The sequence below is a fragment of the Pan troglodytes genome, chromosome 9 (assembly GCF_028858775.2).
Source record: "Pan troglodytes isolate AG18354 chromosome 9, NHGRI_mPanTro3-v2.0_pri, whole genome shotgun sequence".
Taxonomy (NCBI): domain Eukaryota; kingdom Metazoa; phylum Chordata; class Mammalia; order Primates; family Hominidae; genus Pan; species Pan troglodytes.
Genome location: NC_072407.2, coordinates 48,555,524 through 48,699,702, shown reverse-complemented (window position 1 = coordinate 48,699,702; position 144,179 = coordinate 48,555,524). Strand labels below are relative to the sequence as shown.

General features: G+C 48.6%; 1 protein-coding gene and 1 pseudogene across 10 annotated transcripts; one reads left to right on the top strand and one right to left on the bottom strand.

The window, feature by feature from the left end:
* Positions 1-64,155: 64,155 nt before the first annotated feature.
* Positions 64,156-118,975, bottom strand: CD82 (CD82 molecule). Of its 10 annotated transcripts, none has more exons than XM_063783992.1 (12): positions 116,116-116,168; positions 99,252-99,401; positions 97,143-97,243; positions 96,986-97,067; positions 89,826-89,908; positions 84,310-84,382; positions 79,338-79,462; positions 79,091-79,165; positions 69,142-69,243; positions 66,152-66,355; positions 65,794-65,877; positions 64,156-65,468 (listed from the first exon to the last, which is right to left on the bottom strand). In XM_063783992.1, exons 3-12 carry the CDS (start codon positions 97,191-97,193, stop codon positions 65,391-65,393), a joined length of 957 nt encoding a protein of 318 aa, XP_063640062.1. In that variant the 5' UTR covers positions 97,194-97,243; positions 99,252-99,401; positions 116,116-116,168; the 3' UTR covers positions 64,156-65,390. The 10 variants fall into 10 exon arrangements, with proteins under 10 accessions (XP_063640062.1, XP_063640057.1, XP_063640061.1 ...); XM_063783987.1 differs by having other exon boundaries at positions 99,248-99,401; positions 116,116-116,150; XM_063783991.1 differs by lacking the exons at positions 99,252-99,401; positions 116,116-116,168 and adding an exon at positions 118,140-118,248 and having other exon boundaries at positions 97,143-97,284.
* A 24,996-nt stretch (positions 118,976-143,971) lies between these two features.
* LOC466497 (large ribosomal subunit protein eL8-like) overlaps positions 143,972-144,179 on the top strand; it is a 913-nt pseudogene continuing 705 nt past the window's right edge.

Genomic DNA, 144,179 nt, shown 5'->3' with positions numbered 1-144,179 from the left:
TCTTTCTACGAGGTATCAGTATTGCTCATCCTGGTGGCCTCCTTCCACCTCATCCCCTGTACCCAGGACAAAGTAAAGCAGAAGGGGCAAACATAGGAGGTGATGTAACATGATTGGGGCGGCGCAACTGATAAGTAACAGATCCAGGATTAGAACTGAGGCTGTCGGATCCCAGAGCCTGTGCTCCTAACCAGCACACGCTGTCGCCTCCAATCATATGTAATTAAATTAGCATTTAATGATCTAGAATTACATTTTATGACAGAATATGTACAGTTGATGAAGTTCTGTGTTCATGGTTCTCACACACTGCATTATGCTGAAAGGTTCATTCATTATCGTTAAGGGGCCGACAAAACCACATATGTCCAGTGCTTGGGGGACACAGTCCCTGCAGCGTAGGGTGTCACCAAGTGGTTATTGAACTCCTATAGAGCAAGGACTGGGTCTCAGTCGCCTTTTCAGCGGCAGCACCTAACACAGTGCCTGGCACAGTGCTGGTACTTAGAGTAATAAATGAATGGAGGAGTTGGCCCTCCAACCACATTTTCTGATTTCCAGTGCTCTTTCCTTTACATCACAACCTCAAAGCTTTTGAGTTTGGGGAGCACTGATTGGTACCAGGGCACATCTCAGGAGAGGTATGAACTGCCAAGGGGTGGACTGTGGACCGCAAGTTGGCCAAGCATGTGGGCTCTGAACTCAGCTTGCCTGGGTTCAAATTCTGACTCCACTACGTATTACTTAAGGGACTTCAGGCAAGTTACTCAGCCTCCCCCTTCAGCATGAGGAGTGGCCACAGTCCAGGCTTTAGGGATAGGAAGTCGCCTCCACCTGGGCAGAAGCAGCTCCATCTCAGACTCCACTGACGGACAAGGCAGACGGGGCACCAGCAGACGGGGCACCTGCAGTCAGCACCTGAATTCCTCTCCTCCCTCAGACTCCCCTTGCGGCCAGCTTTGTGCTCCTGCCTGACCAAACACATAAAGCCTTGTTAATAATGAATAGGCCCCTGTCTGCCTTACTTAACACTGAAGCTCCAGGCAGATGCACAGCCCTTTATAAATGATCCAGTCCAGCTGATTAGGCCCCGTGGGGCGCATTCCTGCAGCCAGCCTCTTGTTCCCAGTAATGGAATCATAATGTTAATGTGATTTCAATTAGGGCTATGTTACAGAACACAGGTGCTGGAGTGAGCCTGCAGGCGGGGAGGCCTCCTCAGGGACTCATTTTCCTGGGAAAGGTACGCGTGTTTCCAAGGCCTCAGGAAAAAGCAAGTCACCCCGGCTGAAGGGAAGGCATGAAAGCAGGGACGAGAGGTATCAGAGCCCACACTCCCGGCTCTTCAGGGGCCCCAGACTTGTTTCTTATTCAACTTGAGTAGCAGGCCCCTTTTACAGAGTGTCTTGGGGGCCCCTGAGATCCACGGGTCCCAATTTGAGAAACAACGGCCCAAGAACCAAAATCTTATCCCAGGAAAATGTCTTTCTGTTGCGAATTATCACTGCAACAGAGATGAATAAATGATAGATGGCTTTTTTATTTTTCTTAATAAAAATAGCTCACATGTATGGAGGCTTCACTATGTCCCAGACACAACTTTTAGTACATTATGTGTATGTACAACTCATTCCTTGGATTTCATTATGAAAATGAAAGCACACAAATATTTTTTGGACAATTTTCTTTTTCTTTTCTTTCTTTTTTTTTTTTTTTTTTGTTGAGACAGAGTCTTGTTCTGTCGCCCAGGCTGGAGTGCAGTGGCACAATCTTGGCTCACTGCAAACTCCGCCTCCCAGGTTCAAGTGATTCTCGTGCCTCAGCCTCCCGAGTAGCTGGGATTACAGGTGTGCACCACTATGCCTGGCTAATTTTTTTGTATTTTTAGTGGGGATGGGTTTTCACCATGTTGGTCAGGCTGGTCTTGAACTGCTGGCCTCAAGTGATTTGCCTGCCTCGGCCTCCCAAAGTGCTGGGATTACAGGCATGAGTCACTGTGCCCGGCCATTTTTGGACACTTTTCATAGAATGCAAGGACCCCCTAAGGACACATTTCCAGATTGCAGTCTGAGAGACCCCAGCCTGGGGTAGCTGGGCCAGATGGGACCTTCAGGGAGCCCTGGGCCAGTTCTCATCCTACAGGTGAGGAAGCCAAGAGCCAGAGAGGGGAAGGGACTTGCCCAAGGCCTCCTTGCAAGTCAGTGGCCAACAGGACATCCAACCCAGATGCCCTGCCCCCCAGGACCCAAGCCCTTCTTCCTCCCACCATGCTCATTATGAAGAAAGTATGGGGAGAAAATAAAAATGATCCCAAATCCCGCTACCCAGAAATCTCCATTGCTGACATCCTAGAATATCCTTCCAGCCTTTTACTCCAGACATATACAACTGGCCCTCCATATCTGCAGTTTCTGCATGTGCAGATTCAACCAACTGAGGGTCATAAATATTCAAAAAACTAAAACCAAAAAATGCAACAATAAAAATAATACAAGTTAAAAATATACTACAGCAACTATTTATGTAGCATTTACATTGTATTAAGTATTATAAGTAATCTAGAGATGATTTGAAGTATATGGGAGGATGTGCATAAATTATATGCAAATACAACGCCATTTTATATAAGGGACTTGAGTATCTGTGGATTTTGGTATCCACAGGGGATCCTGGAACCAATCCTGTAGGGATACTGAAAGATGACTGCATGCACTTTACAGCACAAAATCGAATAATAGTGACTAGGCTATTTAGTAATCTGTTATTTTTCCCCATCTAAATATAGCATGTCAACTGGGCAGCACTGGGGCATTTATTTCTGATACCCATGTCATTCTAATGACACCCATGGGCTCAAGGTGGCCTTTTTTGAAGGTCTCATGTTGCCCAGGTTCTCCCATGACTTCTTTATTGCAAACACTAAAAGTGATTTGCATTTCTCCGATCAGGTCTTCAATTCATGCCTCCATGCCCTTGTACTTGCTGGTTTCTACCAGCAAAGTCCCTCTCTGCTTAGCAAAATCACACTCAGCTCACATATTACCTCTGCAGTGAAGCCTTCCCTGGCTACTCTAGCATCGTCCTCTCCTCTCCCTGTGCCCTTATCTTCTTGCATTGCTTCTACAAGACGTTTTATCTGGTCCTGTTTGAGCATCTGTCACTTTGTATTTCTACTGTACAGGGTGTCCATAAAATCTGGAAACAGGCAAACATACAGAGTGTTGTCAAAGACATCTTTCATATGTAACATATACATTGTTATGACTTTCTAGGCTTCTGGACTTCATGGATACCCTGTATTTTCACTGGTCAGTCCCCTTCATTCCGTGGTGAGTGCTGGAAGTCAGAGAAACACTATCTTCTTCATATTTGTATCTCTAAGGGAGTATTTAGGTGATTATTGATCACAGTTTCCTCATCTGTGACATGGGACCCTTTGGATAGTGGTAGGTGAGATGAGATAATGCAAGAAAGCAATTAACACAGTGACTGATGCAAAGTAAGCTTTCCATAAATAGTGGCTATAACTGTTTGTAGTATAATTGCTATTGTTATTAAGCCTGTGGATTTTTGAACAAGGGATGTGCAGAGTGAGGGAGGGATGACTAAATGAACAGATGATGGATGAATGGATAATGAGTGAAAGGATGAAAATATGGATGGGTGATAAAGGGAGAAGGATGGATGATGAATAGAGGCTGGATGGATAGTCTTAGAATGGATAAATGGGAGGATGGAAGGATGGGTGGATGGGTGGATGTATGGATGGATAAATGGATAGATGGATAGATGATGGATGAATGGGTGGATGGATGGATGATGGATAGATAGGTGGGTAGGTGAATGGGTACATAATGGATAGGTGGATGGGTGAGTGATGGATTGATGAATGAAGGGTCCATCTTTTCCTTTCATAAGTAAGGATAGAAGAAAGGAGGCAAGAGGTTGACAGGAAGACCAAAGGTCTTGGTGGCTAGAGACAAGAGTCAAAGGCTACTTGTTATCCCAGCCTTCTACCGTAGCCCAGATCTCAACTAGGTCTCATAACTTAGTCTCCCAGTGACTGTTCCTAGGCCGACTTGAGGTTATGCCTCTGGAATAAGAAGAGATTGGCTGTGGAATAGCTGAAGGAGCAAATGTAGGGCTATAAATCTGCCCTTGGCCGAGAGGCTTTCTTAGAATTCACTGTGAAGTTCACTGACCATGAAGTTGCTTCTTGGGGGAAGGGAAGCCCTAAGCTCTCCTCCACCGGCAAGGAAGAGTGAGTCATTATGGTGACCTGAAGGTTGCAGAAGCAAACACCACATTGCTGCCCAGCTGGCCCTAGCTGCAGGTCCTGAGGGGCCTTTTCAGACACATCCAGGAGAGGTCTCAGGGAATGATCCCCAACCAGCCACCCAAGTGGGATTATAGGGGGAGTGAAGAGCAGGGCAAGCCCCTGGGAGGGAGCTTGGAGGGGTCCCAGAATCCTGGAGCACCAGCACCAGCAGAGACTCAGGGATCCTCCAGGCCACCCCACCCATGGGGCAGATGGAGACACAGAGGCAAGAGAGGGTGGTGGCTTCCCCAGGTGCCCTGCAGGTCAATCAAGGGTGGAGTCAGCACTTGAATGCAGGTCCCAGGCTGTGGGGTCTCTCCAGTCCTCACTGTTAGCTATTCCTTGGCTGTGGGGTGAAACCACCCAGACTCTCCAGGAAACCCTGAGGCTTCTCAGGCAGGGCATGGCTGGAAGCAGTTTCCTGGGGGCTGGTTTATATTCCGACACTGGTGTGTCTTTCATCACAACCCCTGTAATGTTCCAGGAGTCACTCTCCAGGATTCTTGGATGCTGAGCAACCCTCCCAGGCCCTGAGGCCGATAAAAGAGTGTTGGATCAAGTCCCTCTCTGCTGGGTGAGCCCATGGTGATTATTTCTGGGACTCTGACTTGAAGAAGCCAGGAAGACAGAACAGTGGCTTTTCAGGAGCTGCAGGTCAGGCTGTGCCCAGTGGAAACTCAGCCACACCTGAGAAACCCACATCCTTTTGTTGGGGAGCCAGAGTGCCTGGGCGGGGTGTCCTGACTCCTCCCCTTACTAGCATGGCCTTCAGGGAGGTACCTCCTCTCTTTCTGCATTTCATGGCTGAAGAGAGGGGGATGGGGGCAAGGGATGCCAAGAAAAGGTGGTCTGAGAGAAAAGAGGAAACTTAGGAATGCATTTGGGCCTGTTTACTGAAGGCCTGTTTACTCTGCTCCTTGCACCCAAATCCCACTGAAAACAACAACGAATTTGGGGGGAAAAATAGAGCAAGACCTCCTTTTTTTTTTCTTTTTTTTGAGATGAAGTCGCCCAGGCTGGAGTGCCGTGGTGCGATCTTGGCTCACTGCAATCTCTACCTCCTGGGTTCAAGTGATTCTCCTGCCTCAGCCTCCCTAGTAGCTGGGACTACAGGTACCTGCCACCACACCCAGCTAATTTTTGTATTTTTAGTAGAGATGGGGTTTCACCATGTTGGCCAGGTTGGCCTCGAACTCCTATACTCAGGTGATCTGCCCACCTAGGCCTCCCAAAGTGCTGAGATTACAGGTGCCATTTTTTAAATGCTGCTAAAGTATACATGCTGCTAAATGCCACAAATATGAAGAGGGCACAGAGAGACGAGGAGGAAGCGAGTCTCCCTACAGACAGCACCACTGGAAGGCCTCCTCTGTGGATGATAGGGTCTGTGGGCAGCTCAGGCCTCAGGGTCATGAGAAACATCCTTCTGTAGACCCAGTTCAATAGCACAGGACAGTGGGGGGCGAGACGGGACGTGCTGACCGGCCATGTCTCCTGCCTGGCACCCAACTCCTCCCAGCACCAGGAGACTGCTGGGGCAAGGTAGAGGAAGGAGGACGTTTGAAGGCCTTTGCTGAGTCTTGGCAAACCTCATTGCTGAAGTGGGAGGTGATGTATGTCCAAGGAATAACAATAAAGGATTTGGAAAGAGCGTGTCTGCTGGGAACAAACCCTAGTCACTTTCTGGGTTGCATACCTCTCTCTTCAATATCATCCTGCAACAAATGACTGGCTGTGTTCTAAGGTGAATGATAATCACAAAGGAACCAAAAAGGGACTAAAGAAAACAAAAAGGCAATAGAGGTAAGGAACGTAAGCAAAGACCACAAGAACTGACATCAGGAGAGGACTTATTAAACAAACAAAAAACACAGAGGGAGAGTCAGACACACAGTGCTCCAGGTACTCAAAGAGATCGCAGGCGACCCGACCTCCTCAATGAGCTAAAAGATGTCAAGGATTCCATAAAGCACTTATGAGGCAACAGACAGAAAGACAGCTGCTCTCAGGAAAGAAATAGAAGCAAAAAATAAAGACATTTTGAAATTAAAAAGACATATGGGCTGGGTGCAGTGGCTGACGCCTGTAATCCCAACAATTTGGGAGGCCAAGGTGGGCAGATTACTTGATGTCAGGAGTTCGAGATCAGCCTTGCCAACATGACAAAACCCTGTTTCTACTAAAAATACAAAAATTAGCTGGGCGTGGTGGTGGGCACCTGTAATCCCAGCTACTCGGGAGGCTGAGGAGGAGAATCACTTGAACCCGGGAGGTGGAGGTTGTAGTGAGCCGAGATCGTACTATTGCACTCCAGCCTGGGTGACAAGAGCAAAACTCTGCATCAATTAAAAAAATAAAATAAAGATGTATGGATACAAACAGCCAACAAACATATGAAAAAAAATGCCCAACATCACTAATTATCAGGGAAATGCAAATGAACACCACAATGAGCTACCACAGTACTCCTGCAAGAATGGCCATAATTAAAAAGTCAAAAAATAATAGATGTTGATGTGGATGTGGTGAAAAGGGAACACTTTTACTCTGCTAGTGGGAATGTAAACTAGTACAACCACTATGGAAGACAGTGTGGAAATACCTTAGAGAACTGAAAATAGAGCTACCATTCCATCCAGCAATCCCATTGCTGGGTATCTACCCAAAGGAAAAGAAAGTCATTATACGAATAAGACACCTGCATGCATATGGGCATAGCAGCACAGCTCACAATTGCCAAAATATGGAACTAATCATATTCAACCAATCATGTTCCAAAATATGGAACCAACGATATTCAATCAACGAGCGGATAAAGAAAATGTGGTATATATACACCATGGAATACTACTCAGCCATAAAAAAGGATGGGATAATGTCTTTTGCAGCGACTTGGATGGAGCTGGAGGCCATTATTCTAAGTGAAGTAACTCAGGAATGGAAAACCAAATACCATATGTTCTTACTTATAAGTGGGAGCTAAGCTACGAAGATGCAAAGGCATAAGAATGATATAATGGTGGCTGGGCACGGTGGCTCATACCTGTAATCCCAGAACTCTGGGAGGCTGATGCAGATGGATCACAAGGTCAAGAGATTGAGACCATCCTGGCCAATATGGTGAAACCCCATCTCTACTAAAAACACAAATTAGCTGGGCGTGGTGGTGCACACCTGTAATCCCAGCTGCTCAGGAGGCTGAGGCAGGAGAATCATTTGAACCCACGAGGTGGAGGTTGCAGTGAGCCAAGATTGCGCCACTGCACTCCAGCCTGGGCGACTCCGTCTCAAAACCACCCCCCTGCCAAAAAAAAAGAATGATGTAATGGACTCCGGGGACTCAAGGTGAAGGGTGAGGGGTAAATGACTACTTATTGGGTATAGTGTACACAGCTCGGGTGACAGGTGCACCAAAATCTCAGAAATCACCACTAAAGAACCTACACAGGTAACCAAAAAACACCTGCACTCCCAAAACTATTCAAATTTTTTTAAAAAGAAGAAAGACATTATGAAAATAAGAAAAACAACTCATGGGATAAACAGAAACACAGAGTGGAGAAGGCCACATAGTGAACATCTGGGGAAAACACACGAATGTAAAGAAACAAACAAAACATATACCAATAGTTCTATTAATTTTCTAGGGCTGCTGTGGCCAAGTACCACAAGTACTGGATGACTTAAAATAAGAGAAATGTAATCTCTCACAGTTCTGGAGGCTGGAATTCTGAAATCCTGTTGGTAGCAGCATTGGCTTCTTCTGGGGGCCCTGTGGGAGAAGCTGCTCCACAGCTCCAGCCTAACCTTCTAGGTGTGGCTGGCAACTCTTGGCAGTCTTTGGCTTCTAGCTGCAACAGCCTAATCTCTGCCTTTGATGTTCCACCCATTGTTCTCTCCATGTGTCTGCGTCTCCCTCCTCTTCATATAAGGACACTAGTCATATTGGATTTAGGGCCCCTCTAATCCAGTGTGACCTCATCTGAATTAATTACATCGACCCTATTTCTCAATAAAGTCACACTGTTAGGGACAGGGCATCAGGGCTTCAACATAGCTTTCTGAGGCCAGGTGTGGTGGCTCACACCTGTAATCTCAGCACTTTGGGAGGCCAAGGCAGGTGGATCACAAGGTCAAGAGATAGAGACCATCCTGGCCAACGTGGTGAAACCCCATCTCTACTAAAAATACAAAAATTAGCTGGGCATGGTGGTGTGTGCCTGTAATCTCAGCTCTCCTGCCTCAGGAGGCTGAGGCAGGAGAATCACTTGAACCCGGGAGGTGGAGGTTGCAGTGAGCTGGGATTACGCCACTGCACTCCAGCCTGGCAACAGAGCAAGATTCCATCTCAAAAAAACAAAACAACAACAACAAAAAACATAGCTTTTTGAGACGATCCAACTCAGCCCATAACAGTTATAGGAAAGACTAAGAGACGTGGAGGACAGATCAGAGGCAGACAACATTTGCACAGTCAGTTCCTGAAAAGAGAAAGAGAACAAATGGAACAACAATGAAAAATAGTCTGACATAACAGGGAAAAACATTCCTAAAATAAAGATTTGAATGTGAATATAAAAGATTGATTCAAGACCATCAGCATCAAGCATTATACGCTAATGAAGGTATTGAAATACAAGGCTAAAGAATCATATGGGAGTCCAGGTAAAAAATCTCAAGTCACGTGAGTAGGGGAAATCAGGCTGGCTGCAGGCTTCTCTCTAGGAACACGCCAGAGTCTGTGGGGAAGAGTCTACAAGCTCCCAAAGGATAGAAAGTATGACCCGAGATATTTATACCCAGACAATTTCCTTCAAATTGAAAGGCCACAGACAGACATTCTCAAGAGTTCTAGAATTTAGGGAATGAGTGCCTCTTAGTCCTTCTTGAAACAAAAAATTAGGCAATGAAACGTAGCCAACAAAGGGATTTATTAAAATAAATAGCTCAGAATGGAGAAGCCAGGGTAAACATATTGGTGACAAGCTCTGAATCAATTTAAATATAGAAATAAAAATCTTTGTGAATTTGGAGTATAGGACACAGTGCAAAGGTTATATAAACATCAACAATAAAACTAATATCATTAAGTGACTAGCAATAATTGGGAGATCTAGGAGAGAAGCAGAGAGAAACTGTGAATCTGCTAATTTCCTCATTTTTCACAGCAAGAGTCAACCAGTAAGGGATAAAGTTGGAAAAATGCCATTTAAAAAAATAACATAATTGGCTGCCCACGGTGGCTCATGCCTGTAATCCCAGCACTTTGGGAGGCCAAGGTGGGCGAATCATCTGAGGTCAGGAGTTCGAGGCCAGACTGGCAACATGGTGAAACCCTGTCTCTACTAAAAACACAAAATAATTAGCCGGGTGTGGTGGCAAGCACCTGTAGTCCCAGCTACTCGGAAGGCTGAGGCAGGAGAATCTGTTGGACCTGGGAGGTGGAGGTTGCAGAGCCAAGATCATGCCACTGCACTCCAGCCTGGGCAACAGAGCAAGACTCTGTCTCAAAAAGTAAAATAAAATAAAATAAAATAAAATAAAAATAAATAAATAATAACATAATATAATCTCATAATTAATATTTTACAGAATTATGTTTCTTAACTTTAAAAAGCCTTGTAAAAACTCATATCACTTGAGGTAAAAAAGGATTTATCTAAAATTAAGCAGTTCTTTGATTTTAATTTACTAATTTATTTTTTAAGCCTTTTATTTTAAATTTTTATTTTATTTTTAATTTTAATTTAATTAAATTAATTAATTAATTTATTTATTTTTGAGACTGGGTCTTGCTCTGTCACTTGAGTACCTTCCGGGCTCAAGTCATACTCCCATCTCAGAATCCCAAGTAGCTGGGACTACAGGCATGCACCTACCATGACTGGCTAATTTGCTAATTTGTTCATTGTTTTGTACACATATGGGTCTTATTATGTTGCCCAGGCTGATCTCGAACTCCTGGCCTCAAGCAGTCCTCCCCCCTCAGTTTCCCAAAGTTCTAGGATTGAGCCATCATGCCTGGCCCTATTTTTAAATTTTTTTTGAGGCAAGGTCTCACTCTGTCATCCAGGCTGGAGAGGTTCAATCACAGTTCACTGCAGCCTCAACCTCCCAGGCTCAAGCCATCCTCCCATCTCAGCCACCCAAGTAGCTGGGACTACAGGCATGCATCACCAGGCCAGGCTAATTTTCATATTTTTTGTAGAGATGGGGTTTTGTCATGTTGCCCAGGCTGGTCTTGAACTCCTGGCCTTAAGCAATCTACTTGCCTCACCCTTCCAAAGTCCTGGAATTATAGGCATGAGGCACTGCACCCAGCTGAAATAATTTTAAATATACAGAAAATTTGCAAAATGCTCCCCATATGCCCTTCACTCAGCTTCCCTAACGCTAACATCTTACCTGTTTGTCCAAATTAAGATATTAACATTGGTATAAGGCTATTAACTAAATTATAGACTTTATTTCACCAGTTTTTCCACTCATCTCCTATTTCTACCCAAGGATTTCATCCTTTAGTAATCAGCGTCTCCTTGGTCTCCAATCTCTGACAGTTTTTCCATCTTTCCTTGTCTTTCATGACCTCGACACTTCTGAAGAGTCCTGGCCAGATGTTTTGTAGAAGATCTCTTGATTTGCATTTGCATGATGTTTTCTCATGATTACATTGAGACAGATTTGGGGGAAGAACACCACGAAGGTAAAAATGCCTATCACGTGGTATGTAGTATGGACATGACTTATTACAGGTGACGTTAACCGCGATCACTTAGTTAAGGTGGCATCTACCAGGTTTGTCTGCTGTGAAGTCACTGCTTTTCTCCTTTCATACTCTATTTCTTAGAAATGCATGACTAATCCAGCCGTTACTCAAGAGGAGGGGAATTCATCTCCTCCTCCTTGAGGGAGGAGTATCAAATAATTTGTGGACATAGATTAAAATCACCACAGTAATTAGTAAGTATTTTGGAGAGGAACTTTGGGGACTTCATCAGTGGATCTTGCCTGCAGTCATTAGCACTTGTCTCCTAATGGTGATGCTCTATTGCCCCCATCCTTCTTATTTGGAATATTATTCACATGATTACATCCCACATTTATTATCTGGAATTCTCTATGAAGATTTGTCTCCTGTCTCCCCCATTTATTTATTTAGTCAATCATTTGTCTGTACCAGTATGACCTTGTGTATCTTTATTTTATTCTTTGCATTATAATCCAACAGTATCACGATCTATTTTGTTGTTCAAATTATTCTAGCCCTGGCCACTGGGAGCTTTTTTCAGATTGGTTCCTCTGTCCTTTTTCCTTTCTATTACCTAATGGACTTGATATTTTAGAGCAGTTTGGGGTTTATAGAAAAATTGAGCAGCAAGTGCAGAGCATTCCCATATATTCCCTCACACCCCCACTCACACACACACGCCTTCTCCTGTTATTAGTATCTTGCCTTACTGTGGTACATATGTAACAATGGATGAGTCAATATTGATATATTATATTTCACTAAAGTCCATAGTTTACATGAGTAGTCACTCTTTGAATTGTGCATTCTGTGGGTTTTGACACATAGGTACTGACATGGGTCCACCATTATAGTATCATACACAATAGTTTCATTGCCCTAAAAATCCTGTGCTCCACCTAGTCATCTTCCCTCTTTCTCCCTGAACCCCTGGCTACCACTGATCCTTTTACTGTGTTCATATGTATTAGTCCGTTCTCACATTGCTATAAAAAACTTCCTGAAACTGGGTAATTTATAAAGGAAAGAGGTTCAATTGACTCACAGTTCAGCATGGCTGGGGAGACCTCAGGAAACTTACAATAATGGAGGAAGGTGGAGGGGAAGCAAGGAACCTTCCTCACAAGGTGGCAGGAAGGAGAGTGAACGCAGGAGGAACTACCAAACAGTTATAAAACCAACAGATTTCCTGAGAGCTCACTCACTATCACGAGAACGGCATGGGGAAACCGCCCCCATGATTCAATTATCTCCATCTGGTCTCTCCCTTGACACGTGGGGATAATGAGGATTAAAATTCAAGATGAGATTTTGGGTGGGGTCACAGGCAAACCATGTCACCATAGTTCCAGAATGTCATATAGTTGGGATCATACAGAAGCCTTTTCATATTGGCTTTTTGGAGAGAGAGAGTCTCTCTCTGTCACCTAGGCTGCAGTGCAGTGGTGTGATCCTAGCTCACTGAAGCCTTGAACTCCTGGGCTCAAGCAATCCTCCCACCTCTGCCTCCCAAGTTGCTGGGACTACAAACACATGCCAACATGCCTGGATACTTTTTTTATTTGTGTAGAGATGGGGTCTCATTATGTTTCCCAGCCTGGTATGGAACTCCTGGCCTGAAGCAATCCCCCTGCTGGCCTTGGCCTCCCAAAGTGCTTGGATTACAGGTGTGAGCCACTGTGCCCACCCAAGAGATTTGTTTTATTTTGTTTAGAAAGAGGGGGGGTCTCACCAGATTGGCTTCTTTCAGTTTACAATATGCATTTGAGGTTCCTCCATGTCTTTTTGCAGCTTTATAGCTCATTTCTTGCTATCTCTGAATAATACTCCATTGTTTAGATGTATCACAGTTTATCTGTTCACCTATTGAAGAACATCTTGGTTGCTTCCAAGTTTTGGATATTATGAAAAAGCTGTTGTAAATATACATGTGTGGGTTTTTGTGTGGCTGTAAGTTTTCAACTCATTTGAGTGAATACCAAAGAATACAATTTCCAGATTGTATAGTAAGAGTGTGTTTAGTTTTGTAAGAAACTTCCAAATTGCCTTCCAAAGTGGCTATGTCATTTTGCATTTCCACCAGGAATGAATGAGAGTTCCCGTTGCCACACATCCTCACAGCACTTGGCACTGTCAGTGTTTTAGATTTTTAGCTATTCTAATAGGTGTGTAGTGGTATCTTGTTGTATTTTGCAATTCCCTACTGATTTATGATGTTGAGCATATTGTGTCCTTTTGACATGTCTCCATCCTCTTTGTTTCTGTAAGCACTTTCTTTCTGGCATTACAAGATGCTCCAGGTTCATCTTACCTTTTCTCTGTATATTAGTTCATTATTGAATTGCTATAAAGAAATACCTGAGACTAGGTTAATTTACAAAGAAAATACGTTTAATTGGCTCATGGTTCTGTAGGCTATACAGGAAGCATGGTGCTGGCATCTGCTCAGCTTCTGGGGAGGCCTCAGGGAGCTTTTACTCATGGTGGAACGCACAGGGAGAGCAGGTGTCTCACTTGGTTTAGTGAGGGCAAGGGAGAGTGGGGCAGGGGAGGTGACACACTTTACAACAATCAGATCCCACAGAACTAACTCACCGTCACAAGGATAGCACCAAGCCAAGTGGCATCTGCCCCCATGATCCACACAGCTTCCACCAGGTTCCACCCCCAACATTGGGGATTAGAATTCAACATGAGATTTGGTAGGGATATATATTGAGACCATATTATTCCACCCCTGACACCTCAAAGCCCATGTCCTTCTCATATTGCAAAATACAATCATGGCTTCCCAACAGTCCCTCAAAGTTTTAACTCATTTCAGCATCAACTCAATCAAAAGTCCCAAGTCCAAAGTCCAAAGTTGTATCTGGAAATGAGTTCCTTTCACCTATGAGCCTATAAAATCAAAACAAGTTATTTACTTCAAAGATACAATGAGGGTACCAGCATTCGGTAAACATTCCTGTTCCAAAAATTAGAAATTAGCCAAAAGAAAGGGGCTATAGGCCCCACACAATGCTGAAACCTGGCAGGGCAGTCATTAAATCTTAAATAGTCTCCTTCAACTCCACGTCCCACATCCTAGGCACACTGGTGGAAAGGGTGGGCTCTGAAGGCCCTGGGCAGCTCTGCCCCTGTGGCTTTGCAGGGTTCAGCCCCCATGGTTCCTCTCACAGGTTGTTGAGTGCACACTGCTTTTCCAGGCAAAGGTTGCAAGCTGCCAGTGAATCTCCCATTCAGGGGACTGGAGAATTGTGGCCCCCTTCCCACAGCTCCACTAGGCAGTGTCCCAGTGTCAACTCTGTGTGGGGGTTCCAACCCCACATTTCCCCTCCACAGTGGCCTTGTAGAAGTTCTCTGTGCGGGCTCTGTCTTGCAGCAGGCTTCTGCCTGGGCACACAAACACAGTCTTTCTCATACATCCTCTGAAATAGGCATAGGCTGCCAAACCTTCACTTTTGCACCCTGTGCACCCACAGGCTTAACACCATGTGGAAGCCACCAAGGCTTACAGCTTGCATTTTCCAAAGTGGCAGCTCAAGGTGTACCTGGGCCTTTGTGAGCCCTGGCTGGTGCTGGAGCAGCTGACATGTGGGAAGCACTGTTCCAAGGCTGTGCAGGGCAGCAGGCCCTCTCCCTCCAAACCATTCTTTCCTCCTAAGTTTCAGGGCCTGTTATGGGAGAGGCTGCCTCCTAGATCTCAGAAATGCCTTTGAGGCCTTTTCCCCATTGTCTTGGCTATTAGCACTTGGCTCCTTTTTAGTTATGCAAATTTCTCTAGCAAGTGGTTGCTCCACAGCCTGCTTGAATTCCTCTCCCAAAAAAAAAGATTTTCTTTCTTTGCGACATGGCTAGGCTGCAAAATTTCCAAATTTTTATGCTTTGCTTCCTTTTTAAATATAAATTTCAACTTTAGATCATTTATTTGCTCCCATATCTGAGCATAGGTAGTTAGAAGCAGCCAGGCTACATCTTGAGCACTTTGCTGCTTAGAAGTTTGTTCTTCAAGATACCCTAGGTCATCACTAGTGGAAGCAGGTACTTTGTATGCCATAGCAGGAGCAAGAGAGAGACAGTGGAATGGAGGGAGGTGCCAAACACTTAAATAACCAGATCTCACAAGAACTCACTATCATGAGCACAGCACCAAACTATGAGGAATCCACGCCCATAACCCAAACACCTTCCACCAGGCACCACCTCCAACATTGCAGTTTACATTTTAACATGACATTTGAGTGAGGACAAAATATCCAAACCATATCACTCTATTTCAACCCTAGAATCAGCCATTTCTCCAGGCAACTCAAGTTTCTTTATTGGTGAATGTTGTTTAGAATTCAAGATGTGGATGCAAGGCGGGGCATGGTGGCTCATGCCTGCAATCCCAGCACTTTGGGATGCCAAGGCAGGTGGATCACCTGAGGTCAGGAGTTCAAGACCAGCCTGGCCAACATGGTGAAACCCTGTCTCTACTAGACATAATAAAAAAAAATTAGCTGGCCATGGTGGCGCATGCCTGTAATCCCAGCTACTTGGGAGGCTGAGGCTGGAGAATCGCTTGAACCTGGGAGACGGAGGTTGCAGTGAGCCGAGATCGCACCATTGCACTCCAACCTGGGTGACAGAGCAAGACTCTGTCTCAAAAAAAAAAAAAAAAAAAAAAGGCCAGGCACAGTGGCTCACGCCTGTAATCCCAACACTTGGGGAGGCCGAGGCAGGCAGATTACGAGGTCAGGAGTTCGAGACCAGTCTGGCCAACATAGTGAAACTCCATCTCTACCAAAAACACAAAAAATTAGCCAGGTGTGGTGGTGTGTGCCTGTAATCCCAGCTATTCGGGAGGCTGAGGCAGGAGAATCACGTGAACCCAGGAGGCAGAGGTTGCAGTGAGCCGAGATTGCACCACTGCACTCCAACCTGGGTGACAGAGCGAGACTCCAACTCAAAAAAAAAAAAAAAGATGTGGATGCTAGGTGCGCTTGTTGTTACTGAAGTGTCACTACTTCTAGGCTCAGAGGCAGAGCTATGACATATATGTATCTACACATAACTATATTTCTGTCTATATCTATCTATATTTGCATTAAAATAAGCCTGAATGCACACCGACTGACTCTAATGCAGCATTCTAGCCTTCATTCTAGCCTCCTCATTTCCCCATTTGTAACTTTTTTCTCCAAAAGTGAAAAACCTAGCTCTAGTATGTACAAAATGTATACTTATTTGTTCAACCTAGCATACAAGCAAAGTAGTTTTATGATTGCTAACCTGGACTGCCCTGAGAAACAAATTAATGACAGTAGTGTTTGTGTTTTACTCTTTTCCTCTTTAATCTGACAGTATCCAGTCAAAACATCGTTTTTCATTTACTTGGGTCAGCTCCTTTTTCCCCACTGAACTTGGCTTTTATGCTTTTAAAAAGTCAAATAATATTAAACATGATACTTTCAAGTTGGGAAGAGGATATTTAATATGCCATATTATTATAGTACACTTCTTCACTTTTCCTGCTATTTATCTACCCATGCTTCTCTCTGTATGTATGTATAAAGAGATATCTGGAATTGCATGAATCCAGTGTTAAAAACAGTTGCTTCTAAATGATGGAATGTGGAGTGATTTTTTTACATTATTCAGATACTGTTCCATTATTAATTTTTATAATAAGCATATATTATTTTTTATGGAAAACAATCAATTGTTGTCTAAACTAAGGGAGGAAATGGGCAACAGGTGAAATATTGCTGAGGGGGAAATTCCTACTGGGTTTCGTGGAACAGAGGTCATTTCTGAGCCTGATGAGAGTCATCACTTCTGGCAGAGTTGGTTGAGGAGTAAATGGAAGGCAAGGATAAGGCAGGTGACTAAGATGAGTGCTTCTCACCCTAGTAATCATCATTCCCTGTTGCTTGACTGGGAATCACACATTCAAACCTGTTTCTGGTCCCCATCCTGCAGAGGTTCAATTCTGTAAGTCTAGGGTAGAGCAGATCACTGGCTTTTTTACCAAGCTCCCAGGCACTGCTGGTCCCCAGTCCGCACTGAGCGGCACTGGGTGGTGCGGACATGTCGCCTGGGAAGGTTAATCAGCAGTGAGAGAGGCAGGAGAGAAAGATGGCTGGGGTGGCTTGTGGGCTAAGGGTGCTTGCTTTGTTCAAATTACTTGTATTGTTGTTTATTTTTTGGGTGCATCTAATGATACATAAGCACAAAAATGAAAGAATTACCAAAAGAAATAGACAAATCAAAAACCTGGGTGGGAGATTTTAGCACACCTTTCTCGGTAACTTATAGAGCAAGCTGACAAAAAACAGTCACTAAGTGTATAGATGATATGAATAACATGATTCACAAACAATGCCTGGGAAATACAGAGAAATACATCAAGTAACGACAGAATTACTTTCAAGGGTACATGGAATTTGCCAGAACAATCCTACTGGGCCATAGAATAAGTGTTAACAAATTTCAAAAGATTGAAATAATAGGACGGTCTGGGTTTTGGCCACTGTGAAATCAGTAGCCATATAACTACAACATTTTCAAATGGTTAGAATTGTTGTAATACATGTCTACTTTTGTAACTTTTTACTTGGAAATAATTTTAAATTTACCAAAAAAAGTTGCAAAAATAAAAATAGCAGAAAGACCACTCATAGAGCCTTTACCCAGATTCACTTAATTGTAACATTCTATCCCCTTGGCTTTATCATTCTCTCCCTTCTCCTTCCTTTAAGTGAACCCCCTTAAAAAAGGGTCCCCCAGCCTCCAGTAGAGCTGCCCCAGTTGAGGCTGCATAGAGCAGAGCTGAGCCTTACCCAAAAGTACAGATTTGTAAGCTAAATAAATGTTTCTTTCTTTGTTTTTATTTTGATTATTTAAAAATTTTTTTTGAGATAGAGTTTTGCTCTTGTCGCCCAGGCTGGAGTTCAATGGTGTGATCTCGGCTCACTGCAACCTCCGCCTCCTGGGTTCAAGTGATTCACCTGCCTCAGCCTCCCAGGTAGCTGGGATTACAGGCACCCGCCACCATGCCTGGCTAATTTTTGTATTTTTAGTAGAGACGGGGCTTCACCATCTTGGCCAGGCTGGTTTCAAACTCCTGACCTCAGGTGATCCCCCAGCCTTGGCCTCCCACAGTGCTGTGATTACAGGTGTGAACCACCACGCTCCCCCTTGTTTGTTTGCTTTTAGAGACAAGGTCTCACTCTATTACCCAGGCTGGAGTGCAGTGGTGCAATCGAAGTTCATTGTAACCTCAAACTTCTGGGCTCAAGTGATCCTCCAGCCTTAGCCTCTTGAGTAGCTAGGACTGTAGGCATGCGCCACTGTGTCTGGTTAAATTAAAGCCAGTGAGTTGTGGGGTGTCTTGTTACACGGTAATAGAAACTAGAACAGACACTGTGGAGCAGGAGAGTGTGTGGTCCTGAGATACATTATTTCCAGGGGACCAGTCTACCCTGGCGGTGGTTTTCTCCCTCTGCCCTGGTGCAGGTAAAGAAGCAGCTGAGAATTCACTCATTTAAAGTTGGAGTTTCATAGGTGGGTGAAAAAGATAGATGGAAGAAAGGATTCAGGAATTGGCAGGAGTTATTGAAGAGGTGAACCGCTGAGGATTCTAACTTGGATACAAAGAAAGGGAAGGTGGGAGATGGTGACCAGAAAGGAAGTAAACCAAGAGGTCAGGGCACTCAAGATCCAGTGAAGGGAAAGGATGGTTGTCATGGAAGTAGCTCAGTAGACAAGATGGAATCCAGGACCAGGATCTAGCAGCAAGCTGCATTAGCAATCCTGGCCACAGGGCATGGCAGTTTGGGGTCTTGATGGGGACTTGATGGGGACTGGCTACTGCTGATTGTCTTTCACATTTCAGCCTTCCCTGACCTCCCAGCACCCCTCTGTCAAGAGCCCTTGCCACAGTGAATTCTCATTGCCTCTTCCCTGTTTGCCTTCCCAAGAACTGGCTCTGTGCTTTGTTCATTGCTCTGTCCCCAGCACCCAGTCTGGCACATCTGGAGGCTAAATGAACCAATGCTTGGATGCAGGGATTGATAACGGACCTCCAAATCCAAAGGGTCTTTCAGAATGAGGGGAGTCCAATGCCCTCTCAGCCTCATTATTTCTGCCCTACCTTCCATATGGCAAAATGTGAGGCCAGAGAGGTTAGGAGACTGCCCGGGGTCACACAGCAGACCAGCCCTGGTGACTGAAGCTGCAGCGGGATTAAGGGAGAAAAGAGGGGACTGCTAGGAGGAGACCCCTGAATCCCTGTTCTGTGATATGTCAGCACTAGCTGGAAAGAGGGACTCCCTCCTCTCCTCCTACCCTCCCCACTCCACCAGCTGCAGGGGTTCAAGCCCAGCCCAGGGGCCAGAGGTGGCTGCCCTGGAACTTTTGGCAGCCCATGAACTTAAGCCTCACCCGGCTGGGCAGGGAGCCGGCTGTCACCTTATATCCTAAGCATCTCCATGTTTCTGGGGAAACATCTGGACTGACCCGGCTGTATTTTACTCCTCTCTCTTCACCCCACCACCCCATCCCCAGCAAGTAAAAGGAAGACGACAATTAAAAGGAAATCCAGAGGAGGGAAGGCAGTTTTACAAGACATGGCTGGGGCTGCCCTGGGAGCAAGGAGGTGCCCGGAGGAAATCCCAGTAAATGAATGTTTATTTTAATGGGAGATGAAGGGAGAGGGGCTCAGACCAATTCTTGGGGGGTGGGGAAGGGGAAGGAGAAGAAGAAGATGCAGGGTCTGGGCTCACAGATGGGCCTTTGTGAGCTTCCCGGGGCTGCCCAGTGAGTGGGGAACCAGCCAAGATGCTCAGGCAGACAGCAAGATGGGAGGCAGGGGGTAGGAATGGGGTGAGAGGCTGGGGCTGCCAGCAGAGCCGGGCCAGGGGCACTCTAGCTCACCTTAGCCCACCTTAGCAGGAGGACCAGTTTGAACACATCCCATCCTCAGCAGGAACATCTCCCCAGCCTGGCCAACTGGCTTGTCCTCTTATTCTTGCTTTCACAAACTCATTCATTCATTCGTTCATTCATTCATGCACCCATTTCTTTTCTCCTTCACTCCCCACCCATTCACTCACACTTATTCCTTTGCTCCTTCAGTCACATCTCCAGTATCCCCTGGGCTCTTATGTACCCCAACTCTAGGCTAGGGGCCAGGCAAACAACGACCAATCAGCCCTGCTCCCAACCAAGGGAAGGAGTGGGGAGACCCCCAGCTAATCAATCTATGCTAATGGGGTGGGAGCTGGGACAGCCAGGAGCACAGGTACTATGGGAACACCGGGGAGTCTGGAGGCTGAGAAGTTACGGGGCCGGTAGCCTTCCCAAGGCTGTCTCAGCTTTTAGGACCCAGGGTCCTGAGACAGGGAACTCAGGGGCCTGTCCTCACCTCCAGGCAATGTCCTGGAGGGCAGCCACATCCTGAGTGTCTAGGAAACCTAGCCTGACACCGGAGCCCCTTCCCACAGCTTCTCTGGCCTGTCCTGATTCTGGTCCAAGTGGGTCCCTGTCATCTTTAATGGGGCTGAGGACCTTCTCAATGACCAATCAGACCCTAATATTCTTCAAGGTCAGGTTCACTTCCATTCCTTAATCAGCCCACAGCTCTGCACCAAGTCTCTAGGGAGTATTCAAACTCAAGGCAGAAATGCTATATTCAATTGCTCACTCATTCATTCAGCAGACATTCACAGAGCAACCCCACTGTGCCAGGGACTGTTCTGGATCCTGGGGGTCTACAGTGAACAAAAGCAATTAAACATCCCTGCCTTTGCCTGCTGCGGTGGTTCATACCTATAATCCCAGCACTTTGGGAGGCCGAGGAGGGAGGATTGCTTGAGCCCAGGATGTTGAGGCTACAGTGAGCCATGTTTGTGCCACTGCCCTCCAGCCTGGGTGACAAAAAAAAGGCCCTGTCACAAAAAAAAAAAAAAAAATCCCTGCCCTTATAGAACATCTTTCATAAACAGAGACGATAACGAAATGAGTAAAATATATAGAATGTCAGAGTGCAATGGAGAAAAACAAGGCCAGGGAGAAGGTAGGGGCAATAATGATAATAATCATGATATTTATCTTTTTTTTTTTTTTTTTTTGAGACAGAGTCTCGTTCTGTCACCCAGGCTGGAGTGCAGTGGCGTGATCTCGGCTCACTGCAACCTCCACCTCCTGGGTTCACGCCATTATCCCGCCTCAGCCTCCTGAGTAGCTGGGACTACAGGTGCCCGTCACCACACCTGGCTCATTTTTTATATATATGTATTTTTAGTAGAGACGAGGTTTTACTGTGTTAGCCAGGATGGTCTTGATCTCCTGACCTCGTGATCCTCCTACCTCAGCCTCCCAAAGTGCTGGGATTGCAGGTGTGAGCCACCGCGCCCGGCCTAATCATGATATTTATCTTAATTCCAATATTAAGAGGTGCATCAGACACTGAGAAACCTACAGGCTTTTATCTTGCTTCATGCTCATCACTGGCCTACAGGTTGGTTCTGTGATTAGCTCACCGTTTGTGAATGACAACGTAGTGACAAGCCAGGTGAAACGGAGCCAGGGCTCAGTCCCCAACATCTAGGAGCCTGGTCTGAGGTGGAAACAGAGAAGGAAATAAGTATCCCCCAGCCACAGGTGGCACCTCATCTGGGGGCCCCAACCATGGGCTCCCGCTTTGGCTCAGACCCTAGGAGGGCTTCATTGATTGGTGACCTGTGTGTGGCTCCTGTCTGGGGAGGGCCCCAGGACTGACCATATCCCAAGGCCTCTTAGGTGGTCCCACCTGCCCCTGGTCAGCAGACGAGAAGCAGTGTGCTTGGGAGAAAGAACGCTGAGTGGCAGGCCGAAGGTCTGAGCTCTAGCCCCATCCTACTCTTGCCTGCCTTGTCAATTACACACGTCAAGGTCCAGCCACTTCTCTGCACCTCATTCTCCCACAAATCAAGTTTTAGGGGGAGCCAGTGACTCTGGAGGGAGGAAGATGAGAAGGGGAAGCTGACTTTTCATTGCTACCCTTTCAAATTACGTAAACTTTTGAAACGGTATATTACCCATTAAAAATAAAATCTTTAAAAAAGTTTAAACTTAAGCCCTTCCGCATTTCCTTGCCTTCCTGAAACTGCAAGAACCTGCTTAGGAAAGTTCCTGACTTTATCCTTGGGCCTGTCTTGCCAATAATGATATCTCAGGGACTGGCAGATAGCAGGAGCCTCCCCCAACACCCTCTATATTCGCTCCTGTGAACGGCGGGTGCATCTGCCTTCCCCATGTACAACGCCTGCTGAAGTCAGGCCCCTTGGAACACACAGGCTCTCCTTTGTTCACCCCAGAAACCCCTTTCCCACCCACAGATGTGCAGATAACACACACACAAACACACAGAAATGCACAGACACAGAGACATACACAGAAATGCACAGACACACTCTCACACAAACATAAACCTACACCGAGACACACACAGATACACATGTGCGCACACACTCCCACCCTGCCCACTGGGTTGCTTTGCACACCCCTTAGTCAGGGATTGAGACATATTTGCTAAATAATAAATGAATGCTGATTCTGAGATCCAGGAAGCCAGACAGCCCGGCTGGGCCCTGCCTGTCTGCAGCCTCCCTGCCTCCCCAGCTCCCTGCAGCCTGTTTGAGTGGGAAGACAGTGCAGAGCTGGGGAGCAGGGCAGGGAGAAACTGCTGAGCTGGCGGGGCTGGCTGGGGTTGGCCGTGACATTTCTCTTCCAAGTTGCTGCAACTGGGAGAGCTGGCATTGGGTGAGGGTGTATCTAAGGAGAAGGGAAGGATAAGAGGGAACTCTGGGAGCATTGCTCTGGCCTGGCCTGGGAATGTCTCCCGCCCCACGCTCCCATGGTCTCTAATGGACTCTCCACACCCTGCAAGTACTTGGGGGCCAGACCAGCTAGGCCACATGTGCTGGGGCTCCCACGCCTTGAGTCATGTCTTCTGTGGCCTGACCCACCCAGCCCTACTGGATTGCTTCTCTGCTAATCTTGAACTTGACTCTCTCCAGCTGCAGCACAGTTCATAGGGAGAAGTTATCAGCCCACACTTGTCCTGTGTGGAGTTTTTCTGGGGGGCCTCTCAGGGATCTGGTCACAGGATCACTAGGGGAGTGGACAGCTCCTGTTGAGCTGCAGGTGGTTGTGGTGGGGGAATAGGATTGAGCTCAAACTGTGGGGCTGAGATGGCTTGTTGAGGGCAAGGCACTGTTCTGCCCCTCAGAGAAGTCTGCCTGCACCTGAACCTCTGCAGACACTGCTTCCTCCAGGACACAGATGTGAGCTCAAGAGGGAAGTTGTACACATCAAGGTTCCAAATTAGAGCCCTGGTTAGAGGCAGACCTATTCCAGGGGTACATCTGTATTAGTTCATTCTCACGCTGCTAATAAAGACATATCCAAGACTGGGTAATTTATAAAGAAAAAGAGGTTTAATGGACTCACAGTTCCACACAGCTGGAGAGGCCTCACAATCATGGCAGAAGGCAAGGAGGAGCAAAGTCACATCTTACATGGCAGCAGGCAAGAGAGAGTGTGTGCAGAGGAACTCCACTTTATCAGGTCTCAGGAGACTTATTCACTATCATGAAAACAGCATGGGAAACACCTACCCACATGCTTCAATTACCACCCACTGGGTCCCTCCCTTGACAAGTGGGAATTATGGGAGCTACAGTTCAAGATGAGATTTGGGTGGGGACACAGCCAAACAATATCAGCATCTAAGACAGAGAATCTACCTGGCTCTGGAAGGCCCTTCAGGAATTGTCTTGTCTAGTGGTTCACAATTTGGGGTTTTATGCACCAGTTGAAAATTACAAAAAATAAACAGGGGTGCTGTCTGACAAGATTACCATCTACTAGCCCTTATTTCATAAACGAAGTGACACTCTTTAATGTCAAAACTGTTGGAGGAAGGTGGGCGTGGTTTCACGATAATGTAAAGTTCTTCACATGGAAACACTTCTCTTTTCAGAAAGCCCAATACTTGGTTTTCTCACTTGGAGATAAAATCTCACCCTCACCATCCCAATGGGCAGGATGGCATTTGGAACAACGGGGAAACTGAGGAAGGCCCAGAAAGAAGGGAGGCATGGAATCTGCACAGTGAGGGGCTGAGGGGATCAGAGGTCACATCTTTGGACTTCAAGTCCAGGGCCCTGTCCCTGCAGCTGATTCCCCAGAGCTAGAAGGGGCAGCAGAGGCCCTGTGAGGGATAGGGGCCTGGTACCGGTGGGTGGCCCCTTTCTGCTTCTCAGAAGAGGCTGGGAGGGGTGGCTGTGGCTGCAGGCTTCCTGCCATATCCACAGGGGAACTGAGCCTACCTCTCTCAGCTGCCCTCAGGCCCTCAGGGCCCACCCCAGAACAAGGCTCAGACTACAGCTTCAAATGCTTGCCTCCTGTGTGACTGCCAGTTCCCTCTGGGAACATTCTGTGCCCTTGGCTGCCAGCATCCCTGGCATGACGTTGCTCCAGTGCCAGGAGGGAGGGGGCCACATGTTCCCCATATGCCAACAGGGTGAGAAGTTTATACTGAACAGCTGAGTCGGCCTCTCCTCCTCCTCCCCCCAGCAGAGACTTTCCTGCCTCTCTTCTCTTTGTCCTCCTCAAAGGACCTCCCACTCCCACCCAAGAAGGAGACAGAACAGAATGTTTCAGCATTAGCAGGGCCCCATGCTGTCCAAAGCATGTCCACATGCATGGGTTTTAATTCAACAAATACGCATGCCCTGAAATCAAACAGAAATCAAACAAGGCACGTGCCCTGTTCCAGGAAGTGCAGGGAGAGGTAAAGGTAAGCTCATCAGAGAACAATGAGTCCTCCAACTCTCCATCCCATTATCCATCCGTTGATCTCTCCATTTCTCCATCCATCCTTCCCTCTGTTTCTTCTTCCTCTCCATTCCTTCTTCAGTCTCTCCATCCCTTTATTCTTCATTCCCTCTCTACCTTTCAATCTCTTCATCCATCTCTCTCTATTCCTCCAGCCACTTCTCTATCCTTCCTCTGATCTTTCCCTTATGCCTCCACCTATCCCTACACCCCATTATCAATTCATCCAGCCACCATCCATCTTTTCCTACCTCTCTCCATCCCATTATCCATCCGTTCACCTCTCCATCCCTCCCTGGATCTCTCAGTCACTCCATTATTCCATTCACCTTCTACCTTTCCATCCCTTCATCCTTCCATCTCTCCATTTCTCCACCCACCCCTCCATGCTTCCTACCATTTCTCCATGGCTTCACCAATTCCTTTAACCTATTTATCCTTTTGTCCAGCCATCATTCCCTCCCTCCTTCCATCTCATCTCCCCTCCACCTCTCTATCCTTTCCTGAATTTCTCCATCCCTTCATTATTCTATTCACTTTCCACCCTCCCATCCTTCATCCATCCATGTCTCCATTCCTGCACCCATCCCCTCTATTCTGCCCTCCTCCCTCCCTCTGCTCAGCCCTCTGTCTTTCATCTGGCTAATCAGTCTTCTCTCCACCCTCCCTTCCATCCCCCTACCATTTATTGAGTTCTCCATGAACTAGGAAGTGCCACAGTATCTCCTCAGGGGATCAGCATGCTTCGCCTTGTGACATGTTAATCAATGTTTATTGCCTGGACCTAATGGTGCCCCCAGCCGTCAGAAGCTTGCATGACAGTGCGTTAAATCCACAGCTGACACCAATTCTGCTGGGTCTGCAGGTGGAACTGGGTCTGTGCTTGGGAAGCAGGTGGGCAGAAGAGAAACACTGGAAAGACCCAGCTTTCAAGAGTGCTTACAATGAGCAGAGGCCTCTCACACACTCTCTCTTTTCCTCCCAGTAGTCCTACGAGAAAGATGTGATTTGTTCCCATTTTACGACTGAGGAGCTGACCAGCAGCCCCGGCCCAGGAAGGGAATCTGAGAGTGCCTCTGCCCTACCATCTGCTCCCTTTTGGGGATCATATGTGTGGTGCCTGTTGTTTTTTTTAAATACAAATAAGAGTGGGTTGATTTATTCATTTCAGCAAACAAAAATAGTAAATTTAATGTAATCCCAATACAATTTCTCAAATGCTCGACTCAAGCAAGGAGAAAGCCTGTGGAAATTTCTAGTTTGGCAAAGTGGCAATTTGTTTTTGATCCTCTTTGGGCCTTATTCTACATAACCCCCACTTTTTTCAAAGTAGATATGTGCCACTTTCCATTGTTTTTATAAGCATGTTCCTTACTTACGCTATCAAAGATAGAGGGAGTTGAGATATGGGTCTCTTCCTCTCCTAAAAGCATCTGCTGGCATCGCTGTGACAATATGCAAGTGGCAGGGAATATGTTCTGCTTTCCTCAATTATCAGAAAGTCACTCCCACCTGGGTGACAGAGGGAGACTCTGTCTCTTAAAAAATTTTTTAAAAAGGAAGTCGTTTTTCTGTTCCTTCAGGCACATCCATAGCAATGCTTGTACTGTGAATTTAAAACTCCCAACCTGATACGTATTTTATTTTATTTCTTATTTCTTTTTTTTGAGATGCAGTCTCACTCTGTCACCCAGGCTGGAGTGCAGTGGCACAATCTCGGCTCACTGCAACCTCTACCTCCCGGGTTCAAGCAATTCTCCTGCCTCAGCCTTTTGAGTAGCTGGGACTACAGGTGCCCGCCACCATGCCAGGCTAATTTTTGTATTTTTAGTAGTCAAATTTTCGCCATGTTGGCCAGGCTGGTCTTGAACTCCTGACCTCAAGAGATTAGCCCGCCTCGGCCGCCCGAAGTGCTGGGATTACAGGCGTGAGCCACCATGCCTGGCCCTGATAGCATGTTTTAAAGAGAAGGAATGACATAAGGACAAATAACATGTTATATAACAAATAGCTTTGGCTACTTCTCTTATGCTTCAAACTTTTTGTGCTTAATTTTTTTTTTTTTTTTTTGAGATGGAGCCTCTTTGTTGCCCAGGCTGGAGTGCAGTGGTGTAATCACAGCTCACTGCAGCCTCAGACTCCTGGGCTCAAGCGATCCTCCCACCTCAGCCTCCCAAAGTGCTGGGATTACAAGTATGAGCCACCACACCTGGCCTAAAATTTATTTTTAATACAAAAGGATTGATTTATTATAGTTCAAATATATAAAATTAGCATTCAAACATCTTAAAATCAAACTTTAGAAACAAAAGTTTAACATCAAACAGGAGTACAATTTTCAGGGAGCATCCAGAAAGTAATTTGGTGTCTAGTCCAAAACGTTGACAAAGATCACTTCATGATCAATAAAATGCATTTTACCAGTACCTTTTTTTTTCTTTTTTCCTTTTTCTCATGTCTTCGTAAAATCACCAGCAGTTCTATTCCGGCCCACATCTTATTGACGGTGGCTCCATACCTCTTCAGTGGCACTTTCGTTTCTTTTGAATTCTTCCCTTGCCCAGTCCTTCAGGTATTTGTTATCAGAATCATTTGAAACTGGCTGAATTGCTTGCAAAATCTTTTTGTAGCAGAGGAGAACTTGTTGCCACCTCATGAAGTGCTTTAGCAATTTTTTTTTTTTTTTTTTTGAGATAGAGTTTTGCTCGTTGCCCAGGCTGGAGTGCAGAGGCACGATCTCAGCTCACTGCTACCTCCACCTCTCTGGTTCAAGCGATTCTCCTGCCTTAGCCTCCTGAGTAGCTGGAATTATAGGTGCCCACCACCACACCCGGCTAATACTTGTATTTTTAGTAGAGACAGGGTTTCACCCTGTTGTCCAGGCTGGTCTTGAACTCCTGACCTCAGATGATCCACCTGCCTCGGCCTCCCAAAGTGCTGGGATTACAGGCATGAGCCACCACGCCCGGCTGAACTTCTTTAGCATTTGCGTCACCAGTGGGGAAACGGGAATCAGCTATGTCCCCCAGACAGCGTTCCCCTCAGTCCCCTTTTTGGTTTCACCATAAATCTCCCCTTCGGCAAATTCTCTGCCCCAAGCAGAGCCCTCTCTCCAAGTCTCCCTGTGTTTGCTTCTACCATTTCCTCTATCTTGGAATACCCCAGTCTGCTTTTCCAACAGAACAAATCCTGCCCACCTTCCATACTCATCCCCGAGGACCCCTCCCTCAGGAGGCCTTCCCAGATTGCCCCACCTCCCCCAACTTTAGCAAGAGTTGATGGTTTCCTTTGTTTCCACAAAACTTCATTTACTCCCCCTGTACACACATACCATTCTCTGCCTTATCTGCAGAAGTGTTGAGTGAGGGGGTGTTGTGTCTGTCTTCTCCCTTTGAGCTCCCTAAGCGGGATGGGGCCTGCTGTCTAAATCACATTGATCCCCCTCTGCCCCCAACACACACACATAGCCTAACACCAGAACAAGCAGTAGGCAAGGGATAAATGTAGTTGAACCAGATTTATAACCAGGGGTGACATTAAGAATATTTACTGGTGGGCCAGGTGCAGTGGCTCATCCCTGTAATCCCAGCACTTTGGGAGGCCGAGGCGGGTGGATCACGAGGTCAGGAGATCAAGACCATCCTGCCTAACACGGTGAAACTCCGTCTCTAATAAAAATACAAAAAATTAGCTAGGTGTGGTGGTGGGCGCCTGTAGTCCCAGCTACTCGGGAGGCTGAGGCAGGAGAATGGCGTGAATCTGGGAGGAGGAGCTTGCAGTGAGCTGAGATCGTGCCGCTGCACTCCAACCTGGGCGACAGAGCGAGACTCCATAACTAGAAAAAAAAAAAAAAGAATATTTACTGGCTGGGTGCATTGCCTCATGCCTAGGAGGCCGAGGTGGGCGGATCACCTGAGGTCAGGAGTTCGAGACCAGCCTGGTCAACATGGTGAAACCCCATTGCTACTAAATATACAAAAATTAGCCAGGTGTGGTGGTGTGTGCCTGTAGTTCCAGCTACTCAGGAGGCTGAGGCGGGAGAATCACTTGAACCCGGGAGGTGGAGGTGGCAGCGAGCTGAGATCACGCCACTGCACTCCAGCCTGGGCAACAGAGTGAGACTCCATCTCAAAAAAAAAAAAAAAATTACTAGCCAGCAGAGTATGGACAGCAGCTGGTCAGAAAGGGAAGAATCAACAAAGCATGACTGCTGTCTGTAATTTCCAAAGAGCTTCGGCCTTTGCTAGCCCCTCCTGACCTGACCTCCATCTGAGCATGGGCAAGAGGTTGCGAGGCATTCAGCACTGGGGGAGGTCGGGAGCAGGGGGTAGCCCTGGGCTGTGAACCTTGCCAGGACTTTCCAGCTAGCAAGCGCAAGGCTAGGGCTGGAATTCAAGCAGTAGGACTCTCAGGACCCGCACTGTGGGACAGCCTACACCCCTAGCTTGGCTTTGGAGTAGGTCAAGACGTAGCCTGGGTGCAGGTGGTGGGTGGGACTTGTTAGAATAGGGGAAAGGCTGGCATTGTGGAGCCAGGCCTATGCTTGTTCCTCCTGGTTGTGTCATGTGTGGGAGCTGAGCCTGCAAGGGCCATTTGGAAAAGAGGCCCCATCGGTGCCTGCGGGGCTCCCTGCGCCGGCTCTGCAGAGGGCCCAGCTTTGCCAGCCACATGGTGAGGCTGTCTGCAAGACCGGGGAGGCATCGCTGAACTCCCGGAGCCTTGGCTTTAATCTGTAAAATGGATGCAATGGTATTTATGTTATAGGCTTGTTAAGAGCATGGCTTGTGATAAAGCTCTTGCCTGGGTCATAGAAGGCTCAAAGTAACATTGGTTCCCTTCCCTTCTGCTCCCCTGCCCTATACTTGGAAAACCAGGTGGGGAATGGAGGAAGGGGGAGGATGGAAGGGGCTTCAGCCACTGCCCAGGCCCCTTCTTCAGCCCAGTTCATTCAACAAGGCAGGTGTCTTGACTACTGACATTGCGAGCTTCCTTGTTGACAAGAAGAGTGGGCCGAGAAAGCAGCAGTCCTGCCTCGTCTCTCCTGGACCGTGCCACAGACAGCCTAGGGGCTTGCTCACTAGGGAGGCATTCTTATTGCCATTTGGCAGATGAGACTACTGAGGCTCAGAGAGGCCCACTGTCCCAAGTGGGCCTAGGGAGTGGCCATGCTGGGCGGGGCTCCAGGAGTGTGTCCCCCCAACCAAGTCTGTCTCTTTGATAAGGATGAGTGAGCAATTATGCCCAGCGCCACACCAGGCACAGGGAGGTAGTCACAGGGCAAGGTCTGGGCACCAGGGCACTGGCCAGCAGGGCAGTCCTGCATCAGCAAGGAAGGAGAAGCGGAGGGCTTCCTGGGGCAAGAGGAGGATGACCAGCTTCCAGGCCTTAAAGGTCCCCAAGAGAGGCCCTGGCTCCATCAGGAGCCCCCTGCCCTGAGACCTCCTTACCAAATGCCCTAAGCAGGAGTCATTGTCTCTCTCAGACCTTGGGTCCCAAGTTCCTTGATGGCAGTGACAGTCTTCTATGGCCACCTTCCTGGAAAAGCAGGAACAAGTCAGGAACCTCTGGCTTGATTACCTTCACCTGCCCAAGGCCTGCCATAAATGGGTCCCAGACAGTGTGCGCAACCCATGGCTTCCGGCTTTCATAAGTGGAAAAGCCGGAGAGGAGAGAACCAGCTAGAATGCTAGGGTGAGAGGGGGAGGGGAGCAGTAACAGGGAAAAGAGCGAAGAGCCCCCCACTTTCCAGGTTCTTCTTGGGGGCCCAGAAACCTGACCTGACCCTGGAGGCTCAGCCCCGTGTTCCTGGCCTCTCCTATTCCATAGCCTCCAGGCTGATTCTGCCCCTTAGAGCTTGCAGGTGAAAAAAGACAGAGGGGAGAACAAGGCGGGCTGCAAACAGGCGTGTTTCTTTCCTTTCGTGCCTCCCGCACTTTGATCCAGGCAGGAGCAGAAAAGGCAAAGTCAGCAAAATCCACCCCATTCGCTGCCCCCAGCCCTGCAGCTGCCTCCTCCCACCCCCTGGCGCCCCAGGGCTGCCCACAGTTATGAGCTGGAAAGTGCTGGAAAAGCAGTGGCAAGGAGGCCACCCGCTGGGTGACAGGAAAGCCCAGCTCTTCGTGGAGATTCCTGGTTTTGCTCCTCACCCACCACTGTGCTCTGCGGTGGGGTGAGGGGGGGTGAAGGGAGCTAGCACTGGGCAAAGCCACTGTGTGGCAAGCCTTTTATGTCTCCGTCTGTCTTCACAATAACCTGCGGTAGGCGTCACTGCTCCCCTTTTGCAGATGAAAAGACTGAGGCTCCATGAGTTACACAGCTGGGGAGTGGCGCGGTTGGGACCTGAGCTTTGATGTGTATTTCTTCAGGGACTGCCCACGACGTTGGGGAGGTGGGGTGCAGGTTGCTCTCTATCGTTTACTTTCCAAGTGACACCGCTATTTGTCCTTGGTTGTCTAAGAGGAGAGCTCTTTGCCCAAGAGGGTCTGAGCACATTTGTGGACCATCTTCAAGAATGTCCATTTCACACCATCAGAGTGTTCTCACTGACAGTGTCTTTGGCCACTGCCCGCAATTCTCCAGGGGCACGGTTTTGTGTGGACAACGCAAGTGGCCTCAACAGAACTTCACAGCTTCAGCTCCCCCAAGCCTTGTAATATGGGAGTGAACTCAGGGCCCACGGTCCCCGGCAGGTGGCTGCAGGGTCCCCATCCCCAGGATGCCCTGTGCTCATTAAACACCTATGAAGGATGAGCAAGAAGATGCTGGTACTGTGAGAAGAAATGCACCAGAAGGTTGCTGTTAGAGTCAGCAGACATGACTCATAAGAGGTTTCTGCAGCTGTCCAAGAGAATTCATGCTGCTGTTTCCTGGAGAGGTGATTGGACTTTGGGACTGGGGAGCCTTCACTTGGGGATCCCCACAATCTCCAGGCTCCATCACCACCCTCCAAACCTGTCTCCAGCAGAGACAGGGAGATGGGAGGCTCGGCTTCCCAAACATCCTCCAGCCTGGTACCTCCTGTATCCTGTGCTGAGAAAGTATCTTTGGTACCTCCCAAGTTAACTTCAGCTTCTGACAGATTTACTATTTGGCGTGTTTTGTTTGGCTGGGTCTTCAGCCCATCCTCTGTGGAAATCCAAGGCACAGTTCAGCTTGTATGCATGTGAGCCCCCTACCCACAAACCCACCCAGGAGAAAACGCAAAACACGTTCCTTCCACAGTCTGCCTGTTTGGGGACAGAAAATGCCCTCCAGTCCTAGGGCTCTATTAACGGACACTTCAACAGACAGGACCCCAGGTAGAATGGGGTGTCAAAGCCCGGAAGCAGGGGAGGGGGAGAGGGGAAAGGGGGATGGCAGCCCCTGATCCACCCCAGCTGTTCAAACATCCAGGCCCCCTTCCTTCTTCCTTGCAAAATCCCCGGTCAGCACTCAGACTTGGCTCGTGGCCACCCTGGCTCCCTGGGTCCCTGCAGTAAACACCTTGCAGAGATTTCCTCCTGCAGACAGGAGGCTTCTCTCTAAACCTCAGAGGGCAGAAGGCCACCAGCTCTAGGGGAGCCACCAGGGCTGGGCAGAGCAGGGAGTGGAATGGACGACTCCGCCGAGCTCAGAGGCAGGCACAGTAAGGAGCGTGGGAGGAGGTCAGAGGCCACGGTGTTGCCATACCCAGGTCTCCTTGCCTGGGCCCCTTCACCAGTGTGGCATCTGTGTGATGCCTGAAGCCCCGCCATTAGTGACTTCCCCACTCACCGCACACAGTTCCGCTCCATACACGCTTGACTGCAGCCAACACCAATTCTCCTGCCCTAAACCCTCTCTATGCTTCCACTTCTAGCCATTGTCTACACTGTCCATAGAGTAGCCTTTATGTTTTTTCTGAATGCCTACATTCTGCCCACTCTCAGGCCCCCAGTAAAGTGCTTCCAGATGGGAAGCATCTCCCACCATTGTCTGCTCCTTCTGCCACCCCCCGTGTCTTTTCTCTTGTGGCACTGGTCATTTTCTGCCTTATATGGGAGATATTTGGGTGAGGATCATACCTGTCTTTCTGGAGCTCCAGAGGCCAAGATGAGCTGAGTCCTGCCAAGTGATCTCCAGAAGGTGCCTAACCCAGTGCCCAGGGACTAAAGAGAGAAACTGACATTTGGTAACTTAGTAACTTTGCACTTGCTAGTTCTCGACTTACTTGTCTCACTTAATCCTCATGTAAATATGCTGAAGTAGACACTGCTCCTCACATGCCACAGATGAGGCAAATATGGTCAACACTATCATTTTCTATTATTTACATTTTCTAATTGTTTATACTAAGACCTAGAAATATCATGGATTTTTCCATGTTGATTTTGTATCTAGCAACCTTGCTGAATTCTCCTTAATCCTAATAGTACATCCGTTAATTCCTTCCCGTTGTCTATATAAACAGTTGCATCATTTGCAAGTAGGTTTTTTCCCTTTCTTTTCAATCTTTATATCATTTAATTTTTTAAAAATTTACTTTATCTTATTTTTTCTTTTACTGTGCTGGACCGCTAATACAACCAGAAGTGGCATGAGCAGGCATCTTTGTCTTCTGCCTGATTCTATTTTTATTATTTCTAATGTTTATTTTTAAGAGATAGAGTCTCACTCTGTTACCCAGGCTGGAGTGCAGTGGTGTGACCATGGCTCACTGTAATCTTGAATTCCTGGGCTCAAGCGATCCTCCCCGTTAGTCTCCTGAATAACTGGGACTGCAGGTATGCACCACCATACCCAGCTAAGTTTTTTTAAATTGTTTTTTGTAGAGACAGGGGTCTCACTATGCTGCCCAGGCTGGTCTCAAAATTCTGGCCTCAAGCAATCCTCCCTCCTCAGCCTCCCAAAGCACTGAGATTAGAGGTGTGAGCCACTGTGCCTGGCCCTGCTTGATTTTAAAGGGAATGTTTTCAATTCTACTTCATGCTAATTGCTTGCTCTAAGCTTTCTGTTGGTACCACTTATTAGGTTAAAGAAAATTTTCCTCTCTTCCCATTTTTCTAAGAGTTTTGTCATGAATGAATGTGGAAATTTGTTGCCCTCTTTTTCTGTACCTGTTGAGATTATGTAGCATCTGTCCTTTGACTTGTCTGATGTGAATTACATTAATCTGTTTCCCAAAGTCAAACCAACTTTGAATTCTTGAGATAAATTGAACATGGACCTGATGTGTTGTGGTTTTCATTCATTAAAAGGTTCTGTTTGCTAATACTGTGTCCAAAGTTTTGTATCCATGTTCAAGGGTAAGGAAGTGTCTTTTTCCATTGAGTTGCATCTGGTTTGGGTATCAAGGTTATACTAACCTCATAAAAATAAGCTACAAGGGCTGGGCATGGTGGCTCACGCCTGCAATCCCAACACCTTGGGAGGCTGAGGTAGGCAGGTCACTTGAGCCCAGGAGTTGGAGACCAGCCTGGGCAACATGGTGAAACCCCATCTCTACCAAAAATACAAAAATTAGCCAGGTTTAAGGGCACATGCCTGTCATCCCAGCTACTCAGAAGGCTGAGGTTAAAAAAAAAATGAGCTGAGGGGTATCCTCTCTTTTTCTGACCTCTGGAATATTTTGTGTAGGATTAGAATTATCTGAAACTTGAACGTTTTGTAGAACTTGCCTGTAAAGCTGTCTGAGCTTGGTGTTCTCATTGAAGAAAATTTGAAACTTCGGATTCAGTTTGAGAACTATTAAGATCAGTGGTCCCACACTGAGCCATTTTAGAGGACACTGTTTTACATCACATTTCTTTTGGCATCAATTTTCAAGTTTTATTTTTCTAATTCATTCATGTTACATACTTAAAGAATGTATTTGGATTAAAGTTCATAATGTCTTCTGATTATTTTAATAACTTAATTGAGAAATAATTGACATAAATTGACTTCACATATATAAAGCATAAAATTTGATGAGTTTTAACACATATAATGGGATTCAGGACACACTACCCCAAAATATGGCACCTTGCCATTTGAGAAAACATTAGAAATAAGAAGGTCTCTCTGACCTCCCACCCTTCTCCACGGAAGCAGATCATAAGACAATTCTCAAGCCATCCACTAAAGTAAGTCATGAGACCCTCGTTCTAGAGAAGCGCACCCTATATCCAGAGAAAGGGAATTTCCTTCTGCTTGAAGACACAGAGATGCCAAGAATCTGAACAAAAAGGGATCGCTAAGTTCCCCCCAGTTTGTTACCACTAGATCATACTCCCTTTTGTCCAATCATATTTCTACATGACCATCCATAAAAATACAGTTTTCTCTGCTTCTTTGGGTCTTCATTTCTGAAGTTATTCCTGTGATTTTATTCTTCAAGTCACATAAAACTTATATTAAATAAAACTGCATGCTTTTCTCTTGTTAATCTGTGTTTTGTTACAGGTGCCTTAGCCATGGACCTTGAGATGTGTGAGAAATCTTTTCTCCCCTACTTAAACACTAGTGAAACTGTCAATGCATTCAAGGTACTGAACTTGCCCTCATGTGTCTTGATGCTTCCTCCCCGCTCCTCGCCCAGCTTCCACCCAGGTCATTACCGATCTGCTTTATGTCCCTATATATTTACTCACGTTTTCTAGAATTTTATAAAATGGAATAATACAACATGCACTCTATTTTGTCTGGCTTCTTTCACTCAGTGTCATTATTTTGAGGTTCATCTAAGTTCCCATGTGTATCAATAGTTCATTCCTTGTTAAGGCTGAGTAATATTTTATTGTGTATATATATACACCATCATTTGTTTATTTTTCACCTTTCAGTGGACATTTAGGTTGGTTTTGGATTTGACTACTGCCATCACTGTTGGTGTAGAAATTATTAAATGAACATATGCTTTTATTTCTACCGGGTTAAACAGAGGTTGAATGGCTGGGTCATATGGCAGATATATACTTAACTTTTCAAAAAACTGCCAAACTGTTTTTCAAAGTAGTTTTGCCATTTTACATTTCCACAAGCAGTGTGTGGTAGTTCTAATAGTTCCACAAGCAGGGTATGACAGTTCTAATCCTTGCTAACATTGGGTCTGGTCAGTCTTTTTAATTTTAGAGATTCTAATTTTAGAGATTCTAATGTGTAATTGTACCTCACTGTGGTTTTAATCTGCATTTGCCTATTTGGCTAGTGATGTTGAGCATCTTTTGTGTGCTCAACATACTGCACTGTACATCATATTGTAATGTACATATTGACATTTGTACTGTACATCTTCCTTGGTAAAGTATTTGCTCAATATTTTTGTCCATTTCTAATTTTTGTTTGTCGAATTTTAAGAGTTCTTTATGTATTTTGAATACAAGTCTTTTATCAGATATGTGATTCACAGTTTCTCACTGTTTGTGACTTACTTTTGAGTCTCTTAATAATGTCTTTTGATACATGTGGCCAACAAACATAAAAAAAGCTCAACATCACTGATAATTAGAGAAATGCAAATGAGATTGGTTTTTTTAAGAGAAAAAAAACAATGTCTTTTGGAGAGCAGAAGTTTTTAATGCAACATCACTGATCATTAGAGAAATGCAAATGAGATAACACAAAAGAGGTATCTCAAACCACAATCAAATAGCAAAACTACAATGAGATATCATCTCATGCCAGTCAGAATGGCTATTATTAAGAAGTCTAAAAACAACAGATGCTGGCGAGGTTGTGGAGAAAAAGGAATGCTTTTATGCTGTTAGTGGGAATGTAAATTAGTTCAACCATTATGGAAGACAGCACGACCATTCCTCAAAGACCAAGAGGCAGAAATACCATTTGATCCAGGAATCCCATCACTGAGTATATACCCAAAGGAATTTAAATCATCCTAGTATAAAGAAACATGCACATGAATGTTCATTGCAACACTTCACAATAGCAAAGACATGGAATCAACCTAAATGCCCATCAATGATACACTGGATAAAGAATATGTGGTAAATATACGCAATGGAATACTATGCAGCCATAAAAAGGAATGAGATCATGTCGTTTGCAGGGACATGCATGGAGTTGGAAGCCATTATCCTTGGCAAACTAATGCAGGAACAGAAAACCAAACATCACATGTTCTCACTAATAAGTGGGAGCTAAATAATGAGAACACACGGACACATGGTGGGGAATGCCACACCTTGGGACCTGTTGTAGTCGGGAGTGGGAGAGCATCAGGAAGAATAGCTAATGGATGCTGGGCTTAATACCTGGATAATGGGATGATTTTTGCAGCAAACCATCATGGCACACATTTATCTATGTAGCAAACCTGTACATCTTGCACATGTACCCCTGAACTTTAAAAAGTTGAAAAAAAGGAAAAAAAAGTCTTTTGAAGAGCAGAAGTTCTTAATGTTCATGAAGTCCAGTTTTTCAATTTTTTCTTAAATAGCCCAAAGTCACAAATATCTTCCCTTATGTTGTCTTCCAGAAGTTTTATAATTGTAAGTTTTACATTTAAATCTATGGCCCATTTGAGTTAATTTTTATATATGATGTGATATTTAGATTGAAGTTATTTTTTAATATGGATATCCAATTACTGCAGCACCATGTGTCCATGTGTCCACTGAATTGCCTTTGTACCTTTGTTCAAAATCAATTAACCTTCTATAAGCGGGTCTAGCTACAGACCCTTATTTGTGCCATTGTCTATTTTGATGCTAATATCACACTGTTTTGATTACTGTGGCTTTGTATAAAGACTTGAAGTGAGATAGTGTAGTCCTCTGACTCTGCTTTTTTTTTTTTTTTTTTCGTCAAGATCGTTTTAGCTATTTTGGGTCCTTTGCATGTCCAAGTGAATTTTAGAATCAGCTTGTCACTTTCTACAAAAATAATTTGCCCACATTTTGATTGGGATAGAGTCGAATCTGTAGTTCAATCTGGGAAGAACTGACACTAACAATATTTGATCTTCCAATCCATTAATATGGTATATCTCTCCATTTATTTAGGTCTTCTTTAACTCCTCTCAGCAATATTTTCTAGTTTTTAATATACAGGTTTTCATGTCTTTTGTCGGGCTTATCCCTAAGTATTTTATGTTTTTGATATGTTTGTAAATGGTATTTTTTGTTTCAATTTCCTATTGTGACTGGTATATAGAAATACAACTGATTTTTACATATTGATCTTATATGCCACCACCTTGCTTAATCCACTTATTGGTTATAACAGTATGTTTACAGATTCCATAAAATTTGTTGCATAGCTCATCATGTCATCTACAAAATAAAGACAATTTTACTTTTTAAAAAAATGATCTGGATGACTTTTATTTCTTTTTCTTACCTGAACGCACTGGCCAAAACTTCCAGTACTGTGCTGAATGGAAGTGGTGACAGCAGACACCCTTGCCTCGTTCCTCATCTTAGGGGAAAAGCATTCAGTCTTTCATCATTAAGTATGTTAGTTGTATGTGTTTTATAGTTACCGTTTATCAGATTGAGGAAGTTCCTCCCCTCCTCCCTTCTCTCCTCTCCTCTCCTCTCCTCTCCTCTCCTCTCCTCTCCTCTTATTGCTGAGAGCTTTTATAAGGAATGGATTTTGGATTTGACAAATACTTGTACTGCATTCATTCAGATGACCAGATGACATTCCTTTGTTAGTCTGTTAATATAATGAATTATATTGATTGATTTTTGAATCTTAAGCCAAACTTATGTTTCTCTAGTAAAACTCCACTTGGTCATGATGCATTATGAATTTAATATATTGTGCTGCAGAAAGATGGTGTATTAAAAATTAATATATTGTTATGCTTACTTCAATAACACTTTGGCTAATAATTTTTACATTTATGTTCATGAGAGAGATTTATCTATACCAAACACATAGTCTTCTGTTTTTATAATGGCTTTATTTGGCTTTGGTAACAAAGTAATGCTGGCCATATGACACAAGTTAAGAATATGTCACTTTTTAAGTTTTTGAAAGAATCTATGTAGAATTGGTATTTTTTCTTTCCATAAAAGTTTGGTCGGATTCCCCAGTGAAGCTAGGCCTGGCATTTTCCTTGCTCAAGGTTTTGAACTACATATCCAATTGCTTTGTTAGGAATACAGTTATTTAAGTTATTTTCTTCTTGAGTAAGCTTTGATAATTTGTGTCTTTGCAGGAATTTTTTTTAATCTAAGTTGTCAAACTTATTGACAGAAAGCTCATAATATCTCTACATTTTCCTGTTAGTGTCTGTAAAACCTTTAGTAATATTACTTCTCTTATTCCTGATATTGGTAATTGAAGTTGTGTCTGTTTTTATCTCGACCAATCTGGCTGGAGGTTTATCAATTGTATCGATCTTCTCGATGAATCAGCTTTTGGTTTTATTGATTTTTCCTCTATTGCTTTTCTGTTTTATCATCTTTCACTCTGATCTTCACTATTTCCTTTCTATTTTCTTGGGTTTAATTTTCTTTTCTGTTTCTAGTTTCTTAAGATGAAAGCTGAGATAATTGATTTCAGATGCTTTTTCCTAATATATATACTTAATAATATAAATATCCCTCTAAATATTGCTTTACCTGCATCCCCTAATTTTTAATATCTCATTTCCACTTTCATTTAATTCACAATAATTTCCTTTTGATTTCTTCTTTCACCAGTAGGTTATCTAGAACTTTTCAATTATTAGTTTCCAAATACTTGGGGATTTTCCAGGTGACTTTCTATTAATAATTTCTAATTTAATTTCATTATGGTCAAAAAACATACCTTGTTTGATTTGAATGCTGTAAAATGTATAGCAACTTGTTTTGTGGACAAGAATATAGTCTATCTTGGTAAATAATCTATGTGTACTTTAGAAAAAGAATGTGTATTGTGGTATTGTGAGTGGAGTGTTTTACAAATATTAGATTGAGGTGATAGACTTGTTCAAGTCATCAGTATACTTATTAATTTTCTGTTTTGTCTTAGCTGTCCTTGAGAGAATATTGCTGAAGTCTCCAACTGTAATTATGGATTTCTCTATTTCCCCTTGTAGTTCTGTCCATTTGGGCTTTGAAACTCTTTTGTTAGGAGCATAAACATTTAGGATTGTTGTTTGTTTTTCCTTGATGAATTCACCTCTCTATCATTTTGAAATGACACTCATACTTGGGCATAGTCTTTGCTTTGAAATCTACTTTGTTTAATATTAATATGCTTACTTCAGCTTTCTTTTGATTAGTGTTAGCCAGCATAACTTTTTTTCATACTTTTAACCTATTTGTGTCTTTATATTTGTAGGCAGCATATAATTAAGTCTTACTTGTCTATTCAATCTGACAATCTCTTCCTTTTAACTGAGGTGTTTAGGCCATTCATATTAATATTAATATTACATTATTAATATTATTAATTAATTAATTATTTAAATAAATAAATTAAATAAATTAATTATTAATTAAATAATTAATATTATTAATATGATTAATATTAATATGAATCACATTCATATTAATGTGATTAATGTGATTCATATTAATGTGGTTGAATTTAAATCTAGCATCTTGTTATTTATTTTCTCTGTGTCTCACATGTTCCTTGAAGACACCAATTTTCTCCTTTTTCTGCCTTCTTTTGAGTTGGGTATTTTTATCTTGTTTTTTATCTTATTGCCTGTAATCCTTTGTTGTGTTATTTTAGTGTTTAGATTTTATAGTATAGTATAACTATAAAACTTATAGTACATAGTTATAGTATAACTATAAAACTTATTGGTTTACTTGCAAGTGATACACCACCACTTCTTGAGTATAAAGTGTGTACAAGAATATACTTCTATTTCTCCTCTTCCTGTTTTTGTGCCATTTTTGTCACACATTTTACTTCTATGTGTATTATAAAATTCCACCACATTGCCATTTTTTTTGCTTTAAATAGTAGATTATATTTTAAAGATATTTAAATAATAATAAGTACATTTTATACTCATATAGTTAACATTTTTATGCCTTTTATTCCTTTGTGTACATCCAGATTTTCATCTGGTATCATTTTTGTTCTTTTGAAGGACATTATTTAACATTTTCTATAGTGCAGATTTGCTAGCCATGAAATGTGTCAGCTTTTGTATGTCAGAAAAGATTTAATTTCACTTCTGTTTTTGAAAAATATTCTTGCTGAATAAAGAATTCTAGGTTGGCAAACTTTTTAAATGCTCCTCTGCCTTCTGACTTGCATTATTTTCAACAAAAAGTCTGCTGTCATTTTTATCTTTCTTCTTCTGTTCATAATGTGTCTTTTCTTTCTGGCTGCTTTTAAGATTTTGTCTTTATCAGTGATTTCAAATAACTTAATCATAATGGTGGCTTAGTGTCTTTTTTTTCGTATTTTCTGTGTATATTTATATAATCACATTTGGAAAAATTGTGGTCATTATTTCTTCAGATATTTTTTAGCCTCCCTTCCTTCCTTTGAAGACTCCAGTTGCACATCTATTAGGCTGCTTGAAGTTGTTCCCACATCTCCCTGATACTATACTCATGGTTTTTAATTTTTTTGGTCCCTTTTCTAGCCATGTTTCTTTTGGTTAATTTCTATTGCAATGACTTCAAGTTCACTTGTAGTGTTCAATCTGCCATTAATCCCAGAATATTTTTTTATCTCAAGTGTTGTAGTTTTTATCTATCTCCCTGGTAAATTTTAGTTGAATGGTATACATTATGAATTGTATCTTGTTAGATGTTGCATATTTGAGTATTCCTATAACTATTCTTGAGCATTGTTTGGAATTCAGTAAAGATACTTGGAAACAGATGGATTCTTGTAGGTCTTGCTTTTAAACTTTATTAGATGGGAACAGAGAAACATTAAGTCAAGGGCTAATTTTCCCTCAAAACTGAGACAACTCTTTTGAGTATTCTACCCATGATTCATAAATTATGACATTTAAAAAATCCTGGCTGGTGCTAACAAGAACTATCCCCAGACCTGTGCGAGCTCTAATCTTGTCTAGTGGTTTTACACCCCCAGACTTGGGAATGTTCCTCACATACATGCATTAATCAGTACTCATTTGAATATTCAAGGAGGATCTCCTACCTCCAGAATTCTCTCTCTGTACAGCTCTCTCTTTTCCAGGACTCTTCCCTGTGAACTTGACTTTTTGGCCTCTTATAACTCCCAGTTCCATTACCTTAACTCAGGAAGCTGACAGGCTCCCCCAAGACTCCTCTTCCCTGTGTTATGGCCTGTAAACTCTCTATACAGTAAGTTGGAGACCATTAAAAATGTTCTAAAATTGTTGGTTGCACAAATCTGTGAATATACTAAAAACCATTGAATTGTACACTTTAAATTGGTGAATTGTGTGGTATATGAATTATATCTCAATAAAGCTGATATTTTAAAAAATATATAGGCCAGGCACAGTGGCTTATACTTTTAGTCCCACCACTTTGAGAAGCTGAGGTGGGAGGATCACTTGAGTCCAGGAGTTCAAGACCAGCCTGGGAAGCATAGTGGAGCTGCTGTTTGTACAAAAAATAAATAAATAAAAACAAAAATATATAAGCATGTAGTCTCAATGATAAAATAACTAGCTTAGAGCTGGAAGTTAATTTTTAATTTTGTCTGAGAAATGTATCTTTTAGTCAGAACACTGAGTCCATTTATATTGCTTGTGATTACTGATATATTTGGGTGTATTTCCACCATCTTATTTTGTGGTATGTGTACAGCTTTTTCAGTTTTTTTCTCTTTCTTGCCTCATTTTGAATTAAAAGAATTTGATCCTCACTGAAAAACATACAGTATGAACAACTAAAAGTAATGTTATTCACTAATGCCTAAAACCCAGCATTCAAAATGTCTGTCTGTTTTTAGGTGAGCTTTGCCTTCTTTATGGGACTCTACCCGTAAGTACATCTCCTCTGTGATCTGCTTATCTGGTCAGTCATGATCAGGTCTAGTTTTGTATATGTGTTTAGTTCCATTTCCCCCTCTGCTAGTCGAGCAGTTTTATTTTCTCTATACAGTCATGTGCCACTTAACGATGGGGATACATTCTGAGAAATTTGTCATTAGGTGATTTTGTCATTGTACAAGCATCATAGATTATACTTAAACACAAACTGGATGGTATAGCCTACTACATACTAAAGCTATATGGTATAGCTCATAGCTCCTAGGCTACAAATCTGTACAGCATATTACCGTACTGAATACTGTAGGCAATTGCAACACAGTGATAAGCATTTGTGTATCTAAACATACCTAAACATAGGAAATATAATGTATTGTGCTACAATGTTATGATGGCTGATGCCTACGATATCACTAGGTGATTGGAATTTTTCAGCCCCATTACAATCTTACGGGATCTCCACTGTTTATGAAGTCTGTCATTAACCAAAACATCATTATGTGAAACATGGCTGTATATCCTTATTACTTAACAAGATAAAGTCAATATAATTTTACTCTCTTTCCAAACAATACAAAGATCTCATAACACTTTAATTCCATTTACTCTCCTTCCACCTACCAGCTACTATTGTCCAATATTTTGGTTTTATTTTGAGAAATCAGCTCCCCACAATCAGACATTATATCTCTTGTACATGCAGTCGTTATGTTTTGAATTTATCCACACATGAATCATTATCTTTGCCCACCATTCTTTCTTGCATCTCAGAATTTCCAACTCTCAGATATTTTTCTTTCTGTCTAGAGTATTTTTAAAAAAGCTTTATTGAGATATGGTTTGTATACCACAGAATTCGTCCATTTAAATTGTGGAGTTCAATGATTTTTAATATATTCACAGAGTTTTGCAACCACCACCACAATCAACTTTAGGACATTTCCATCATCCCAACAAGAAACTTTATAACCCTTGGTAGTCACTCCTCATTTTTCCTCAAATCTCCCAGCCCTAGGCAACCACGAATCTACTTTCTGTCTCTGTAGATTTCCCTATTTTTGACATTTCGCATAAATAGAATCATACAATATGTGGTCTTTTGTGGCTGGCTTCTTTCACTTAGCATAATGTTTTCAAAATTCATTGTGTTACAGCATGTACTCCATTTTTTTTGTTCTGAAATAATATTCCAATGTATGAATATACCACATTTTACATATGCATTCATCCCCCAAAGTTACATTTAGGTTTTTTCCACTTTTTGGCTGTTATGAATAATGCTCCTATGAGCATTTGTGTGTAAATTTTTATGTAGATGTATGTTTTCAGTTTTCTTGGGTATATATCTAGGAGTGAAATTGCTGGGTCATATGATAACTCCATGTCTAATATTTTGAAGAATTGTTGAACCTCTTTCTAAGGTGGCTGCACCATCTTACCTTCCCACCAGCAATGTGTGAGGGTTTCTGTTCCTCCACAGCCTTGCCAACACTTGGTATTTTCTTCTTTTTCTTTTTCTTTTTTTTTAATTTCCCTCCTTGTGTGTGTGAAGTAGTATTTCATTGTAGTTTTGATTTGCATTTTCCTGCTGATTAAAGATATTAAGCCTGTTTTCATGTGCTTATAGGCCATTTGCATATATTCTTTTTTTTGTTTGTTTCTTGAGACGGAGTTTCGCTCTTGTTGCTCAGGCTAGAGTGCAGTGGGACGATCTTGGCTCACTGCAACCTCCGCCTCCCGGGTTTAAGCAATTCTCTTGCCTCAGCCTCCTGAGTAGCTGGGATTACAAGCGTCCACCACCGCACCCGGATAATTTTTGTATTTTTAGTAGAGACGGGGTTTCACCATCTTGGCCAGGCTGGTCTCGAACTCCTGACCTTGTGATCCACCGGCCTCGGCCTCCCAAAGTGCTGGGATTACATGCGTGAGCCACCATGCCTGGCCTATTTGCATATATTCTTTGGAGAAATGTCTATTCAAGTCCTTTGCCTATTTTTCAAATAGATTATTATTTGTCCTTTTAATATTGAGTTGTAAGAGTTCCTTATATATTCTGGGTACTAGTCCTTTATCAGATATATGATCTCCACATATATTCTCCCATTCTATATTTGTCTTTTCACTTTCTTCATGATATCTTTTAAAGCACAAATGCTTTAACCTTAAATAAAGTCCAATTTATCTATTTTTTTCTTTTGTTGCCTGTGCTTTTGACATCATGTCTAAGAAGGTTTTGGGTAATCCTAGGTCACTAAGGTTTAAACCTATGTTCCTAAGTTTTGTTATAAGAGTTTTATAGTTTTAGCTCTTTCATTTAGGTTTATGATCCATTGTAAGTTAATTTTAGTGCATGGTGTAAGGAAAGAATCCAACTTCATCCTTTTGCATATGGATATCCAGTTGTTCTAGTGCCATTTGTTGAAAAGAATATGTTTTCCCATTGAATTGTCTTGGCATCCACCCTTTTTCATAATGTATGATTTTATTTCTGGATTCTCAATTCTCTTCCATTGATCCCTATGTCAATCTTTTTGCCAGGACTACAGTCTTAATTACTTCAGCTTTGTAGTAAGTTTTAAAATCAGGAAGTGTGAGTCCTCCAACTTTGTTCTTTTTCAAGTCTGTTTTATCTATTCTTGGTCCTTTATATTTCCATATAAATTTTAGGATCAGCTCATCAATTTCTGTAAAACAGCCAGCTGGGATTTTGATAGGGGTGGCACTGAATCTGTAAATCAATTTGGGGTGCATTTCCATCTTAATAATATTAAATTTTCCAGTCCATGAACAGAAGCAATCTTTCCATTTATTTAGGTTTCCTTTAATTTATTTCAATCATATTTTACAGTTTTAAGGGTGCAAGTGTTGCTCTTCTTTCGTTAAATGTATCCTTTAGTTTTTAAAATTATTTTTAATGCTATTGTAAGTGGAAATGTTTTTCTTAAATCCATTTTTCTCAGATTATATGTTGCTAATGTATAGAAATACAATTATCTGTATACATTGATTGTGTATCCAGCAACCTTGCTAAACTTGTTTATTAGTCTAATAGTTCTTTAGTTGATTCTTTACTATTTTCTATATAGAGGAACATATCATCTGCAAATAAAGATAGTTTTACTTCTTTAATTTTTTTCTTGCCTAATTTCCTGGCTACAATCTCCAGTACAATGTTAAATAGAATTGGTGATAGCAGACATCCTTATCTGTTCTTGACCTTAGGAAGAATATTCTTTAGACTATCCTTTAGTGAGGTCCATTGTGGTAAACTCAGTGTTTTCTTTTTTTTTCCCTTTTGAGACAGGGTCTCAATCTGTCACCCAGGCTGGAGCGCAATGATGATTTCCCCACCTCAGTGTCTCAAGTAGCAGGGACTACAGGCATGAGCCACCACACCCAGATAATTTTTGTATTTTTTTGTAGAGATGGGGGGTCTCATCATGTTGCTTAGGCTGGTGTCAAACTCCTGAGCTCAAGCAATCCGCCCGCCTCTGCCTCCGGAAGTGCTGGAATTACAGGCATGAGCCACCATGCCTGGCCCCTCCCAGTTATATTACATCTTTGTTCTTGAAATGTGGATTCACCAGATACAGAATTCTAGGTCAACAACTATTTTATTTCAGCAACATAAATTTAAAATACACTAAAAATATTATTCTACTGCCTTCTGAATTGAATTGTTGCTGCTGAGAAGTCAGCCACCTGTCTAAAGGCTGTTTCCTGTGTTTTTTTTGGGGGGGGGGTCCTGCTGGCTGCTTTTATGATCTCTTTCTTTAAAGTATAATTTCTTTTTAATTGACATATAATAAGTGTACATATTTATGGAGAACAATGTGATGTTGTGATACATGTAAACATTGTGTGATGATCAAATCAGGGTAATTAACAAATCATCACCATTTATCATTTCTTTGTGGTGAGAACATTCAAAATCCTCTCTTCTAGCTATTTTGAAATATACAATACATTATTGTTAACTATAGTCACCCTATTGTGCAACAGAACACTAGAACTTACTTCTCCTAACTGTAACTTTGTACCCATTGACCAATCTCTTCTCATTCATCCCTCCTCCCCACCCTCCTCAGCCTCTAATAACCACCCACTATTCTACTCTACTTCTATGAGATCAACTTTTTTAGAGTTCACTTATGGATGACAATCTCTCTTTCTTAATTCTGCTGCTTCACTTTAACGTGTATAGTGGTGGATTTCCTTTTATTTTTAGTGTTTAGAAATTACTGAGTTTTCTGGGTCTAAGGTTGGATGTCTTTTGACAATTCTTAAAAACTGTCAGTTACCATCTCTTCAAATATTGCCTCTTCCCCATACTTTCCCTCTTCTCTTTCTAGTATTCTGACTGAACATGTCAGATCTCTATCCTCCACATCTTTTACTTTTCTTTTCTACTTTCCAACTCTTTTTCACTTTGAACTATATTCAGGATAATTTCTGCAGTTTCACCTTATATTTTACTAATTCTGTCTCCACAGGTATGTACTCTTATTTGACCCATACTTTGAATTCTGCCATTTCAATGACTATATTTCCCAGTTCTAGAAGTTTCATTTGGCAGGGTGTGATGGCTCATGCCTGTAATCCCAGCACTTTGGGAGGCTGAGGCAGGTGGATCACCTGCGGTCAGGAATTCAAGACCAGCCTGGCCAACATGGTGAAACGCCATCTCTGCTAAAAATACAAAAAATTAGCCAGGCCTGGTGGCAGGCGCCTGTAATCCCAGCTACTCAGGAGGCTGAGGCTGGAGAATCGCTTGAGCCCTGGAGGTGGAGGTTGCAGTGAGCCAAGATAGTGCCATTGCACTCCAGCCTGGACAACAAAAGCGAAACTCCATCTGAAAAAAAAAATAAATAAAAGTTTCATTTGATTAATTTCCAAATCCATTTTGTTGTACAGGCTCTGGTTACTTGTTCATATTTTCAAGCTTCTCTTATTTTTGAAACATCCTATATTTTGCATCCAATTTCAATGTCACACGTCTTTTCTGGTCTGATTCTCCTGTCTGTTGTTTATGCTGACTCTCATTCGTGGTATTTCATTTCTTTGTGTGTTTTATAATTTTTCTATTGAGACCTCTTATTTCCTGGAACATTATCTGTAGGAGTCTTTACAATTACATCCCTCCAGAGAGAGTTTCTATTTGATCCTGCGCATCATGTTTGAGCATTACCAACCTGGGACTACATGAAACTGAAATCTCTACTGGAAGTTTATTGATGCGCATAGGTAGCACCAATTCAGGTGCAAAGCACATCAGGGCCGGCTTATGCTTCTGCATTCTCATTGTAGACATTTTTCCTCTTCCACAGGATGTCATGCTTAAGATGGATACATTTCCTTGCTTCCCCTCTGTGCAGTGGAGTTATTTATGCTTTTTTTTTTTTTTTTTTTTTTTTTTTTGGTGGTGTTTCGCTCTTGTCACCCAGGCTGGAGTGCAATGGCTTGATCTCGACTCTCTGCAAACTCCACCTCCCGGGCTCAAGCAATTCTCCTGCCTCAGCCTCCCGAATAGCTGGAATTACAGGCATGTACCACCACCACACCCAGCTAATTTTTTTTTTTTGTATATTTATTAGAGACGGGGTTTCACCATGTTGATCAGGCTGGTCTCGAACTCCTGACCTCAGGTGATCCACCCACCTCAGCCTCCCAAAGTGCTGGGATTACAGGTGTGAGCCACCACACCCAGCTGGAGTTATTTATTCTTTACCCTTACACTAGGAATTGAGTTCTGTAAGATCCCAACTTCATGAGGAATTCTCTTATAGACCCTCCACCTTGAGCAAGCCACATAACTCTTACTACTATTATGTGATTTTTGGTGGTGGTGATGTGTGTAGGTGTGGGTTTTGTGAAGCACCTGGCAAGACTAATGTTCTGAGGGACATCCTTGAAGTGTTGGTTCATTGGCACCTGCTGGGACAGCCCAGGTGATCTTCCACTGGTCAGACAGAGATCTTGGGCATGGCAGATTACAGCAGACTCTGCTGCCTTCTGATCTCCCTGGAGGAATGGGAGGAAGGCTTTCCTCCTCCCAATGCCAAGCCAACCAACCTTCAGCATTCTGAATTCTGGGACTCCAGACTCCAGGTGCTGGGGGATAGAGATTGATGGCCTGGTTGTATTTCAAGGTTGTTCCTGAATAAAACCTCCATTCAGGTATTTATTTGGGAAGAAGAGAGAAGAGCCAGTGCTGGGAGTTGGGATTGCGCCTTTGGCCACACTGAGGAGGGAAAATCACTGCAATCAAAGTGAGGAGGAGTGCTTAGAATTTCCACGGGCAGCAAGGTCCAAGGCCCACTCCCACGTGGCCCCCCACACCGCGGGATGGCTGCAGTGATCCCAGGAAATGGGTGTTGACCTCACAGCTTGACAGCATTGGTGAAAAGTCCTTGTCTTTCAGCTAACCCTGACAGCACAGGACCAGCCATTTAGTTTTGAAATGGACCTTGAGGAATTAGGAGTGAACACCCCACAGGCAACCGAGATGGACTGAAGGTCCCCTTGTAAGTGGAGCAGGGGCTTGCGGTGCATGGTCTCTTTGAAGCCTCACACCCGCTCACTCGCCCCCGGAGGCAGGTCCTATTATCATCCGAGATGAAGCTGAAGGAGATAAAGTCCCTTGTCCAGGGCCACCCTGCTGGTGAAGGGAAGAGCCTCAGTGTGCATTGGGGTACGTCTGGCTGGGTCTCCAGGACTATAACTGCTGGAGCTGAGCAGCCTCCAGCTGGGGAAGCATCAGACCAGATCCCACCCACCGAGGAGCCTGGGTGGGGGAGGATCTTCATGTTGGTCCCAGGGCACAGCCCCTCCCCTACCCAGGATTTGTCATTCTCACAGGGGCAGCCAGGGGTGAAGGGTAAGCCGGCCGGGGGCGGGGTGGGACCAGGGAGGGTGACGTCACCGCCGGGCTTAGTAATGCTTTGGCAGAGCCTGAAGCTCCCACCTTGGGAGGGAGGGGAAGGAGGAGGGGCATCGCTGGAGCCAGCATCCAGGAGGCTGCCAAGTCGGCGATCAGGGACGGGCACCCTGCCAGGAGCACCCCAAACCAGGCCTCCTGGGCAGGGGAGGCCTCTGGGAGAGGAGAGACACTCTTGGCGTGCTGGGAGGGGACCCTGCAAAGCGGTGTCTGTATCAGATTGAGTGCAGAGTGATCCTCGGACTGTCTGTCCATCTGACTGGCAAGGCTGGCGGCCAGCCATCCCCTGATCAATGCCCAACTGTCTGACCACCTGACCGTTGAGTCCCGTCACTGGCAGATGGATTGCCTGACTGATTTACATGACTGATGCTTGGAGGAGCCACGAGGGATGGGCCAAATCTCTGTCCACATCCGTGAGACCCTGGGCTACCCCCTGAACCTGATGCCACCTCTTATAAACACCCAGGGTCAGGTGAAAGAAGAGAGAAAATTAGCATCTACTGAGGTTTATCAAATACCCAGCCTTGGGCCAGATGCTGGAGGGACACAGCCAAACCTGACAGGGACCCGCCCTCAGGAGCCCACATTCTAGTAGGGGAGACAGAGTCACAGCCGTAATGACAGAAACCAGTGCATTAGATAAGCAAAATCAGGCGAAAGGGAAAACAACTTTATTCTTGTCACCCAACATTTTTTTTTTTTTTTTTTACTTTTTACGATTCCTTCTCCGGTGGAAGTTCATCCCCCCATTCCTGGATGAAAACTCGGGCAGCCCCACAATTTTCTGCCCCCGGTTAGGTGATAAAAATTCTTAGGTCACTTTAAATTGCAAATACAGAGTCAGGTTGGCATTAAAAGTGTCTGGTCCGAGGTAGTAACCGCATCTTTGAACTTGGTTCAAAGCTAACCCTTCTTTCTGTCCTTGCTGCCCTCTGCCGGCAGCAAGCTGGAGAAGGGGCTTGGACCTACTTTGCCCCTGCACATGCCCTTGCTCCATGCCCCTCTTCCCGCATGTTGCTACAGACTGAGCACCCCTAATTCAAAAATTCAAAATCTGAAATGCTCCAAAATTCAAAACTTTTTGAGTACCCATGGCATGACACTACGAGTGTAGAATATTCCACCTAACCTCTGCTTTCTGATGGTTCAATATGCACAAACTTGGTTTCATGCACAAAGTTATTTCAAATAGTGTAGAAATTACCTCCAGACTATGTGTAGAAGATGCATATGAAACATAAATAAATTTTGTGTTTAAGGCTTGGGTCCCATCCCCAAGATATCCCATCATGTATCTGTAAATATTCCCAAATCCAAAAATATCCCAAATCTTGGCCGGGCACAGCGGCTAATTCCTGTAAACCCAGCACTTTGGGAAGCTGAGGTGGGTGGATCACTTGAGGCTAGGAGTTCAAGATCAGCCTGGCCAACATGGTGAAACCCCATCTTTACTAAAAAATACAAAAATTAGCCGGGCGTGATGGCGTATGCCTGTAACCCCAGCTACTTGGGAGGCTGAGGCTGGAGAATCACTTGAACCTGGGAGGTGGAGGTTGCAGTGAGTTGAGAACGTGCCACTGCACTCCAGCCTGGGCAACAATAGTGAAACTCTGTCTAAAATATATATATATATATCCCAAATCTAAAACACTTCTGGTCCAGACATTTTGGATAAGGGACACTCACTCTGTATTTGCAGTTCCAGGGGCTGCCAGGGCATAGCCCAGAAGGGAGAGGAGTCGGGAAGGAAAGGTTTTGTCTCACCGGTCCTGTTGTGGATGGCTTCTGCTCACAGCGCCCGGCAGGGGGCAGGGCTGACTCTGTGGATTCTTCTGGATGCCTCCTTCCTGTCCCGGGAGCCTTTGGCTGCACTTCCCACACTGTGGGCCAGGGGCATCCTGTAGGTGGCTGCTGCCCGCTCTAACCCTGGCTTTCCATGTCCACCCCACACTCATGCTCTGCTGTAGTGCTTCCCAGATTTACTTGTCCACATAATTCTGAAGAGGAGGAGGAGGAAGAGCTGTGTTTTGTGAAACTTCTTGGCAGACCAGGCCCATGTTTGGACCCCAGAAAATATACTTGTTTTCTGCACGCTGTTGAACTCTGGGGAATCCCAGCCAATCCCACCTCAGATCCATCTTCTGCTTATTCCTAGCAGATAGCAGCCCCTTGCTGGCCTTTTTAGATTTTCCTGGTGGGAGCCAACTTTGTCTAGGCTTCTGCATCCCCAACTCACTGGAGACACACGTTACCATCTTCTCATAATCCACTGGGAAGCTCTAACCAAGCCATGAGAGGGGCAGGCATTTCCAAAACAGCCCCTCATAGGGGCTGGAAATCTAAGCATCCCCAGATCTCCCTCCAAAGAAATCCTTTTGACCAAACGTCTCCTTCTCTCTAGTCACTTGAGCTTCTGATACCTTCAACAGTCGGGCCATTAGCCTGTTCTCGGACCAAGCTTCCACCATGGCTCTTATTCCATGATAGGACCCCTCATCTGCCCCCAGCTGCATTCCTTCCCCAGGGTCCCTAAGCCCAGGAAATACAGGCTTCAGCATACTCAGCGGCTCAAGCTGTATCTTGGCGTCTTTGCTGACTCTTGCAGTCTAACCCCAGTGCACCCTTTTGCTCTGGATTTGCCCATCTCACACCTCTCAGCCTTGGCACTTGCTGTGTCCCCTGCCTTCTCTCTCCTCCAGGGCCTGGCGAATGTGGCTCACCTTTGGCTGTCCAGGGTGGCTCTTGGTCTCCTGCCTGCAAATCCTTCCTGTCTCAAAACAGCCTGAACTCTAAGGTTGTGGAAGTGCTGCCCTCTCCGGAGCTCTGGGGAGGCTCCCTGGGTCCTACAGATCTGAGTTTCATCTGACAACACATATATGGGCACGCTGGAACTCACCCATTCATTTGCTGAGCACCTATTACATGCCAGGCACTGCGCTAGGCACTCAGGATACAGTAGTAAAGAATCAATAACATCCCTGTACACACTCAGGAGCCCCCACAGCATATATGTGGACACACACACACACACACGCATACATGCACACGCACACAGACATAAACAAAGACCCCAGTTTACAACAGGTTTCCTGGGGGCTGGACTTCATAAGGCCCTAAGTTCATAGTCAATATGTAACAATAAAATGTCCCTCTTGGCCAGGCGAAGTGGCTCATGCCTGTAATCCTAGCACTTTGGGAGGCCAAGGCGGGCAGATCACCTGAGGTCGGGAGTTCAAGACCAGCTTGATCAACATGGAGAAACCTCGTCTCTACTAAAAATACAAAATTAGCTTGGCGTGGTGGTGCATGCCTGTAATCCCAGCTGCTCGGGAGGCTGAGGCAGGAGAATCGCTTGAACCTGGGAGGTGGAGGTTGCAGAGAGCCGAGATCTTGCCATTGCACTCCAGCCTGGGCAACAATAGCGAAACTCTGTCTCAAAAAAAAAAAAAAAAAAAAAAATGTTCCTCTTGCTGCCTTCTCTCCCCCCGCCTGTGCTGGGCCGAAAACAGGATAATGGCCCGCCTGTGCTCAGGAGGTGGGAGGCAGTGAGATGGGCATTTTATGTTCCAAATGTCCTCACTGAGTTCTAGTCCTAATACCTGCCATGTGACTCCAGACTGGCCACCCCTCCTCTGGATCATGACAGAAATGGGAGATGCTGCTGACCATCATCGACCCCTCTTTCTTCTCCTTCCCCCAGCCCTTCTAGGCTGGGGCAGCTCTCCTTCCAGAACCTAAGGTGCCACCTCCAGGCAAGGCCCACTGGGCTAATCCCAGGCCTGAGGTTTTGTCCTGACTGGGCCTCATTTAGAAAGTGCTGCCCCCCATTTCCTCCTAAGCAGAGTGGACAGAGGACATCATGCTCAGGGTGTCCTTTCCCCCAGGGGCATCCTGATTCATAGGACCCTTGTCACACACTGGGGCTGCAGCCACCTTCCTCCAACTTCTAGAGGTGGTCATTGTGAGGTTGGAGGCTGGAGCCCCATCCTTTTGGGCCACTGGTGGCAACACCCCTCCACCTCTCCTCTTCCTTCCCTGGAAGACTGGCACCCATCCTCGACACTGCCTCCATGCCTCCTCCTTCAGGAAGCCTGCCAGGTCTCTCTCTTTCTGCCTTCTATCTCAGACTGGAGGAACCCCCGGCCCAACCCTCTGAGACATGTAGGCAGTATATTCACTTTTCTCTTCTCCAAGCTTTGCTCTAAGCCAGCATTTCTCAAACTGCCCGTGTATCTGAATCAACCGAGGTACTTTTAAAAGCCCAGATTTCCGGCCAGGTGTGGTGGGTTACACCTGTAATCCCAGCACTTTGGGAGGCCGAGGTGGGCGGATCACCTGAGGTCGGGAGTTCAAGACCAGCCTGACCAACATGGAGAAACCCCATCTCTACTAAAAATACAAAATTAGCCTCGCGTGGTGGTGCATGCTTGTAATCCCAGCTACACAAGAGGCTGAGGCAGGAGAATTGCTTAAACCTGGAGGTTGTGGCGGAGGTTGTGGTGAGCTGACATGGTGCCATTGCACTCCAGCCTGGGCAAGAACTGGGCAAGAAGAGTGAAACTCTGTCTCAAAAAAAAAAAAAAAAAAAAAGCCCTGATTTCCAGAGCACCCCCTCCCCGACCCAAAGAACCAGAATCTCCAGGGCTGGGGCCCCAGAATCGGGATTTCTAGCAGAAGGCACAGATGATTATTAGGTCAGACAAGTACAGGACTCCTCTCTAAAAGAACTCAATGTTGCCTGAGTTCTCTTCTGCATCACATTATTTCATTCTGCTACTGACAATGGGGCCCGTTATAGTCATTCATTCATTTATCCAACAAATATGCATTAAATGCTCATTATATGCCAGGCACATGCTCCAAGCTGGGGACAGGGCAAGGAACGAACCAGAAGCCCTCCCTGCCCTCGAGGAACTTAGGGTTCAGCGGAGAAGACACAGACTTCAACCAGCAATGATCATTGACTATCAGGAGAGCGCCTTTTAGGGGGAAAATGCCCATCGAGCATGGAGAGCTTGCTCCACATCCACAAAATTTCTTTCTTTTTTGTAATTACTCAGAAAGGCTTCATTTTGTTTTTCTTTAGCTTTCTGAACTAAACACGCTGTGCTTGTGCCTTCAACACTTTCCCAACAATTTCCTGCTCCACCATAAGGAAAGCACATCGACTCCTTTCCCAGACACATTCAGCACGTGCGGGACCACCATGGACCTTGCTGATGTGTGTTTTCATTTTAGACAACCTCATAAGAACTGAGGGTTCTGCCTGGGCACATGCCACATGCAGATTTCAGTGCCTTCCAGACCATCTTGGCATAAAAGTAAACAATTTTATTGCCAGGGACTCAGGACACCAAATTTTGTTAGAGGCTATATCATAGGAAAGCCTACAACGGTGTGTCACACGCTGGGCCATGCTGAGTGCCTAAACTCCAGACATCTTTTAAAAACCTGACAGCTTTTCTAAGCCTGAACCTGTGCTAAATCACTTAGTTCTGGAAACAACCCTATGTGGTTGGGACCATTATTATGCTCATTTCCCAGAGGAGGGACTAAAAGAGAGGGCAGAGTCTGGATTTGAACCCTTGGACCAGGCATTTGCACAGGGGAGGCCCTCCCCACAGAGAGGGCGGCAGGAGGGCAAGGCCACCTCTGTCATTGGGGCCATGATCTGGGGAGCTCCCTGAAGGCAGATCTGAGGGAGGAGAAAGAGTTAGGTGGAAGAAAAAAGGGAGATTGTTCCAGGAACCAGAGGAGCACAGCTCATTGATGATGGAGATATGGCAGAGGAGTTTAGGGCACTAGGAGACCCCAGGGGTCAGCAACTTCATCCAGGGCATCAAGCAAGCCAGTGTGGAGCATGACCTGACCTGCAGTCCATGAATAGGGCAGGGCGTCCGTGCATTTGCAAGTATGACCCACCCTGAGAAAGGAGGCTGGTAGCCACGAGGCTGAGCCCCTGGACTGGGAGTCAGGGTTGCTGAGTCCAAACCTTTTGTGGTCACTCACTCACCCTGACCCTGGGCAAGTTACTTAACCTCGCTAAGAATTCAGGTCTTAGGGTTGTTGTGGGAATAGCTAAGATCATGTGTGCAAATTGCTGAACACTTAATAAATTCATATTGGTGTCTGTGTGGTTATGTGGCTCTGAGAATATTTCCGTTCAGTTTCAAGATGAGGAGACGGAGGTCCAGAGAGGCAGGTGATTGGTCTAAGGTTTCTCAGCCAGTAAGGACCTCCAGGGCAGGGATATTTCCAGCACCCAAGTTGCCCCAGGGGAAGGCAACCATGTGTGATTGCAGGACAGCGGGTTCCCTCAGTGCCTAAAAGACCCCCAGGACTCTCAGCCTTTCACCTCTGTATCCTCCTGCTCCCACACACCGGTGAGGGCTCCATGCAGCTAGACTCTGGTCAGGACATCTGGGTGGGGGCCTGCTTCCAGTCTGAAGGAGGAACCCTGGGTCAGGACATCTGGGTGGGGGCCTGCGCCAGTCTGAAGGAGGAACCCTGGGTCAGGGGTGGGCTCTGGGACCCTTGAGAGACCTGTGGCTAAGCCCCAACTCCAGAGACGTGATGGCCCTGGGAGGAGAAGACAGCCTGGGCGGACTCTCCCTGAATTTCCCATTTGTAAACAGTGCAGCCGGGGAGGGGTAGGGCCCAGTGCCCAGTGCCTGGTGGTGGAAGATGGCAGAGGTCCAGCAGCTAAGCAGAGGGGCGGGTGGGGATGAGCGATGGCTGTGGCTGTCAGCTGCGGACACAAGGGAAGCAGGCTGGAGCCTGTGGCTATTTCTCCTCCCTCCACGACATGCGACCTCCTTGGCCAGCTCACAGCATTACCCAGAGCTTGAGCCTGAGCACCATGCCCAGCCCAGGAGCCAGCCAGCTCTGAGAGTCAGAGGACATTTTCCAACAGCCCCACTAGCCTTTCTCCTCTCCACATTCCAGCCCCCTACCTGCCAGACACAGAGCCCAGGGGAAGTTTCAAAATCCCTTTTTTAAAAAAGCCACAGCTGTGGTGATAGAGTAAGAAGAGACCCTGTCTGAATTCAGCCAAACCTAGAGTTGAATCTTGTTTTGGTCACTTACTAGTTAAGTGACCTCAAGGTGGCCACTTCACCTCTCTGGAACCTCAGAGTTTTTTCAGCTGTAAAGTGGGGATAATCCCAATGACCCTTGTGTTGGAGCTACATGGGCTGAGTGAGAACACACCATAGGGACCCAGAAAATGTGTCATGAAAGAAAGAACACTCTGAAATTAGCACATAGCAGGCCCTCTGTAAATATTTACTGATTAAATAGCAGGTGGGATCAAAAAGAAATAAATTATCCCGTCATCTGTGTCTTTTGTCTTTCTCTCCAGAAGCCCAAGGGAATTAGAGGCATTGACTGGGGGTGAGAGAAGAACAGGGTGAGACAGGGCATAATTCTTGGGGACGGAAGGCTGAGAACATTCTTAATGATGTCAGCTCCCGTGTGCAGAATACATTACAGTCTCTCAAGTGATGCTGATTCTCTCTGACATTAAGGCTCCTCTGGAAGGGAGATTCAGACACCGAGCCCATGAAGACAGATTTTAGGTTCTCATCTGATCTCTGTCTCTTACTGTTCAGCAACCTTAGACCAGACTCATGTCTCCTCTGAGCCTCTGTTTTCTTATCTATAAAGTGTGCATCCAAATACCAACTCTCAGGGCTATTGTGAGGATTAAATGAGTCAGGGGACTCATGCAATGTATGTCAAGTGCTTAGTGCTGGGCCTGGTGTCCAATAGGCCTTCAGCAAATGGTAGCTGTCATTATGATTACCTATCCTATCAGTTAGCTATTGCTGTGTAATAAACTAACCCCAAATTTAGGGCCCGAAACAACCACCATTTGTTTAGCTCATGATTCTCTGTGTCAGCCATTTAGGTTGGGCTCAGCTAGGTGGCTCATCTGGTCTTCTCTTGCATCTGAAGTTGGCTGCAGGTAGGGTGGTGGTTCTGCTTCTGGGGGTAAGTTGGCTGTCATCTGGGATGATGGAGTACTGACCCACTTGCCTCTCATGCTCCAGCAGGCTAATTTGGGCTTCTTCATGAGGCAGTGGCAGGTTTTGAGAGAGTGAGGCAGAGAGAGAGAAGTGGGGAGAAGTGTGCAAAACTCCTTGAGACGTAGGATTATAATTGACACACTGTGTTTTCCCCCACATTCCATTAGCCAAAGAAAGTCACATGACCAGCCATCAGAGAGGTGCTAGCTGTATAGTCATGTTGCAGAGAGCATAGATACAGGGAGGGGAATACATGTGACTATTTTTGCAAACAATGACCACATGCAACTAATTAGGGGACATCTGAGACAGAACCAAGTCCCTCAATTCCCAGTGCCATGACTCCCACCCTAGCTGCTCACTCTGCCCTGTGACACTGGCAGGAAAGCTGGTTGCTCTCCCACGTGGCTTCCCCACTCCATTCTCCATTCCCCAGTCCCAGCCAGGCTGCCACCTTCACATTCCTTTTCTGAAGGAGATGGAAACCAGACTCCATATGGGACCAGGCACAGGCATCCCACACATGGAGTCATGGGGGTCTGATGACCTGCATCCCCCATAGACCAATGCAGGATGGAGTCCTTGCCCTGCTCAGTCCTCAGAGGAAGGAAATACACAGAGCCCACCTGGACAACCCCTCTGCCCCAGCTGTCTGTTAAATAAACTCATTAAGCAATCCCTGACGAGGCATTTTAGATCATCACAAGCTACAGCTAGTTTCCGTTGGCCTCTTGGAAAAGGTTTTCCTGACCACATAGACAGGAGGCCCAGATCAGTTCCCCTTGTGGGTAGGGGGTGCCTGGTTCTCATTTGCATTCACACTGTGATTGGTTCCTGTGCATCCTCTTGAACTCTGGGCCAGTCAACCCATGGGACTGGATTCATTCCTCCATGTCCTGGTGGAGTGGCAGCCTCCACAGTGCCCCAGGCAATGAGGACATCAAGGGACAACAGCCAGCCTGGGGACCGGCTTGTCTTACCTTGTGCACTTCCTGGCAGGTAGAGACAGGGCCTTGATCACCTTTGCTGTCCTCTCTGTCCCTGACATGGGGCGCTTTTTCTGCTGTTTTTGTGTTTTTTCCCTGTGCCTCCCCCACAACTGGACTGTCAGCTCCACAAACTTGTTTACCTTGGTGACCCCTGATTCCTTCCACAGTGCCTGGCATAGAGTGGGTGCCTGATAAATCCTTATTGCATAGATTGATGGAGGAAAAGTTGGGTTTAGTGGACTTGTGCCTCCTTAGAAAAGGCCCACTCCTCTCCTCTTTTTATGAACCAGGGGTCTTCATTCCCATTGGCCTTGAGAACTATTGGAAAGCACAGAGAGTCACAGGCCCCAGGGGCCAACCCCAGTTTCTTCAGTCACTGTGACTCTGGACCTGAAGGTGGATTTGTGAATCCAATGTGAATGACTCCTGGATTGTGTAGTGGGTCAGGGCTATGGCAAACAGCTTAGCTTTTCCAAGTTTTGGTTTCCACACTGTAAAGAGGTGGGGGGAGCAAGTGTGTCTACACTGTTGGGGTGTCAGGGTTAAAGCTTAATACTAAATCCTTGGTGGCTGCTGTGACGATGATGATGATTGGGAAGGAGACAGGGTCCCATGGCTGCTGGGGTCCACCATGCCCTCCGCAGTGGCTGCCTGCACTTTCCTCTTGCTGCCCTGCTGCCTCTTTGCCTGCTGCGAGTCCTACCTCACCCCAAAGGGTCAGCCCTGCTCATCTTCCTAGCTCCCCCAGCTGCAGTCCTGCTTATAGCATTATTCTTACTCCCACTCTGTTCCTCCCCTCTGTGGGCTCCCTTGGGTTTAGAGCCTGCCCCTCTGGGGAAGGGCCTTGATATGGTTGGGCTCTGTGTCCCCACCCAAATCTCATCTTGAATTGTACTCCCATAATTCCCACGTGTTGTGGGAGGGATCCAGTGGGAGATAAGTGAATCATGGGGCGGTTTCTCCCATACTGTTCTTGTGGTAGTGAATAAGTCACAGGAGATCTGATGGTTTTATGAGGGGTAACCCCTTTTGCTTGGCTCTTATTCTGTCTTCTCGTCTACCACCATGTGAGACGTGCGTTTTGCCTTCTTCCATTATTATGAGGCCTCCCCAGCGACGTGGAACTGTGAGTCCATTAAAACTCTTTCTTTTGTAAATTGCCCAGTCTTGGGTATGTCTTTATCAGCAGGGTGAAAATGGACTAATACAGGCCTCTCTCCTTCCGTTTTACCAGACCCCCACTGACCCACCAAGTGGGTTCCTCGACAGCTTCCCCATGGAAAGAACTCAGACACCACCCCAAGCGCCTGAGTCCTCTATGAACCAGGACCAAGAGGACTGGGTGCTGGGATCACAGGGCCCCTGTCACCCTGGAAGCCCCAAGCTGGGCTCACCCAGGTGTGTGATGCAAGGGCAGAGGATGGACCCCTCCACTCCTATCAGCTGCCACTAACATCCCTTCCCGCCCACACAGTCCTCCAAGAGGCTGCTGGAGACTCTCCAGCTCTCTCCTTCTACTCCCCACCTCCACACAGCCCCTCTGCACTCCCAGCTGTTCTGGCTGGCCGCCCCTCTGCCCCCAGCATCCTGCAGGAAGCCCACTCCTATCCCAGGGGCTACTGCTTAAGGCATCTGAGGTCACTTGGGGAGAGGCACTTGGCTCTGGGCCTGACATTCCCCTTGCTCAGAAGGCAGGTGCTGGGGAAATGATGTCAGATGGGACAGCTGGGGGCCGGGGTGCTCACAGCTCAAATGTCCTCTAATGGCCCTCCTACCTGCTCACCTTCCCACTAGGCAAGAGGCTGAGTACAGGTCTTACCTGCCCCAGCCCCAGCCCCTTGGGCCAATCAGCCATCCCTGCCCCGGAGGCACCAAGGCCCAAAGTCCTCCCGTGCGCCTCATTTCTGCTCAGGGAAGGTATCCCCCAGAGGATGGGAAACCTCCCCTTGAAGCTGGGGCCAGTCCTGGAATGGGCTGCTTGGGGAATGAGCTCACTGCGTACGTGACCGCATTTGGCTCCCACAACAGCACTGGGAGTGAGGAATGAGAGTCCCCATTTTCCAGATAAGACTAAGAGAGGTGAAGTTGCACAGCCTGTCACGTCCAGTGGCAGCTGCTCTGATTCTATTTGATTTCAGTTGGGAAGGGGATTGCCAGGGCAATGGCTGATTCCTGCACTGTGGCTGGAGGGGACGGGGCTGAGCGATGAGCACTTCCCCCTACTTTCCTGTTTGTTCGACGCGCTGTTCATTCTACTTCCTTCCACAGGAAGGGGCCTTGGATGGGCCCCAGGGATCCCACAGCAGCACTTGGCTCAGACTGTGCTGTCAGCAGTCGGCAGTGTGTGCTGGTATGTACCTGTGTACGTGTGGCAGGGTGTGCTGTGTGCATGTGTGTGCAAGAGTCTCCACACTCATCAGAATGCAGGTGCCATGTGGGCAGGGGGTTTGTGTGTGTTCACTGCTGTGTTCCTAAGATCCTAGAACTGTGCTTCACAAATAGTCTGTGCCATTAAGTATTCATGGGATGAATGAATGAATAAATGAATAAACCTTAGCCTACAGCCTCTAAAGACCCCAGAGAACAGCCAGACATTTGCCCCGAGGCAGCGTAGCAACCTGGGTCTCTGTCCTTCTGCAGGGGAGAAAGGCGATGGGAGCGCTGGCCCAGGAGATGCCTGGTGGCTAGATGCTCCAGCGTCACCAGTGTGCCCCTACACCCGGCTGCTCTCAGCCTGGGGGACCTGCTCACCTGGAAGAAGACCTGGGGCAGAGGCTGGAGGCAGCTCTGCTAGGAGACAGGATGGTGATCAGCGGCAGAGGGGGCTCTGCAGTGTAGGCCCGGGAAGGCCAGGAAGGAAGACACTTGGCTTTCCCTGTTCACTACGGGCCACCCATGGCTTAGTCTCAGGGGAGAAGAGCTAGTGTTCCTCCCAGCTGGGAATGGACTGAGCCCTCAGGGGCCTTCAGGGCCTCGAGTGTGTGCGTGAGAGAGAGAGAGTGCATGCATGTATGTGCACATGTATCAGGCTGCCATTCACCAGTACTCACCCAGCCAGCCATACCAGTTATTATGAATAAAATGGAGAAATATTTCCACACCAGTTGAAAATTTCCCCCCCAGCCCAACCTCTCAGAGCTCCTGCACCTCCCGCCAATCCCCACGTAAGGATCCTATTCCAGCTCAGGCCTGACTTCCATACCTATTGGTCAGTGGCCATGCCAATCAGTGCCCCCCAAAGTCCAGCTCCCTGAACACATCCTAGGCACTGTCTCTAACCTCCCACGGGAGCCCAAAGAGCAACCCTTTGCTCCAGCCATTCTTCCTGGCTGCCCCAGGGAGCTGTGGGTGGGCACTGCCAAGGAGCACCCTTGTACTCTCCTCCACATGGTACCCATGTGCCAGTCCTTTGGGCCTGTCAGGGCCCTTGGCAGGAGAGATGGCAGCCCACAGAGGGCCCAGGGAGGGCAGCTGGAAGGTGTGGAAGCCCCAGATGGGCATGGGACAGATTAGTGGCTGCAGGGACAATTCTGAGTGTTAGACATGGGTCTATGTTCCCTCCCTCCCAAAACCTCACAGGCTGGGAGTAAGTGGGGTGCTGAAACTGGGTGCTCCCCAGGAGGTTGAAATGAGGAACCCAGCAGGCTCAGAGCTCACAGTGACCAGATTTCACAAAAGCGAGGGTCAGAGCCTCACACTACACATGTCCTGGGGCTGTTCTGGGAAATCTGGAAGGGCAGGAGCCAGTGGAGCCAGGAGGATGGTCTTTGAAGTCAGATACGTGGGGTTCAAATCCTGGCTCTGGCCCCTTCCAGCTGTGAGCTCTGGGCAGGATGGACGTGTCAGAGGAAGCAGCCCACCCCTTCGCTAACTTCTGACGTTTTCTCAGTCCTCTATTTTGCAAACAGCTTTGAGCCCACCCTCAGCCTGCCAGGCCCCGTGTCGCACAGGAAGATGGAGATGGAGCTGGACTCAAACTCAGGTCCCCTTGCTCCCAGTGAGAAAGCATTTATGAAAAGACACCCAACAGCTCTCTGCTACCCTTCCTGAGGGTGGAAGCTGTGGGGGGCCAGGGAAGTCAGGCCAGGTGGAACCATCGACATTTTCCTCTCCTGCCCCCATCCCAGAGGGAGGCGACCAAGGCCACAGAGGGACCCACAGCCGACCCCACCGCTGACACCTCCTCAGCTGCCACATTCGCTGGGAGGTCATCACGTGGCTTGGGACAGACATTACTTCAGGTCTGAAAATCTTCCGGAATCAACGCAAAGGGGTGCAAATAGGCAAATTCCTTGTCCCCACCCTAGATCTGCAGCGCCAGAATCCTTGAGCCTTGGAATCTGCATTTTCACAAGTGCTTCCACTGGAGTGGGACGCTGGCAGGCCCCGCGTTGGCGAAACTGGGAGTAACCACGGAACCTTTGGGCTCTGCCGGGCTCCTAGGCTGAGGCTGCAGCGCCGCCTGGTGGTCCCTGCTGAAACACCACTCTAGCCGCCGCCCCGCCTGGCCCCACTGCAGGGAGGCAAGAGTTCCCCTACCCACTGGCTCCAGAAATGAGAGAAGGTGGGGCAAGTGCCCTCTGGACTTCATGACGCCAGGCAAGGGGCATGCTGGGGCTCAGTCGTCAGAGCCGTGCACAAGTAAGAGCAAGCTTCTTTTTCTTTTTCTCTCTCTCTTTGTTGTTTTCTTTTTCTTCCTTTCTTCTTTTTTGACAGATTCTCGCTCTGTTGCCCAGGCTGAAGTGCAGTGGCACAATCTTGGCTCACTGCAACCTCCATCCCCCAGGTTCAAGCAATTCTCCTTCCTCAGCCTCCTGAGTAGCTGGCATTACAGGCGTGCACCACCACACTCGGCTAATTTCTGTATTTTTTGGAGAGATGGGGTTTCACCATGTTGGCCAGGTTGGACTCGAACTCCTGACCTCAAGTGATCCACCTGCCTCAGCCTCCCAAAGTCTCACATTTCATCTTTAAAAGTCCCCTGAATTCTGCACATCTTACTCCATCACATTTCTTTAGTATGAAAATGTTTCCTTCCACAAATCTTTGCAGAAACGGATGCTCTAGAAAGCGATGCCAAGTTTATCCTGTGGCTTCCCTGTCCCCCATCACCAGCCCACTTTTGTGTAGCTTCTGGGGGCACCCATACACTAGTTTCAGAAGCAGGAATTGAGAGGTACAATCTATACCTCTCTTAGCACCAAATCAAACTCCAGGCACCCCAGCATGCAGGCAGGCCCATCAGAGCCTGGCCCATCATGGTCCTAAGGTTCAGGCTGCAGAGGCAGATGCCTGCCGGGAGGGCAGAGCAGTGAGGGGTCCAGCAGTCTCCAGCAGACCCAGCCACTCTGCTCGCACCCTCTGCCCTGGGTCCTCCCCTGCCCCAGGAAGCAGCATCCCTACCATTCCAGACTAGACTGTTATAAATCCTCTTTAATAGTCTTAGAATCTTGAGTGTGTTTTACAGAATGGTGCACACGAAGCCCCCTCCCCTCTCCCCCCTACAAGGCACAGCCTCACCCAGCCCACTCCCCAGGGGCCAGAGGACAGCTTGCCAAGAAAGGCCAGCCCACCTTCTCCCAGGAGAAGCCATCCTCCTCCTCCCTGCCCCTGGCCAGCTCCGGACCCTGGAGAATACAGGACCAGCTCTGTGCCATGCCCCCAAGGACTCACCTGTCCCTAAGCAGCTCAGGGCCAAGCCAGATCCCCTTACCCAGGCAGACCCCCTCCAGCCCAGCTCCCCTAGGCCCTGTCCCTAGCGCATGGCCCAGGCTAATCTGAGCTGTCTAGATGGACCTGCATCAGGCCTGGGGAAGGGGTGCCACCCCTTAATATCAGGTAAAACCCACCCTCTCCCCTCTCCCACTGCCTTCAATATAATTGTGAAAAATAAAGATATAAATGTCATAGTGGGAAATAAGTTGACCCACCCAGTAGGCAGTCTCCTGACAGCCCAGAGTGCCTTATCTAACGCCCTCCCCTCCCCTTTTTTTTTTTTTTTTTTTTTTTTGGAGACAGAGTCTCGTTCTGTCCCCCAGGCTGGAGTGCAGTAGCGCGATATCAGCTCACTGCAACCTCTGCTCCCGGGTTCACACCATTCTCCTGCCTCAGCCTCCCAAGTAGCTGGGACTACAGGTGCCCGCCACCGTGCCCGGCTAAATTTTTTTTTGTATTTTTAGTAGAGACGGGGTTTCACCATGTTAGCCAGGATGGTCTCGATCTCCTGACTCGTGATCCACCCGCCTCGGCCTCCCAAAGTGCTGGGATTACAGGCGTGAGCCACCGCGCCCGGCCCCCTCCTCCCCAATTTTTCATACAGTTGCCCCTATACAATATACACACCCTTGAGGGCAGGTAGAAGTCCAGCCCACCTGCACCAGGGACGCTGCGGGGAGCATTTTTCTCTGAGTTGCTAAGAGAACCCTGATGGGCGGTGAGCAGAGGAACCACAGAACAGCCAGGGCTCAAGGCTGGCAGCGGATAGGCCAGGAGAGATCGCTAGGCCACAGAAAGCCCCCTACTTTCAGTCAGGGTGGGCAAGAGGGTCTTCGCAGTGAAGTGGCAGGCAGGCCTGGAGGAGGGAGCCAGGGAGACCCCTGGGAGCCCTGAGGTCGGGGGCCAGGCAGGGAGATGGGGATAGCAGCTGCCTCAGTACTTGGGGACCTTGCTGTAGTCTTCGGAATGGACGTGCCGGCACAAGCAGATGGACAGGACCATCCCCAGGAGCTGTGGGGAGAGGCGGAGAGTCAGAGGGAGGCTGGGTGTCCTGGCCTCAGACGCCCCAGCCTCGCCATCCAGGTTTACATGGGGATTAAGTGGATCCTCAACTTGAGCCTCACAACCACCCTGTGATGCAGGCAGCAGAGGGAGGCCCAGAGCAGGGCAGTGCTTTGTCTGAGGTCACACAGCCAGACAGTGCTCAGACCAGAGGGCCTCTGGAAGCTGATGGGGTGCTGGCCCCCTCGGCCACCACCTCCCCAAGGAGATCAGCAGAACAGAGACAACCCAGGAGGACCTGGGATGGAGAAGGGATGGGGGAGGGGGCTCAGACCTCGATGATGGCCACACCCACGCCCACGCCGAGGATGATGCCCAGGTTCTCCTGCAGCCACGCCTGCACCTTCTCCATGCAGCCCTGCAAGGGCAGAATGCGGTCACATCACCCCGCTCTGCACCATCCCACCCCACCATGCAGAACCACTGAGAGCCCCCCAGTCCCAGCCCGGAAGCCCCTACAGAGGGCTCTGCCTGTTCCTTGAATGAATACATTAACAAAGAAGTAGATGAAGGTACAAATGACAGATGAATCAAGGGAAGGAACTAAATGCAGGAAGGAATTGCTGAGCAGTAGCCCAGATGGCCCCCAACGCCCTCGGAGCCCCGCCCCTGATCCGCAGCCCCCCGCACACCTCCTGGTACACAGGCCAGTCCTCAGGGTGGTTGCCACTCTGGGTCCTGTTGCCGGGGGCCTCACAGAAGCCCTTCCTCACAGAAAGGCTGTTGTCCTCTTCCCCCTTGACTTCGCAGGAACAGGGGTAGGTGACCTCAGGGCGATTCATGAGCTCAGCGTTGTGTGTCCAGTTGTAGAAGCTGACCCAGCCGCAGCACTTCACCTGGGCAAGGCAGGGGACAGACTGCTTGTGCTCACGGCTCACCCCAGGCAGGCTGCCCTCCTGGCAGAGGCAGGACCTCCCCAGGACAGAGACTGAGATATGCCACTTCCAGGCCCCTGGTCCTAGCCGCACCATCATAAACTACAAGTACAGCAGAAAAATCAAAACCAGGACCAGCAAAAATACAAAGCAGAGTAGGAAAGAAGTTCAAGTTGAAGGAGTGCAGGTGTGCAGGGCACAAGGAGAATGGACGGCAGACAGTTCACAGTGCAGGGTTTAAAGTCAGGCTACTGGGTTACAATCCCAGCCCTGCCGCCTACCAGCTGAGCAACCTCCATCAAGGAACTAGCCTCAGTTTCCTCATCTGTAAATGGGGATAATTAAAACCCCCAACTCACAGGGCTATCACAAGGACTAAATGGGATGAGGCAGGCAAAGTACCCAGCATAGGTGTGGGGAGCACAATAAGCTTAGGAAAGGCCGTTCAACTTTAGTGCAGGAGTTGAGATTTGCCTCTGAGCTTCCTGGTGAAAAGGAAAAAAAGTGAAAAGTGAAAAAGGAGACGGGGTCAATTCCGCCTTTTTTTTTTTTTTTTTTTTCTGAGATAGAGTCTTGCTCAGTCACCCAGGCTGGAGTGCAGCAGCATGATCTTGGCTCACTGCAACCTCCACCTCCGGGGTTCAAACGATTCTCCTGCTTCAGCCTCCTGAGTAGCTGGGATTACAGGCACTCGCCATCACGCCCGGCTAATGTTTGTATTTTTAGTAGAGACGGGGTTTCACCATGTTGGCCAGGCTGGTCTTGAACTCCTGACCTCAAGTGATCCGCCCACCTCGGCCTCCCAAAGTGCTGGGATTACAGGTGTGAGCCACCTTGGCTAGCTGGTCAATTCTGCCATTTTAAAGGAGAAAATGCTCTAGTTCTAGAGAGAAGAAAGCCTTTCCGGGCTCTGTGTGCTAAAGGAGGTCTCTGTGTGTGAATCCCCACAATGCTGGGGGTTCCTGGGAGGATTCAATGGGATAGCCACGGTCACAGCAGGGGTCAATTCCTGGACCGCTTCCTTCCTAGCTCCGAGGGGTGTCGCCTGACCAGTAGCCAGTGGCCAGCAGGGGGCGTGCCAGGCACACTCAGAAATGCTCAGCTCCAGGCAGTTTCTAATCCAGGTTTACAGGTGCTTGTTCCAGCAGCCGGGCTGCCTCCTCTCTCCAAGAAAAGGCTGGCACCTCTGAGGGGTGCACAGGTCTGCAAGGCTGGGGGCACCCACAGGCCATCCTACACCAGAGCAAAATGAGGCAGGTCTCCTTGGCCCGTCTACGACAGAGCCTCCTTCCAAGCAACTCCTTGGCCTGACTCCGGCTGTACCTGGTCCCCAGCAGCACACGCCACCTCCGCCTGTGTCTCCATGGATGTGCATGGTGACTAAAACATCACCACCAACATACCACATAATAAATGCTGCCTAAGTGCTTCAGGTTTTAACAATGTATCTCACACGGCATGGGTCAGTAGCCCCATTGTATAGATGAGGAGGCAGGCTCAGCAAAGGTCTAGCGGCTGTGGCAGTGTTAGCACCCCAGGCCTTGGGAGTCTGACTTACCACCAGCCTAAGCAGCATCTGACAGCATCAGAATCATCTAGAACCAGCCAATGACTTTCCAGGGTAAGATGCTTACCACCTCCCAAGGGACCCACTTCTCCTCCCAGGTCCCTTGTCAGGTGGCACTGGTTTATGTCACTGGTGACATCCAGACTTTGCTAAAATTAGCAAAGTCTCAGCAATTGTGGGTCAAACTACATATGCGACCAAAACATTTCCTTGTGTGCACCAAGCCTTCCAGCTGCCACAACCCCCACACCTGATCTCCTCAGTCAGGGCCAGAAAACATCGCTCTCCCCTTCCTCCACTCAGAAAATGGCCATGTCCATGTCACCTAGATGGAGTGTCCTCTCTGCAAACTCTCCTGGTGCCCCAGAGTCAGGCTTTCTCCTGCTGCCCATGCCCTTTATACTCCACATCCCTCCCCTGAGGTGTCAACAGGCCCTAAGTGACCACTGTGTCCTGCGCCCTCACAGGATTGCAGAACAGAGATGTCAGGTCCCAGCCAAGGGCACATACAGCATCCGGGACCACAAGAAAGGAGAGCCAGGTGGTCATTGGATCACTATTGAGACAGGCTGGGAACCTGGTCAGTCTATCTGTTGGTCAGTCGGTCAGTCCGTCCGTCCATCCATCCACCCATCCATCCATCCATCTCTCTCACTTTAATGGAGGTATAATACACATGAACTAATGGGCACACATTCAGCTTGGTGCATTTTTACGTATGTGCACATACTGGTGAAACCAGTATCAAGATTTGGCTAAAATACTCCTTTCGCCCTAGAAGGCTCCCCAACACCTCCCCAGCTAGTGCCCTTCCCCGGAGGCAGCCTTCACTGGGACTTCTCAGCATATCAGCCTTGGCACCCAGTTTCCTAAAACCCAGAGTGGAGCTCCCAACGCTCCCCAGTGTAGCTTGAGATAAGAGGGCTGACAACTGCCCCCATGCTCTCTGGCCACAAATGGGAGCACAGAGCTGTAAAGCTGCCTCTGAGTCTCTGGGCCCCCTGAGCAGGGAGCTGTGGTGCTAACTGGGGTGCCCTGCCCCCATAGAAGCACACTCTCCTACAAACTGTCAGGCACACACGAGCACTGCAGATGCCAGTCCCAGACATGTGGGTGCACAGAGCCCCAAATGCAGGGACACCCAGGCCAGAGAGCCTCCTGCAGCCCCGCCCCACCTCACCTGAGCCTGCACGTAGTCCCAGGCATCCTGCAGGCTGTCCTCGCGACTGCTGTTGTAGTCTCGAATGAGCTCAGTCACGATGCCGCCCATCTCCTGCTTCAGCTGCAGGGGGAAGGACAAAGGTCAGGGTCAGATTTCCTGAAATCTGTGCCCACCTGTGGTCACCCCTACTTAAACTGCCTCCCCCCGTTCCCCTCAGCAACCCTGGGACACACTCATGGCTCCAGCCACTTTCCTGGCGCTCCCAGGGTGCCGGATGCAGGCAGTGCCAACCACTCCTGCCCCACTATCTCTTCGGCGCTTGGCAGCAGCCTGGCCCTGTAAACATCAATATTCTCATGTCACTGCTGAAAACCCTGTAGGGGCCTCCCACCTCCAGGGCAGTTCCCACCGTCATTGTCCCCGTAACAGCCTAGGAGGTCCTACACCACTTGTCTGCCTCCCCAGGCCTTCTGTCCTCTGTTCTTCCTCCCTCTGCTTCAACTGACTAGATTTCCGTGCTGTCTTTGTGCCAGGCACACTCCTGCCTTGGGGCCTTTGCACCTGCTGTTCCCATCGCCTGGAACGCTCTTCCCCTAGACATTAACATGGCTCACCCTCTGCTTCCTTCAGGGCTCTGCTCCAATGTCACCTCCTCAGAAAGGCCTTACCAGACCACTCTACAAAATATCAGCCCTTCCCCATCCCCTCTCCCCCAACCAATCAACCACCCCTCCCCGGCCTCCCTTAACCCACAAGGGAAAGCATGCTGTATTTCTCTTTAGAGCACTGACGTTACACGCTTGTTGGTTTTCAGGGCTTATCATCTCTCTCCACTAGCACATCAGCTCCGTGGGGGCAGGGACCACATCTGGCACGCTCACTACAGGGTCCCCCGTGGCTAGCGCCAAGCCTGGCACAGAATAGTTGTGCGGGGTACGTGAATGCTGAATGCACACCTAACCACCACGGTCTGCCAGGCACCAGAGCCAGACCCATGCAACTTCTTGGTGAATCCTTACACCTCCCACAGGGCAGCTTCAGGGAGAAGGAGGGACAGGGAGGAAAGCCCAGTTCAGCTTCCTTCTTCCAAGGACCAGAGTGCAGCCTCTCCAAACAGGGCCCCCAAGACAGCAGGGTAGATGCCTGGAGGGGGCCCCAAGACTGGGGAACCTGGAACTTCGGTATCAACTATATGGTCAAAAGATCCTCCCTCTATGTAGTCATGGTGGTGGGTGCCTGTAATCCCAGCTACTCAGGAGGCTGAGACAGGAGAATTGCTTGAACCCAGGAGGTGGAGGTTGCAGTGAGTCGAGATCGCACCACTGCACTCCAGCCTGGGCGACAGAGTAAGAGTCCATCTCAAAAAATAAAAAACAAAAACAACAACAACAAAAAACAAAACAGAAAAGATCCTCCCTCACCCCTTCCCAAGCCCCAAGCCAGCAGTGCCAGCCAGCCGGAGTGTGAGGTCAGTTGCCTTTCTGGGACCTGGCTACTTGCCCCAGAGTTCCAAAAAAAACTCACTTTTTTTTTTGTTTTGCTTTGTTTTTTTGAGACACGGTCTCCTTGTCACCCAGGCTAGAGGGCAGTGGCAGGATCTCAGTTCACTGCAACTTCTGCCTCCTGGGGTTAAGCAATCCTCTCACTTCAGCCTCCCAGGTAGCTGGGGCTACAGGCACGAGTCACCATGCCCGGCTAATTTTTGTATTTTTAGTAGGGACAGGGTCTCGCCATGTTGCCCTGGCTGGTCTCGAACTCCTGACCTCAAGTGATCCACCCAGCTCAGCCTCCCAATGTGCTGGGATTACAGGCCTGAGACACCTCTCCTGGCCCAAATCTACATCTTGCCCATGCTGGTCCTCACCCTGCTCAGGAATTAAGGGTTCCTCCTTGTGGTGGAGAGCAGCACCTGCTCTCAGCTAACCCCACAGAGAAAACACTGATTTACAAAGCAGGCAGAGAAGGGGTTTCTAAATAAGTCAGTTGTGCAAAGGGAGGCAAACCCAGAGCCCGCTGAGGGCAGGGCCTCCCTCAGCGATAAGCAGGCCTGGGTGGGAGGGGAGCCTCCGAGAGCCAGCCCCTGCCTGGCTCCACCTAGCCTCTCACATGGACCTTGCCCAGAGACCTTTCAGGGCAAATGCATGGTTGGACTGGTCATGGCAGTGGGGGCGAGGGACCCTACAAGGCAGGGATGCCAAGGAGAAGGCCACACACCTTCCCACCTCGGTTCCTGAGAAGGAAGAACTGGGAGAAATGAGACAGGTACTTCCAGGTGGGGTTTCAGAGCCTGACTCCCAGGGAACCCTGTTGGTGGAGCTTCCGGCAGCTCCCCACGGGCAGTCCTTGAATGAACGCTGTGCTCAGAGAACCCATATCCTGCAGATGGACCTGCAGCCCTGGCTCCTCACCCAGCTCCCTTGGTTAAATTAATGCTGGGGCTGGCCACGGTGGCTCACATATGTAATTCCAGCACTTTGGGAGGCCAAGGTGGGCAGATTACGAGCTCAGGAGATCGAGACCATCCTGGCTAACATGGTGAAACTCCATCTCTACTAAAAAAAAATACTAAAAATTAGCTGGGTGTGATGGCAGGTGCCTGTAGTCCCAGCTACTCGGGAGACTGAGACAGAAGAATCGCTTGAACCCAAGAGGTGGAGGTTGCAGTGAGCCGAGATCACGCCACTGCACTCCAGCCTGGGCGACAGAGCGAGACTCCATCTAAAAAAAAAAAAAAAATTAATGCTGGGAAACCAGCCTCTGATGACGCTCCCTGCCCTTCTCTCAATAAAGCTCTCAGCATAATATTTAAAAAAAAAAAAAAAAAAAAGCCCTTATACAGAGTTCTGCAATTTACAAAGCTTTCCTGTCAGTAATTAATCCCAACACTAATAGTGGCTTTTATCAAATGTTTGTTATGTACCTGGTGCTGTGGTAAGCACTTTAAATGTATTATCTCAACTGAATCTTCACAGCAGACCTATGGCCTAGGTATTCACCCCATTCCCTCATTATAGAGATGCAGAAAACAAACCCAGAGAGGTTAATTAACTTGCCCAAAGTCACACAGCCAACATGCGGAAGAAGTGAGGTTTGCACACAGGCTTGGCTGATTTCAGAACCCAGGTTTTTACCTATTAAGCTTTATTGGCATTTAAACCACACGGCTATACCCAGTTTTAACCAGGGCCCAGAAAAGCTAAGTGGTTTGCCTGAGTCACATAGCTGGGGCTGTCTGCCAGGTGATCTGACATCTCGGGTCCACCTCTCAACCCCAGTGGGTGGGTGATCCCCACGGTGTGGAAAGGAGGGGCTCTCTAGAAGCATCTGTGCAGAAAGCTGCCTCTCCCACATCCTTCCCCACCCACCCAGCTTCCTCACAACATGTTGCACTGAGGCTCTGTTTAAACCCCAGCGTGGTTGTCACAGCAGCCTGGACTTCCCTGTTTCTCTCCCAGGCTCCCTGAAATGAGAAGGTGATGGAAGCTGGGTGGTTTCCACCTAGATGGGTGGTTTCCATGGAAACACCACAACATCTTTCAGTCCAGAATGTGGTTGAGGGACACACCTGGGCCACGGGGACCATGGCCACAGGGGCTGGTTCAGCTTGGAGCTGATGCTCAGGAGGCCTGTGCTGGGAGTGCAGGGAGGTCACCCTGGCAACCAGGTAGCTACTGAGACAAAAAGGACAGGGAGGTAGCAGGAGAAGACATTCATGAGCTCCCTCTATCCCCCCAGGGACCGCTCCATTGTTTCTGCCTGCCCTGCAGAAACCCACTCCTTGGATGTAACCACCCTTCTATTTCTCCATGGAGCTGAGGAGGCCCCACTCCCTCGATGCCAGAAGCAGGCAAAAGACCTGGGCTGCCACTCAGTGCCATCCACATCACAGGCATGGCAAGTGGTTCAGAGATGGGCTTGAGACCCATGCTCACATACCCGGCCCTCTTTCCATCAATGTGGTAGGATGAGGACCTGGGCTACCCTCAGGCTCCACTGGGGACAGCCTGCCCGAGAAGGGAGTCAACAGAGGAGGGCAGGGCTGAAGGGTGAATAGGGACAGCAGCAGCCTTTGGGATCCAGCTGAGCCTTCTGCTGGCTCTGGCTACTTTCAGTTGAGTCACTGTCACATGCCATAAAGAGTCCTGCCCAGGGCCAGCTGCATAATTTACACCTAGTGCAAAGCAAAAATGCAGGGTCCCTTGTTTAAAAATTATTAAGAATTTCAGCTGGGCGTGGTGGCTCACACGTGTAATCCCAACACTTTGGGAGGCCGAAATGGGCAGATCACTTGAGGTCAGGAGTTTGAGTTCAGTCTGGCCAACATGGTGAAACCCCATCGCTACTAAAAACACAAAAATTAGCTGGGCATGGTGGTGTGTGCCTGTAGTCCCAGCTACTTGGGAGGCTGAGGCAGGAGGATCACCTGAGCCCAGAAAGTGGAGGTTGCAGTGGGCCGAGATCATCCCACTGCACTCCAGCCTGGGCAACAGAGCAAGACTCTATCTCAAAAAGAAAAGAAAAAAAAAAAAAAAAAGAATTTCAATACAGCAACAGCAGATTATCCTGTGTGACTGCATAGGTTGAATGCCGAGGAAGCCAGCCCTGTCTTCCCTGTCTCCCTCCCTCCCCATTTCTCAGAAGAGAAAAATGAGGCTCAGAGTTGGAGAAACTTCCCAAGATCACATAGATAGAAAGCAGCAGAGACATGACCAGACCTTGATCTGTGCAGCTCCAGGGACCCGGGATCTTAGCCTCGGCAAGCCGCCCACTGCCTCCCCATGACCCTGCTGTCCTCTGCATGGCTCTACTCACGTCCCACCCAAATGCTGAGCTTTGACTTCTCTTTTAGTGTGAATTTTCACAGAGTCAGAATTAGGACAGACCTTTGCGTCCAGCAAATCATCCAAATGTTAGAGTCATGCTTTTTTAGGCTCTGCTTAAATGCTCCCTGCGATGGGGAAGTCAGTACCTCACACAATAGCATGTTGCGGAGTTGAGAGGCTCTTGATACAATTTAAGTTCTGCTCAAATGACTTCTACCCACTTGTATTAGTTCACATCCTCCTCCTCTCCCAGCTACCCAAGTCCCAGCTAGGACCACAGGAACAAATCAAATCCCTCTCTCGAAGGACACATGTCATCCAGATACTTGAGACTAGACTACATCGCCAGGGTAACTTTTTGGGCTCCTGTGCCCGCCCCTTGGGGTGCTGTGCAGACCTCTTGCCATGCTCTTTAAGGTGTGAAATCGCCCCTTATAATGAGGTACAAATGCATGAATTGGACCCACATCTTCCTGTCCTCTCCAGGTTTCCCACATGAGATGTTGGCAAATGCTTTGCTAGAATACAGATACACCAGCTCAGAGGCTGCATCCTAGTACCCTGATAGGAAATGAGGGCGCTTCCTGCATCTTTCCTGCAAGTCCAGCTGCAATCCACATGATTAGCTACCCCAGAATGCAGAGCCAGTGATCAGCGTGTGCTTCAGAGATTCTAGCCCAAGTGTCTTTCCATAATCCCTTTCCAGAGGGGTAGCCTGGACTCCTCCATTCCCTTCTCAACAGGGGAGAGAAAGGTCACCTCTCCCTGTCCCAGGCTCCAGCTGCTCTTCCTCCCTCTGCCCCATCGCAAGAGAACCCCAAGCCAGAGAATCAGGAAGTTCTAATTCAGCAAGCAGACAGTTCACAGAGAACCACACTGTCCCCTAGGAACCTGTCTCGCCACCTGTGTCTCACACATGAGGGTATGTGCGCACCAACAATTTGGGGCTTTCAGGGTGAGAGCAAGGAGGACAAGAAGGAAGTCACAGTTCCCCTGACCAACATCTCTGGGGAGTCGTCTGGCCAGCCACTGCCACTGTCACAGCCCCCACCTCTGGCTCCCAGCCAGGCCAAGTGAGCCCCTTCCCCTCCAATGTCTTCTGCTTGAGCGTGACAGCTCTCAGAGCTTCAGGGGCCTCCCTGGCACAGGTATGGCCTGCCAAGTGCACCCAGCTCAGCACCCGCACACCACAGGAAAGGGCAAACTGCATTCGCTTCCTTCTCACTCTTCCCACCTCCACTGTCTAGAGAGAACAAGTCAGAATCCCTGACTGCCTGCACTGGGCATGGCCCAAGAGCTCGCCTGTGGATCAGAGAGTCTGGGTAACTTATCCGAAGCCACACAGCAATCAGCGGCAGAGCCCACACTAAAACACAGGGCCCCTGAATCCCAGAGCTGGGCTCTGCTCACCAGAGGCTGGATAAACAAGCAGATGAGGATCTTAGCACCACGCCCAAATCCCCATTCCCGCAGCCCTTGCTCTGCTGACAAGGAGGGCAGCAGGAACAGCTGCCACCTATTGAGCCCTTACCAGGCCCTCATGAAGTGAATAATGGCGGCAATAATAATAAACACTGGCAATGATGCCAGCAACATCAGCCTCCGGCTGAGTGCCGCACGACGCCCTTCCCGTTTGTTAGTGCTCTTCATCTCTGAAGTGCTGCGAGGCAGCCCCCGGGGGCTCCGGCTCGAGACAGGATCAGATTTTAGAAAGGGCCTGGAGGGACAGATCACACCCACTAGTGGGGGCTGGGGCAGCAGCCTGCAAAGAGTCTCATTTCTATTTCCCCAGGGACGCCCGAATGGGGCAGGCAAAGGCCATACATAGCCTTGCTTCTGTTCAGGTTCAATTTTGCCACCAAATTAGTTGCAAATGATACTTTTGGTTTTCAAAGTGTTTTTTTGGATTTCAGAATTGCAGAGAAGGGACAGTGGGCCTATATTGTTACTAGTTTGACAAATGAGGAAACTGAGGCACAGAGAGGCTGAGTAGCATGCCCAGAATGTCAGAGCAGTGGTTCCACAGTCAAGACCCTTGGGCACCACTCTGCATTTTCATAGAAGTGTCACAGTCTGTGTTCACTTCAACCTGGGTGGTAGAGCAGGGAGAGGCAGATTTATTCTCAATTTATAGAAGCAGAACCCAAGGCTCCAGAGTTGACAGGCCATGCCAAGGTCCCCAACCTCCCCATCGCTGCCCTGAGAAGAGTGGCTGCGGGTGACAGGGGCAGGAAGGACAGAGGGCAGCCCTGGAGACCACAGCAGGGTCACTCCCACCCACCTGCACGGGAGCCCTATCTCCTTTCAAAAGGCCTTTCTCTTCCTTAGGTTCAAACAAGTCCCACCCCCACGCTGAGCCTTGTCTGCCAGAATAAACACATCAAGAGTATGTTTAGTCTTCCACTGAGATTTATGATGCGTTGCGAAAGAAAAAAATATATTGTTCATTCCAATTCGGGCGATACAGTGGCACCAGAACTTCTTCAGTAAAGCCAGAAAATTTCCCCCTGCCTTCCAGAAAAGATGGTGGTGGACTAAGGTGAGGCAGGCTGGGACTAGGGGGTGTGGACTCTGAAGGGGAAGACAGGGGCAGGGGGTGCAATGCACAGAGCTTGGCTGGGGTCGGGAAACCCAAATCTCCAAACAAGTCCTGTTCTGGGACTGATAGGACACCTCTGAGGCTAAGCTCCTCATTATCAGCCAAGCAGAGTTACCCAGCCGGCGGGAGGGCAGCGTGGTGGATAGGGAGCCATGGGCCTTGGACTCCAAGGCATCAGGATGGAAATCCCCACTCTGATGCATCCAAGCTGTGTGTGTCAGTGGCTGAAAGTCACTTTGCTTTCCTGGGCCTCAGTTTCTTCAAATGGAAAATGTTTGTAAATTTGAACATGTATTGCAGCTCACTTTTCTAGCTCAGCTCCTGGCATGTGGTTGGTGCCAACCCGGTGGGCCATATTTATTACTGTGAGATGGTGAATCACATAGGGTGGACTGCCCAAGATCCCTGCAGAGGCGACCAGCTTCTGAGTCATAGAAACCGGCTCACTGGGGCCTGGTTCTAATCCACCCTGATTATATCACTAACTAGGTCCTAAAGAAGCTCAGTGCCATAGGACAGAAATGAAGACCTGACCCCATGACCATTTTTCTGGGAAAGGAATTTCCCTCCCTTAACTGCTGGCTTCCTGTCTCACAGCCAAACAAGCTGCTTTTCATCTACAAAATCCACTATTTTCCACTTTTGCCTTGACTGCCAGGAAGCTCAGTGCCTAAGTTAGCCCTTAGCTACCAAGAGTATCTTGTCTTGTGAAGTTCCATTAAGTTCTAAGTTCTATTAAATGTTATTTGTTGATGTTGATGTTGGTATAGTGTTTTCTCAGTTTCCTTCCAAGAGGGATCTCAGGCAACTTGACCTTCAAGTGGTGAAAGGCAGGAGCCTATCTGGCTGCCGGCTCCGCCACCCTCCCTGGTGGACAAGAACTGGTGGCACTGGAAGCAGGGACCCTAAGGGTCTGCTAGGCCACAGGCCATGTGCAGCAGGGTCTGGGGACCGGTGAACTCAGGACTTGGAGTCAGGGAGCCTAGGCTGTCCTTACTCCTTCATCTGCAGGACGGAGATTCTCCCACGACCTTGAGAGGGCCTAGTGAGGATCTGCGAGAGGAGGAGTGTAACGTGGTCAACACTGTACTTGGTATATGCTGTGCATGGACTCAACTGGAGGGATGGTGGGTGTTAGAGTCACTGTTATCTATGTTGTTATTGCTCTTCATCTCAGAGCATCTGCTTCTCCATCTGTCAACATAAAACCCTGCAAAGCCATTGTGAGGACAAGACGCTGTATGGAAAGTTTCTAGAAGATCCCACGTGCACACAGTAGGTGCTTCTTACGTGATAACTGTGACTCACAATTAACTGGCTCACCCAACAGCCATTCTTGGCTCCTTTCTCTCTTGTGCCTCTGTCTTTAGAGTCTGAAAGTTGGATACTCACATTCTCAGCCTCTTTTGCAACCAGGGGTGGCTTTGTAACCCAGTCTGGGGAAGTCTGTTGGAGGACTTTTTTTTTTTTTTTTTTTTTTTTTTGAGACAGGGTCTCACTCTGTTGCCCCAAGCTCTGTTTCATGGCTCCCTGTAGCCTCAACCTCCTGGCCTCAAGGATCCTCCTGCCTCAGCCTCCTGAGTAGCTGGGACCACAGGTGAACACCACCATGGCTAGCATTTTTAAAAATTTGTTTGTAGAAATGGGGTCTCACCATGTTGCCCAGGCTAGTCTCAAAGCAATCCTCCCACCTCTGCCTCCCTAAGTATTGGGATTACAGTCATGAGCCACTGTGCCTTTTCTGATAAAAGGGCTTGCTTTTCTGATAAAAGGGATGGCCATGTCTGGCACTGCCCACTTCCCCATCTTCCGGCCACAGCGGCACAGACATCGTGCCTGGTGCTGTGGCAGCCATCTTGGAACCACGAGGTAAGTGTCATAATGCAGGAAAGCCGTCCCAGCGAGGATGCTCAACAGCCAGAACCAGGGCCTCTGAGCTTCCAAACCAGACTTCCAGTCAAGTCAACCACAGATGTCCTTCAACTTTAAGCCGCTGTAAGTCTGATTTTCTGTTTCTGAAAGCTGAACATCTCCCCTCGGACACAAGACTGATGTTTTTATTAACGGTCTCCTTCTAAACCTCATTTGTGGGTGAGTGGCATGGATTTAATAGTTGCTAGTATCTTAATAATAACAAGAATAACATTTATTGAGTACTTATGGTGCCATGTGCTATGTGTTTCACTCAGATAATCTCGAATAATCTTTGCAACCACTCTGAGAGTTCAGTTTTCTTATTGTTTCCATTTTACAGATGGTGGAAAAGGCACATAGAGGCAAGCAGCTTGCCCAAGGCCACACAGCTAGAAAGCAGGGGGGTCAGGCTAAGATCCAGGCCCAGCGGGGACTCCCACACCTGCCGCCTTCTCCTCTAACGCTCCCCCATTTGATCACAAGGAATACTGTCCAGGAGGCCGTCCCTGACACCTACTGGATCTGTCTGTGACAACTGGGGGGGGGGGGTTCCTTGTCCATCCCCCACACTCAGTCAATCACCCCCATGGTTGGTCCAGCCCAGTGAAGAGGGAGGGAGAGAGGGGCTTACCTTGCCCATGTTGAAGTAGAAGAGGGCCCCGGCCGTCACCTGGGCAATGAGGATCAGGAGCAGGAAAGCAAAGTACTGGGGACACAGAGCAGGCACAAAGTCAGCTGAGGGTCCCCGACCAGGTGCACCCAGCCTGCGTGCCCCGAGAGATGCTCTCCACCCGATGTTACGGCCAGCGCCGCGGTCAGGCTGCACTCGGCTGGATGAGAGGAAATGGGCAGGCAGCTGCGGAGGGATCCGTACTCACCAGCCCCAGCAGGCAGCGGACCTCGTTGACGGCGCCAATGCAGCCCAGGAAGCCCATGAGCATAGTGACTGCCCCCACGCCGATGAAGACGTAGGCCCCCATCCTAAGCGAGCTGGAGGAGGTTTCTAGGGGGAAGAAGAAGCACACTCACTAAGTACAAAATCAGTGGGCACAGCAGGTATGAACAGCTGGCCTAACCGTCCAGGTCTTCTTCCGGATCCCCTCTTTGGAGCCAGGGTGTTGGGGTCAGCTGCATTCCCCTGCTGACTTCTCACTGCCCAACAGGGAACCAGGTCACCCCCATCCCCACTTGTGTCCCTCCCCCAGTAAAATTGCAATCCACACCCTTATCCAGCCTAAGCCCCTTCCCGGCTTTATTTTTTTCTTCGTAATGCTTCTCAGGATTGAATAGACTACATTTCACTGATTCTTCTTGCTCATTGTCTGTTCTCCCCCTCCACCAAGGACCTGAGGTGCATGAGGGCAGAAGCTTCACTTTATTCCCAGGGAACCCCCAGCTCGAACAGCGCCTCTCGCAGTGAGGTGCTGTGCACAGTGAATATCTGCGGAATTGACAGACAAGAGGCTGGCTGGTTCTCCAGGGGCCACTGACATTAAGATTCCAAGCTGATTTTTAACCCGCCTTCCTTCTTGTCCATGTAATAACAAACACCAGCCTTTCTTGCCCACTCACTGTGCCTCATGGGCTTTCCACACGCCGTCTCCAACTCTGACATCACCCTGCCTGGCAGGCACTAGCATGGCCATTTCACAGATGAAAAAACTGAGGCTCAGAAAGGTGAACAGGCAAGGGCCTGAGCTGGAATTTGAAAATATGCAAATCTCCAGTGCCACACTCTTTCCACTGATGCACGGGGCACATGTATTGCTACAGGTGTGGTGCCTGTTCATTCGGCCAAGAAATGTTTACTGGGTGCCCACTTCATGCCAGGCACTGTGCCAGTTGCTGGGGATGCAGAAGAGTGACTAACAAGGTCTGACATTTGGGGGTGGGGAGTGGAGACAAAAAGTACACAATACAGGTTTTCTGGTTGTGTTGGGCACCATGAAGATACCAAAGCTGGCTAACTGCAGAGAACTGCTGGGCTGGGAGAGGGTCAGAATGGGTCGACGAAGGCCAGCCTGAGCCAGTGACATTTGAGCCAAGACATGAATGAAGAAGTCAGCCAAGCAAAGATCTGTGAGAAAAGCATTCCAGGCAGGGAACACAGCAGGTGCAAAGGCCTGAGGAAGGAGGAGCTTGGTTATTTGAAGATTGGAAAGAAGGTGAGAGAATGGACCAGTGAGAGCAAGAAAGAAGCCCGGGAGGAAATGATGCTTAGGAGGTACAGGGATGGGCCTGATGGCTAAGACCCTCTTTAGAGCTACCTGTGGACAGGCCCATTCCAGGAGGTAGAGGTCAGGAGTCCTGCAGGGGCACTTGGCCAACATTTCCTAAGACACCCAACCCATCACACAGGGTAAAGCTCATGTCATCTCTAACTCACCAGCATGGGTACACTGTACTGCCAGGGCATGGGACGCACCTGGAGGGCAAGGGTACTGGCGTCTCCAGAAGGCTGGAGAGTAGTGTGGATCAGAGGAGCCTCTTAGGGATGCAGATGCTTGAGTCCGTTACAACCCGACCAAGACGCTCCCAGCAGGAGGCCAAGGACCTGCGTTTTTAATCTGCTCCCCTAAGCACTGAGGCACAGCCAGGACCAACCCCTTGACCATCAGCAGGGAGAATACAGGCCTGGGGCTGGCCATGACTCCCTGGGGATCCTGGAGAGGCCGAGGTCCCCATCTTGGTCCCCAAGGGGCGTTAGTGCCCTTACAGAATAACTATCAAACCGGAGGATGGGAGGGAGTCTGTGGGATTCAGCTCCGCTTCCTGATCACAGACAGAATGTTCTGGAGCTCAGGAAGAGCCCTGGCCAACCCTACTCTCAAGGCTTCCTCCACCCAGTTCCTCACAGGAGCCCCCCACCTTCCTCAGGGTGAGTGTGGGGATCTTCTGGCACTGAGCCCCAGCCATCAGTGTGGGCAGGGAGAGGCTGTCAATTCCACTTTTCCTAAACTTCCTGGGTTTGGCTTCCAACAATTCCTCCCAGTGATTACTCCCAGAAAAAAGAAACTGACATTGCCCAGACAGCCACTGTGTGCCAGCCCTGAACAAGGCCCTTTATCCAAAGCATCCTGCCTAATTTCAGCAACCACCCTCTGTGGCTGTACTCACATCCTGATTTGTCTGCAAGGACCCTGAGGCTCAGAAAGGCTAGCAGGCTGCAAGGTGCCTGGCAGGGAAGGACCAGGGCTGAGACCCCAACTCAGATCCTTCCCCTGGGAGACCAGACAAACTGCGAGGTCTCCGTATCTCAGAACATTTCATTGATGCCATTCCCTGTCTCCCCCCAGGATCCCAGGCCTACCCCATATCTGAGCAAGCTGACTTAGGAAGTAGGTGAGGGTATGCTCTGGGGTAGGCCATCCACAGGGCATGGCAAAAAAAAAAAAAAAAAAAAAATTTCACCTTTTAGTCTTCCTGGGCCTAGAGGGGACCAAAGGAAGCGGCCCAAACAGAAAGGGATGAGGGATAAGAAAAGTAGATTCTAATCCCAGCTCTGCTGCCAACACACTCTGACCCTAGGCAAGCCATTTACTATTTCTTTCTCTGTAAAATGGGTCTAAAGCCTGCTACTTGAAGATGGCAAAAGGATTAAAATTGTATTATAAAATTTAGCTAACAATCACTTATGTAGGGTTTTTCACTGGGGGCTGTCCCAAACTCTTTTCAGATAAAAATGAGAGGCTCATTTAATTTCTCACAATAACCACAGTAAGTGCACTCTATTACGATCCTCATTTTATAGGTGAGGAGGCACAGAGAGGTGAAGCAATGTGCTAAGAGTCACACAGCTAGTGGACAGCACCGCCGTGAATCGAACCCCAGCAGTCAGGCTCGAGTCTGCTCTTCATTGCAAAGTGCTTCCTGTTACTAAGGTACTAACCAGTGGCATGTGGCTGCAGAGCCATGTGGTCCAGGGGTTCAAGGCACGGGCTCGGAAGCTAGGCTACCTCATCTGCAGCCAGCTCCCCTACCAGCTTGCTGTGTGCCCTTAAACAAGTTACTACACCTCTCTGTGCTTCAATTTCCTCCTCTGTAAAATGAGGATAGGAATGCCCAGCCCAATGGACTCAGAGCAGGGATTCAACTCAGTAGGGAAAGAGCTGTCCCCAGTTCTGCCCCTCAGCTGCTCTGTGACTATTAGCAAGTCATTTTTCCCCACCCCCGGCCTCAGTTTACACAAGTGCCTAGTGACCAGGCAAGAGGATCAGTGTTTCTGAACCCTGGCTGCCTGGGGAATCCACCTGGGGAACTTTTTAGAAAACACCAGCACTCAGGCTCCCACCCACACCAACCGAGTCAGGTCCCTTGGGGTGGGTGGGGCTCGGGCCAAAGCATTTGTAAAACGCACCCCCTCCTGCAGATAGTAGACCTTTAAGGTCCGGCCAGCTTGAGATTCTCAGACCCGAACAGGGAGGAGGCCAGAGCCATGCAGGAAGCTCTCCCCACCCAGTGGGCTCACCCCCCACTGCGCCAGTTGCAGGGCAGGGCGCAGAGGGCAGAAATGTGGGTGGGCAGGCTGGGCCTCTAGACTTTGCCCTGGGGTGCAGTGCCTGCTGGGTTGGGCCATGACTCAGGAAGTAGAGAGCTGGGCCTAATGGGGCCAAGGAGGGTGTGTCACAGGCCAGGAGAATGTGGGGGGCACGGGTAGCCTACCCACCCTAACCCCAGAATGGAGGGTGAAAGGGGATGAGACTGATAGCCCCGGGGTGCATCAGATGTGGCTAGAGTGTAGATCATCCTTGCTTTCCATCTCCTGGAGGGGAGGCCTAGCCCCTGGGGCCAGGGGGACAGATGTGGCCCCTCCATCATCACATCCTAGCTAGGTTCCGCTTTATGTAAATCAAGCAGCTGTCATGGGCCACATTCCAAACCAGCTGCCTTGGGCAGCTGCTGGGAGAAGTGAGCCAAGGCCGAACTCAGCGAGGGGAGTGGCACGGCTGTCCCCTGGGGGCTTCCGCTGTGCCTCCCTCCCACCACAGGGAGACCCTGAGAAGTCAGCGTGGCAGGCCCTGACGGCTTCCTGGAGGAGGCTGAGCGGGCGCAGAAGGGCTCTTATCCCTGTAAAAATGCCTTAGGCCCCTTTCCTTCTGCCTCTGGTGAGAGAAGGGGTTTCCACACTGTGGCTCACCCTGCCATGTGCTGCATTAAGGACCAAAGCTCTTGGAGTTCGAGTCCCACACCTACCATTTAGAAGCTGTGTGAACTTCAGCAAGGGACTTAACCTCTCTGAGCCTCTGTTGCTTCATTGGTAAGGTGGGAATAGAACAGTATCTACCTCACAGGGCTGTGGTGGGATTAAGACAGTTTATCGGTGCAAACTGCCTGGCACATGAGGAGCCTGATAATTGGTGACTGTGCCTGGAACCTTCCTCATCTGTGCACACACCTGACCCATCTAGGTGCTGCCAGGCTTATAGCGAAGCACCACTCATAGCAGGTGCCTCATCAGCCCCTGACTATCTTTCCTACATCCCTGTGAAATGGGAGGGGCTGTTGCCTACATTCTGCTGGATGGGCAAGTGACGAGACAGAGAATGTAAGAGGCTTTCCTAAGGTCAGGGCCAAGGGAAGGGGCCAGGAAGGGAAAACAAGCCTCCCTCATCCCCAGTGTTCCCCCAGACAACAGCAGCTTTGTTCGGGGAAGAAGAGAAAATTCCTTTTGGAAACCCCTGCAGAGGGAGCCATGGGCAGTGGTGGGCAGCAGGACCTCGCCACATCCCTGAGGTCAGCGGGAAAAGCAACAGGCATTGAAGCCGAAGCACTTATGGGAGCAGCTGTATCTGCGCCCTGGCCCTCCCCTCTTCAGTGGGCCTGGGTCTGGGGAAGCTGAGGGGTCCTTACGCAGGACAGAGATGAAACTGCTCTTGTCGGCCAGGATCCACACCCCGAAGCCCAGGATCACTGCGCCCAGGATCTGGAAGGAGAAGGGAGCAGTTAATGGGAAGCCAAGAGCAGATAGCCCTCCCCCTGCCAGCTGTCCCTGGAACCCAAGTCAGGATGGGCAGGGCAGGGGGCCACAGAGGGCACCACATCCACCCTTCTCCAGCCCAGAGATGTCCAGATGGCCTCAGGTACCACATCGCAGCAAGCCAGACACCAGGACCCTGGATAGGGAATCCCTCCTGCCTCCCATCTTGCCCCCCTCCACCATGTGTGATTCAGCCGAGCCTCCTGGTGCAGCCTCCTGCCAGGGGCACCCTTCCTGCCACATCTCCTGGCTCTTTTCTCAGCTCATCCCCCCGACTCCACCCAGTTCAGGGCCTGGGAGCTTCCCAAACAAGAAAGGCTCTGAGGAGGACCCTCCGTGGACTTGAACATCAAAGCCCAACTCATCCCCAGGTCTGAACAACGGGGTCACCTGCCACAGGAGCCTTCTCTGACCCCCTCAGGCAGACTCGGGTGCCCCCATTCTGCAGCAACCACTGTCCCACCCTTCTTAACAGTCATTCCGACTGGGTCTAACTGCTGTGTTGGTTTCTCTGGCTAAACTGTGAGCTCCCTGAGGGCAGGGCTGGCTGGAGGCAGCTCTGCATCCCCAGCAGCTCTACAGCACTGGGTGCTAAGTGGCTGGGGGAATGAATGAGCTGATGAACCAAACCGCAAATGCAGGACTAGAAAGGGAAATGAAGGTCAGGCCCGGTGGTTCATGCCTGTAATCCCAACACTTTGTGAGGCCCAGGCAGGAGGATCACTTGAGCCCAGGAGTTTGAGACCAGCCTGGGCAACACAGTGAGACCTCGATTCTACAAAAAATTTCAAAAATTAGCCAATGTGGTGGTGTATACCTGTAGTCCCAGCTACTGGGGAAGCTGAGAAGAGAGGATCACTTGGCCCCAGGGAAGTCAAGGCTGCAGTGAACTGTGTTCATGACATGGCCCTCCAGCCTGGGTGACAGGGCAAGACCCCCTCACTCTGCCCCCCACAAAAAGGAAAAAATGAATGAGGTGTTACAAATAAGGATCCCAAGCCCAGGGATTCCCTGCCTCTCTCCCATCTACCAGGGCTGAGCTCATCTCCCCAGGTGGAGTCCCAGCCAAGATCCACCATCCCACAAAGCTGGCAAAGGCTGGGGAAGTGCCTGCCATCTGGGCAAAGATGCAGGTTCCCTTTGGAGGTGGGGGTGGCCCTGTGTCAACCCACAAGGCTGGCCATTAGTGGGGGCCTGGACTGGGCCCACCTGGTGGATGACCCGTGTTGAAACTCCCACCTGTATCACAGCCCTGGGTTCCCACCTCAGCCATCATCCCATAATCTCAGGTCCGAGGCCAGCAGCTGCCATAGAGCCCTGAGCCTGGGGCTGGCCTGGGCACAGGGTCTCCATCAGTATCATTCTATCATTATCAAAGACCAGAGCCAGGACCGGCCCAAGGCACGAGACACCTGCCTCAGGTGTAACACATGAGGAGGCACCAAAAACTCAGGCAGGTAGATCACCTGAGGTCAGGAGTTTGAGACCAGCCTGGCCAACATGGCAAAACCCCGTCTGTACTAAAAATACAATTAGCTGGGCGTGTTGATGGGGTCCTGTAATCCCAGCTACTCAGGAGGCTGAGGCAGGAGAATCACTTGAACTCAGGAAGCGGTGGTTGCAGTGAGCCAAGGTCACGCCACTGCACTCCAGCCTGGACAACAAGAGTGAGACTCCGTCTCAAAAAAAAAAAAAAAAAAAAAAAAAAAAAAAAATTAAGGCCCAAAATCCATGATAACTGAACTATTAAACTTTGAAATAAAATGTTGACAGTATCAGTATTATCAATGTTTCCTTTTGCCCCAGGGCCCAGGTGGCTCAGTAGGGGGTTGCCTCTCTCCCCTTACCCTTGTACTTGCTACCTTAAAGACCACTGTGACTGATGACTACAACCACAAAGGCACGGTGACCACCCCACGTCTGCCCCCCAGTGTCTCCCACCAGAATCATCACTGAGGTATTATCTGTCCTCTCCTCTCTCCCAGTGAGACGGGCCTTGTAATTGACCTCATTTTATACACACGGAATTTTATATGAGGCCTTGATTTTATCCATCAGGGACTGGAAGCCAGATGGTGGCAGGTGAGCTATAGGGATATTTTGGATCCATCCTGGGCCTTCACCCAGAAAGCCAGTCTCGGGACAGAAAAGCCCCTGAGACACTGGGGAGGAGAAGAGTCTGCTGGAAGGTGGGTCCACCTTAATTTGCACAGCTGGGGGAAATGGGGGCTTTCCAGGACCTGGGAGTTTGGTTCCCCAAGACCTGCAACCCTACCCAGCCCACAAGCACCCCACAGCACAGCGAGGCAGGGGCCAGTGCTCAGGCCCACGTCTGCTCCCTCTGCATCTCAGACCCATGTGGGCAGAGCCCCTGCCCCATTCCCTCCCACATTCACAGGGTGGGACAGGAGGGAGGACAGCCCCTACCAAAAGGGAATGGGAAGCAGGACAGAAAATCCCCTCTTGGCACACATAATCCCAAGTAGATCAAAACCCCACACTACTCAGCTGGCTCCTCAGCTTGCCAAGAGGAACCCAGAGAGCAAAGTCCCCGGGGCTACCCATTCAGTCCCTCTGCAGGTCTGATGACCCCAGCCTGATGGTCAGATGTGGCTGGATTAGCCATGGGGCTGTGGCAGAGAGAGCCAGAAAGGAGGCTGGGCAGCCTACCAGAATGGGCAAGGCACCATGGCACCCCCTTTTTCTCTGTGAACCAAGACTGGAGCTGTGGGGCAGGCCCCATGTTAATCACTCCCCAGCCCTTCCCCAATCCCCAGATGGGACCCATCAGGAGCCAGGACCCTCAGAGCAGTGAGCGTCCTTCCCCAGCATAGCCACAGCACCAGTGCCTCTGCATTCCTTTGGACCTGAGAAAAGTGGCAATGCGCTGGGGAGTCTGGAGTCCGGAGGGAGTACAGGCAAAGACATACAGGTGCACATGCACGCAGGCGCGAGCACACATAGCAGCCACGGGGATTTTTCCAAACCACAAATCCAACCACGAAACCCCTCCCAATGTGCATAAAACAAAGAGGCAGGCTGACCGGGTCTGTGCCTGGGGAGGTGCACTCTGCCTGCACCGGCTGCCCCTGCTGCCAGGATCCCCCTCTCCAAAGCCACACCCAGAACCCCAGGAAGACTTTGCTGACCTCCATGACCAGGCCAAGAGCCTCATCTGCTTTCCAAAGAGCCTATCTGTTCCTAGTACCCCCAACAACTGCAATTTTTCATGCATTTGAGTAGTTATTTGATGGAAGCCCACTGCTCCCTAGGACACAAGCTCCGGAAGTATAGCAATCAGGGCTCTTCTGCCCTGAACATCTGAAGATGCTGAGGTGTCAGATACACATTTGCTGAGGAGTAAACAAGCCCGTTCTGCCTCCTCCAGCCCTCCTCTTTCACTCTCACCCTCCTGTCATACAAGCTGCCCCTCCCCCCTCCACCATCCTGATGGGTCATCCTAGGCCCCAGTACACAGACAGTTAACACCTGACTCCTGCCAGCCCCTGGAGGAGCCAAAAGGAGGCCAAGCCCTGGCCAGAGAGCAGCTTTTCCAGTCCCTGGTTCCACAGGGCAACCTGCGAGCAGGACAGAAAGGGCCACCCTGGCTGAAACCACCAACCCCACTCCCTTTCTCTATGAGGGTCTCCCCAACCCCCACTGCATGAAGGAAAGTTTCTTTATCCCTGAAACCCAAGCTCCGTGATCTCCTAGGCCAGAGCCCAGGCTCCTCTCTCTAGTCCCTAAAGCCCCCAGGGATAGAGCTACAGTGCCCACGCACCCCTTCCCCCGAGTCCTGGCCCATTGGCCTTTATGCTGGGTCTCCGCCCAGACACCAAGTGCTTGCCAGGAAAAGCTTGGCTTTGCCTGCACAGGCAGCTGCTTCCCAAAGTCCTAGGGCAGCCAGGAGAGACCTGACCGCCAAGCTGGGGAAGCCCAAGCCCGGCCTGGGGTGGGTTCCAGGCCCGGCTGCCATGAGCAGAGGGCCAGAGCCACAGTGGGGCCTCACAGGGTCCTCCAGGAGGGAGCTAGGGCCGGGGCCAGGGTGGAAAAAAAGCAAGGCAGGCAGCGCCAGGGCTTCCTGTGTGTGTATGCGTGTATGCACACTTGTGTGCAGGTGCCAGGAACACATTTGTACATGTCTGTGCATTGGGTTAAAGCTGTGAAGGGGGAATTTTTAAAATTCTTTTTTTTTTTTTTTTTTTTGGTAGAGAAACAGGGTCTTGCTATGTTGCCCAAGCTGGTCTAGAACTCCTGGACTCAAACAATCCTCCTGCCTTGGCCTCCCAAAGCACTGGGATTACAGACAAGACCTACCATGTCTGGCCTGAAGGGGAATTTAGAATGATTCTTGTTTATTTCCCAAACTTCCCATAAACTATGTAACTTGTAATGTAAACCCCCTGTTCCCCAAACAAGTAATTAATATCTACCGTAGAAAATTGGGAAAATACAGAGATGCATAAAGAATAAAATCAAAATTCCCAAGAATCCCAACATTAACATTGAGGTATTTTCTTCTCCTCTCAAAAATACTCACTTTTTAATGAATACATACATTTAAAACTTTGGATCATAAGAAACATCCTACTGTACAACCTGATTTTTTTTTAACACCATAGGGTAAACCATCAACACAGGGAAGCCAGCGCTCCCAACACTACTCTGAGGCTATGAAGTCCTCTCCAGGGCACTGCCCCCCAACAACACACTCTCACTCACACACACACCCCACCATCCCAGCAACTCCAAGGCAAGAGGCAGTCCATGCCAGGCCAGAGAGGAAAACCGAGGCCCCAGGAAAACCAGCAGTCAATGTCCACAGAGCTGACAACTGGATCGCCCATCTGCTGGGGTGGGTCTGGGGAAGGAGGTATGTGCCCTTCACTGGCCCCACACCTGGCGCCCTCTTGCTCTCCCTATGAGAGCTCAGGGAGATACCTTCCCACGACAGGGACGGGGGTGTGATAGGGGCAACTGGGGCCTGGAACTGTCACAGGTCAATTCTTCACATGGGCAGGGTGGGGGCCAGGACAGGACTAGAGAGATGCTAAGAGGCTTCTTCTAGCAGCTCCTGCTGTTGAGTCAGGGAGATGCCCAGGGGCTCTCCTCTCCTTCCCCATACCCACCGCCAGCCCAGGCTTTGGGTGATCTAGGAGAGGGGAAGGCCGGGTCAGGAATCCAGTGCTTGGTCAAAGGACCAGGTAGGAATGGCAGGGAATCTCCTCACCACCCCCACTAGGTTCCATTGGAGATAGTTCGTCCTCAGTCCCTACCCACCAAATCCCCCCAATCCCCGGCCCGGTCGGCTCTGGAAAGGCTCAGGCTGGGATGCCCCTGGGAGGAGAATCTTTTCGGAGGTGGTCAGGACGGCATGGGACATACTTACAAAGAAGATCAAGTTGAAGAGGAAGAGAAAGTATTTGGTGACTTTGATACAGGCTGAGCCCATCCCGCCAGTCCTGGAGCTTCCTGGAAGAGAGAAGGCAGGCAGGCCAGTGAGGGGATCAGCTCAGTCTGCCCTTGCAGCAACCCCAGGAGGTGGGTACTAACCCTGTCCCTGCCTTAGAGGATGCAGAGGCCCAGAGAGGTTAGACAACTAGCCCAAAGCCACACAGCTAGGAAATGAGGTCCCACGAGCAGTCTTGTGTGCCAGGCACTTGATGCTTGGCAGTTAGGATCCGGATCAGCCACTGAACTGGGGCTGGGGCTGGGGCTGGTGGGAGCAAAATGACAGAGGGAGACCCTCACCCCTCACCTCCATGACCCAGGCTCTGGAACTTGCACAGATGGACTCTGTTTGAAGTCAGGGGGCCAGGAAGTTAGTGATCCATTGACAGAGACCCAGAGGTGAGACCTGTGCTTGTTCCACAGACTCCCTCTGGGACTAGGGGCTGGGAGTTGTGGGGTCTGCCAAGGTGAGAAGGGGAATTTTGGCTTCTCAGAAAATAGGCTGAGCGTCCCAGCTTCTTATTACAAAGGGAATAAACATGCATTGTAGAACACCCAACAAATACAGAAAAACAGAAATCAAGCAAAATGTATCTCACGCCAGAGATTAAAAACTGTCATCGTTTTAGTAGCTATTATTCGTGTGTGTGTGTGTGTGTGTGTATAACAAATGGTTCTAAACAAAATTGGGCTCATTCTGTATAGTGTTTTCTAGCCTGTTTTTTTCATTCTACAATCTTCACTCTCTATATGTTGATAAAATGCTCTTCATAGTTTCACATGTTGCATAGGATTCCATCCTATTAGTACTTATTAACATTTGGGGGCTCACAGAGTCCCCCCAAAAATTCATGTGTAGTTAGCATTTTGTGATGCTAATAATTTCTGGGAGTTCATGGACCTCTGAAACCCATTCAGGAACCCCAGTGGCCCCAGGTTAAAGTCTCAGATGTGGCCATCCCATAAAAGCATTTAACTGATACTCTAAGATTGGACACACAGGTTGTTTCCAAGTTTTCACAGTCTCCCCGATAACACAAGTTGTGCTTCTGAAATGACACAAACCATGCTTGGGCATGCTGTGCCCCCTCCACTCCAAAAGACCCCAGCGAGGGGAGGGCCCCGGGAGGAAGAGGGAAGCTGGAAGCTGACTGTTCTCACCCTGACTCAGAGGCCAGAAAATCCAGGAGTGCCAGCCGCCAGCCTTCAGACCCTTTGGGGCAAAGGGAGCCAGCACCGCCGGGCAGCTGGGGCCTGGACAGCTGGCCTGGGACAGCTGCATGGGCAGAGCTGGGCTGGGGGGGTGGAGGGGACGGCACCAGGCCCACTTGTGTTTCCCTGCCTTATGGAGGGGGAAGGGCAGGCCACAGAGCAAAGGGAAAGGAAAGCCGGAGGCCCGGGCTTCACTCCTTCTTCCTCCAGCACCACTTGAAAGTCTTCAATTTCCCCGGCTACACACAGGTTCCCTACTCTTTTCTGGACATGCTAACGATCAACAATCTTCCATCCTCCTTGTCAAGTGGGAGCTCAGCTTCGACTTCACACACCTCTGGTGATGGGGAAGGTGGCTAATGAGGAGGGTTCATGACCTCCCAAGGGGTCCAGTCCAGTTTTCTTTCCTCTAACAGCTTTGTTACAGGAAGTTTTCTTTAAGTGCCTTTTTAAAGGGCAGATTTGGGAGGTATAATATGAAGCAAAGCTGCCCAAGTTAGGAAAAAGCTGCCTGGGTGGTAGTGAGCTTCCCATCACAAGCGGCATGGAAGCAAAGTCTAAAAAAATACTCATGGGGGATTTAAGTGCTATGTAGGGAGATTAGACTAAATGGCTCTTCCAGTCTAGGGGGCTCCAAGGCCTGGGTCTGAGAATTGCAGAGATGGCAGTGACTCGGGAGCCAGGGCAGTGCAACCTGGGCAACTCCCCAGACCTAGAGAGGAGAAAACATGACTTCCCCGTGCCCAGGAAGCCAGAGATCTTCAATGCCCAAACCCCGTCCTGGCCTAGGAAGGCCTCCTGGGAGTCTGCACTACATCAAGGATAGCTATTGTTTTTCCTCTCTCTCACCTCCCAGCACAGAGCCTGACATACCACAGGCACTTCACAAACTCCAGGAACTAAACAGCAAGAGAAGAGAGATTCTCTCCCAAAGCCAGGTGGCATCTGTTCTTCTTTCCTACCACGGATCTGCTGTGTTTCAGCCTGACCAGGTCTCCTCCCAGTAAACAATACGGGGCATGCCCCAAGAGACCAACCAGGTTCAGCGCCCAAGCAGCAGTAGCTAGGCCACCCCTTCACCAGAAGAACATCCACTAACTGCAGTCCGCCAACAAACTATGCGTCTTGGCAACGGGGCCACTGGCATCCTTGTGAAATTGGAGAAGTGTGGAAAGAGTTCTTTGGCAACCCTGAGTCAGATCCACGGTGTTGCAGTTTCAGAAAGTCCGGGAAAGGGGTTTCTACACTTTCCAGCTCACACATCCTCTGCTCAGCCTCACAGGGGGGCATTCAGCGAAGGGCAGCTTTTAGAAAAGAATAAGTATAGGCCGGGCACGGTATCTCATGCCTGTAATCCCAGCACTTTGGGAGGCCGAGACTGGCAGAAGACCTGAGGTCAGGAGTTCGAGACCAGCCTGGCCAACATGGTGAAACCCCATCTCTACTAAAAATACAAAATTAGCCAGGCGTAGGGGTGGGTGCCTGTAATCCCAGCTACTCGGGAGGCTGAGGCACAAGAATCGCTTGAACCCAGGAGGTGGAGGTTGCAGTGAGCTGAGATTGCGCCACTGCACTCCAGCCTGGGCAACAGAGACTTTGTCTCAAAAAAATAAAAACAAAAATAAGAATAAGTATGACGTCTGTAAGGAGAAGGAGTGGCCGCCAGGGAATAGCAACTACTACAAGTGGCCATTTTCAGACATCATCCCCCATCATCCTCACAACCAGCCCAGGAAGTGAGTATTCCTATCCCTGGCAGACCAGAGGCTCAGACAGGTTCAGTAACTTGCCCAAGTCACACAGGTCATAAGTGGCAGTGGTTTTCAGACCCCAAGATCTTTCTTCTGTGAAGTGGTCCCTCCTGGACAGTAGCCAGGATTATAAAGGGATCTTTGGGGATGGCTGGGTTTCCTTTGTCCAGTTAGGTGTGAGGACAAAATGACTGCTCAGAGGAGCTCTGCTCAGAGGGCAAGGAGGAGGCTGGGAAACCTTGTCACCAAGGCAGACGTGGCTGGGCTGGTATTCCCATGATATTCCAGACCCTGGGCAAGCTTGGCTGGTCCCTCGGTCACGCACACAGATTGTATCAGGCACTGGGCTAAGCTCTTCAGCCCTCTACGTGCAAACAGAGGCACAGAGGGGAGAAGGAGCCTGCCCAAGGTCTCAAGTAGGAGGACTGGCAAGGACAGGGCCCAGGCTGCCTGGCCCCTTACACCACCCATGGGCTCCATCCCACACAGGAGGCAGCTGGGTGGGTCCAGATGCTGAAATGAGAGCCAGGCAGCCCAGTCAAGTGGGACAGACCCAGAGGTATCTGGACATCACCCGAGGGAGGAGAAGGTGCTGATAACTGGAACCTGGGATGGGCAGCTCCCAGGCACACCGGCCAAGATCCAGAAGACAAAGTCTTCCTGCCCTGCAAGTGCAGATGCTTCTGCCTCAAACTGACAGGGAGCAGAGGGTGAAGAACATTCTCCACACTCAGCAGGAGATGGGCAATCCCACACAGGCAAGGAAGTCAGCTCAGCCTGAGGCGGGGACACACCCAGGTCACCCACGATGGGCTGTGGCATCAACTTCAAGGAATCCACAACCACCACCAAGCTCCAAGGAGCCCCCGAGGTTGAATTCAGAGTGCCAGGGGTTATGCCCGGCTCTGCCCTCCCATAATGAGAGCTGAGCCTCAGTCTGCCATCCATGAGACAGAAATAAGGGTTGGTGTGGAGCCAGGGTTGGTAAACTGCAGCCTGCAGACCAAATCCAGCCCCCTGCCTGTTTTTTATACAGCTTCTGAGCTAAGAACAGATTTCATCTTTTTTTTTTTTTTTTTTTTTTTTTTTTTTTTGAGACAGAATCTCCCTCTGTTGCCCAGGCTGGAGGGCAGTGGCGCAATCTTGGCTCACTGCAAGCTCCGCCTCCTGGGTTCACGCCATTCTCCTGCCTCAGCCTCCCAAGTAGCTGGGACTACAGGCGCCCGCCACCATGCCTGAATAATTTTGTTTTTGTATTTTTAGTAGAGACGGGTTTCACTGTGTTAGCCAGGATGGTCTCGATCTCCTGACCTCGTGATCCACCTGCCTCGGCCTCCCAAAGTGCTGGGATTACAGACGTGAGCCACTGTGCCCGGCCCAGATTTCATATTTTTAAATAGTTAAAAGAAAAATAAAAAGATTCTTTAATGCATGAAAATTACATGGAATCTAAATTTCTGCACACAGCCATGCCTACTGGTCTATCTGGCCCTTTACAGAAAAAGCCTGCTGGCCCCTGGTGTAGAGGATCAAATGGCGCACCCACAAGTGTCTGTAAGAGGCAGCAAGGGTCGCCAGGCGCGGTAGCTCACGCCTGTAATCCCAGCACTTTGGGAGGCTGAGGCAGGCAGATCACGAGGTGAGGAGATCGAGACCATCCTGACTAATACGGTGAAACCCTGTCTCTACTAAAAATACAAAAAATTAGCCAGGCGTGGTGGCGGGCGCCTGTAGTCCCAGCTACTTGGGAGGCTGAGGCAGGAGAATGGTGTAAACCCAGGAGGTGGAACTTGCAGTGAGCCGAGATCGCGCCACTGCACTCCAGCCTGGGCGACAGAGCGAGACCCCGTCTCAAAAAAAACAAAACGAAGAGGCAGCAAGGGTCAGGACTACCCTTAGCACGGGAACTTTGGAGAAAGAAAACAGCCAGCTGGGTGGCAGGAATTGATTGTGACTTAGAGAGAGAAGACACAGGATCCCTGAACAAGGGTTCAAATCCTGGCTTTGCCAATGTGTGGCCACAGAGGAGGGACTTCCTGGGCCTCATTCATCTCCTTGGGGAGTGGAACTCCCAACTGGACTCCCGTCCTAAAGAGGGAGTGAGGTCAGCGCCTGGTACAGTCAGGACTCAATGACCCGGAGCTGGGGCTGGTGTCTGTATCATCATCATCAGTTGGCTCAGTGCTTGCAGAAGAAGCAAGGGATGAGGATTTAATTTACAGATGATCTTAAGCCAAAAGAATGTCCTCCAATGTTATGCTTTCTTGTGTATACTTTTGGTAAACATTGGAGAGTCTGCCCAAGCTTTCCTGTGTTAAAAACACTGACAACTCAAGGGAATGAGATGCAAGCACATCTTATGGGAAACTTCCAGAACAGTCACAGAGAGCTGTGAGCAGCAGGATGGAGGTACTGATCTTTGTTATGGTGGTGGTGGTTGTTTTGAGGCGCTCTTGCTCTGTCACCCAGGCTGGAGTGCAGTGGCACAATCTTGGCTCATGGCAACCTCCGTCTCCTAGGGTCAAGTGATTCTCCTGCTTCAGCCTCCAGAGTAGCTGGGATTACGGGCATGTGCCATCATGCCCGGCTAACTTTTGTGTATTAATAGAGACAGGGTTTTGCCGTGTTGGCCAGGCTGGTCTTGAACTCTTAATCTCAGGTGATACACCTGCCTAGGCCTCCCAAAGTGCTGGGATTATAGGCGTGAGCCACCGTTCCTGGTGAGGTGCTGATCTTATGTTATACTTGACACCAGGTAAATTGACCATTTCTGAGCAACTACAATTTTAATTGACGAAATATATCATTTTATGCCAAATCAGTTTGTATAATAAAATTATTATATTAATATTTTGCCAACTTCTACTTATCATTTAACACTCACCTCCGAAATCACCACCTCCAGGAAACTTCCTACTCCAGCCAGCTTTGTCATCACTACCACTGCCACCCTCTGACCCCCAAGACACATGTTGGTTAGGGGCACTCCCTCTCTCCTTCCTTCCAGTGGCACTGGAGACTAGAGCAGCTCCCTGAACAGGCTCTGGCATCAGGCTGCCTTGGATTTGAATGCAGTTCTAATGCCTCCTAGCTGTGTGACCTTGGACAAGTGACTTAACCTCTCTGAGCCTCACTTTACTCATCGGTGAAATGACAAAGATAAAACTTATTTTGCAGGCTGGGTGCAGTGGCTCAAGCCTGTAACCCCAGCACTTTGGGAGGTCGAGGTGGGCGGATCACGAGGTCAGGAGTTCGAGACCAGCCTGGCCAACATGGTGAAACCCCATCTCTATTAAAAATACAAAAATTAGCTGGGCATGGTGGCGGGTGCCTGCAGTCCCAGCTACTCAGGAGGCTGAGGAAGAGGAATCACTTGAACCCAGGAGGTGGAGGTGGCAGTGAGCCAAGATCGCACCACTGCACTCCAGCCTGGGTGACAGAGTGAGACTCCATCTAAAACAAAAAACAAACAAACAAAAAAACCCCCAAAATCCTACTTTGCAGATTTGTCCAGACATTAAATTAGGGCAAAATGCCTGCCACATGGTCAGCTGTGGATAGACGGCAGTTCCTATAACGCATGCTGTGCAGTCACTTTCTACTTACCTGTCCCTTTCCCCGAGGACTGTGATACCTTGACGGGAAGACTGTTATTTATGAGAACAAGGCAGACTCCCAACAAATGTTGCTGAATGAAAGACTGGGTGGATGCAGGGATGGACGGGTAGGTAGGTGGATGGATGGATGGACAGACAGATGGAGGGACTGCCACAAAGAACACCAGGGTTTTCAAGTTCTCGGCCACCTGAAGGCAGTCTGAGTTTCACTGCCCCTGAGTCCGCAGGGACGGTTCTCAGGCCTCTTCTGTCCTTGCCCGCAGGGCAGGTTGGGGGTGTGTCAGGTGCTCAACCCTGGGCCAGCTCTGAATGCCAGGACCTGCTGCCGAGCCTCCCCAGGGACCAGCACTCCAGGACTCTAAATGCTGTAGGAGCCAGAGAAGGGGAAGAAGTGGTCCCTCCACCCACCTGGTGGCTCAGACTGAACACCTGAGGGCCATGCTCGGTCTCCACCTTCCTCGCCTCACAGCCCAAGTGTGTCCCCTCCAACCCGCCACTCCTCTCAGCCCAGGACTTACCTTCCACGAAACCAGTGCAGCTGGTCACAGGGCCCACTTCTGCCTGTGCCCACGTGTCGTCCACACAGCAGCAGGGAGGACTCTGAAAAACACGACCCAGATCTCGTCACTCCTGTCTGTGACTCTCCAAAGGCAATGTGGCTGAAGACATACTCACTTTAAATCCAGGCTCCCCGTGTGGCCGGCGGGGCCCCGCCAGGGTTGCCATTCCTCTGTCCTCTTCCCCCAACAGGCTCACGTGGCCTCTTTCCTGTTGTCCTGGTATATCAGGCCCCAGGTCCTTATACCTACCTGAGGGCCTTTGCAAAAGGGTTTCTCTGCCAGAATTACTCTTTTCCCATATTTTCCCACAAGCCTTGGCTCAGAAGGCTGACATCCCTCCTCCCAAAGGCCCTCCCTAAACACCCAATCTATTCAGAAGGACTCAACTCCAGCTCCTCATTACAATCAACATAGGCCATGCCCAGGCCCCCTGCCCCAACCAAGTCATCAGGATCTCTAGGGGTAGGGCTGGGCTCCCCAGGAGACTCAAAGAAGCAGCCCGAGTTGACATCTGGGTTGTTACACGGCACCCTCACTGCAGTTAGCCTATTTGTTCACTAGTGTATCTGCATCCGCCACTAGAATATGGGCTCCTCAAGGGGAGGGGCTGCACCTGTGCCACTCACCCTGTGTCCCAGGGCCTAGAACAGTGCCTTGTGTATAAGAAGCTCTCAATGTATGTTTTTAGGAAGCAGGAGAGAAAAGGGAGGTCTAGAGAGATCAGGAAAGATTTCTTAGACCAGAATTGATCCTGCAGCTGGAGGTTTCTGATCCTTAGAATGATATCGCTGGATTGGGGTAGAGATGGGTTGCTTCCTCCTAAGACAGGATTTTAAAAAATATATATATTTGTTGAGACAGGACCTCACTCTGCTCTGTCACCGAGGCTGGAGTGCAATGGTGTAAACACAGCTCACTGCAGCCTCAACCTCCTGGGCTTAAGTGAGCCTCCTGCCTCAGCCTCCCATAGAGTTGGGACCACAGGTACACGCCACGATGCCTGGCTGATTATTTTGTAGAAATGGGGTCTCATTTTATTGCCCAGACTTGTCTCAAATGCCTGGGTTCAAGTAAGGATTTTAATCTCCTTTGGGTCAGAAAAGCTGACAGAAGCTGTGAACTCTCCCTAGAAAGATGCACACAGACGGGCAGGCACATACTTCCTTCCAGTTTCAGGAGGTCACAGGCCCTGGAAAGCCTACCTGGGGGCCAAGGTTTTTTCTGCCCCCATCTCCTAAATGCCCTAGAGTGGTGGTCCCCAGCCTTGGCTGCACACAGGAATTACCCTAGGAGTTCTGAAAGTTGTTGATGCCCGGCCCCCACTGCCAGAGACCCTGATGAGTTGTTCTGGGGTGCAGCCTGGGCATCAGGGTTTCTTCAGTTCTCCAGGGGGTTCCAGTGTATTGAGACCCACTGCCATGGCTCCATCCCTCACACAGACCAGCCCCTCTGCTCCTCAGTGGGGTGCAGGCAGGCCTGGGGTTTCTGGTACAGCAGCGCCTGGCCAGGGAGAATCTGCCTGGCACTCTGGCATCCGAAAAAGTGTCACACGAAGCTCCCTGCACCATCTTTCAACCTGGACTGCCTCAAGGTTCCTTCTACTCCAGTCTGTTACCCCAGAGCAATATCACTATGCATGAGAAGAACTTTGAGATCACTGCGTTTTTCAGAGGAGGCAGAGAGAGCAAGAGATGGCAGGTGGCACAGGCAGCTTGGGCTAAGCATGAAGTGGAGAACTTAAGATTCCCAGTCTGGAGCTCCTTCTCTACCTGTGGCCCTGTCCCTGCACACTGGGGCTCCCACATGGGAGGGATAAGAAGTACTGGACTCGGAATCACAGAGCCGGCCCTTGGCTCCCACCCCTGGCTCTGCCGGGTATCTGCCATATGACCTTGGGAAACACTGCAGAGCTGCTCCCTTATCCACAGATGGGGATGCCAACGCCGCCCACCCACCGCAGGCATGAAGATGAATCGCCATCAGGCTAGTGCATAGTAGGGCACAATCTATGCTGGTGCCTGGCCCTCTCCTCCCACTCTTCCTGCATAAAGATGCCACATCTGCCACACCTTGCCAGCAGTGTAGCCTTGGGTGATCACCTTACCACTGTGCCTCAGCTTTCCCACCTGTAAAATGAACTTAATAATGGGTTGTGGTCAGGCTTAAAGAGTTTGTATCTATAAAGTTCCTGGCACCCAGTAAATGTCAGATAAATGTTACCAACTATGATGATGATGATGATGATCTGGAAAAGTCGTTGCTTTCCTGACCAACAGTCTGAAGCCCTCTGAGGCCTGATCCAGTCTCTAGCCATGTGCCCATCCTGGAGAGGCTCCGTGACAGAAGATGACCACTGCTGCTCCTGGGTAAGGGGCTGGGGGAGAAGTAGGACCAGGCTGGGCCGCCTAAGGAAGGAGGAGCCTCTGCCTCTAGCCTCCAGGCTGTGCCACTGGGAACTGCTTGAGACTCAGAGGTCCAGCCAGTTTGGTGAGTTGGGCATCCGATCCCGTGGGAGCTCGGTCTGCCCAGTCGGGCAGAAAGTGGAGTGAGAAAGCCTGGCCGGGCTATTGTGCCCTGGATGCCAGCCCATCTGCAGGCACTCCACCTGCAAGCTGGTTCTTGGCCACCAGCTCTCTGGTCCTCTGGACTTTGTCCTGATCACCCACGGGAAGAGGCTGGGCACAGACGGCTGTGTTTGTTTTCATGTTTGACAGGTGATGTGTTTCCTGAAATACCCGCTGACACCAGGACCAGGGCCTGGCTTTTTGACCTCTCACTATCTTATTTTTCAATCTCTGGTCTTACTCTTATTGTTGATATTAACCCCCACCCACCAGAAAAAAAAAATAGCTGCTACTCTGGGTGACAGGAGAAGAGTGAGCATAAGCAGGACGAGGGCCTCAGGTTTCCTTTAAGACCTAGGGTTTGGCCCAGGCACAGTGGCTCACACCTGTAATCCCAGCACTTTGGGAGGCCGAGGCGGGCAGATCACCTGAGGTCAGGAGTTAGAGACCAGCCTGGCCAATATGGTGAAACTCCATCTCTGCTAAAAATGCAAAAAATTAGCTGGGCATGGTGGCGGGTGCCTGTAATCTCAGCTACCCAGGAGGCTAAGGCAGGAGAACTGCTTGAACCCGGGAAGCAGAGGTTGCAGTGAGCGGAGATCCTGCCACTGCACTCCAGCCTAGGCAACAAGAACAAAACTCTGTCTCAAAACAAAAACAAAAACAAAAACAGAATCCTAGGCTTCAGTCCCAGCTCTGCTTCCTCCTAGCTGTGTGAGCTTGAGCAAGTGAGTTACTCAACCCCTCTGAGCCCCAACATTCCCACCTCTAACAGCAAGATGCTGGTGGGATCCCCATCTCATGGGATTGCTGGAGGAGCAGAAAATGTCATGGAAGGAGCTTTGGGGTCACTGTCAGCTCCTCACCACAAAGTGAGGAGATCCCGCCACTACCACCACCACCAAGGTGGGAAGAAACACATCCAAATCAGACCTTCCCAGGAATCACAGGATTTCAGAGCCCAAAGTGCCTCCCTCTTTGTCTTAGAGATTAAGGAAGAGTCCCCTGTCACAGGATCCCATGAACCAGTGAGACAGGCTCCCTCTCTCCTGAGAGAGCTGGGATTGACAGCTGACACTTGGGGAAAGGAGGCCAGGGGTCCAAGAGCAACACAGGCCAGCAGCCATCCCCGAATATTATGCCATTACCCACTGTATCCCATGCAATCTCCATAACACCCTGGATTATTATTAAATGAGAGATTATTGAGAGATTATTATCCCCATTTAACAGATAGAGGGACTGAGACTCAGAGGTTCAGTGACTTGCCTAAGGCCACACAAGTGGCTAAGCTATGATTAAAATTCAGATCTGATTTTAGAGAGCTGAAAGCTCTTTCATCTTCACCTGCTGCCCAAATGAACAAGGTAAATGGTGCAGCCCACCGTCCCACCCTTCCACACCTCTGCCGCCTGCTGCCTGATCCCCTGACCCTACCCCAGATCCCTGAGGCCTGACTCTCAGCTTCCTTTCAGGAAGGAAAAGAGCAGCTCCACCTAATCCTGACTGGGACATTCCTTCAGTTTGGCTGATGAGACTGACAGATGTGGCCCTTCTCAGGAGGTTTTGCTTTGAAACCCTAGCAATGAGACTGGAGGGCCTTTAGATAAAGAAAGGGGCTGCTCTGACAGGTGGGTGCAGAGTGGGAACCAGCAGATACCTGGAGCCCTCCAGCATTCCTGCCTGGACCCCATGCAGCCAAAGAATCAAGCTGAGGCTGAGCCATAGCCTCTGACCTCTTGCTTTCCACAGCTCCCTTGCTTGACTGTTTTTGGCTTCTTAGCCAGCTGCTTGGGCCCCAGACAGCCCCCACTCCCTCCCAATGCTAGGTGCCAAGACTCACACTCAGATTCACAGTGCCGGAATGGCCTTTGACATCACTAGCTCAGCCCACACTTCTCAGATGAAGACTGATGCCCAGAGAAGAAAATGAACCCCTACCCCCACCCCTTCTGGGGAATGCACAAGTTCATTGTGTATGTTGGGGGATAGGGAGGGGATTGGGTAGGGCAGTCAGTGTTTCCCAGCCTGTTTGGCATCATGATACACGTTGAGAAGTATACCTATTTGTTCAGCACACTGGGATGGACAGATAGAACTACATCTGGCTTGAGGTTACTAGCCTAGGGCTCTGTTCTCAAGGGCTCCAGAGATAACCATCTCAACAGCTCATTGATCGGAAAGCTCTAACCTAGAGGGATATTTAGGAGCTAAAGAGAGGTTGCAAGAAGCCCCAGATTCCAGAGGCCCTGAAAACAAGATTCCCAGGTGGGGTCTCAGGGGTCAGCCACCTTTTGAGGCCCTCTCCCAGCGCCACAACTGGAGGTAGAATAATGAAGCAGATGATAGTATGGGCCCTGAGAGAGATCTAAATTCCAAATCTCATTTCTCAGTATCCACATGACCTCTGGCAAGCTGCCTACCTGCATTGAGCCTCAGTGTTCTCATCTGTAAAACAGGCTATCTAGGACCCTCCAAGAGGAAACCAGAATCAGCGTGCCAAACCCAAGGCTGTAAGCATGACAGAGGCAGAGGATTCTGGGAATAGGTCCTGTTAGGTCCCAGAGCAAGGAAGTTGCATAAAGATTGTCCCTTGAGGCATGGGATGGACACAGGGTTCCTGCAGACTGCCCCAGGGAGGTCACCACCACCCAAGAACTTGAAATGAGGTTGGGCAGAGGAAAGACCTAGGAGCAAAAGGAACATTCATGAGAGCATCCACAATGGGAGTGTTGCTTCACTGATCTTATCTCATTCAGCCCCCAAATCCCAGGAAGGATCACTGGGATTCAGGAGGGTGGCGGCACTGGCCCTGGTCACACAGGGGACAGTGGTGCAGCTGAGCTCTGCCCTCAAGACTCTCTGACTTTGGAGTTCAATATCCTACTGACTTTGTGACATTACTTCCCACCACCAAGGCAACCTCAAGGCAGAGAGGGTGGTCACTGCAGCCAGGTGTTAAAGGGGCAAAGCCTTGGTCCCAGGACTGTGAAATCGGAGCATCCGGGGGTGGGGCCAGGCACCTGCAGGTTTAGCAAACACACAGCATTTCAGAATTCTCTCCCTCCACCAGCCAGCCATGAAGAAGATGGACACAGAGGGCCGAGATGGAACAGCAGCACATGGAACCAGGTCTAGCCCTCAGAGGGGACCTCATAGGGAACCGCACCCTCTCCTCTTAGAATACACAGCTCATGATCCAGAGGGCCTGAGGGGCTGCCCTCCCAGGGGCTTCCCAAGTGGCCCTTCTGCGCTCAGTTTCTGTCCTGAGCCACCATCCACTGCAGTTCACTGAATCCCCACTCCAGGTTGGCCCGGAGCTGGAGTGAAACAGGAAACAGATGACTCCAACCCATCCCTGCCCTCAGGGAGCACCCAGTCTGGAGAGGCTCAGACATGAACACGAGCAATTATACAAAGCAGCCTGCTGACTGCATCTCCCTCTGAAGGACAAAAGGGGCTCTCTAGAACACAGACTCAAGTGTTTAACAATGACAAACGCAAACATGTTTGCATGATTACTAGCTAGACATTGTGCCAAGTCCTTCACGTGGCTCAGTTTATCCCTGCAATGATCCTATGAGATAAGCCACTGCTCATCACCCCATTGTACAACCGCAGAAACTGAGACTCAGGGTGGTCAAGGGCCTTGCCCAAGGTCACCTTGCTGGTTGGGCAGAGAGTTGAACCCCAACATCTGACCCTCCCAGAGCCCCTGAGCTTTACTGTCACACCATGCTGCCTGCAGAAACAAAGTTGTAAATGACAGGTAATGAAAATTACCCCACCAAAGCCCAGCCTAGATTAATTGGGTTTTAGGGCCCAGCTTCCAAACCCAACCAACTGAAGACACTCTGGGGTGACATTAGGCACCAGCGACCAGCTTGCACACTGATCCCAGAGCCTAGCCAGCTGGAGTAGGTGGCTAACAAAAGGGTGTGGGCCCTGAGTAGGGTGATTAGAGAGAGGGAGGGGGACTCTAATCAGGGACCCCACATGGCAACAGGCAAACCTTTTGCCACATCATGCCTTCCCCTCCCCAGGCACTGAGCTCAGGAAGGTAGAGACAGGGCTGCTGAAATGCCACATCCTTGAGGCAGCCTTTCCAAAACATTCTCCAGCACAGACTTTCAGGCAACACCATATGGCAGCCCTAATTATCTCATCACGAGAATTTAGGATAGACAATCAGACAGACATAGATTCAAACCCTGGTTCTGTTTACCGTTTCTTTTCTTTTTATTGAGACAGAGTCTCACTCTGTTGCCCAGGCTGGAGTGCAGTGGCATGATCTTGGCTCACTGCAACCTCTGCCTCCGGGGTTCAAGAGACTCTCCTGCCTCAGCCTCCCATGTAGCCGGGATTACAGGCACACACCACCACATCTGGCTAATTTTTGTATTTTTAATAGAGACGGGGTTTCACTACATAGACCAGCCTGATCTCAAGTGATCCACCCATCTCAGCCTCCCAAAGTGCTGGGATTACGGCGTGAGCCACCGCGCCTGGCCTGTCTACCCTTTCCTAACTGTCATTTAACTTTTCCGAGCCTCAGTTCCTTCATCTGTCCAATGGGCTAATCCTTCCTGCCTCCCAAGGCTATAGTTCTCAGTACTCTGCAGGCCTTTAGGAGTATTTGATGGGCAGAGAGAGGAGTAAGTGAGACAGAGTGAAGGCAAAGTGATGCACATAGGTACAGGGACTCTGTCTCCATAGATCCTTGGGTGAAAACACAGAGAGATGGGCCAGTGTGGAGGGTAGAAGCAGGTCTCTAACTACAAGAACTTGGGGGTGGGGAGTCTTCTTGGCTGAGAGCTAGCTGGAGGCAGCTCAGCCCAGGTGAGAAGGAGAGGGCAGGGCAGGGCTCTGTGGGGCCTCAGCCCTCTCTGAAGTTCTTCTCCCTCACCTGTCTCTTCCCTTCTGTGAGGGTCCCTATCTCTGTCTGTGGCTCCCTGGAGCCATCCCCTCTTCCTTGTCACTCCCTGTTTCTGTGATCATCCAAGTCTCTCCCTTTAACATCCTAAGAGCCTTGGAATACCCAGAGTGTCCGAGGCAACCTCACCCAGCCCACAGGCCCCAGTCTCCAGCGTACTGAGCCCTCTCCATGACGGGAGCCCAGCTCCTGCAAGGGGTGGCCCTGAGAGACCCACTTCCATGGTCTACTGCGGAGATCTGGGCCTGCCAAGCTGGGAATAAAGGGGCTGTGCTTCCCAGAGAGGGCCCCTGGTTCCCAGGCAGGGAAGCGGCCATTTAACCAGCCCAGACACTTGGCAGCTCTGGCAGGAACACTGGTAATAAAAGGAAACCGGGCCTGTCAGGGCTCCCTCCCCAGGGCTCCCTGGGCCTCTCCTCTGAGATTGCTGAGGGGCTTGGGCAGAGCAAGGTACAGAGCGGGGAGTGAGAGAGGCCGGGACAGAGAGACTAAGACACAGATAGACTCAAGGGTGAAGGGAGCCTCTGGTCCCCTGGAGCACCAACCTGCAGACCCTGAGGCCCTGTCAGGTCTCACCAGGAAGTCTAGGGGAGCCTGCGGTGAGGCCGGCCTGGAAGTGCAGGCCCTGCTGACCCAGGAGGATCCCATACCCACCCCTGGAGCCAGGCCAGCTTCCCAGCTCCTGCTCTGGGGCCACCCCAGAGGTTGCCCTGCATGTTCTGTCTCCCCCTGTTTTGTAGCCGAGAGTCCTTCCTCCCCTGTGGCCTCCGAAGGAATGGGCCCACCCTCTAGCCTCACCCACCCTGCCCCCTCCCTACCTCCCATTAACAATGACTCTTCCCCAGCACATTTTTCTCAGCCTTGGCCTCCCCCATATTCTAGGAGCGGCAGCGCTGTGCCCTGGGAAAAAGCCTGTTACCCCACCAAATGTGATTCCTGAGCAGGCTGCTGGCCAGGTCTTTATGATGAGAAAGGGCACTGCAGTGCTCTGGTCCAGCCATTCTGAGCCCCCTAAGGAAGCTGAGGCAGACAGAAGGGACCTGACCTCAGCTGGCAGTGGCTAAGACAAAATGAACATCTGGGTCCCAAACAGCCCCATCCAATCCCCTCCACTAGAGCAACTCAGGGCCATGGGGAGGAAGAGAGAAGGGGAATGAGCCCAGCCAGCTCTAGGCTGTGATCAATCACTCCCCTTCCCCAAACCTCAGCTTACCTATCTGTGCAGTGGGGACAGTCCCTATGCCAGCTCCTAATGCAGGGTGGAAATCTGGGACCCCATCCCCCCTGGTCCAGTCCTGGACCTAGCCATCCGCCAGCCTCTCCTCTTCCCAGGGCCAACCAACTTTCCATTGCTGATGGATTTAGCCAAGAATTTGACATCCACTGAGCTGGGGCAGGCAGAGAGGATAGTGAGTCCAGCTGTGGGCCTTGGGCGAGTTCCCCTCTCTGAGTAGTAACGGTTCATTCCTGTCCTAGAGGGAGGTGTGTGGTTTGAGTAGCAAAACACACAATAAAGGGAAGTGTGGTGATCATTATTGCCATGAGAAGGCCCTGGGCCACATGGAGCTGGAAGGGGGGTGTATAGATGTACAGACAGAGGTGAGAAGGAAAGGTGCTAGGCGCTATAGGAAGGGGTCTGTCCCCAGGGGCCAGGCATGGGACATGTGGCAACACCATCGTGGTCTCAGATAGAACCAGGCAGGGCCTCACACCTGGGCTGGCTCCCTGGCTCTCTTCCCACAGGAATATAGGAGCTCAGAGAGAGGCTGCCTCCTTCCCTGGGCGACCCAGCAAACCAGGCACTGCACTAAGAGATATGGGCCTGGAGAGCCTCCGGGTGTCCAGAGGAAAAGGGGACTATTTGTTCCCCAGTAGGAAAATTGATATGTAAATAAGCAGCCACTGGCCTGACCCAAGCCTCCTGGGAGGCCGCCCTCAGGTCGCCTGGGCCCCATCCCCTGGTCTCCTGTTTGCCGATCATGTGTGATCCTGAGAACACAGGAGACAGAGTATCTCTTTCTACAGATCTGGAAATTGAGGCTCAGGGGGGTTAGTAACGTGCCCAGGGAGGGTCACAAGTTGGAACTGGCAGAGTCTGATTAAATCAGCTGATTCTGTCCCTGTGCCCAGTCCTTGGCCCATTATCCGCCGAGGACACCCCCTACCTAGAGCTACCTATAGTTCAGGCCTTAGGCCAAGGCCCAACCCGGCGCCCTACTCAAGCAGGTTGGGGTAGGTGGAGGCAGAACATAGCCTGAGCCCACTGCAGGGAAGATGAGGGACTGGCATTTCCTGAGTACCATGAACCCCCAGGCACCAGTGCTAGATGTTTTGCACTTTATCTCCTAAAAGTATCAGAAGCTATCAACGAGGAAAGTAGCTTCCTTACTTTTCGATGAAGGAAACCAGGGTTCAGAGAAGATAAGTGACTTGCTGAAAGTCACAAGCCTGAGAGTTACAGGTCTGAGGCTAACCTTTCCCTAGCATGCATAGACTCAGCTGCATGCCCTGCCAGACCCTGCAGGGGCTTGGACCCACACCAGCCACAGGCCCTGCTCTCATGCCTCACTGGGGAGTTAACCAACCCGGTCAGCCAGTTCGCCCACTGCACAGAACCCGAGAGAGTTGAGTCGGCTTGGCCAGAGGAGCAAGTCTTCCCTGAGGGAAGAAGGTGGCTGGAGCCAGGTGTAGAAGAATGAGGAAGACAGGAGGAAGTGATGGCATTCAGGTGAAACTGCAGGGCCCAGGCACCCATGTGTGAGAGTCTGGAAAATTCTGCATGATACATTTTAGAGGACAAGCACAGTTCCCAGGAGAAGCAAGCAGCCGAGCTGGGAGGAAAACCTGGGCTGAACCCCTCCTTCCCCACAGCACCAAGGACCTCACGTGCAAGGCCTGGGCAGGAGTCAGAAACAGAGACAGCCTGGACTACCCTATCTTGCCTCCCCATGGGTTCTTGGCCAACAGCGAAGATCCCAAGCCAGCCCTTCCTGGGATCCTGGGCCCCTTGTACCCAGGACCCACCAGCCCAGCTAAGAGCTCTGGGATCCTTCATCCTAAGGCTGAGAATAGAAAGAGTTCTCCCGTCTTAGGGGCTGGGCTCAAGATAGGCAGCAAAGACAACCCAGGTTCCAGTCTTAGCTCTTGTACCATCCCTCAACCGCCCGCGGGATCCTGGGCAACTCCCTGCCCTGTCATCCTCATCCTCTGTGAAAATGGGCTTAGTAATAATGCCCGCCCTATTTCACAGGGTGCTGGAAGGCTTGAGGGACAGGGAATAAGTACATGAGAAAATGTCCACTGCCAAGAGCTGTAAAGCATAAGGGATCATTATGAGAAAGGAGGACTCAGATGTCCCAAACCGGGCAGTGACTTGCCCCCAGGCCACACAGCCAGGCAGCAGCAGAGCAGGATTTGAAAGGGGTCTCCCGGTGACCAGCCAGTGCCCTCCCACTGCAAGATCCTGAATCCCAAGAGAGCTTTGACCCTTGGGCTGACCATCTCTGCGTGGATGGCGGGTGGGGCAGAGGCTGCTTACTCCACATCCCGGCTCCCTCCAGAACAGGACCTGCTGCCATCCCAGACCAGACCCCAGCCTTGAGTTTGAAATCAAAAGCCCAGCTCTGCCCCTTTCAGTTCTGTGAACTTGGATAAGTTGTTTTACCTCCTGGACCCTCAGTTTCCTCATCTGTACAATGGGACCTGATGTTAACCCCTACCTGGGGTGGCTGACCTGACATCATGGCTGCAAAGTGTCCAGGACAGGGCCTGGTACACATTAGATGCTCAACAACTGAGGCTTTTCTCTTTTCCCTCTGTTGTGCCTGCCAGACAAAGCCCAGGCTTGACAGGAGAAAGTTCCTGGCTTCCTAGAAAACCTGCCCAGAACAATAACTGGGAACATAAGCTGCTGGAGAACACTAGACCTTGGAAGAAGATCACGTTACTGAAGTGTCAGTCAGGGGATAAGAAGTGGAGCAAGATCCTAGCACAGAGATGGTGTGGAGGAAATCTGCCTCCCCAGGCCTCTCACTTGGGGCCGGTGCAGTGGTCAGGGAAGGCATCTCTGCTTCCGCACCAGACCTGCACTGGAGAAGTCAAGGTGGGGAACGTGACAGCGCCAGGGTTCCAGTACTAGCCCTCCTACTTTCAACATCCTTAGACACAGCATGTCACTTGTCAGAGACTCAATTTTCTTTTCCATAAAACGGGGATGCTGATAATCCTCTTGTCCTCCTGCACAGAAAGTTCCCAATATATACAAAGGACACATGGGAGAAGGGGTGGTGAGGTGGGGGTAGGAAGGGAAGGTGAGTTCAGGCCTCACAAGATGAGCCTTTATTAAACAGGACAAGGTTCCTACTGTCAGCAACGCCAGGAGCTGAAACTCACCACAGAACCCCACCCTGCCCCATCCCACTACTTTACTGGTACCCAAAGTGTGGTCCAGGGCCAGCAGATGCAGCGTCCCCTGGGAACGTGTTAGCAATGCACATTCTCAGGCAGTACCCCAGACCCACAGAATCAGAAACCTGGGGGTGGGGCCAAGCAATCTGTGCTTTCATAAGCCATCCAAGGGACTGATGCATGTCAGAGTTTGAGAACCACTGCAACACCCACCACCCACTCTGGAGAAACTTTCCCCCACTGACTCATCTTCCCACCTCCTCCTTTCCAGGAGAGTGTTGGGGAGGAAGGAGTCACTGTGGGGAGAGGTCATTAAATAGTAAAGAGAGCCCATGATTAGTTAATGACACCACAGGCTCCCAGAGAGGAGAGGGTCAAAAGTCAGACTGTAATTGAAGAGAAAACACTCCCCTATATCTATCTGCCTTTCTCCATCTCCTTCTCTTTCACAGATACACATACCCTAAAAGCCTGCTCCTCCTCCTCCTGTGGGTAGGCCAACTAGCACCAGGGACAGACAGAACGCTCCCCCACCAGTAGGGCTGAAGCAAAATTGGGAGACTGGTTATGGTGGGAGATTCTGGTCCTCTGACCTTGAGTTTAAAAACCATCTGAGCTGGAAAGCCACTTCTAGAAATTCATTCCATGGAGCTCATTAGAGTTGAGTACAAAATATACATAGGGACAAGGCGATCATTATAGCAATGTGGATACTAATGAAAAATTCAAAGGGCCTAAATGTGCAATGGCTGGGGAATGCTTAACCAGGTCACAGAAGATTCCTATGGTGCAATACTACAGAGCTGGGAAACTTGCTGGAGAAGAATGCTCAATCACATGGGAAAACCCTCCCTATACAGCACTCAGTCAAAAGTGGCAGTGCAGGAAGTGGTTTGTGTGGTACAATCCCAATCTTGTATGTGTGTGTCTTTAAGGCCAAAACACCAAACTGCTCACGGCAGTTATCTCTGAGCAGTTATTTCCTCCTGCAGGTCTGTTCTTTACCGCCTGAATTTTTCCACAAAAAAAAACCCCTCTTTCTTCAATAATCAGAAAGTTTGGGGGGGTTTTTGGGGTAGCCATCTGGTTTAGATAAAATTTTTAAAAGAAAAATCTCCTTCCTATGTCAGAATCGCTGGCCTGGGGTCTTCTGCTACAAGATTTGGTCCCACTAGGGAGTTTCCACATTGTGTGTAATTCCAACAAGCAAGATCAGGATCAACACGGGGAAGCCAAGGGTGGGTGGGTTTGCTCAGATTCTATCCCCTATTTTCTAAGAGTCAGCTCTTTCCAGAAATAAAAAATCATGAGCTTTCCAAGCCTTGAGGTGTGCGAGCAAAGGCTGGATGTGGTCCATGGGATCAGACTGGGCAGGTAGGTTGACTGGATGGACCACAGAGACTCTCACAACACCAAGATCCTGTGACTCTAGACGTAAGCCCTCAACTTTGCCCTCAACTCTATGCCAAGAGCACCCAGGTCAAGGCTGGGTTCAGATAGTCTGGGGACCAAGACTACAGAGAATCTAAGTCTTCTGCTGACCCCCCAGCAGAGCTTCAAGCAACCCCGGAAAGCTTCCTCACTCCAGATCAGGGACCTCAGCCTTCGGACAGGAAGACTCCCTATCATTTCCCCGGAAGTAATGACAGGAGCAGCCTTTGCTCATCATCACCACCCTTAACCTCTGGCTTCATTGAGGGTGCACTCTTCCCTGGGCCTGCCACGAAGCATTTTACCAGCATTATCTCATTTAATCCTCATAAAAACCAAGGCTCTGAGAGGCCAAGAAACTTGCCCAGAGGTGAACAGACACTGTGCCCATAGCTAGGCCTGGCTGACATCAATGCCTGGGAAGCTAGAAGAACCCCAAGCTGTAGGCACAGCCCCAGTGTTTCCCTGACTGCAACTTGCAGGGATGGTTAGGGATTCCTGATAGGCACACATTTTGAGAACCATAGTGCCATGCTATACCGTCTCCTGGCAAACAAGGAGACTTGCTCAACCATGCCAGGAGAGGGTGTGGGGCAGAGAAAGCAGATAAGAGGGGCTTTCGGATGGAAAATAAGTGACTAGTTCAGAGTAGAGGACACATCCTCCCTGCCTCAGTTACTCCACTGCTGTGTGTTCAGAAAGGCCAGGGGTCAGGGAGGTGGGCTATCTACATGTCCAAAGGTGACTCAAGGCCTAGACACCCACTTGCTCCATGACCTCAGATAAATCAAACCTCCCCTGCCAAGTTTCTATTTCCTCTATATACGATGATGTCTCATAGGTCCCACTGCAAAAGCATTCTTATATTCCACCTTTTAAGACAGTGAGTGGGAGGTGGTTTTCCAACTGTACTAGTATAATTTACCAATTGTTATTATCAGCAACAACAAACATTTATTGAGTGCTTACTTCATACCAGGTATCATTCAAAACGGTTTATGTGTACACGTGGGAACACATACTCCCCTCTCCGTTTGTTTCCCAGTGGAGGGACCTCTGCTAGGGAAACACCTCAGGCCTTGCTCTGCGCTCCCCTACCAAATCCCCGCTTCACGCCACGCCCTGGGAGGCTTATGATTGGTTCGTCTTACAGACACATAGGGCAGACTCGGTGGGGCCCCGCCCCTCGCAGAGCCAAATTGCCCGCAGGGAGAGTTCTGTCTGGGCTGTTCTCTGCTCCTGCTACCTGGTCCTGCAGGAGGCTGGCTCCTGTCCAGCACGTCCTGTGGCAGGACGGATAACTCTGCCAGGTCCAGGACAGGCCAGTCAGCAAGCCCTCTGGACCCCAGATGTAAAGCCACCTTCTTCCGCCGGCTTCCATTTAGAGCTCCATCTTCAATGTGTGTTTAGCTCATTTAACCCTCACAGCAGCCCATCCCTATTTCACAGATGAGGAAACTGAGGCTCAGAATGGTCATTAAGGAACTTGATCTCAACTACTGTTCAAAAGCTTTCTACACACCACCCAACGCTCAGGGTGTGCCCACCGCATGGGAAGGCAGATTACACTCCTATTCATATCTAACTCTTGTCTCCCAGCCTGGGCGGCTGCGGACAATGGACGCTCCTACCATAGGCACTCCCTCCAAGTCTTCTGAGGCTTGTCAAATTGATATTCACTTCAAACCAACATCCCATCCCTCCTTTGAAAAAAATATGATTTATTCACAAAAAGAACTTCAATATGATTCCAAGTTCATATAATACATTTTTGTTCAAATATGTGTGGTATGTTTTTTATAGCTTCATTGTATGAATGGGTTTTTTCTTGAGCATAAAAAAATATGGGCTCACTGTAGATTTGGAAAATAGGGGAAAGTAAAAAGATAATAAAGGTCTGTAATCTAATCTATATAATTGTATTTCGTAACGGGTACGTTACATGTAGTTGCCTATATTTTGGCCTGATAGAGTAGAGTTGTAGGGGAGCAGCTCTGCCATTCAGTCTCTGCAATGCTTTAGGGCAGCAGCTGGGACCTGCCCACACTACAGCCTTCCTTCCTTCCTAGGCTGCAGGAGAATAAGCCAGGCCCCCAGGAGTCCTTCCCCTGAATAAAACCCTGCAGCCGTCCACTGTGGCATCACATGTGCCTCACTTACAAAAGCCAAGAGCAGCAAATGCAAGATAATATAGTTTTGTAGCCCAAGAAGGGCTATAACTTACCCAAGATAACACAGCAAGTAAAAGATGAGCTGGGAACGGAGCCCAGGTCCCCTGATCTCCAGACTCAAGCTGTTCAAAGACTTACATCCTGCTTCCTATTAACAGCACTACCAAAAACACCGAGCACAGTAGATCATGCCTGTAATCCCTTTGGGAGGCCAAGGCTGGAGGATCACTTGAGGCCAGGAGTTTGAGAGCAGCCTGATCAATATGGTGAAATCCTATCTCTACTAAAAATACAAAAATTAGCCTGGTGTGGTGGTGCATGCCTGAAATTCCAGCTACTCAGGAGGCTGAGACACGAGAATCACTTGAACCCGGGAGGTGGAGGTTGCAGTGAGCCAAGATTGCACCACTGCACTCCAGCCTCAGCAATACAGTGAGACTCTGTCTCAAAAAAAAATAAAAATAAAAATAAAACACTACCAAAAGCAGCAGGAACATATATAGCACTAACTATGTGCCAGGCGCTGTCTTAAATGCTTCATATGCATTAGCTCATATATCATTCTCAAACAACCCTATGAGATGAGTACTATTATTGTCTCCATTTTATAGATGCTGAAACTGATGCACAGAGCGGTAAGACACAAAGTCACGCCCAGCTGGTAAGTAGCAGAGGCGGGAATCATCCTTAGGCAATTTGATTCCAGAGTCTGTGATCTTGCCCAGGCTTTCTTCCCCACTCCCCCGGGCCCAAGCCCAGCTGGGACTCAGGAAGGCTTCTGGAACACTTGCTGCCTAAAAGGAAGAAAACCTGCCTAGAAGTCACCTCTCTGGCCAAGGTCATGCTGTAGCTCCATGGCAGAGCCAGGATTTGAACCCGGGCTTCCTAATGCCCAACTACCAGGGCATTGTTCACTTCTCCACATTGACACTGAGAGCCAAGGCCCAGAACTCTGAACAACTCCCACACCAGATCACCCTTCCACACAGCAGGGAAAGTCAAGTTGCGGGGTGGGGCGGCGGAGAAGAGGCAAAAGCTTCTGCTGCAGGGTAGGAGGTCAGAGGGGAAAGTGGGGCTTCCCAGAGCTGCCCACCTGGGGGTCTGCATGGATGATGTCCAGGATGGGCTTCCTGGAGGCCACCGTCCCATTTCTCCAGGCCCCAGCTTGAGTCCCCACAGGATAGCAGCACCTTCCACAAACAATTGTTGACTCCAAGATGCTCTTTCTGGCTGAGTCAGAGTTCACTAAAGGCCAGAGTGGCCCCTTCCTGGGTTAGGACTGAAGGAAGTCATGCTGTTCCCCTCTCAGGAGGGTAAAGGCCAGGCATCGGAAGAGAAGCAGAAGCTCTGCTGAAAGCAATTCCAGGACAGACGGTGCATTCCCATCTCCCTGGATCCAGGTTGCAGAAGTGGGGCCCACAGGCCTGAAGCACCAGGCAGCGGCATCCAGGTCCTGCTTCCTGGCTCCACTTTGCCAAGGAGTCACCTGGTATGTGGTACCAAGCTAGGTACTGCTGATACCCCCGGCCTCACCCAAGAGAACCACTAACGTATTCATTCAGTCATCGATCCCCAAGTGCCTGCTGTATGCCAGGAATCAGAGATACAGACAGGACAGGACAGTGCCTGCCCAGGAGAGCTCATGGAAACACATCATACACCACAAAGTGGCAGGATCAAAGAGGAGGGTACACAGTGTAGACAAGCACAGAGGAGAAGGTGAAGGGCAATGAGGGGCTTGGGAAAGGCAGCCAGAGATGTTCAGACCTACTGCCCCTCAGGAAGCTGAGCGTCACAGTGAGGAGACCCAGCCACCCCCAGGAAGAGCCAGAGAGCCCCACATAGCCAGACATGACTGGCGTCTTGGGGCACACACATATTGGAGAGGCACAGAGGCCCTGTGCAGAAGGAAGGTGTTCTGGGAGTGTCCCTGGGGGCCTGAGAAGGAGCCTGGCACCAGCCTTGAAAGACCAACCAGATACAGCAAACAACAATGGCTCTCCTTTATTGAGCATTTACTATGTGCTAGGTATAACAATACTAAGCATTTCATGTACACTTTTTTGTCTTCTCCTCATGACCTATGAAGTCATGACCATTATTATCCCCATTTGCAGGTTCAAAAACTGAGGCTCAGAAAGAGTCACGTAGCCAGAAATTGGCAGGGCCGAGATCTCAACTCTAAAGTCCAGTGCTTTACCGCCATGCTGTACCATCATCTCCCTAATCTGTTAACAGGCAGAAAGAAGATAAAGGTGCTTCAGGTGGGGGAAACAAGGTAAAAATAGGGAGGTAGGATCAAGTGCTCTTTGAGGGGAGCTGCCCGGCTCCTCTGTGTTGGGGTTGTATTTGTGTGTGTGCGCACGCCTGAGTATGGGTGGGTGTTCACAGACATGCCCTACTTTGCAAAGGATAGATCCCAGGTCCCAGAACTCCCCGAGAGCCAAGGAAAGAATGGGGCATCAGCAAGTCAGGGAAGGAATCCCAGAGAGAAGGAACTTATCTAAGGTCACACAACATACACACAGCAGAGCAGCAGCCAACTCCAAGGACCAGAACACAGGTCTCTTTCCTCCATCAGCTGCCTGTCCATGTCAGCACAGTGAATCAGCTGCTGACAGGAAAACCACAGTGGAAGGGGAAGCCCGGGGGTGAGTCAGGAACCAGCCAGCCTCCGAGAGACACCAGCTGGGCCTGTTGCAGAGGCCCCGGGTCTGTGGTTGTCTGCCTCTTCTTAGGGCAGCATCAGGGGCGAGGGGAGCAACACATCCCACACCACTCGCTCCATGTTTACCTCTGGGCTTCCCCTCCCAGCTCCTCAGACCCCGGCTTAGTGGAGGGGAAGCGGGTGGGTAGGGCAGTTCCTGCTGAGATTAAACGGGTCCTGTCCCACAGAGGGGCCCAGGCCAAACAGTCCAGGCTCTTCCCTCCCTTCCCACCTCTCACAGAGCCAGCTCCTGGCCGTTTGATGTTCTTGATTAAGTCATAACCGCCCCCTGTGAGCTTCCCATGGGGCAGAGGAAGTGGGTATAACGGTTTGGAGCAGAAGGCCAAGGCCAAGGTCAAGCCAGAATCAGGGGTGCCAGCTGGCCCCAGATGCTCTGAATCTGAAACAACACTCAGAACTTGGGGCTGCTCAGCCATGGGTTGAGGGAGGACTGTCTGGTCCTTAGGGGAACAGGTTTGGGTCCCCAGGGTGGAAGGGGATGGCCGGTGGGAGCTTCCAGGCTGTGGCTCTAAAGCGTGAGGCCTCAAGACAGAGGGGGCCGCCCCCACATAGCGGAAACTTCAGAGGAGCCCAGGGAAGCCAAAATCCTGCCCCAGTCCCCCTACTGTGGGAAACTTGTGCCCTGACTGCTCACCCACTGCCAGAGATAGCACATGGCTGACCTCTCACCCCTATCCTCCCTGGGCTGGGATGGGAGGGAGGGATCAGCAGGCACTTCTTCTAACCACCCCGCCCCCAACTCCCAAACTTACTGCTGGCTGGCACAGGCTCCCACCTTTCGGCCCAGATGCCTCCCCTTCATGGGCAAACCCCTCTGTAGCATTCATCACCCTCCCAGCAACCCCGCCACTCACCCAATCCAGCCACCTTCCTGAGACCCTGCTATGTACCAGACAGGATGGGGAGGAGACAGAAGTGCAAATGTGCTGGAACAGTCCCCTCCCACCCCTCCAATGGTGCCTTTGCTATCCCTGTGGCTGGTGTCTCTTCCTTCACTCCCAGTTGCAGACATCCCCAAAGCCACCCAGACCCCTTCTTCCCAGTCACTGCAGCCATTGGTTCATTATCCCTTGACCGCTGGATCCTCCACCCCAGCACATCTGGTACAGACTGACTTTCCTAAAGTGCTGCTCTGTTGTGTCACTCCTCTCCTCAGAAACCTTCAGTGGCTCCCACTTTCTGCAAATCAGATCCAAAGTTCTTATCCTGTCATTCAAGGCCCTCCGTAAGCTGATCCCACCTACTATTCCCACTGCATATCCCCACACGTTCCCAAACTTCAGCCAGAATGAGCAACCTAGAGGCTTCTCGAGAATTCTCAGGACAGGTTGACCTCCCTGCCTCTGCCTAGGCATTTTCCTCTCCTCAAGACACCATCTTCATTCTGGCTGCCGAAATCTTCCCAGTCTGTAAGGCCCTGAAGATCCCTCTAATCCTTTTTTCATTTATCTTCCATCAGAGTCCCTGATATTCTTGTGTAAGTCCCTTCCCGGATGGTAAGCAACCTGAGGGTGCAGGCCTTATGTGGTCGCTTGTCATTCATCGAGCAGGAAGTGGGGGTGGTGGTGGGGAGGGCTTTCCATTAAGGCTCACTAGGTAGGCTCTGTTGAAATGAACGTCTCCTCCTCCCCACCTCAGGCACCACCTACCAGACCCTCTCCCTCCCCACCATACCAAACTCCAATTTATGCCACTTCAGTGCTTGAAGAGACTGTGGTCCCATGTTGATCCAAGCCAAACCAGGACCAGGAGCCCAGAGAGAAAGTCCTATTCAAGTCTCACCCCCTCCAGGAAGCCTCCTTACCCCCACCCCCTGCCCTGGCTTCTCAAGTGTCTCACTCTTCTGAACGCCTCCCCCTGCCCTACATACACACACAGTCTCCTGCACACAGCGCAGCCGCCAGTCCGTCTCTGTCCCACAGCACTTTCCAGTTTGTTCCATACTGTACAGCTTATCTCCCAGAAGATGCAGGGAGCCAACATAATGCAGCACCTTCAGCGTCCTTCAGTGTCCAACCCTGCTTAGATATCGGGTGCCCACATTGCCCCTCGCCTCCATCCCAAGCCAAGTGTGCAATGGTATAGCTGGATTCCAGCCACCAGGGCAGAACAGACCCATGAAATCTCATCTGGTTATAAGCCCTGGGTGTGACTGATCCTCTCTACAGGGACATGGTAGGGATGGGGGAGCCCTCATTGTCAGCAACTCAGGCCTGGCTAGTTCACCTCTGTATCCTCTAGCTCTCTCTAGCATATAGTAGGTGCTCAGTAAACATTCTTAGACTTATTTAACTCAACACTCACCAACCTCAAGCAACATTACAGAAAACTCAGCCACTCTTTGTTCCAGATGACACAGTCCTCATCCCTCAAATAGAGTGATGTTGGTGGCAGGTGGCAATTTCTGGCTTTCACAAGGTCAGGAGGGCCTGTAGCCAACCCCATCTCTCCAAGAAAAAAAAAAGGCTCATTCCCCATAGGAAGCAAGCCCATCACCTGCCCACCCGCATCAAAGCAGCTGTCACAGAGGGAGGTCTCACTGGTTTCCTGGCGCCTTGCTAAGTAGTGTATACACACTATTCTATTTAGTGCTTGCTCCTGCCATTGGATATTGTCATTATCCCCATTTTACAGGTGAGGAAACTGAAGTTTGGAGGGGGAATGGAATCCAAATCAGTTTGATCCCAAAGCCCAAGCCCTTGACCACAGAACTACGCTGCCCCGCTACTGGGGCCCAGCACAGAGCACCCACCACCTCCAGGAACAGAACCGGTCAGCCAAGAAATTAACCCCGGGTATGCTGCAAGGGCCCCTGGGGCCCTGGGCTTGACCCTGGGCCCAAGGATTGGTGGGGTTTTCCCTTCTCTTCCCCACTCACCAGTGTAAGAACTGTTCCCCAGTTTCCAACCTCCTGCTCAGGCCAGCTCACCTGGAAAAGCCCCACTGAGTTTCCAACTTGAAGTCTTAGGGGGTCCGGCTCAGTTGAACTGTTAGAATTGGTGGGAAGCAGGTGAGGCGGGAAATGGAACCTCCCTGCTTTGGCCTCCTCTTCCCCAGGGTTCGTGGGTTCGAGCCCCAACCGAGGAAACAGTGCACTCTTTAAAGCAATTCGCTTCTCTCAGTCCCATTTTGCAGGGAGAGAAACTGCAGAGGGCAACGCGATGGGAACACCTGTGGCGACCTGCAGCCTGCTCTCACCTGCCAGCTCTCACCTTCCGGCGTTTTAAGTGAGAAAGGGCAACGGGAGCGTGGAATTCACCTGGTTCACTTCCTCCTGCTGGAACCCGGGAGGTCCAGAGCCAGGTAGAGGGACGGACCCAGGATCACGCAGCTGTGCACGGCCGAGTGTGAGAACTGGGGGTTCAGGACTGGTGGCTAAAGCTCCTTTTCACCCACCAGCTGCCCCGACCTGTCACTAGTTCCGAGGAAAGTTGTCCGAGCCGGACCGCAGAAGCGGGGGCTAAAACTAACTTTGCCTATGGTTGTCCGGCAGGCTACCCCGGCCCGCTGACCCCTTGCTCACCTGCCGGTTCTGCTTTCTGCTCCGCGCTGCAGGCCCAGCGTCACCCGCTCGTGCCTCAGTCGGCGTCGGACTGCACAGCCCGGGGCTCAGTCACTCCTCGGCCCCCTCCCGGCTGCAGCCGGGGAACGCCGCGGACTCGGCAGGCCCCGCCCCCAGAGGACACGCCCCCTCGGCTCCCCTCCGCCGGCCCCGCCCCCGAGCCCTTTGGGAAGGCGGTGCGCTCCCGCCGGCCAGGCCCCGCCCACTATGGCCGTACCCCGACCAGCCCCGCCCCCGGGCCCAGCTGGAGCTGAGGCCCCGCCCCGCTACGGAGTCTCTCCCCTATCCCGGCAGCCCCGCCCCCAGGTTACACTGGGGATTAAGCCCGCCCCGCTCCAGCCCTGTCCACTCACGGCGCTGCCTAACGGTCCCGCCCAGCTCCCGCCTACCTCGTCCTCCCGGTCTCCTCCCGGGCCCTCCCAGCGCCCCCGCCTCCTTCACTTTCTCCTTCGAGCCCACCCCATCCCCCGGCCCTAGTAGGGTGAGGCCACGCCCCTCCCCGCCCCAGCCTGGGCTCAGCGCCTTCCTAATCCTGCCCTGCCCCGCCCCTCTCATCTCGGGCGGGTAGCCCTGGGGCCCCCACGCTGGCATTCCAGGGCGGGTGTATCCGGGTGCAGCCGGGGAACGGCGTGGGAGCGGTTTGTGTCCCAAGTCGGGGCCTCTATCAGGAGGCGGCCTGGGCCCAGGAACTTTTTGAAAATACTGACTACCGTTGATTGAATCCTTGCCAGGGGCCAGGCTCTATGCCAAGCGCTGAATACAGTTCTAGCCCTTGAATTCCCACAACTCATGGGTACTCTCGTTGCGCCTATTTTACTAATGCGCAGTTTAAGGCTCAGAGAAGGGAAGTCGAGGGCTCTGAATCTCATGGAGGCGGGCGTGAGCGGGATCCAGCCTCAGGTCCTGAGTCACAGGCTTGAGCTGCCCCAGCTTGCCTGGACTGGCCCCTGGGGAAGTAGCCCAGAACAACCAGTGCTGGGGCAGTGCCCAGCAGCTGCCTGAGGTGAGGGAGGAGGTGTGGGTTGATGAGAATAGTGGCAGGAGGGGCTGTGGGCCTAAGCCCTCAAAGCTGGCTTTCTCCCTGAAGAAAAAGTGGCCCAAAATTGAGGTGGGCTGCAAGAGCTCTCTAGGTGGCTGCGGTGCCCACCCTGCGTCCCAGCCCTCTGCCCTCCCAGGCTCCAGAGGACTAGCCTCACGCAGATTACCTGGTTAATGACCAGGGGCATTCACCTGTGCAGCTGACAAAGCTCTTTCACTTCCATTATCACAATGTCATCTCACAACACACCGTTGTGGGAGGGTATGATTATGAGCGCTTTGTACGGGTGGAGTAAGGGCGGGAGCTGGATCCCAGCCCAGCACTGTAGTTCTCACAGCGTGGTCCTTGAACCAGGAGCAACATCATCTGGGAACTTGTTAGGAATGCGTATTTTGAAGCCCCATCCCAACTTACCGAATGGAAAACTGTGGGACAATTGGTTTTAATAAGGCCTCCAGGTGATTCTGAATCACATTCAAGCATGAACCACTGTTGAGCAAACTGTAAAGAAGTCAGGGTGGTCTGAGAATCACACAGACCTAGGTAGCTTCCTGGTTGCGTTTTAAACCCAGGACAAGGCAAGATACTTAACCTCTGGGATGAGCCCTTAAACAGGGAATAATAATAAAATGAGCCATAACAATCATACCGATCTTGATGGTAGCTGTTGAAGATTACGTGTGACAGCATTCATAAAGTATTTGGCCCACCGTTTGAATGCCGTACATGCTCAGAAAATGTTCTATTTTCAGCAAAAAATCTCCTTCATAGCATTCCCACACCAAGTCAGAAAAGTGAGGCTGGAGAATCCTTTAAACCCAGCAGTGTGTCATACCAGCAGAGAGACACCCTCTATCCTGCAAGTGGTTAAGATCCTAACAAGCTCCTAGATGATGTGGATGCTGGTCCGGGGACCACACTTTGAGAACCACTGTGCCATTCTGTCTTGGGCTGGGTTTCAGATCCCTACCCTACCCAGCCCATGCAAAATGGGCATAAAATTCCTCCTATTCCACCCTACTCCACACCCCGCTCCCTCCGAGCTGGAGGTGTTTGTGATGGTGTATGGCAGATGCTCCTGACAGCAATAACTTGACTTAAGCATACCCTGAGAATGGTCCTGTATGGCAGATGCACCCCAATGTGTGTTTGGAGTTTTGAGCTAAGGAATCCGGGAATGACCAACCTGGAGATTCATTCCTTATCTGTGAGGAACATTTGAACCCCGGCCCATCCTGTGGAATGCAGGGTGTACAGGGGTTCAAAGCTCTTTGTTTGGGGCCAAATGAAGGTTATCAGGTGGGGGTTGTTAGGGGGAGGGTGCTAAGTGAGAGTGATGTATAAACTGCATGCTTTTTGTAAGCGGTTATGGCTCTCCTGCCCAGCCTGCCATGGGACTGTACAGTTCTCCTGTCCAGCCCACTGCCACCGGCCATCCCTGTGTGTAAGTTTCCCAATAAAACCCCATGTCCCAGTTGCTGGCTCTGGTCTCTCCTTCAGCCTCTTGAACCTAGTACCATCCCTACTGAAGTTAATAGGGCTCCAGCAGACAGATGGGAACTGGCCATTGGCAAAACAGCTGGATCCCCTCACTGTCCCCTCCCCCCATGAAGACATTCTCTCATATTAGTCCCATCTGCTATCCCTTGCTGCCCTGCCACTCCTGATTAGAGATAGAGGCAGCTGTGGTGACATTGAGAGCAGTCTTCAGGCAGCTTCTAGAATCTCTGCCATACTCCCTGTCATTGTCTGAGTCCCACAGAAGAGTGTCTCCCTGTAGGAGTGCAGGGCCTGGGCACTGGTCCTGTTATGCTGACCTGTCCGAACATGGAGAGCCCAAGTTAAGAGTGCAAATCAAGGACCAGATACCTTGTATCTAAACATTTAACTGACTGTGAAATAAAATGTGTATTCTCCTGCCTTGACAAATGTTCTTTCTAATGACCAGGAAGACCATGTTCAAATTTAGCATTCTTGGACTCTTTAGAATTTTATGCAAGAACATGGCAGTGCGGGAGGATAGCCTGGCCCTAGCCCTCAGCCCACCCACTCCACTTCTCTTCACACTCCATCTCTGTCTTGTGTCACAAGTGGCCTAGGACTCAGGCATGTGGATACTCCAGCCCACACACCCAAACTTTGCCCACACGCCTTGCCTACAGCCACTTCTTCGTCACCTCTCTATGAATGCACATTCCAGGGACAGGATGTACCCTCAGGAGGACGGACCTGGGCAGGCAGCTTTGTAAACCTTAAAACTGGCTGGGGGGCTGAGCACAGTGGCTCACACCTGAAATCCCAGCCCTTTGGGAGGCTGAGGCAGGAGGATTAAAGAGCTCAGGGGCTCAAGACCAGCCTGGGCAACAGGATGAAACCCTGTCTCTACAAAAACTACAAAAATTAGCTGGGTGTGGTGGCGTGTGCCTGTGGTCCCAGCTACTCGGGAGGCTGAGGTGGGAGGATCGCTTGAGCCAGGGAGGCGGAGGTTGCAGTAAGCTGAGATTGCACCACTGCACTCCAGCTGGGCAACAGAGCAAGACCCTGTCTCAAAAAACAAAACAAAACAAAAAAACTGGCTTGGGCTGGTTAGGCAGTCTAGGTTTTTAAACACCCAAAGCATGATCAAGGTCAGGTGTGGGCTCTGGATGGCCACAGGTGCCCTCTTGTCCAGGTCTATGGTGACACTGCCATTTGGCCTTGTCTCCCCAGCTTCTAGCACATGCCTGGAAGCTTAAGGGACAGTTGTTGAGTAGATGTGCATCTGAGTCTAACTTAGTCCATTTTCTGTTGCTATAACACAATACCATAGGCTGGGTAATCGATAAAAGAATTTTATTTTGTATAGTTCTGCAGCCTGGGAAGTCCAAGGTTGAGAGGCTACATCTGGTGAAAGACTTCTTACTGCCTCATCACATGGTGAGAGGGCAAGGGCATGCCACCACAGGTCTCTCTTCATCCTATTATAAAGCCACCAGTCCTCATCATGAGGGCCCCATCCTGATGACCTTATCTAATCCTCCCAAAGGCCCTACCCCCAAATACCATCAACATATGAATTTGGGGATTCAGTTTCCAATACATTCAAACCATAGCAGAGTCATTCACTGAAATATCACATTGGGTTGGCTCCCTCAGCATTGTCCCTATCCCCTCTCTTCCAGCAGAAGGCAAGCTTTGTCATGACTCACCTTGGGCATTTTGCCAGGCAGAGAGCGCAGACACTTCTAGTGAGACTCTACCTCTAGTCCATTCTAGAGGTGGAGCCAGGAGTTCTGGAGGTGGGAAAAGGGGTGAGAAGAACCACCCTAGAAAGCCTTGAGAGAAGATATCCGTGGCCAACTTGGAGGTGGGGAAGACGGTGGTGTGGCAAGACCTCAGAGAGGTATGACTATAGGATTGCCAGGCTCTCAGAAGATTCCCCCACCCCAAAGGTGGAAGATGAACAGCTGAGCGGGAGACTTCAAAGAACTTGTAGGCAAGAACATGGGGGCCAGTTCCCTGTTAGTGTCTGGGCCTAGGTTAAGGCCCCAAGACTTTTGCACATCTCTGGTGGAGGAAGGTAAAGAGAATGAGTGCGGGTATCTGTTTCCTACTGTTATGTAACAAACCATCCCACTCATTTATTTTGCCCATAAATCTGCAGTTTGGGGTGGGCTCAGCAGCAACGGCTTATCTCTGCTCTATGCAATGTCAGGTGGTTCAACTGGAGGTTGGGGATCCATTTTCAAGATGGTGTACTCACACACCTAGCAAGTTGGCACTTGCTGCCAGCTGGGAGGTCAGCCAGAGCTGTGGAGGCCTTTGGTCCTCTCCATGAGGCTGCTCCACAGGTTGCTTGAGCTTCTTCATAATTTGGCTGCTGGTTTTGAAGAACAAAGACTCACTTAGAAGTGCATGGCATTTTGTGACCTAGCCTTAGAAGTCATATAGGATCACTTCCTTTGCATCCTATTAGTAGAAGCAGTCACCAAGGCTTACCTGGTTCAAGAGCAGGGTACATAGTCTCTTTCTTAACCAGGGCGTAACAAAATTCTAGAAGAGTTTTCAAGAAAGGAGATATTGTTGCAGCCATCTGTGAAAAATACAATCTGCCCCAAGCGAGTCCTCAGAATGACTGGAGGAGGGTTTCTCTGATGGGAGCTGAGAGTTCAAACTCAATTGATTGTTTTAAAAAATGGTATACAATATGTATCACACAAGCATTTGTGCACAAATGAATAAGAAGTTCAGCAGTGGACAATTGGTCTTGAGTAGCTGGATGTCTTTTTTTTGTTTTTTTTTTAGATGGAGTCTCACTCTGTTGCTCAGGCTGGAGTGCAGTGGTGCGACCTCGGCTCACTGCAACCTCTGCCTCCCAGGTTCAAGTGATTCTCCTGCCTCAGCCTTGCGAGTAGCTGGGACTACAGGTGTGTGCCACCACGCCCAGCTAATTTTTTTGTGTTTATAGTAAAGACTGGGTTTCACCATGTTAGCCAGGATGACCTCGATCTCCTGACCTCGTGATCCACCCACCTCGGCCTCCCATAATCCTGGGATTACAGGCGTGAGCCACCGTGCCTGGCCTAGTAAGTGGATGTCTTAAGATCTTTCTTCAAGAGTCCTCAGAATAGAGTTAGCACTTCCCTCCCTAAACCTGCACTGTTTCCTTAAAGTTACAAACTTAAAAATTGCACTCATTTAATCCTGATAGCAACAGCCCAGTGAGGCACATACTATTATGAGGCCCATTCCCAAGATGTGGAAATGGAGCACTCAGATACTAAAGTCATACAACTAACAAGTGATGGAGGAAAGTGAAGTTGCAGCTTATATATAGCTAACCCAATTTTCAGTTCCTGAAATTGAGCCCTAGGGGAAAGGCCCAAGTTGGGACCCAGTGAGCGCCCAACACTGAATCGCAAAAGCTCGCACTGGATCAAGGAGGTTCCCCAGGGCCTTGAAGGGACCCTGCTTCCTGCTTACAGAAAGAAGGCTGGCCCCAGAAAGCTGGGCTCCAGCACTTGCTTGGCATAACCCCGCCCTATCCTCTGTCCTCTTGCTGAGTCTCAGGCCAGGAAGTGGTTAATAGCACTTTCTCACACTTTCTGTTTCCATTTCTCCATTCCTGAACCCAGTCATTCCTGCATTTGAATGGGCTCAGCAGGACCACCGACCTTTATTTTTTTCTCCAAAGCACTTAAAGGGGATTGGAACTCTAAGCCCATTATAGCTGGGTTGTAGCTGAGGACAGGGGCTGAGTTCCCACAGAAGACACTGAGCCATTGATTTGTTCCTGTCTCAGTCATTTCAGAAAGATCAGTGAGGCCCCTGCTCAAATCCTGCCCTGCCGCCTACTACATCTGAAGGTCCAGGGGTTACTCTTCAGGGGGCTTTTAGCCCTTGTACATTGCCATGTTGCCATAGCAACTACGACACTAATAATGCAGCCACCGTTTTAAAAGTAAGCTGTAAAATGACTAATTTAAATATATTTAACTAATTTGATAACTAGCATTTGCGTAGCACTTTACATATTCTAAAGCTTATTTATATTTATCTTACAACTGTGGCACTTGGGTAAGTCTTTGAAACTATTAAATCATGTCCCCCCCTCCCCATCCACAATTCCCTGTTCTACCCGTTTATTTTTCTTTTTAGGCATCAGCTTAAACCCATGGTAGGGTTATATACATCCCAATATATGTCATTTGTTTATAATAGATATGCATGTACTATTTTATTAGCCATTTTGCATAATATGAACCATGCACAAAGACAAATATTTTATTTTATTTATTATTATTATTATTATTATTATTATTATTATTTTTGAGACAGAGTCTCACTCTGTCGCCCAGGCTGGAGTGCAGTGGTACAATCTTGGCTCATTGCAACCTCTGCCTCCTGGGTTGGAGCAATTCTCCTGCCTCAGCCTCCCAAGTAACTGGGATTACAGGTGTGTGCCACCACGCCCAGCTAATTTTTTTTGTATTTTTAGTAGAGACGGGGTTTCACCATGCTGGCCAGGCTGGTCTTGAATTCCTGACCTCAGGCAATCCACCCACCTCGGCCTCCCATAATGCTGGGATCACAGGTGTGAGCCACTGCGCCTGCCCAAAAAACAAAAATTTTAAATGATAATTATTTAAAATATTATATATATCTATAAAATAAACAGAAAGCAGTCCTATTATTTTCTCCTTGAACCCCAGCGGATCACATTGGAGACCATCGGCCATGCCTTTAGGGAGGGATTGTTGGAAGAGCAAAGCAGAAGAAAGGAGACTACTCTGGGCAGCGCTTTTTCAGTCTCCAGATAGAAGCACACCTTGGAGCTGTTGCAGGTTCCTTTCCAAACCACCACACTAAAGCGAATATTGCAATAAAGTGAGACACACAAATTTTTTTGGTTTCCTAATGCATGTAAAAGTTATGTTTACCCTCCACCATAGTCTATTAAGTATGCAATAGCATGTCTAAAAAATGTGCATACCTTACTTAAAAACTGTTGATCCTGGCCAGGTGTGGAGGCTTATGCCTGTAATCCCAGCACTTTGGGAGGCCGAGGTGGATGGATTACCTGAGGTGTGGAGTATGAGACTAGCCTGGCCAACATGATGAAACTCTGTCTCTACTAAAAATACAAAAATTAGCTGGGTATGGTGGCGGGCGCCTGTAATCCCAGCTACTCAGGAGGCTGAGGCACGAGAATTGGTTGAACCCAGGAGATAGAGGTTGCAGTGAACTGAGATCACACCACTGCACTCTGGGAAACAGGGCGAGAGATTCAGTCTCAAAAAAAAAAAAAAAAGATTGATCCAAAATTCTGACAAAAAGTGAGTGCATACTGTTGGAAAAATGGCACGGACAAATTTGCTCAGTTCAGTTGCCACAAACCTTCAATTTGTAAAAAACACGTTATCTGTAAAGCGTAATAAAAAGCAATGTATGCCTGCACTCATAAGCCCCTGAGATGGATGAGGAGGTGCTGCAGAAAGGGGAACTCTCACAGCTGTTCTTCGGTGGAGCTGCACTATATCAGTGGGGAGATCCTTCCCTGAATCAGGCCTGAGATCTAAAAGAACACACCTGTGGCCCAAGAAGCTGATGGTGTAGACGTTCTCTCCCTTATACAGTTGAGAAGGCCAAGGCTTAGTTGAGTTGAAAAAGTTTTGAATTTGTGGCCAGCATTTAAAAATTGGGGAATTTTATGTTGATTTTTAGATGTATAGGGATAGGGACATCTGAGCCTCCTGCTGTGCCTTCCAACGGGGCCACAGCGGATGGACCTGAGTTGTGGCTGACCTCTTTATTTGCGACATACGACCTCCAGCTGGCTACAGTCCCCACTGTGCCTATGGCTCATCTAGCCTGCTTCCCTCATTTTTGTGACCTGCCTGGTTCCCATGGGGAGCTGAGTTTGCAATCCGGGGAGCAATACTGGCTGAATTCATGTTCATATTGAGAGCATTCTGAGTAGCTGGCAGGGCCACACAGACCTTAGCGGGAAGACAGGGACACCACTTTCCAGGATGATCCCTGTGAAAACTGCCATGTTTGCACTGCCCTCCTCTGTGAGACATGGTTTAGCTCAAGTCCTTGCTCTGGTAACTTTCCAACATGTGACTTTGGGCACATGTGACCTTCACCTCTCTGGGTTTGTTTCCTCACTGCTTACGCTGCAGGCAATGCACATACAATATTTGCTACTTTAGGGCTATAAGATGCACTAGTTAGTTGTGTCCAAGTCATTCCTTTTACCAACAGAAATGAAGAGAAAGAGGAGAAAAAAATAAATAAAACCAAAAACCTCATCACTCTTTTCTCCAAAATGAGCATTTATCGCCCTCTGGTGTCCACCACAGCGCTCAGTGCAGCCAATTAAGAGCGGCTTGAAGGCCGGGCGCAATGGCTCATGCCTGTAACCCCAGCATTTTGGGAGGCTGAGGCGGGCAGATCACCTGAGGTCAGGAGTTCGAGACCAGCCTGGCCAACATGGGGAAACCCTGTCTGTACTAAAAATACAAAAATTAGCCGGGTGTGGTGGCATGAGCCTGTAATCCCAGCTACTCGGGAGGCTGAGGCAGGAGAATTGCTTGAACCCAGGAGGTGGAGGTTGCAGTGAGCCGAGATCACCCCACTGCGCTCCAGCCCAAGAGACAGAGCAAAACTCCGTCTCAAAAAAAAAAAAAAAAAAAAAAAAATCAGCTGGCACGGTGCCTCACGCCCATAATCACAATCCCAGCACTTCGGGAGGCTGAGGAGGGCAGATCACCTGAAGTCAGGAGTTCAAGACCAGCCTGGCCAACATGGTGAAACGCCGTCCTTAGTGAAAATACAAAAATTAGCTTGGCGTGGTCATAGGTGCCTGTAATCTCAGCTACTTGGGAGGCTGAGGCAGGAGAATCGCTTGAATCTTGGAGACAGAGGTTTCAGTGAGCCGAGATCATACCACTGCACTCCAGCCTGGGTGACAGAGTGAGACTCTGTCTCAGAAAAAAAAAAAAAAAGTGTTCGGGGCTTGGAGATGAAAGACTTGGAGGCAGGGGAATAGGGGCTGCCCCATTCCTCATGGTCTCAGTTTAATCCCCCTGGCTGCAGGGCCAGGTGAGGGCAGACATGGAATTAGGTCTCTACACCAAGTTTCAACTGCAGACACCCCCCCAGCTCAGATAAGGACACTTGAGGCGTGGGATTTACAAGCCAATGAGACAGCTGGCCTAAAGTCACCGCATTTAATAATCATGATGAAATAACATTAACCACAGTAGGTATTAGTTATAAGCATGGCAAGTGAAATCTAGTTGTTTTTGCAGAAAAATTTTATTTAAAGGCTCTTGCAAAGTCCCCCAAATTGTTGAGCATGGGGCTGGGGTTGGCTGGAGAGTCACAGCTTCTGTGAGGTTATACTGCAGTAACAAAGAACTCCCCAAATCTCATTGATTTATATCAACAAAGGCCCTATTCCCCACTTATGTTACATGGCCGCTAAACATTGCTGTGGGTCACGTGAGACTCTGCTTCATGTGTCTTTGTTATTCCCAGATCCAAGATGGAAAATCCGTCCCTATTTAGGGTCTTCTCATGGGAGAGAAAAGAAGCAGCAGTGGTCAAGCCGCTTGGTGGCTCTCAAAGCTCCTGCTTAGATGTGGTATCTGTCATTCTGCCTACATGCCATTTGTTAAGGCAAGTCATGAAGCTGAGCTCCATATCATGGGCAGAGAAGTGTCCTCCCAGAGGGAGTTGTTGCCAGTCACATGACAATGGGCGGGGCTGTCTAATCTTACAGGGATGGGAAGGGACTCATTGGAGAAAAGGAAAACCCATACCAGTTCCTCTAGCACTGATAGCTGGATTCTGGGGAGCAGAGCTACCATGTACATCAGTTACAAAGCCACTGAATGCCACAAATCATGCTTCATAGTAGCTCGCATTCAACTGTATTTCACTTCTGCATTTCACAAATTATTTATTGAGTGCCTCCTGTGTCCTGGATGATATTCTAGCACTGAGGATATAGCAGTCAATGCCTTTGCCCTCTTGAATATATATTTGGATACCTATTATATATAATATTTATAACATATTATATATAATTTATATGTAAATAAAAATATGTACATATTTGCCATCATGATTTGAAAAAATATTTACCCAAAATTTACTTTTAGTGTGTTCAAGTAGCTGTAACAAAATACTTTAGACTGGGCAATTTATTAACAGTAGAAATTTATTTCTCATGGTTCTGGAGTGTGGGAAGTCCAAGACTGAGGTACCAGCAGATTGGCATCTTTGAGAGCCACCAAGCTGCTTGACCACTGCTTCTTCTTTTCTCTCCCATGAGAAGACCCTAAATGGGGACGGATTTTCCATCTTGGATCTGGGAATAACAAAGACACATGAAGCAGAATCTCACTCTTTGCTTCCAAGATGGCACCTTCTAGCTACATCCTCACATGACTGAAAGGGCTAACAAGCTCCTTGGGCCTCTTTTAAAAGGGTGCTGCTCCCATGAACAAAGGTGAAACCTTCATGACCAAATTATCTCCCAAAAGCCCTATCTCTTAATACCATTGCATTGGGGAGTAGGTTTCAACATATGAATTTCAGGGGACACAAACATTCAGACCGTAGCACTGACTCATGAACAGAGAGCCTGCTCTAATGATTTCACACAAAAATGGAGGCTAGACCATTTGGGCTGTGGGTGGATACTGGAAGAAGACACGTGACTGTAAGTTGTATCTCAGTAGTTCTTCCGGGAGGTCTGCATCCAATGTTCACGGTGTAATGTGTAACCACCACTATAGGCTCATTCTCTTTTCTCTTTTTTTTTTTTTTTTGAGACAGTCTCACTCTGTTGTCCAGGCTAGAGTGCAATGGCACAATCTTGGCTCACTGCAACCTCCACCTCTGGGGTTCAAGCTATTCTTCTGCCTCAGCCTCCTGAGTAGCTGGGATTACAGGTACCCATCACCACACCCGGCTAATTTTTGTATTTTTAGTAGAGACGGGGTTTCACCATGTTGGCCAGGCTGGTCTCAAACTCCTGACCTCAAGTGATCCACCTGCCTCGGATTACAGGCAAAATGCTGGGATTACAGGCATGAGCCACCGAGCCTGGTGTACCATAGGCTCATTCTCATTATTAGGTGTAACTGTTGCCTAAGAAAGAGGAATAGCCTGTGGAGGAAGCAGATGAGCCAGGAGACCTGGGAAATTTAAGCACTCATAGAAATATTCAGCAATGAAAGAAATGCACTCGTGAGCCTCCATTTGGCCCTTGTGTGACTCTGCATACTGTGCATATTTTTTTCATGAATAAGAAAGTAAAGAATGGTTATAAAAGTGTTGTTGGTTCTGGAATACACCACCACATTTCCTGAGCACAACAGGTGTTTTCTAAAAACCTAGAGAAACAGATTAAGTGGTAGACAAAAAACCATCATCCACCAAAGAGTTCCTAAGCCGGCAGACACACAAACCCACTAATGACTCCATTGAGGGTTGGGTAATTAGGCGATTGGTGTTTCAGATGCTCTCTATTATGCAGAAGTCCTCAGTGGATTGTAATACTGTGTATGTTTGTATGATATTGGATAGATCGATTGGGATGTTTGGATAGGTTAGTATTATGTCCTAAATGCTTATGTCCCCTCTGATATACACATATTAAAACTCTAACCTTTAGTGTGGCTGTTTTTGGAGATGGGGCCTCTAAGGAAGGAACTAATGTTAAGTGAGGTGGTAAAGATGGGGACCTGATCTGATAGGATTCGTGTGTTCATAAGAAAAGACACTGGAGCTCTTCCTCTCTCTCCACCATGTGAGGAAAAAAGAGAAAAGTCAGAATCAGAGGATTACCTAAGGCTGTAAAACAGTTTGTGCTAGAGCCAAAGTTAGAAAATGTCTTTGTGATTCCTTGTTCCATTGTCTTAACGAGGTGACTTAGTCCACTTGTACTGCTATAGCAAAATACCTGGGACTGCATAATTTCTAAATAATATGAATAGATTTCTCATGGTTCTAGAGGCTGGGAAGTCCAAAACCAAGCCTTGGTGGATTCAGTGTCTGGCAAAGGCCTGCTCCTCATAGATGGCGCCATTTAGGTGCCCTCACATGGCAGAAGGGATGGAAGTGCAAGAAGGGCTAAGCTGGTTCCCTCCAGTCCTTTTATAAGGTACTAATCCATGCATGAGGATGGAGCCCTCATGATTTAGTCACTTTTCAAAAAGAAGTGATTACTACCTCTTACTACCACCACAGTGGGGATTAAGTTTCAACATGAATCTTACAGGGGATGAACGTCCAAACCATAGCACTAGTATTTCAAACAGTGACATCACATGTTAATATTGGCCCACTAGGAATGTGTTTTAAGAAGCAGACCCAACATTTGCCATCTGCCAAGATCTCTCCCTTCCATTCTGCTAGAAGCCTTTCCTATCCCTTATTAGGGCCCCAAGTCTATGGTGCCAGTCCCAGATCCCAGTGTGGCCCTTTTATCACCAGCCCAGTCAGGAAGCCTGCAGGCTGTTTCTGGAGCCCAAGCACTTTGCTGGCAGTGAAGGAAGAAGAAATGAAGAAAGAGCTAGAAAAAAGAAAACGTTCTAGTTCACCAGGAGAGCTCACCTTTATCCTGGGTCTAAGAGGAATTTGCTTGCTGGGGTCCTTAGGTATCAGGTCACTGGGCCATATGATAAACTTTATCCATGACTGCAGTATTTAAAAGAAAGTTTTATCTGAGCTCTATTTCAATAATTTCCAGGTTATGCCCTTAAAAGGACAAGAGGTTCAGGTGATGGGTTCATCAAACTCTCACAAGTCATCACTAAATAACTTATTCATGTAAGTTACAAATACCACTTGTTCCCCCCAAACCTATGGAAATAAAAAATTAAAAAAAACATACACACAAAACCCATGAAAATATAGCTAGAATGAAAAAAAAAAAAAAAAGAACAAGAGGCTGCCTTTTGCTCCCCCCTCCCTGTCTTCTCTGAATTCCCACTGGCTAGAATGGAGATGTGATGGTTAGAGTTGAAGCAGCCATATTAGACCTCAAGGTAGCAGCCAAATATTGAGGAGAATGAGCAACAAAGACAGGAGACAGGATTTCAACTGCATTCTCAGCTGGGCCCACCAAACTAAATATTAACATAAGACAGAAGTTAACTTTGGCAGCATCATCACTATCACCACCACCACCACCATTGTCACCATCATCAATGTCACCATCAATGTCATAAGCGTCACCACCAACACCATCATCATTCTCACCACTACCATTACAATCCACTATCACCACCTTCACAATCACCAAGACCATCTCTATCGTGTTTGTCATCATCACCATCATCATCATCATCCCCATCATCACTGCATCAACCAAAGTCATCATGAATGACATCATCAACATCATCACTGCCATCTTCATCATCGTCATCACAATTATTATCAGCATCTTCATTACCATCAACAGCAGCTTTGCCATCACTATTCCCACCCATGGAATGACTCTCAGTCCACGGACTGTCAGGTCAGAATCCCAAGAGAAAATGATGCCCTCTAAGAAATATTGTTGCTGCTGCTCCTGCTACAGTTCTAACCACCACCACTGCTGTTATTACTGTTGCTGCTACTACTACTGTTATTGTTGCTGACAGTCAGCCCTCTATCCATATCTGTGGGTTCTGCATTCATGGATTCAACCAACCACACAATAAAAATATTTGGAGACATAAATTCCACAAAATTGGCTGGGCACGGTGGCCCACGACTATAATCCCAGCACTTTGGGAGGCCAAGGTGGGCAGATCACTTGAGGTCAGGAGTTTGAGACCAGCCTGGCAAACATGGTGAAACCCTGTCTCTACCAAAAAATACAAAAATTAGCTGGGCATAGTGGCACATACCTGTAGTCCCAGCTACTCGGAAGGCTGAAGTGGGAGAATTGCTTGAACCTGGGAGATGAAGGTTGCAGTGAGCCAATATCACGCCATTGAACTCCAGCCTGGATGACAGAGACACTGTCAAAAAAAAAAAAGAAAGAAAAAGAAAATTCCACAAAGTCCCAAAAAGCAAAACTTGAATTTGCCAAGTGCTGAGTACTACCTTCAACCCATGTGAATGAAGTGCTGTGTAGGCATTGTATTAGGTATTATAAGTAATCTAGAGATTATTTGAAGTATATGGGGGAATATGCATAGGTTATATATTAGTTAGGCTTCTCTTAGAGGGACAGAACTAATAGTATATATATAGACAGAGGTATGTGTGTGTGTATATATATTATATATATAATATATTATATGTATTATATATTATATATCATATATCAATCATATATAATATATTATATATAATATATATTATATATTATATAAATATATATATTTATGTTATATATAATATATAATATATTATATAAATATATATATATTTATATAAATATATATATTTATGTTATATATAATATATATTATATTTTATATAATATATAATATATATTATATAATATATAATATAATATATATTATATAATATATATTATATATATTATATATAATATATATAATATATAATATATATAATATAATATATAATATATAATATATATATTATATATTATATAATATTATATAATATATATATTATATATTATATAATATATATTATATATAATATATATAATATAATATATATTCTATAAATATAATTTATATATATATATATAAAGGGGAGTTTATTAAGTATTAACTTACCCAATCACAAGGCCATGCAATAGGCCATCTACAAGCTGAGGAGCAAGTAGAGGCAGTCCAAGTCCCAAAACTGAAGAACTTGGAGTCCAATGTTAAAGGGCAGGAAGCATCCAGCATGGGAGAAAGATGCAGGCTGGGAGACTAGACCAGTGTCATCGCTTCACGTTTTTTTGCCTGCTTTATATTCTATGGAGGCTGCTTAGATGGTGCCCACCTGATTAAGTGTGGGTCTGCCTTCAACAGCTCACTGACTCAAATGTTAATCTCCTTTGGCAACACGCTCACAGACACACCCAGGATCAATATCACATCCTTCAATCCAATCAAGTTGACACTCAGTATTAACCGTCACAAGTTCACCCCTTATCAACTTGAACGCATACACATCTTCTGAGATCATACATAATCTCCAAATAAAGACAATAACGAGGTCATAATTACGCCTGACATACTACAGCTATCCTTCATACAACCAGAAACGCGCCAATCCCCAACCCAAATACTATTGCATAAGTTAACAATATTTAAATGCTGATATGATTAAGTCAATAAATCTTATGTCACATGATGAAGGAAAAGGAAATAAAATGAAGATATTTTCTTAGTACAAGTGTATACATGCACAAACATGTTTTTAACAAAAGAAGGAGGAAATACTGATAACAATTACAGTCCTCGTTTCTGCAGCTGGTCATGTGGTCGTAACTGGTATTGATGACTACCTTCTTCTACTACCCATTCTGTATTCCCTTTGCCTTCAGCGAGCACCTCAGCAGGTTGTTTTTTTTTTCCTGGTGGAGTGACCCAAACCTTCATTCCTGAAGGGCCTGGGTCATTTGTAGTCCTGTCTGGATTGGGCTGTTGTAGTTTCCCATTGACCTTAATCACAGGGCATGGTAATACTAAGAGAGGCCCTAATGGATCTTCTGTATGCCATGCATACTCTTCCTTATCTCCGTTGTGGAGTAGTAGACTGATTTCATCTTGATTATCTGGGTCAATCACCCCAGCCAACAACACTAACTTCCTTCTTAGCCTGTTGACTTAAAGGTAGGAGGAGCCCAAAGTGTCCAGGTGGCAAGCTTAACTTCCAGTTTAATGAAATCATTGTCGTGTCTCCTAGTGACAGCATTCCTCTCTCTGGAACTAAGACCTCTAGGCCAGCAGAACGTAATGTCATGGGAACAGGGAGCAAAAATTTTGCTAGTGGGATCACTAGGGCTGATGGTAAGTGGTGCCATTTCCACTTCCACCCCTTGATTCCTGGACCCGTGAATCCTGGCTACAGGAGAAACACTACCATATATTGGATGCTGATTCAGAGCATACATGGTCTTCTGGAGACCTTTGCCCCAGCCCTGCAAAGTACTGTCACCTAGTTGGTGCTGTAATTGTGACTTCAAAAGTCCACTCCACCATTCTATCAATCCAGCTGCTTCAAGATGAAAGGGAACACGGTAAAACCAGTGAATTCCATGAGCATGAGCCCACTGCTGTATTTCTTTAGCCGTAAAGTGAGTGCCTTGGTCAGAGGCAATGCTGTGTGGAATACCATGATGGTGGATAAGGCATTCCATGAGTCCATGGATGGTAGTCTTGGCAGAAGCACTGCATTCAGGATAGGCAAACCCATATCCAGAGTAAGTGTCTATTCCAGTGAGGACAAACCTCTGCCCTTTCCATGATGGAAGAGGTCCAATATAATCAAACCTGCCACGAGGTAGCTGGCTGATCACCCCAAGGAATGGTGCCATATCGAGGGCTCAGTGTTGGTCTCTGCTGCTGGCAAATTGGACACTCAGCAGTGGCCATAGCCAGGCAGGTCAGCCTTGGTGAGTGGAAGTCCGTGTTGCTGAGCCCATGCGTAACCTCCAGCCCTGCCACCATGGCCACTTTGTTCATGGGCCCATTGGGCTATGACAGGGGTGGCTGGGAAAAGAGGCTGAGTGGTGTCCACAGAATGGGTCATCCCATCCACTTGATTATTAAAATCCTCTTCCACTGAGGTCACTTGTTGGTGAGCATGCACATGGGATACAAATATCTTCACAGTTTTTGACCACTCAGAGAGGTCCATCTGCATACCTCTTCCTGAAATTTCTTTGTCATCAATTTTCCAATCATGCTTCTTCCAAGTCCCTGACAATCCAGCCAAACCATTGGCTACAGCCCATGAATCAGTATATAATCGCACATCTGGCTATTTCTCCTTCCATGCAAAGTGTGGAACCAGGTGTGCTGCTCAAAGTTCTGCCCACTGGGAAGGTCTCCCTTCACTGCTGTCCTTCAGGGATGTTCTAGAAAGGGGCCGTAGTGTTGCAGCTTTCCACTTTTGGGTGGGGCCTGCATATCATGCAGAACTATCTGTGAGCCAGGCCCTAGTCTTCTCTTCCTCTGTCAACTGACCATAGGGAACTCCCCATGAGGCCATCAGTTCAGGCTTGGGGAGAGAAGGCAGGGTGACAGGAGTGGAGACCATGGGCATTTAAGCAACTTCCTCATGTAACTTACTTGTGTCTTCAGGACCTGCTTGTGCTAGATTATGTATATACCACTTCCATTTGATGATGGAATGCTGCTGTGCATGACCCACTTTATGGCTAGATGGGTCAGAAAGCACCCAGTTCATGATAGGCAGTTCACATCACATGGTGACTTGATGACCCATAGTCAAAGTTTCAGTTTCCATCAAAGCCCAGTAACAGGCCAAGAGCTGTCTCTCAAAAGGAGAGTAGTTATCTGTAGAAGATGGCAGGGCCTTGCTCTAAAATCCTAGAGGCATCCACTGTGGTTCACCTATGTGAGCCTGCCAAAGGCTCCAAACAACACCCCAATCTGCCACTGACACCTCAAGCACCATTGGATCTGCTGGGTCATATGGCCCAAGTGTCAGAGCAGCTTGCACCACAGCCTGGACCTGTTGCAGAGCCTTCTCCTGTTCTGGACTCCACTCAAAACTGGTAGCCTTTTGGGTCATTTGATAAAGGGCCAGAGTAACACACCCAAATGAGAAATGTGTTGCCGCCAAAATCGAAATAAGCCTACTAGGCATTGTGCCTCTTTCTTGGTTGTAGGAGGGGCCAAATGCAGCAACTTATCCTTTATCTTAGAAGGAATATCTCAATAGGCCCTACTCCACTGGAACCCTAGAAATTTTACTGAGGTAGAAGGTCCCTGAATTTTAGTCGGATTTATTTCCCATCCTCTGGCATGCAAATGTCTCACCAATAAGTCCAGTGTGTTTGCTACCTCTTGCTCACTGGACCCAGTTAGCATAATGTCATTAATGTAATGGACCAGTGTGATATCTTGCAGAAGCAAAAAGTGATCGAGGTCTCTCCGAATAAGATTATGACACAAAGCCAAAGAGTTGATATACCCCTGAGGTAGGACAGTGAAGGTATATTGCTGGCCTTGCCAGTTGAAGGCAAATTGCTTCTGGTGGGCCTTATGGACAGGAATAGAGAAAAAGGTGTTTGCCAAGTCAATAGCTGCATCCCAGGTACCGGGAGATGTGTTAATTTGCTCAAGCAATGAAACCACATCTGGTATAGCAGCTGCAACTGGAGTCACCACTTGGTTAAGTTTACAATAATCCACTGTCATTCTCCAAGATCCGTCTGTCTTCTGCACAGGCCAAACGGGAGAGTTGAATGGGGATGTGGTGGGAATCACCACCCCCGCATCTTTCAAATCCTTGATGGTGGCACTAATCTCCACAATCCCTCCAGGGATGTGATATTGTTTTTTATTTACTATTTTTCTAGGTAGAGGCAGCTCTAAGGGCTTCCATTTGGCCTTTACCACCATAATAGCCTTTACCCTACCAGTCAGGGAGTCAATGTGGGGGTACTGCCAGCTGCTAAGTATGTCTATGCCAATTATGCATGCTGGCACTGGGGAAATGACCACAGGATGAGTCCGGGGACCCACTGGACCCACTGTAAATCAGATGTGAGCTAAAACTCCATGAATTACCTGACCTCCAGAAGCCCCTACTCTAACTGGAGGACCATAATGATGTTTTCAGTCCCCTCAAATCAATGTCAGCTCAGAGCCAGTGTCCAGTAGTCCCCAAAATGTCTGATCATTTCCCTTTCCCCAGTGCACAGTTACCCTGGTAAAAGGCCGGAGGTCTCCTTGGGGAAGGATGGGAGAAAGATTCAATGCATAAATTGTGGGTAATGTAGTGGGGTCCTTCCTCAAGAGGACCCGGCCTCCCCTTCATTCAAAGGGTTCTGGGTCTGTAAACTGGCTGGGTCTGTAAATCAAGTTGGGAAATTGATCGAGGGGCCATGATTCTCTGTTTTTATAATTCAAATTAGCCTTTTGTCCGTTTGACCTAGAGGTTTTCTGCTTGTATAATTTAAGTAGAAATGCAGTAGGCTTCCTATCAATTTCACCTCTAGGAACACCATGATTAATTAGCCTATGCCAGAGCTCTAAAAGAGTCAGACTATTCTGATTGCTGCTTTGCGTCTGCTGTCCATTACAGTAGCTATGCCCACCTCGCCTTTGGAAGTTGAGTGCTGCCACTTGGCCCCTGCCACCTCAGGATCCATTTATTCTCATAGTATTTAAATTTTGTAGTTGAGTGACTGCAGTTCCCACCGTTAGATCTGAAATACAGAGAAGAGCAATTACAGGGCTCTCCAGAGATGCAGGTGCTGCCCTTACAAATCTACTTCACAAGGCATTGGTCAAGGGTATATCTTCTGGACCTTCCCAGCTGGGATGAGTAGGTCTGAAGTGACTAAACCACTCCACCATCCCCGTCTCCCCAAGCCTTTGGATCCCTTCCTCTACATTAAGCCAAGGGAGGTAGGCATTTCCAGCTCACTCACAGTGGGCCATCTTTTAATCCATAGTTCAGCTAACCAAGAAAATAGACTATTAGAACCTTTTTGAGCTTCCCAAGCTGCAACATTAAATTCAGAGTTCCCTACTTAGTGGGCTCAAGTCAATAAATTCAGCCTGATCCAACTCTATGTTCCTTCCACCATTATCCCATACCCTTAATATCCATTCCCATGCCTGTTCTCCAGATTGTGGATTATATAAACTAGAGAACACAAACAGTTTTTTTTGAGTGTAGTGCACCTCCTCATGGGTCACATGGGTCAACCTCACCTCTAGGGGCCTGCCAGGACTTTAGTCTAGTTATAGGTCTAGAAGCAAACAGAGGTGTTGGAGGTGGCTTCTGAGGAGAATCAACATTATCTTGCCTGGCAACTGCCTCAGTGGAGGCCATCACTGTTGCCTCGGGCAGTGCAGGGTTTATTTCCTCAGACAAAGGTGGAAAGGCTGATGGCAGCATAGGTCAGGGAGGGGATGTTGTCACTACGGGGAATGGTGAAGCTGTTCCTTCTGGCAAAAAAATATTCATCAGAATTTACCAACTCAGTGTCCCCAGCTTCATCAGGTTCCCCCCACATGTCCCCATTCCAAGTTGCAGGGCCCCATTCTTTTCCAATCAATGCCCTCACTTTAACGGTAAACACCTGGTGGGGCTGTGCATGCATCTTCCCTTGCAGCTCAGCCACTTGCATGATAAGAGCTTGTGTCTGTTTTTTTACAATTTCAGCTCTTTCTCTACAGGAGATAAGACTCTCACTCAATGCAATCTTAGCAGATTTGAGGCTCAGTGTCTGCTTCTGAAGCCAGGAGACAGAATCCCTGAGTTCATAATTTTGTTTCATCACTTTGTCCACTGAACAACCAACCAGCTTCATTATGTTCCTTGGTTCTCCACATGTGGTCAAAGGTATTATGTATAGAGTCACTAAACTCCTTGCCTCTCATGAGCAGTGAATCAGGAGTGTCAAATGCATGTATTTCACATAACTCTCTAAACAGTTTCCGCCAAGGACTAGCAGTATTCTCCATAGTATTAGAAATACAGTCCTTAGCATTTTTGGGTCTAATCATATTAAGCAGCCAACTCTAGAAACCTCAAAACCAATGAACAAACTCCATCCTTAATATTCTATTCCTCTAGAACCACTCCTGGTACCAAAATCTGTATTCGTCAAGGGTTCTCTTAGAGGGAACCCTATATATAATAGGATATATATATATAAATAATAGGATATATATATATAAAGGGAGTTTATTAAGTATTAACTTATATGATCACAAGGCCCCACAATAGGCTGTCTGCAGCTAAGGAGTAAGGAGAGGCAGTCCAAGTCCCAAAACTGAAGAACCATCAAGCACAGGAGAAAGACGTAAGCTGGAGGGCTAGGCCTGTATCATTGCTTCACATTTTTCTGCCTGCTTTATATTTGCTGGCGGCTGATTAGATGGTGCCCACCTGATTAAGGGTGGGTCTGCCTTCCCCGGCCCACTGACTCAAATGTTAATCTCCTTTGACAACACCCTCACAGACACACCCAGGATCAATATTGCATCCTTTAATCCAATCAAGTTGACACTCAGTATTAACCATCACAGGTTATATGCAAATACTATACCATTTAATATAAGGGTCTTCAACATCAGCAGACTTTGGTATCTGAGGGGGGTTCTGGAAGTGTTCCCCCATGAAAACCAAGGGATAATGGTATTTAATATTTTTTTAGCACTTCCTGTGTGTCAGGCATTCTGCTAAGATCTTATCCTTAAAGACTCCATTTTACAGATTAAAAAAACAGAAGCATAGAGAAATATAAAGGGTTTCAGTCCCTTGCTCATGCTCAAACAGTTGAGAAGTGGTAGGAGTAGCATTTGAACTTGGGCAATTTGACTGCAGAGTGCTATTAACTTTGACAGTGAACAGACATTTGGTTGCCAGCCTGCTGCCTCCCCCAGAAAACAGTGTGCATGCTAGGCCAACCACCTTGCAGCAGGTAGCTTGGAGACAATGGGCCTAACCGTTTTTAGTAGCCCTTTTCTTATGTGTAAAATGAAGGCAATAAAAAGAGTAGTTTTTTCTGTGTCACGAGATTGGAAGTGGTATGTGTGCAGTCCTTGTTATAAAATTTAGCATGTAGTAGTTATCCAATAAACATCAGATTATATTAATATAATAATTAGAAATAATGGAATACAAACTCTTATCTTGATGGGAAGAACACCCTCTCTCTGGCCAAGGGTGTGAGCAGAAGTGATGTCTGCAGCTTCTGAGTCACACCCTTTAAGGAGATAAAGGAGATAAAGGAGATGGGGAGATGGAGAGAGCCCTTCTCTTCCCTTTACTCCATTTCCATTGCTTGGAAAGCAGACCCAAAAGACAAACTGGTCATCTTTCTTTAACTGCATGAAACTGCATGTTGGTGATGATGGAGAAACATGATAGAATGTCTGGGTCCTTGCCAACATTGAGCAGCCATGCCAGAGAGAGAGATTTCCATTTTGCTGAAGTCACTGAATTTGAGGTCTTTTGTTAACAGCAGACTAATCCACATCCTTGCAGTTTCTCTTGGTTTCATTAGGTTTACATGGATTCAGAGAGCGACATTTTTCCTAAACTCATCTTCAAAGTCTAGGGATCCTTGACTCTAATCCTCATTGCCCCAACCAAAACCTCCACGTTTTACTCCACTGCTATTTCTCAGCAAGGTACCTCCTTCTCTTTGAGCCCCGCCTCGACCTGTAAAGTAGGAAAAGTGAACTCAGCAACAGTGAGGAAAAGTGCAGATGAGTGTTCACAGGTCAAGTGCTTTCAGCTTTACAAGAATAATAACATTTAATAACAGATAATGAGGAGGAGGATGGTACTAGAAATGGTAATGCAATGGTAGCTGTAATGGAGATAGAGATCTGCTGTTTCTGATGGTGATGGAGTTGGTGATGGAGGAAATGGTGATAGATAGTTGTTAGAGTTGTTATGAGAATGAAAATGGTGGTGTTACTAGTGACACTGATGGTGGGAGAGGTGGTGATAACATTGATGGCAATGATAACAATGCTGATGATGGTATCTGATGAGAATTATGTGGTTGCTATGGTGATGAGGATGGTAATGGTGTTTGCTATGGTGGTGATGATGGAGATGGTTGCTATGGTGATGACGATGGAGGTGGCGGTTGCTATGGCGATGATGATGCAGATGCTGGTTGCTACAGTGATGATGGGAGTGATGACTGTAGTGATGAGAAGAATGGTGAAGTGTGATGCTGAGGTAATGAGAGGTCATTATGGTGATGATAATGATGGTGGTGGTGGTGACAGTGATGATTGTGTTGCTGATGATGGTGGTGATCCTGATGACAACAATGGTAATGCAAGAATGGCATTGACATTGGTGGTGTTAATAGCAATATCGATGGGAGCTCTTTTTATGGCTGGATATAGAATTGTGAATAACTTCTCCCTGGTCATGGATCACCTTTTCTTCATGAGATGACAGCTAGATTTATAATTCCAGATCTGATCTGTTCAACAGTTCCTGGACTCATATATGCATTTTTATGTCTCATCTCTTCTCATGCAACCACATGTGGAACTCTTCTTCCCTTTAGCATCTGCCCCACACCTGTTCCTCCTGTCATCCTCATCTAAGTAAGTCACAGCACCATTCATCCACGGTGCAAATTCTAGGACATACCCTTGGTTCCTTCCTTTGACATATCTTCCCCATCCACCCCGATTTCCAGCCCTTCAGTAAGCCCAGCCACCTCTACCTTCCAATGCTTTTGATCTGCCTCCTTCCACCCTTTTGTTCCAAGTCACCATCATCGCCCTCCTGGCTTAATGCAATCATCTCCTAACTGGACAACTCAACTCCCTGGTTTCAGTCTTTTTTATTTTTATTTTTTATTTTTGGAGATAAGGTCTCACTCTGTTGTCTGGGCAGGAGTACAGTGGTGTGATCACGGCTTACTGCAGCCAGCCTCCAACTCCTGGGCTCAAGTGATCCTCCCACCTCAGCCTCCTGAGTAGCTGGAACTACAAACGTGCCACCACACCCAGCTAATTTTTTTTTTTTTTTTTTTTTTTTTTTAGAGACAGGGTCTTGCTATGTTGCCCAGGATGGTCTCCTGGCCTTGAGTGATCTTCTCACCTGGGTCTGCCAAAATGCTGGGATTATGGGCATGAGCCACCACACTTAGCCTGGCTTTCACTCTTGCCACCCTACAATCCTTCTCCTCTCAGCAGTCAGAGTGATACTTCACAAATGCAAATCAGACCTTATCATGTTTCTGCCCCAAACTTTCCTACAGTGTTTTATTGCCCTGGACAAAAATCAAAGCTTTTTTTTTTTTTCTCTCTCTAGGCATGTGCTCTAACCCCTGCCTAGTTGTCTGACCTCCTCTCCTCTCATGCTTCAGTCACACTTTCTGTTTCTCTAATGCCCCAAGCACCTTTCCACCTCGGGGCCTTTGCATCTGCCATTCCCTCTGCCAGAAACACTCAGTTCCTAGATCTGCACAGCCAGTGGCAGCGTAAGAATTCAAACCAGCTGGGTTGGCCTCTCTCAGCACATTGCTTTGCTTTATCTGCCCTATGATATTTATCACGATCTTCATCTTATTTACTTATTAGGTCATTATTAGACCCCCTCCCACAACAAGAGTGTAAGCCTCATAAAAGCAGGACCTATGTCCTTGTTTCCCACTGTGTCCCCAGCATTGAGAACAGTGAATAGTAGATGTTCTACAAACGGCTGTGAATAAATTGATTGGCTCAAGAGACAAATTAGACACATACCTCACTCCAAGTAAGTTAAAAATCAAGCTTATGACCACATGATCTCCTCAGTGAACACAGATCATCCTTCCTCCTCTGCTCTTGTGCCCTCTACTCCCTCCCCAGTTCACCTCCCAAATCTGATCACAGCTTCTGGTTTGAGTTCCTTGCTCCACCCCTAGAGTAACCATTGCAACACATAAATCTATTTTCTTCTGCTCCTCCACCTTCCCAAGATGCCAAGAGGAAAGAAGCGCAGGGGGAAGAAAGTGGCCCCAGCCCCTGCTGTCATGGAGAAGCAGGAGACCAAGAAAGTGGTGAATCCCCTCTGTTAAGAAAAGGCCTAAGAATTTTGGCACTGGACATCCAGCCCAAAAGTGACCTCAGCCGCTTTGTGAAATGCCCTGCTATATCAGGTTGCAGCGGCAGAGAGCCATCCTCTAT

Coding starts and splice junctions, on each gene's coding strand:
- CD82 (XM_063783988.1), bottom strand. CDS start 116,084: ATGCTACAGAGGGGTTTGCCCATGAAGGGGAGGCATCTGGGCCGAAAG. Junction 79,166..79,337: donor TCCGCTGCCTGCTGGGGCTG/GTGAGTACGGAT, acceptor CTGTGTCCCCAG/TACTTTGCTTTCCTGCTCCT. Junction 66,356..69,141: donor GGGACTACGTGCAGGCTCAG/GTGAGGTGGGGC, acceptor TGCCTTGCCCAG/GTGAAGTGCTGCGGCTGGGT.